The following is a 144,179-nucleotide window of genomic DNA, read 5'->3' as shown; positions in this document are numbered from 1 at the left end:
TTTGTTTTCTGTTGGGTGTTTAATAAAATCATAAAATCTACATTTATATATATCGTTAATTGTCATGTCCAGCTATTATAATTTGACTCCATAAAGAGAATGCGTTCATATTCTTCAACATAATACTGTTTCAGAAGAAAACCAAATAAATGCGTCAGAAATTAGCAGAAGCTAAAATTGTAATCACATTGCTGCTACAAGCCCTTAATATACTAAAATGACAACACAAATGCTTGTTTTCATATGTTGTTTTTCTTCAGTAAGTCAGTATGAATTTATAAAACCAAAAATAACATTGCACACTGTATAAAATGCAACTTAATGCTGGGAAAGTATATAAAAGTACATAATAATAAAACTAGATGTCTGAGAATGAATAATCAGATGTGATTATAAAAAAAAAATTGTTTAAGAAAAAGATTAATTTTATGCAAATTTATTTCAGTATTAATATGACGAAACATAAAAAATAATAAACTATTTCATCTTAGCAGTTGGATTTTTAATTTAAAATCTAGTTAAATGGTGATGTTCTATTTCAGGTTGAATGTTTTTATTTCTAAATGCATTGTAATAGACTAATTTATTTATATAAGTTGAACTTAAATCATCCGACGACAAAAATAAAAGCTTTCACGTACTTCGATTTAATGCTGTATTAAGGGCATTCCCATAGTACAGACTCCTTTTCGTTGGACAAACGATGTTGTATGCTATGTTGAAATCCATCATGATGCATAATTATACATTCACGAAAACTGAAATAAAATATGCAAAAGATGTAACAACTATTGGAATTGTGTTAACGTTTATGATCACTTAGATTACATGTACTTTAAAATATTACATTTCTATCCTTAATAAATGCTGGAGCAACTAGAGTTTTACTATAGGGATAATACACGTTTTCAAGGGCATGATCATCTGCGGGCGCTCAAAAAATCCGTTCCTGCCGGAGTGCGCAGCACGAGGGCAGGAACGGATTTTGAGAGCGCCCGCAGGCACGAGGGCAGGAACGGATTTTGAGAGCGCCGGCAGATGACCATGTCCGAGAAATGTGTATTTTCGCTATTATTGCATAAACAAATCACACATACCAAAATAATTTTAAATAACATTGAAAACAATATTTTGTTCATTCGACATCGACAAAATAATTCGATTATTTAAATACAGTCCAAGGTTGTGTTTTAGATATGCCTCACTCGGTGATCATCCGAAATGACGAGGCTTTACTTTCGGATAGGCAGCTTTCGATTTAAAATGTGTTAAAACAGTGGATTAATGCATAGTTGAAATGCAGCAGCGTAAAGTAAGAAATTAGGAATTATTTTGGAATTTACAGCAGGAACGTTGAAGGTACATAAACACTTACATTTTGAGCATAGTCTTTTGAAAGTGTTGAGTAAATAACCTTAACTTCAATGACGTTGCCAATACAATAAAGCTGATGTCAAGAGAGTGCAGATGGTATACAAGTAACTTGAAAAGTGGATTGAAATCGTCATTATCCCTGCATGCATGAGGAAACTGGTGCTTATTCAGTTCCGCAATTATGCTTGGAAAGTCGTCGAAGGCTGGAGAAGGGAAGTAACTGCGCGTAGACCAGATTATGGATATGTAAAACACATAACAGCGCTTGAACGGCACGTGAATCGCATTGTTAATACACGATTTCTCCCGTTCAAGCCATCTATTTGCCAAGTTTCTGCACCCCGCCAGAGGGCATTATAGATAGAGTTTATGCAATAATATTATATAATTAATGCATATTTAGAAAACGGTATATGCATTCTGATCATAAAACATGGTCCTGAACAGATTACAGGGTATAAACGAATAGAAAAAATATGCAACCACAGAATATGTTCTAAAAAGCGCTTTGTTTAAAATTCCCCCTAATGCTGGAAATACTCACACATAGAAAGTATCCGTTTGTTCATGCAAGCAAAATAATAAACTATTATAATAAAATGTATATATTCCTACATGCATTTTTATTTGACTACCATATATGTGTTCAGGCGTATAGTGTATGCATATTACATAAGAACAGGGCGATAGATTTCGTACAAATGAGAGCAACAATTCTAAGATGTTACTATTTATTGAGAAATAAGTAGTGAATCAAGTCAATTTACACTTTGCGTGAATATGTTTTACGTTTGTTCTATTTTTATATTAAAAATTATCATAAAATTTACATTTATTATATGTCGTTACATTTTATATGACGATATTTAATCTGACACCATAACGAGAATGCGTTCATATACTTCGACATAATACTGTTTGCGTAGAAAACAAAATACATTCTTACGGCAAATAATCAGAAGCTAAAACGTGTTTCATATTGCTGCAAAAATTCCTTAATAATGAAATGAAAACACAACACTTTGTATTCATACGTTGCTTTTTTTCTTCCAGCAATTGCACACTGAGGAAAATGCAACTTTATGCTGGAAATGTATATAAAAATACAAAATAATTAAATATCTTTCTAAGAATGAATAAGCCGATCTAAAAATGAACAAGATTGCTGACAATGCTTTTTTCGGACATACGTGTTTACACATGTGATTATAAGAGAAAACATGTGTTTAAGAAACTGATTTATTTTTATGCAAAGTTATTTCAGTATTAATATGACTCAACATAAATATTAATAAACTACTTCAACTAAGCAGTTGGGATTAAATTTAACATCAGTTTAAATGGTGAAGTGCCTTTTTAAGGTGTGAACATTTTTGTTGCCAAGATCAATTTTATAGACTATTTACTTTATATAAATTGAACGTCAATTATCCGACGACAAACATGAAAGCTGTCAGGTACCTCGACTCAATACTGTGTTAAGGGTATACCTGACGTACAGGCTTCTTTACGCTGGACATTTACTTGTATTAAGTGCTCAAATCCACCAAGATACATATTTTAGAAAACGGTAACAAAACACAAAACTTCAGGGTACAAACAAAGTATGCCAAAACAAAATTGGGTACGAAAAAACATTTGGGTACGAACAATACAGGGTATATACATTACAACAAATATGCTTCCCTAGAAAGATTTTCAAAACAACAACCCGTCCACAGGGGCGGCTCCGGAATATCTGGTTTGGGGTGGGGGGCGGGATATTCAAAGTTTTGCCGGTGGTCCAGGGGGGCCGCTAGAACCTCTGGTGGGTGCAGGGCAAAGTGATAGGGGCCCAGGGGAGCGAAGCCCCCCCCCCCCCCTAAGCTCCACGATATTAGTGATTTTGAAGGCTTTGACAACCACTTCTCGAACATGTCACGCCTTATATACTTTCATCAAAGTACCTTCTTTTAATGCCAAAAAAGTGCATAGTTTATCGTTTTGGGGGTCCAGGGGGGCAAAGCTCCCCAGAAGCGCCACGATTATAGTGATGTTGAATGCTTTGACATGTTTAAATAGGTGATTAAGATCTATTTAAGTGTTAAACATCAAATGAATTGACTTTACTTTGGCGATTTTAGGGGATCCGCCTATGGTCCTACATTGCATAGCATCACAAAATATCAGATAAAACTGCGGTCAGTGCTGTATTTAAAATTCCCTTCAAATGCTGGAAATGCATAGAAATAGAAAGATGCAAGCGAAATTATAAAACTTGTATGGCAAAATATATGTATATTGCAACATGCTTATTTATAGCCGTATATGAATATTCAGGCGTACAATTTTTGACAATTGCATACCAATTGTGCGATATCAGAACAAATATTTCGTACAAATGAGAATATTGTATGTATCGAACCCGTATTATGTATAAAAGTTAATACACAATATGTGTGAGTGCACTGTTATGTTTGTTTGTCTGTTTTTTTCTTCTTCTTAAAGTATAATAATAAAGTATACATTTATTTCATATCGTTAAATCTTATATCGAGAGGTCTTATTTTTACGACAGTAAGAGAATGCGTTGTCATATACTTCGATACAATACTGGCGTAAGTGAAAACCAAATACATGCATCAAATAAATTAGCAGACGCGTTTTATTTGTGTTTTTTTTTTTGTTCAAACGAAAAGAAAAAATGATACTTGTTATTTCGTTCATTGCATCGTGCCCCAGAAAAATATAACTCTGTTGCTTTAGTTTCTTCTAACCATTGATTAATCCAGCCGTTATTAAATTATTTATAAGCTCTCTTTTATTGCCTTTCAATTTGTATTACAAAATATTATTCACACTCATGTGTGTTTTATATCGCTGGGCTAAGTGTGAGGTTCGGGATCTCTCAAATAGTTTTAAATTCGCAATGCTATGTATTTAATGAACGTTCGAAGCAGATGACCACACTTTTATTCAATGTCGTTTTTTACGTTGTTTCGTTTTGTTTTTGTTTTAACCATTAGCTGGCCATCATTATAGAGACGCTAATCAAAATCCACCAGAGAACTAATTCAGTTATCAAAATTAGAATTTATATAATATTTGTAATTACACTTACATTGATAAGAATATTAACCATCAAGGTAATTGGCTATTCGAATCATCACGTGATAGTAAATGTGACGTAAATTAGGCGCAATAAATGCAAGCACTAAACTGTAAACAAATAACTAAGCAGAAGTAAAAGGCGTACACTGATTCATTCGTGCAAAGCAATGTCGTAACGGTTTAGCACAACACCGACCATAGGTGAGTCGAAATAAATGTAAGATCTTGAATGTTCCACAAATGTCTGAAGTAACCAACAAAAAGCACACAATACTTGGATGAATTTAATGCATCGCCGAGGTCGTGATCGAACAGAGCAATTGAATCTCAACAAATAAACGTATATATCTGAGTGCACCCTAATTCCTAACATTTACTTAGTGTATGTGTTCTATTTTTAGATCAGAGAAAAATCAGCACGCGGATAATACATAAATATTATAAATATTAAATATTATATTAAATTGTAAGAAAAGTATCAAAAACGCATAATAAAATTATGCTGTTACGTTTACAGACGTGTATCGGCATAATATATTTTTATTTATTATTTATTATCTAAATATTTATTTTTGCTAAATTTATCAACAGTCTTAGAGAAGTAGAGCGTAAATTAGTATGTTTTCGGTATTAAGTTCCCTTCTCCCAAGTGCATTGAAGAGATAAAGTGAAATTTCTATATGGGTTTTTTGGCATTAGGTAGAAATAGAATTAAGTCGAAAATGAAAATTTAGAAATTTAACATATAATTGTGCAAAATTTAAAATATTTTTTCATAGTTTTACAATGTTTTTCTCTTAAATTATTTAATTATGAGATTTTTATTAAACATAAACTTAGTTTAAAGAAGTTAAAAAAAATCGCCAAAGTGCTGTGTTTTGCGCACTTCGCCCTAAGGTGGCGATAGTATTTATATATATATATGTGCGATCAGTATACAGTACAATACAAATGTATGCAATTGAATGTAATTTTTCAATAATGAACGAAATAAAAGAGTGTAACGATAACATACAGCGTGTTTGATTTTTATTTTATTCAAAGGAATTGTCAATGGCAAATAATTCGCGAGATACTCCGGTACTTTAGTTGAAATTCACTACGAAACTTTTAAACGAAATTTCATCAAATCTTTAAAAAGTAACATGTGCCGAAATTCGTTTGATACTTTGGAAAAAATAGAGAAAGTTTGTGTTTAGGAATTTGAGCACTGTTTCTTCAATATTTACCAGAATTTAATGTGAAAAACGGAAATCGGCCATATACGGAATTATCATTGTTTTGACAGTTGACATCCGATGGTAATTGTATGAAGTATGAAGAGAAGCTGACAAAATGTTAACACAATCGCGCAGAAGTAAATATATCAGCGTATTATCTGTATCTGTTTCTAATTTGTGTTAATTTTAAAATTATTTAACATTTGCTTTAGTATGCAATTAATATTTGTAAATATTTTTACTCGGGTAATCGCCGCGTGTAAAGACGCGGCGTGATTCTGTGGATCGATGCCGAGGCAGAAACAGACGCGGCTGTTTTTATTTGGAGAAAACAGTTTGTGTTTGGAAACATGGCTAGCACGACCGATTTTAGTGCACCAAATCTTTTTCAGTTTTTTTTCGTTCGGAAACTGGAAAAAAATCACATTATCTTTTCCAGAACGTGATGTACAGCGAAAGGCCGCACAGATAACCAGTTTCCATATTACTGTGAAAACAATTTCACGAAAATATCAATACAAACAGAAAAAATAAAACCCGAATTCTGATCTATCGCTTATCTTCTAAGCGGACGCGAAAATGCTTGTTCAGCTCTGACGTCACACAACAGGGGAAAACAGGGGAGATAAGCGAATCAACGCTTTGCGAGTTACGATCATAAAAGTCAACAAAATCATCTTTTTCAGGTTAAACACAACACGCAAACGTTATGTTCCCGATAATTTTATCATATTTCAATGTAAATAGCGTTTCATATATTGACTTTGGATTTTCTTTAAAATTGACCTTAAAGTATGTACGTTCAAACAATGATGTAAGAAGTGATAGTGATGATAATGATGATGATGGTGATGATGATGATGATGGTGATGATAATGATGATGTTGGTGGTGGTGGTGGTGATGATGATGATGATGATGATGATGATGATGATGATGATGATGATGATGATGATGATGATGATGATGATGATGATGATGATGATGATGATGATGATGATGATATCGTGGCCTCATTAGCTGACAGAGAAGCTACTAATCAGACTTCAGACTGCACAGGCTTATCCGGGAGGACACTATGCACATGCATAAAGTCCCGTTTTCCGAAAGCGAGGCTCATTTGAATTTTTTAAGAATTTGGCAAAAGAATCAAACAATACGCATTAGATACTAATTTTTCGCGATTGGACGCTTTGCAAGTACGATAGGGAAAACAAACAAAACTAATACTCCTCTAAATATCACAGAAATGACGTTATAATAAGAGCACGTGCAATGCAGTCAGTACGGCAGTAAATGTATAAAAACAACACACAAGACATATCAGCTAGCAGTATCTGATGTATTTATAGAATGTATTTAGTTATATCGGCACTGTACATGTATTGTGCATGTATTTTGCATTCAATTAAGATTTTCATTGGTAATTGACAAAGATATTTCCATGCAAGCAAAAGAACAAAACACAGTTGAAACAATGCTATACTTATCCGTATCATCGTTGTTGTTTATCCACAACAGTAATTTAAACAGAAATAATTAATGAACACACAGATTATTATATTAAAGCATTATAGACTTATTGACGTTTCTAAAAATAAACTACAGAAACATTAAAGAAAGATGAGATGCGTCATGCAAAATGGGCCTTAAGCAATATGGGACCAGCATAGCTCCGGACCAGCCAGCGCAATCGCTCCCCCGTCTGCTATTAAGTCACACAATGTTTCCTGGTCTTCTTTGAAGCCATTGCTGGTCTGGCGCTATACTGACCGTATGTGCATACGACTCATTTTCGTATGACGCTACTCACATGAATGTGAACAAACTGACAAATCTTGTTCGCTTTACTTCGTTACATTTCCATCACAAAGTTTTCAGACCACTGCATTGAGAAATATCATAATGGCATGCACTGCAAGCAAGGCAGGAACATAGTAATATGATATTGATTGATTTAATTTCTGAAAGAAAAGGCTGCATCAGTCCATCTGCATCATTGCGTGTATAGCCTGAAGAAAAACATTAAACATACATATTCGTTCAAAATTTTTATTAGTTATACATAGTATATTTATAAAATATAGTTTTTTCGACATAGCTGTCAAACCCAGGTTTCCATCTGAATTAACCTGGATCAACAGTCAGTAATATGTTGTAGAAATTTCCCACCAGTGGACTCGAATGAATAACTGGAATGTTTGCATTTGTTAAAAATACCTTAACTAAGCAAAATAGGAAACGTTCAGCATTGACTTCAAACCGTTAAGTTAAAGCATGAAAATGTGGTTGGTTAACTTTGTTGTGCAGTGTAACGTCAAGGATTTACGCCGTTGGGAAATGCCCACTATTTTGGGGGGTAGATTTATTCATATGACAGATCAGCTTTATAATGGGAATAACTTACGGTTATATTATTGAAATGTCAATACAACAAACATATTTGGTTTTTACTACCAGTTTGCACAAAATATTAAGGTCTTCTAAAAACGTATAAAACGTAAAATATTCGTTAGCAAATTAAAATCAAGATTGAAAACAAGGCGTAAATCAAGCCCATTAATACCCCCGTCACATCGGACTGGCGTCCTTACTGCGTCCTTACGGCGACCCAGGTTGCAGTGAGGACGCCATAGACGCCGGAGGAACGCAGAAAGGACTCAAGAGGACGCAGTGAGGACGCCGAAAATTGCGCAGGACGCGAGCCCACGGCGACCACTTTTAACATGTTCAAAGTGGTCGCCGAAGTCCGGCGTTTTTACGGCGTTCTGTTAAGAACGCAATAGTCGTAGTAGGGACGTGGTATGGTCGCTGTAAGGTCGCCATGGACGTCGTGTGGTCGCCGCTCAAACCTACAGAAAATGATAATTGACTTCAAGGCGACCGTACGGCGATTTTATTGCGACTTTAGTACGTTCTTTGTACGTCTATTGCGTCATCAGAAAGACTATGGCGTCCTTACTGCGACTTCATTGCGTCCTTACGGCGTCTATTACGACCCCACTACGACTATGGCGTTCCTACTGCGACCCCAGTGCGTCTTTAGGGACGTATTAAGGACGCCGTGAGGACGCGCAGAACGCCATAAACCAGGACGCTGGTGTGACGGGAAGGCGAAAAACAGCATTTTTACCGAAAAAGTCATTGGCGTACTTACTACGACAATCAGAAATTTCCAGAAACACATTCTTAGGTCGCCGTAAGGACGCCAGTCCGGTGTGACGGGGCTATTACCGATGGTGATCGGACGCCACCAACATACATCTGGAGCGCTTAAGTTTTATGATGGACAAGGTTATACATGTAGATAAATAAAGCGACATGCCATATCTTCATCCCCACTCTTCGTTTTTGAGCGTTTACATTCCCGGAGTAGGGTCAACGCTTAGGATGTAAGCTACGTTCGTCCTCATTAAAATGTATGCAGATATACAGCGAGTAAGAATTATTAAGAAAAAACACCCAAAACATGCGTCAGGTACATCTTTGATCTTATTGATTTTAGTGAAGATTGTTTTAACCAACCAAAACCACAACATCTATCCATATATCTTAAACAATACATTTCTTGTTCAAATATTACCATACATAAAGTACTGTAATAACAATATCAGCTCACACCGTTAATTAATTTATTTGATCAGGCCCGTAGGCAGGGTTTTGAAAAGGGGAAGGGGTGCGAATTTTCCCATCAACGAATGTTATTGAGCAACGAGGTTGCGAATGGGGTAGGTGCGGGAGGGGGTGTTCCCCTCCTGCAATCGGGAGTTTGGAGGTTCTTCCCCTAAAACATTTTGAAAATGAAAGTAAAACACTGCATTCTGGTGACTTTTTATCTGTATTTAGAGACTTAAGTTATAGAGCATTTTTGTAAGAAATTTACCTTTCATTGACCATTCTCAGTGACTGATCGACATGTATATGAAATAACATACATGTATTTACCATTACCGTTTTTCATTAACCTTCTTTATCGATCAGTCACGGAAATACATTATATTATACGGCGTTTAACCCGACGCTAGTATGCGCGCACATACTCTGTTTACATATGTAACAACACATTTACAGAAAGTAAAATCAACAATAAGAACGATACAAAATTATTATTTTTTGGAATCGCGATAAAAAATAGTGTATTTTACCATTCCAAAATTTTGCCGTTCATAAATCAAGCAAATTAAGAGGAAATATTTGACTTTTTTCAAAACAATTGTTTGTCTGCTTCTATGGATAGTACCAGAGTCCTCATATTGCTCTACACGTGCTAATAGTGTATTGTACAACAAACTCTGTTTAATAAAACTGGGTCATCTCTAATTTGCATCAATACAAGGGTGCAGGATCACGTGTATTTGTTAATGGAAGTCGGTAAGTGCTGCTTTTTTTCCAAATAACTTTGTAAAACAATTTTTCAACTAGTGCATAAAAGATAGATTTTAAAGCTGCGTATGCCAATGTGAAATACATCAGAATTACGTTATATAATAAGCATGTGTTCTTTTTTCAAATTTTTTATTTATACTGCACAAATATCCTTTATTCACGCAAATTGAATTTTGTCACCGATTTCAGATGTATTCTCAAGGATCGGCAAAAACTGCAAAAAAAAGTGTCTTTTATGCACTTAAGATTTTTGCAAATGTATTTCAATAACGTGACATATTTGTAAAAATAACGTTCTGAACGGTGTGTTTACATTCTGTCCAGCCCGTGTGTAAATACCTGAAAATCAGGCTTATTCTGCACTCTGAATACTAAACATAAACAAAATGGTATAACTGGTTACTTTTCCTTTTGTCAACTATTTTTAACACATTTGTTATTGTTACATGACACATATAATCGTTCTCATTCACAGAATGTTTTGCCATTTTTTAGCTCGACTATTATATATGAAATATATATAGTGGAGCTATCCTACTCATCCCGGCGTCGGCGTTAGCGTCTGCGTTAGCGTTAGCGTCTGCATGCAAATGTTTAAGTTTTCGTACTACCCCAAATATTTTCTTTCTCCCTTGACATATTGCTTTCATATTTTGCATACTTGTTAACCAACATGACCCCAACCTATAAACAAGAGCAGACAACTCTATCAAGCATTTTGTCATAATTATGGCCCCTTTTCCACTTAGAATATGCAGCAAATGTTAAAGTTTTCGTCCTACCCCATTTATTTTAATTGTCCCTTGACATATTGCTTTTATATTTTGCATACTTGTTTATCAACATCTCCCCAACCTATAAACAAGAGCAGACAACTCTATCAAGCACTTGGTCATAATTATTGCCCCTTTTAAACTTAGACTATGCATATTATTGATAAATCTATGTTAAAGTTTGCGTTCTACCCCAAATATTTCCGATATCCTTTGACATATTGCTTTTATATGTTGCATACGTGTGTACCAACATAACCCAAACCTATAAACAAGAGCGGACTACTGTATCAAGCATTTTGACATAATTATGGCCCCTTTTACACTTAGATAATTGAACATTTTGCTTAAATTGCCATAACTTCTTTATTTATGATCACATTTTATTATTACTTTGACAAAACATCACTTACCTGAATACCACAATCGATTCCACCCAAACAATACCCCACGCCCCTACCAGAATCCCTTCCCCCCCAACCTCACCCCCCTGCCAATTGTTTTTTTTAAACATCATCTAATAAATTACCACACCCCACCTTATACCCCCCTCTCACCCCCACCCCCCCTACCCCCCAAATTTTTTTTTAAACATCATCTCAAAAATTACCACACCCCACATTATATCCCCCTCTCACCCCCAACCCCCATACCCCCTACCCTCCACCCCCCCCCTTTTTTTGGAATTTCCCCATGATGGCTTACGTTATACTGTCAAGCACTCAAATAGTCGAGCGCACTGTCCTCTGACTGACAGCTCTTGTTTTTATATAAATTTAATAACTTTATTATCCTAGTAAATTAGAAAAATTAGAAAAATTGAAAAGGTCATATTTCTTTATCATTCAATGGAGAAAAATATTTATTCTGAGATATTTTTAAGAGTTTGTTTCCACATTGTTAATTCTTCAATTAAGAATTTCTGAAATGTGTAGATAATTGTTATTCAATTACAGTAAAAAATCTGAATTCTTACATAAATATTTCAATTAATTTTATTAATATGTTGATACAACTAAGCACATTTTTATGTCCATCTGTCTGGTCGTCTGAAATTCCGTCATACTTTGCGTTTAGGTTTTGCGTTTAGGTTTCGAAAAATGGTGGCAAGCCTTGTATTCAATAAATAATGTTGACTGTAAAAATTTTATTAACTGATTTTTAAAATTTGTTTTGTTTTATGCTTTTAGAATGCCTAGAAAGCGAAAAGGAGGAACCCTTGCGGTGAAATGCAAGTACCACTACATAACATCTGAACAGCCAAAGGAAGAAAACCATGTTGCCAGTGAACCCCTGGTGAACATTAAAGCTACAACAGATTCTTCTACCCAGTCAAGATGTGAAAATGTGCAGTTCACAAGTGCTCATAGTTATGCTATTGAGGAAGACTCCACATATGAGCTTGACTCCTTCCAGAAGACAAACAATGATAAGCCTGAAGCTGATGTGATGGAATGTAGATCAGGGCTTCTAGAAATGGAGGTGGAGACGACAACCTTCTCAGACTTAGCCGTGGAACTAGAACTGCAATATATTTCACCTCAGTTCGTTGTAAAGGAATCAGAGCAATCAATTAAAATGTTACAGTTGTACGCAAATGACAGTCTGACAGCAATCAAGCTATCGGTTGAAATTAAGAGTGATTTTACGTGCTCTGTCTATGTGCATCGGAAATGCATTCCGAGATTTCACCAAATATGGACTGGACTGCCACAACATATCAATCGCGTTGTTTATGTTCTGGTGTTATTGGAAAGACTGTTAAAATTTGATGTATGCATAGGAACTCCTGAGGTGGAGTTTTTTAATTTAGTTCCCATTGGATCAGGGTTGTCCAGCAACAACTCCCCAGAAATTGTGGCGTACAGGGAAGGAGACTTCAATGCAACAGATGCCAGTGGAGAGAGATATAATTCCACTATTCGGTCTGTGAAATGTGACATGCTGTCCACATCAAAAAAGTGTAAAGCCTGCAAAAAGTACTTTTACTTATTACAAAGCAGGAAAAATAGAGTTGACAGCTGACCTAATTCGTGTCGAAAATATAGCCACACAAACTTTAAACATAGAGACATGACTAAACAGGAACTCAATATGAAATTAAACGAGCAGAAACATGAAATAAAAAATTACAAACAAAGTTGTGGAAGCAAAGGAGGGAATTCGATAAGATCATCACAGCAAATGGGATCAGTGTTGAAGGCAGTGAACATCATGAACTGAAAGACCTGATGGCAAGTTGTGAGACTGAATTTGAAAAATTGTTCCCGATTTCTACCAGCCGACAGCGTCTGTTTTGGAAACAGCAGATGTCTTTTGCCAAAAAGAAAGACAGTCGAGGGATGCGCTGGCACCCCATGATCATTCGTTGGTGTCTCTACCTTCGACAAAAGTCAGAAACAGCGTATGATGTTCTATGCGAAACTGGATTTGTCAATTTGCCATCAACAAGGACATTATTTGACTATTTACACTTCCTGAAGAATGAACTGGGTCACCAGGCAGATGTTCTAGGTTTGTTGAAGGAGGAAGCGGCGAAGAGACACCTGTATGACACAGACTGGAGGAATTATGTCGGTCTTCTCTTTGATGAGATAAAAATTATAGAAGATTTAGTGTACGACAAACACACTAGGCAGCTCATCGGATACTGCAATCTAGTGGATGTTGCCAATGAAATGATGCAATTTAGCGAAACAAAGAATGAGACTAAACAAGAACTAGCAAAATACATGTTGGTTGTGATGCTGCGAAGTTTGTCTTGCAACTGGTGCTTTCCGTTGTGTGGTTTTGCCACGATAGGCAAAACAGCCGATTTTCTGTATCCCATTCTGTGGAAGACAGTAGCGTTACTATAATTATCCCAAATTAATTTACATGTCTTGTTCTTCACGTGTGATGGTGCATCACCAAATAGACGGTTTTTCAACAAGCATCGAGTGGGCATTGAATCTGTGGTATACAAGACAGAAAATCCACACAACAGTTACCAGAACATTTACTTTATATCAGATGTTCCAATTTTAGTAACTCACATGCCCACAAAAAATCAAGAATGCTGTTGAGGAATGGAAAAGACATTTCATGGATTCACCTTATTCGTTTATTTGAAGAACATTGCGAGATGAACTTGTACTCTCCCTGCCCAAAGTTGTCGCGAAAACACATTGATCTGCTTTCCTTCAACTACATGAAGGTCAGTTTAGCTGCACAGGTTATGAGCGACTCTGTTGCTCTTGTCCTTGAGGAGTTGTACGGACCAGAGATCTCAGAAACTGTGCAGTTCATAAAACTATTCAACAAATTTGTTGACTGTCTAAATGTTAGGAGTTTGTTTGAAGACAGAAATAAACGCAATGACAATTTACTGCCTTACACTAGTGTGGATGATGAACGCTTGAACTTCCTGACTAAAGATTTTCTTTGTTACATCAATGAGTGGGAGGATAGCATTCAACGTAGACCAGGAATTTTCAATGATTCCCAGCGGGCCAAGATTATTTTAAGCCACCAGACTCTCGATGGACTTAAAATATCTGTAAATTCCATCAACGAGTGTGTGAAGTTCATGTTAAGCAAGGGGGCTAATTTTGTATTGACCCATAATTTCAAGCAGGATCCTCTTGAGCAACATTTCGGTCAATATAGACATAAAGCGGGATCAAATAATAACCCAACTGTCTATGAGGTCAGAAATGTGATGAAAACAATGAGAACTGTCGACTCTTTGGCTGTACCAGTAAAGCAGGGAAACATTAAAAGGGGTGCGGTCGACAAAGAAAACATAGACCACTCCAAGTTAAAAAGACGAAAGTAAACAGAAAAGGTTGACTTTAATTATGTATGCATAAAAGTAAATCTTTTTATGGAAATGTATGTTTACAGATTATTAACATAAGTTTCCATAAACCAATCATACAGATTTATATGTATGCATAGATAATTCATGTAAACCTTTTCTGTAAATTTAACTTTTGTCAGTGCTGGGATGGTATGCACAATACATGAACCTCATACACTCGATGATGGAAATTATTTTATTTCTGTACATTATAAAATATCTGCCATATGTCCTAGAAAAAAAGGTATCTTTAAAAAGTAACTTGTATCCTATAAATATTTTAGCTAATGCAGTGAACTTTACTTATTGATCAATTTAAATGACAGGGATGAAACATTAAATAAATTTCGGTGTTAGATATGTTATGAATTTGTATGCCCCCAAAGGGTGGCGTATAGTTTTTTAACTGTCCGTCAGTCCGTCCGTTCGAAAACTTTAACATTGGTCATAACTTTTGCAATATTGAAGATAGCAACTTGATATTTGGCTTGCATTTGTATCTCATGGAGCTGCACATTTTACTTTTATATTGTCATGTTATTATTAACTGAATTCCTAAAACCATGCAAATACTGCTTAATCACTGGTTCTGTCTGTAGCATCAATTTTACTTGAATATTAACATTTTCTTTAAGAAATTTGTTCTCACTGCAGACTCAAAAAAACTTGAAATAATTTAGTTTGCAAAAGGTATTGTTCGTATTGAATAACTAGTATTGGATTTTTTGGTTATAACAAGTATTGGATTTTGTATATGTTGTACATAATATGAATCTGTTATTTGATTTTATGCAGTTTGTTCAAGTGCGATTACTGAATGCCTGTTTATGTAAAAGTAATTTGCGGTATACTTAACTTATGGATCTATGTTTTTACATGTTGTACACTTGTACTATATTCTAAGAAAGTGATTAGTTACTGAAACATTACATCCAACTAGTATAACATGTGTATTGTTGAATGTTCATGTATGTGTATGTTTTTTTTATTTATTGTTGTTTTGTTGTTGTTGTTTTTTTTAATTGAAGGTATTGTACATTAAATAATATTGTATGTATGAAACTAAATGATAGTGTACGATTTGAAAAAAAACAACAAATGCGACAAAATAACTTAGCAACTGTCATACAATTTGTATAATATTTGCTACATGTAAGTTATTTTGTCGCATTTGTTTTTTAAAGCGTACAATATTATTTAATTTCCTACGTACAATAATAGTTAATTTCCTACGAGCAAATATATCCCTCTAGCTCATCTATATATTTTTTTCGCATAGATGGTCGATGTTGGGATATAGATAAATGAAATTAACTAGTTAATATAGATTGAGTTATTAATTTTACTTATAGATTGCTCTCTAAACAAGAGCACCGCCTTGCGGGTGCAGACCGCTCATCTATTTTCTTTTTTAAAGGTGTAGGGACCTATCTCAATTTCAATCACAAAGGAGGGAGGGGTGGAGTGGAGATGGGTGTATAGTATAGGGGTGTGGTCATTTATTACATTATCTTCCAAAAATGACAAAAACAATGCAAAAAAAATATTTATTTTTTTTTTGGGGGGGGGTTCTTGGGTGGGATGGTTGGACGGTAATTAAAAAATAAAATAATAAAAATAAATATTTGTGTTTTTTAACCATGTTTGAAAGAAACAAGAGATGTGTTTGTCAGAAACACAATGCCCCCTTTTGCCCCGCTTTGAAAATTTTTATGTTTTTTTTTTACTTTTGACCTTGTAGGATGACCTTGACCTTGAACTTCCACCACTCAAAATGTGCAGCTTTATGAGAAGGTCGCTTTGAAATATTTATTTTTTGACCTTTGACCTTGAAGGACGACCTTGACCTTGAAGGATGACCTTGACCTTGAACTTCCACAACTCAAAATGTGCAGCTTCATGATAACGCCGCTTTGAAATTATTATTTTTTTGACCTTTGACCTTGAAGGATGACCTTGACCTTGAAGAATGACCTTGACCTTGAACTTCCATCACTCAAAATGTGCAGCTTCATGAGAACACCGCTTTGAATTTATTTTTATTTTTTTGACCTTTGACCTTGAAGGATTACCTTGACGTTGAAGGATGACCTTGACCTAGAACTTCCACCACTCAAAATGTGCAGCTTCGTGAGAACGCCGCTTTAAAATTATTTTTTTTTTACCTTGAAGGATGACCTTGACCTTGAACTTCCACCACTCAAAATGTGCAGCTTCATGATAACGCCGCTTTGATTTTTTTGTTGACCTTTGACCTTGAAGGATGACCTTGACCTTGAAGGATGACCTTGACCTTGAACCTTCACCACTCAAAATGTATAGCTTCATGATAACGCCGCTTTGATTTTTTTTTACCTTGAAGGATGACCTTGACCTTGAAAAATGACCTTGACCTTGAACTTCCACCACTCAAAATGCTCAGCTTCATGATAATGCCGCTTAAATTTTTTATTTGTTTTTTGACCTTTGACCTTGAAGGATGACCTTGACCTTGAAGGATGACCTTGAACTTCCACCACTCAAAATGTGCAGCTTCATGAGAACGCCGCTTTGAATTTTATTTTATTTTTTTGACCTTGAAGGATGACCTTGACCTTAAACTTCCACCACTCAAAATGTGCAGCTTCATGAGATACACATGCATGCCAAATATCAAGTTGCTATCTTCAATATTAAAAAAGTTATGGCCAATGTTAAAGTTTTCGGACGGACAAACGCCATATATTTGACATTTGACCTTGAAGGATGACCTTCATCTTCACCTTTCACCATTCAAAATGTTCAACTCCATGAGATACACATGCATACCAAATATCAAGTTGCTATCTTCAATATTGAAAATGTTATGGCCATTGTTAAAGTTTTCGGACGGACAGACACCATGAATTTGACATTTGACTTTGAAGGATGACCTTGACCTAGACCTTTCACCACTCAAAATGTGCAGCTCCATGAGATACACATGCATGCCAAATATCAAGTTGCTATCTTAAAAAGTGAAAAAGTTATGGCCAATGTTAAAGTTTTTTTCGGACGGACAGACAGACTGACTGACACTGACGGACAGTTCAACTGCTATATGCCACCCTACCGGGGGGCATAAAATTTATTTTTTTGGGGTAGGGGTGGGGGGTATAGTTTGAGGGTGTGGTGGTCATTTATTAGATGATCTTAAATTACAAAAAATAATCGGGGGGGATTGAGGGGGGAGAAGGGGAGAAGGGGATTCGGGTGGAGGGCGTGGGGGATGATTTGGACGGAGTCAATTGTTGTATGTTAGGTAAGAGTTGTTGTGTCAAAGTATCAATCGAATCTAATCATAAATAAAGAAGTTATGGCAATTTAAGCAAAATTTAATAATTTGACCTTGAGAGTTAAGGTCATTCAAAGGTCAAGGTAAAATTCAACTTGCCAGGTACAGTACCCTCATGATAGCATGAAAGTATTTAAAGTTTAAAAGCAACAGCCTTGATACTTTAGAAGTAAAGTGGATCTAAACACAAAATGTAACCATATATTCAAAGTTACTAAGTCAAAAAGGGGCCATAATTCCGTAAAAATGACAACCAGAGTTATGCAACTTGTCCTTTACTGTCCCCTTATGATAGTTTGCGAGTGTTCCATGTATGAAAGCAATATTTATGATTCTTTAGAAGTAAAGTGGACCAAAACACAAAACTTAACCAAATTTTCAAGTATAAAGGGCCCATAATTCCGTCAAAATGCCAGAAAGAGTTACACAACTTTGCCTGCACAGTCCCCTTACGATAGTTAGTTAGTGTTGCAAGTATGAACGCAATGGCTTTGATACTTTAGGAAAAAAAGTGGACCTTAACACAAAACTTAACCAATTTTTCAATTTTCTAAGTATAAAAAGGGCACATAATTCTGTCAAAATGCCAGTCAGAGTGACATAACTTTGCCTGCACAGTCCTCTTACGATAGTTAGTTAGTGTTGCAAGTATTAAAGCAATGGCTTTGATACTTTAGGAAAAAAATGGACCTAAACACAAAACTTAACCAAATGTTCAATTTTATAACTATAAAAAGGGCACATAATTCTGTCAAAATGCCAGTCAGAGTTACATAACTTTGCCTGCACAGTCCCCTTTCGATAGTTAGTAAGTGTTGCAAGTATGAAAGCAATGGCTTTGATACTTTAGGAGAAAAGTCGACCTAAACACAAAACTTAACCAAATTTTCAATTTTCTAAGTATAAAAAGGGCACATAATTCTGTCAAAATGCCAGTCAGAGTTACATAACTTTGCCTGCACAGTCCCCTTATGATAGTTAGTAAGTGTTGCAAGTATGAAAGCAATAGCTTTGATACTTAAGGAATAAAATGGACCTAAACACAAAACTTAGCCAAAATTTTCAGTTTTCTAAGTATATAAAGGGCACATAATTCTGTCAAAATGCAAGCCAGAATTATCTAACTTTGCCTGCCCAGTCCCCTCATGATAGTTAGTAAGTGTACCAAGTTTGAATGCAATAGCATTGATACTTTATGAGAAAAGTGTACCTAAACGCAAAACTTAACCGGACGCCGACACCGACGCCGACGCCAAGGTGATGACAATAGCTCATAATTTTTTTTCAAAAAATAGATGAGCTAATAAAATGAGTGTACTTTATATACTCTAAGGAACCATATCGCTATGGATCAACTATAGTTTTGATTTCGTATAGGTGGTCAACACAGGGATAATACTTATACTTAACTACAATTAAGTGTAGCATAGGTAGAGTTATCATTTATATCATACAGCTTTAACATTGACAGTATTACTCATTTCTATATTTCAAAAATTATTTTATTACAAGTATATACTTAATGCAATTATATGTGTCCTAACTTCATATTAATGTAATTCTTGTTTTAAAAAAGTCATTTAATATAATTATATTTTTCACTTATGAACTTTGGTACAGAATAATGTAACGAAGTGTTGTAATTATTAAACTACATTTGACATTATGTGGTCACTATGTATTTACAGTAATAACATTCTCACGAAAACATGTTTATTCCTTTTATTGTAAATTGAACTTTTTTCGAAGTGATGCATGATTTGTATTTACTTCAAAAGCATGCTGTTATTGTATATGTAATGTAAATGACGATAAGCTTAACATGCTTTAGTCAGAATAAACTTTTATGTTCTATTAACTGCTTTTAAATCTTTGTCCATAATTTTGTTAAAACCATTCTTCAACACGTTTTATGTTCATTTCTTTGAAAATAATTAAACGGACTAAAATACTAAACTCCTTTGTACACACTATTTAGAAGTAACTGTAAATGCCAGATTCAATTGTCTCATCATTATTACACCGTATCATGTGTCCAATGTTTTGGATATCTTACTTGCATGTGCGAGTATTTGATTTATAAATGTTGTTTTATATATTGATTGTTGGAGATATATATGATAATAAAACAAATAAAACATGAATATATATATGGTAATAGAACTACTAAAACACGAAAACCGTTTCTTGTTTTTTTGTCTGGTTTGTACGCAAATTGCAGAACTAAAAAATGCATCCACTATTTATTACCTCGTAAATTCTGTTGATGTTTTTTCATGACATAACCTCGAAATCCTGACAGACTCTTATACTCCGCATCACAAACAGGACAAATATAGCACAGCTCTTTCGTGCTAGCTTGCGATTTATTGTTTGCCTCATCATCAGTATAATCAACTAATACCAAATCTAAATCTATGTCGTCGTCCCATGAAAGGAAATCTTTATGTTTAGAAGACATTTTCAGTAAATTCCATGAATCCGACGTTCACTAGGACTTAAGGAGTCCAAATGAATATTAAAGTGACATGCGAAAATTTGCTGCGTCGGAGGTTAAAAGAACAATTATACATTTTGAGTTGTTTGCTCTTAACATGTCTTGATAATGTTGCTATTTTAAACAAAACATGGTAACATTTTAATTCTACTAAAAGACCGGTCTTTTGTACATGCACATACGTGCGATAAACAACGGCTATTTAACCCTGGTGAAATAACCGGCAATTCATTTTCATCAAAGAGTCCGATAATTGGGTCCCCGTTCGACATACTGCGTAATAATAAGACTAATTAATGATTGATTTTGAGATCAACATCGCAACAATTAAAAGAATAGGTACTTGTTTGTTTAACATAATATAATTTGAATCCGAAAGAACGTAACGCGCTAAATAAGCGAAATCCCTCGCAATCGATATAGTGTAGCCGCATTATCGCTACACAGGGACCAATCGATCAAGATTATCAAATCTCGCGCATCGATTTATTTTGCGTGCTGTAATATCGCGAGGTTGCTAATCCCTTTGTTTGTATAGGTCCCTGTTTCGGGTAGCGACTAAGTGCATCTGCATCCCCATTCTTAGCTCCTGGGCGATATAGTATTTCAAAATCATGTCCCGCTAATGCTGCTGCCCATCGCTGTCCTGTCGCATGTTTTGGTGAAGTCAAAATATGTGTGAATGGATTGTTGTCTAAGTATATTATAAAATTGTTGCCCGTGGGATAGTCTGACAATTTGTCAGTGACTGCCTATTTTATTGCCTAGTATTCTAGTTTGTATGCCGAATAATTATTTTCCGATTTAGAAAGGGATCTACTGGCGTAAGCAATGACTCTCTTCTGTTCTCCGTCGTGTTGGTAAAGTACTGCGCCAAGACCATGATTAGGAGCGTCTGTTTGTATCTCGAATGGTTTTGAGAAATCTGGGTATGCTAGTACTGGTGGTAAACATAACGTACTTTTTAGCTATTCAAATACTTGCTGTTCTTTATCAGTCCATTACCACTGTTTGGTTTCCTACTTTGGATCTTTCTTGGGTGTATGAGGTATCTGGTTATCTTTGCAAAATCTTTCAAAAAGCGCGTATAGTAGCCTGTAAAAGCAGGGAACGAGTGTAGTTCTTCTGATTATGTTGGTGTGGGCCAGCTCTAGACTTTTTCATCTTCTCAGGGTCTGTCTCAATTCCATCTTTGATTACTACATGTCCAATGAAGTTTACCCGATCTTTAGGGCATTGGCATTTTTCGGGCGCTAACTTGAGGTTACATAATTTTAATTGCGCAAAAACTTCATCGATCCGTTCTAGATGTCGTTCTAGGGTATCACTGTAGATTATTAAATCGTCAAGGAATATTACACAGATCTTCATGTTGAGTGGTCATTAACAATCTTCCATAAGTCGCTGATATATAGCGGGGCTATTCGTGAGTCCGAACGGCATTTTGTTGAATTCCCAGAATCAAAGATTCCCAACGGTTAATGCTGTCCTTTCTTTCTTCGAATTGGTGGTATCCTGACTTCATGTCAAAAGTGTACTAAAATAACGGGCTCAATGTAATGAGTCTAGGACTTCTTCGATTCTTGGTTGAGCATAGCTGTCTTTCACTGTATTCTCGTTCAATTTTCTATAATCTATGCAGAGCTAAATTTTCCTGTCTTCTTCCGTACCAATACTACTGGCGATGCAAATGGTGATTTCGATGGTCTGATAAGTCCGCATCATAGTGGCTGTTCTAAATGAGCTCTCACTTCATCAACCATAGCCGGGGGTATTCTTTTATTCCTTTGTTTGAATGGTGTTGGGTCAGTTAAGTCTATTTGGTGTTTTATCTGGTTGGTTGGACATTCCAATGTCCATATCTGAAGAACTGAATATTTTTTATCTCGATGTTTCATCATTAATCCCTATAACTCGTTTTCTCTTCTTCTGTACATAAATTGTTTTCATCTACATTCAATTCACTTACGATCTTTCTCTTTAGTTTATCTACTTCATCTTCTTCTGTCTCGCTGCCTCAGAAATAGTGACTGGTTGCATTTCACATTTGGTCGCATTTCAAGAGATGGTCACAGTGATTTTGTTGTCAAGTTCGAGATGGTTACTTTGATGTTATCAGATTCGTTATAGTCATACTGTACAATGCAAGGAGCAATTTCAGCATAACTAGGTAGTAAAGAGCTTGAAGTTTCTTGAAGAGTGGCTGCTGTTGGTGTGTGATCAAGTTTTTGATCAATTTACCCTGCCATCGTCAAACCGAATATAAATCGCTTATTAAAAAAACATCACAAGAAGTTTTAAACAACAATGACAAGAGCCCTGGCTCAGATGGACTTAGAGTAGAATTTTATAAAACCTTTTGGGATGTCATTAAAAAAACTTTCATCGAATCAATAAACTATTCATTTATACACGGACATCTAACTGACTTACAAAAACAAAACATTATATCATTAATCCTTAAACCTAACAAGGATACCACTATTTTAACAAATTGGCGACCAATATCACTACTTAATGTAGACTACAAAATAGCTACAAAAGCCATCGCTAACAGAATAAAAAAACACTATATCTTCCATAATAGCACCTTCACAAACAGGTTTCATTAAAGGGAGATATATTGGGGAGAATGTCAGACTAATTTATGAAAAAATCGAATGCCTTGAAAACAAACAAATACCCGGTCTTTTTTCAGATTCTGAAAAGGCATGTGATACTTTAAATCATGAATTTATGTCACAACATTTTAATTTCGGCAATAATCTTATCCGTCGGGTAAAAGTGTTTTACCATGATATTAGTAGTAGTATTATGAACAATGTCTACATGTCGGAAAGTTTTAAAATAAAAACAATGGCGTTAGGCGAGGTTGTCCTCTCTCATCGTCACTGTTTGTAATATGTATCGAAATACTGTCTAATTATTTTGAAAAAGACCAGAATATTAGGGGTATTGTTGTGAATAATGTAGAAATAAAACAGTCGCTCTTCGCAGACGACGCAACCTTTTTAAACAACGGTGTACACAATTCTTTTGAAAATGTGGTCAATTAAATAGCACAATTTGGGCATACTTCTGGATTAAACCTTAACAATTCAAAATCAACAGTTTTAAGAGTATAACTATTTAAGAATACTACAATCCGGGTTTGCAATGATCACACATTTATTTGGACATCGGAATCTGCAAACGCTCATGGGTTATCCTTTTATAATTGTAAAATAAAAATTATGTCCATGAGCTTAGAACCAAAATTATGTGCATTCAGTAATTGTCTTAAACAATGTCACCACATAAAATTTACCTACCTAGGGAAAATTACAGCAATAAAAACATTCGCCTTACCAAAACTAGCATATCCATTCACTGTATTACCGAACCCTCCTAAACACGCCATACAAAAACTAACTAAGGAAATTTTTAACTTCTTATGGGACGGTAAACCCGACAAAATAAAACGCAGCAAATAATAATGAATTATACAAATGGAGGCCTTAAATTAACAGGCATTGAAATGTTCCTAAATTCTATAAAGGGATCATGGGTTAAACGTCTACTTACAGAAAATAATAGTATGTGGAAGTGTATATATGATACAATCCTACAAAAATACGGAGGAGAATTACTATTTAAATCAAATTTACAAACACAAGATATTAAACGTATATGTAAAGACAACGAATTTCTAAAAAGCATAATTCAAGGATGGAATACGTGTACAAATTGCTATAAACACAACTTAAGCAAACATATTATATGAAATAACAGTAAAATAAAAATAGAAAATAAAACTTCGTACTGGAAAGATTGGCACGACAAAGGAATCGTATTTGTTAATCAGTTAATTTACTTTCGCGTGAATAAATTTTATAGCTTTACTGATTTCAAATAAATCTATAATTCATCAGACGATGACTTTCTTTAAAACAATAGTCTTATAAATAACATACCTAAAGACATATTGGAACCTGTAGACGAGCTTTTTTTCACAGGATCAAGGAAACAATCATTACTTAAATAAAATCAAAACATCGTACCAACCAACTAAATTTGTATACAATCTTCAGCTGTCTGAAATAAAAAAAAAATACAAATTCGAATGCGGAAAATAGATGGCAAAATATTTTTTAAATTAAAGAGTTAAATTTGGCAAAGATATACACGCTAGTGTTCAAAACTTGTACGGATACAAATTTAAGATGCTTCTAATCTAAATGTATTATTCGTCTAACTGCTACGAATACATATCCCTTTCGGTGCAAACTAACGAGCTCTAACTTATGTGATCTGTGCAATGAATACGATGAAGATATTGAACACTTGTTTTGGAAATGCCGGGTAGCACAACATTTATGGAACAGATTAGCGAACTACGTGTACGATAAAGGCATTTTATTATATTTTAACTACGAATTCGTTTTCCAAAATAATTCATAAAAATTCAGTTGTAATACCGTCTGAACCTGGACTCTTGTTGTTTTGCATTTCTAAAAGAGCTTTGCTGCATTCATGCTCTGTTAATTTTCATTCGCAGGACAGTTTACTTTGTACGTCTAAAGTATTCATTGGTATATTAAAGAATGAGTTGTTTTCTGTTTGAACAGGTTTAAATCTTTCGAGTTTTTCGAAAAAATGCGCTTCAGCTTTTAATATTTCATCTTTGTCTGTAATATACTTGTTATTGATATGTAATTTATGTATAGTTTTTTTAGCATTCTTTTTTTCCAGGTTTGCAAAATATGAAGAATTTCTTTCGTCTTGATCAATTCGAATGGCTTTAGATCTAAGAATGATTTCATTTATTTTGCGTTTTCTTAATTCTTCAATTTGTTGTTTTTTATCTTTAATAAGTTTAGTTATTTCAACATTATTATTATTATTATTATTATTATTACTATTATCATTGTTATTATTATTATTATTGTTGCTTTGATTTTGATTTCTTGTATTTACATTATTATTGTTATTATTATTATTTTTGTTTGTATTTTTTCATATTCGTATCTTTTTCACTACAGTTAGTATTATGCTCATTATTGCCATTACCATTAATATTATCATTACTATTTCCTTCGTTCTTACTATTATTTAATTTATTCCCTAGAATATTCAATTCGTTTAATCATTTATCCTCTTGCATTCGTTCTTGTTTTTTTAAATGATGAGTATTTAATGCTTTCATTTCGAATAGTACATTTAATAATTTCCCACATTATATTTGGATTTGCTTCCTTATTTATGTCTGCGGTTTCTTGAATACTTCGTTTTATGTTTTCTTGATATTGTTTATCTAGTAGTATAGAATTATTTAGTTTGAAATAACCAGGACCTTTTCCCAAATGCATGCAATCCATGGATAAATTTACTATTGAGTGATCTGTTTTAAAACCTGGTTTTATATGACATGATTTTATGATATTGCACAGACTTTCTGAAACTAAAAAATAATCTAGGCGGCAGTGTACTGCTGGTTTACTGTTTGAGTGCCAGGTGTATTGCTTTTGATCGGGATGTTTCACTCTCCATATGTCTGCCGCGCTTATAGTCGACATTAATGTCTGTCTGCATGTTGGGTATGTATTTTGTTTCCCAAGTTTTTTGTCAATGTTTATATCTGATATTGTTTTGTCTCCACCTATTATGTAAGACTTTTCGTTGTTATTATCAACGATTTGATGAAGCTTTGTAAACAATGACGGGTAATCATTATTTGGTCCATAAATTTTAATAATAGTAATAATTATATATTGAATATTTATTTCTGCCGATATTACTTGGCCGCTTATTATTTCATTAAAATTGGATTACTTAATATTAAAGTCAGGGTAGGTTAATATACATACACCGTCACTGTTTGTTTTATTGCCGCTATAAACACACTCTCCTTGCAAATCGGTTTTAAAACTTTCGAAGATTATTTTTGTAAGATGCGTTCCTTGTAAGAAAAATATCGAACATTTTGTACTTTTGAGCCATTCAAATATCTGCCAACGTTTCACTTTATTTCCTAAACCTCGTACATTCAATGTTGCAATTACTAATTCCATTTCGTATTTGATTTTTCAACTATCAATATTAATATCGCAAGATAGTTAGTATGGATATTGGGGTATATATTTACATTTTGTGTTCGTTATAACGTGTTATAAGTGATCTATGGTACATATAATAGTTGGTAGACTTTATTGTAGTTGGTTGACTTTTGTGTACTTGTTTTCTGCATAGAGTTTTCATAGAGAAGAGGACAAAATTGGTTTACCAAAAAAGATAGAATTCCAGAAATGTGCTAAATGGAAGTTGATAAGTTAAAACTTTGCTTTTGTTCTTTGTGAAAATATTGCGAAATTGAACAAAACATCAATATATTTAAATGCTTCTTAACTTTTGAAAAGGTATGATGTGGAATGTTTCTTCCAAATAATCTGTGTATTTATATTTTGAAAATTACATGATAATTATTTTGAAGAAAAAGTGGAACAGTTCCCGTTTAATGACCTAGTACGTAAAAAGGCAAATTGATCTCCAATCAGAAAAGCACAATCTCCCGCTTTGCAAAATACACAACAAAAAGAGTGATACAAAACATTGCAGATTCATAAAAGAATAGGAACAAGAGATGTGTTCTTCAGAAACACAATGCCCCCAACTGCGCCGCTTTGAACTAAAATTTATATTTATCATTTGGCAGGTATATAAATCATCTCCTTTTAAAGCTTATTACTTCCCTTGGATTTTGTCCAATCCGACCGTGGGGAGGTTCTGTAGACAGTTAAAAACAACCAAGTCAGACATCATTGACAACCAATGCCTGTGGTTTTTCAAAGAGATCATAGCCAGAGTTCATCGTGTATCTATGGACATAGGTCCAGAGGTATGTAATGAACCCTTTCATTCACAAATTAGTACAGGAAAGAAATGATAATTATATCATTAAAAAAAAACTTTGCCAAATCAATCATTTGAGTTATAAATAATCAAAATAAAACAATCTGTACAGTAACTGTGAAAGAACTTAAATTCTTGGTAAGAAAATATATATTCTGATATTTTAAATTATATAAATTACTTCCCTTGAAAATAATTGTCTCTAACAAATCTCAATTTTTAGTAGCAAATACTTGCAAGCCACTACCGTGACTGTAGATTCACCGCTCAAAATGTGCAGCTCCATGAGATACACATGCATGCCAAATATCAAGTTGCTATGTTCAATATTGAATATTTATCTCCCTTTAAAGCTTATTACTTCTCTTGGATTTGTATTTTTGACCTTAGACCTTGAAGGATGACCTTGACCTTTTACCACGATGTGTTTGTCAGAAACACAATGCCGTCTACTGCGCCGCTTTGATTTATTTAACAAAAATATAGAATTTGGCAGGTCAGATAATTATGTCCATTTAAAGCTTCCCTTGGATTTTTTTTCGACCCCGTGACCTAGTTTTTGACCCGGCATGACCCATATTCAAACTTGACCTAGATATTGTCTAGATACAACTTCTGACCAAGTTTCGTAAAAATCGGATGAAAACTATTTGAATTAGAGAGCGGACACGAAAAGTGTGACAGACTGACAGACAGACTGACGGACTGTGCGAAAACTATATACCCCGAAAGGGGGCATCAAAAACAGCAGCTCGAGCGCGCACAACGCGACTGTCTGCTGACATTGCATGTAAAATGTAAAACAATAAGCTCGCACACGCATATGTATATAAAAACATTGCAGGTTCACACAAGAATATGACCAAAAAAAACTCGAGCGCGCACAACGCGACTGTCTGCTGACATTGCATGCAAAAAACACTTTAAGCCCGCACAAACATATGTATACAAAACAATTGATGGTTCACAAAAGAATAGGAGAAAAAAAAACTCGAGCGCGCACAACGCGACTGTCTGCTGACATTGCATGTAAAAAAAACTATAAGCTCGCACACACATATGTATACAAACAAGCACACATAACGTTGTTGAAACATACATTTACATTTCGACAAACATTTATGTATAAAGACATACATAAATTCATGTATATATACTTATGGTATGTTTGGTTTTGTTTTTCATGTAAGTTACGAACATTTTTAAGCCAATTAATTAAACTGCATGCTGTCCTATTTTATTCCGCATTAGTTTACACATTGATTTACATTTACCACAATGGAACAACTGGCGTAAAATGACATGACATACAGAGACTAAAGTTAGTTTATTACTGATATTAAATAAATATATTCATTTAAATATGAACTGTTCCAACGTGTTTGGTGTTTTCAAAACATACTTGCGCATCGCGATTTAATTATATGTGGTTTTGATGTTTTCCACATGTAAATTTATGTTTTAAGTATATTTATCTCACAATATTCACAACGTGTTGAATACAATGGAAAATAGTCGTAAGATGACGTACCCTGAACAAAAAAAGTAATTAGTCACCAAACGCAAAGATCCCCAAAGCAAAAAGAAAACGCAAACAGTATGCCTGTAATAATACATGTGCTATTAATACACATTCAACCTCTTATGCGTTCATGCATAAACAATGTCTACATACGCGCATGCGTTATCAATTTTATTTATTTATTACTATATGTTATTTTTAGACTCCAAAACTTATATTCAAACATATATAGTATATATATAGACTTTGGTGTTAATATAACCTTTTTATTTTAGCTTAATGTTTTCAGAATAATACGCCCTCATCTAGATTAATATTCTAGGTTTTATGTTAGTAATAAGTATATACATATACTTTAAAAAAATATTAATTTCACAGTATGCATGTACTTTAGTGTAATCGGTCACCTTATCGTGCATCGCGATGTATGAACAATTTACGTGACATAGAAAGTTTGTAACAGCATTTCTTACAGTATAAAATGTTTGTTTGTCCAAGTTAAAAAGAGATATAGTATGAACTATTTCACTGATTAACTGCATTGTGGTACACTTTGAACAGTTTCCGGCTATCAATTTATTTCGTGTTTTTTTTCGTGAAACTATTTATGGCCTAACATATCCATCTTTGCTTTTTTTCAGTATGCGGGTAATGTCTATATCTTGTGTCTTTAAGTCTAAATGGCTTATTTTTTCATTTAGAAGTTTGATTACTTTTTGTGTTGTGCTCTCAGACATTTCCGTTTTAATTATACCATTGTTGTTTCTGTGTGTTCCTTCTGGTATTCAGCAGATTCTGATATTATTTCTTCTGCAGTATTGTTCTAACGCGTTGATTTGGCCGGAGTTCGTTTCAGATAGTTCAATTGATTGCTTTTGTGTTTGTTTTTCCTGGTCTGCTTTTTCTTTTAATTCTTGTTCTATGTGTTTGATTTTCAGTTTCAATTGGTCATTTTCGGCTTCCTTGTCAAAAAGTTTGCTTTCAAGTACTTCAATCTTCTTTTCAATGGATTTCATGAATTCTTGTTTTGTTTGGTTTATTATGTTTTATATCAACTGTCTGAACGAGCTATCACTTCCGGAAAATATATTTGTGTGTGTGTGTGTGTGTGTGTGTGTGTGTGTGGTGTGTGTGTGTGTGTGTGTGTGTGTGTGTGTGTGTGTGTGTGTGTGTGTGTGTGTGTGTGTGTGTGTGTGTGTGTGTGTGTGTGTGTGTGGTGTGTGTGTGTGTGTGTGTGTGTGTGTGTGTGTGTGTGTGTGTGTGTGTGTGTGTGTGTGTGTGTGTGTGTGTGTGTGTGTGTGTGTGTGTGTGGTGTGTGTGTGTGTGTGTGTGTGTGTGTGGTGTGTGTGTGTGTGTGTTGTGTGTGTGTGTCCCAAAACTTTAACCAAAACTATAACCTTCTTCATAACTTTTGCAATATTGAACATAGCAACATGATATTCGGCATGCATGTGTATCTCATGGAGCTGCATATTTTGAGTGGTGAAAGGTCAAGGTCAAGGTCATTCTTCAAGGTCAAAGTTAAAAAAAAAAAAATTAACCAAAACTTAAACCTTCTTCATAACTTTTGCAATATTGAACCTAGCAACTTGATATTTGGCATGCATGTGTATTTCATGGAGCTGCACATTTTGAGTGGTGAAAGGTCAAGGTCATCCTTCTAGGTCAAAGGTAAAAAAATCAAAGCGGCGCATTAGGGGGCATTGTGTTTCTGACAAACACATCTCTTGTTTCCATATGATTTTATATGTCATTGTGTTACACACACATCGAAACTTTAGCTTACATTTTCATTTAAACCACTTATTTTTTGCGAAGATTTATTAATGAAATAATATTAACATGATAAGTCTCCTTTTATATATCCGATATAACACTTTGTAAATCGCCTTTTTAATGTAAAATACACTTTTTATCACTTGTCGAAATTTCGTGTCACCATTTGTTTTTGTTCAAGCATGCGAATAATCCTATAAATTTGCCGCAGTAGGCAGCCGCCTAGTTCATCAAGGGGTTAAACCTGCCCTAACTATACAATTGTGAACACTACTGCTTTAGCACCAATAATTATTGACCTCAATTCTTAATTTTCGGACATACTTTTTTCATAATTAAGGACTCTAAATTTTCGGACAGTTTATTTCACAATGCTTTTTTACCAGAATTCTGCCCTGTTGTGACACTTCATTCATCCGTTTTTGCAACCAGATAAAGGTCATAAAACCCGGCAGACGAATGCCTTGAGACCATAAAATTTTCTTTATATGGTAAATAGCTATGTATTATACTTGAAATTTACAGTGGTTTCACCCAACAGCTTAAAGTGAAACGTACATCCAAGTAATTTATACTATACAGCGTGGTTTTTTACAATCATGTGCATTTATTTTTTGAAAAATGGACGCAATACACATAGCATACCCTTTCCGATCTTCAATGCAATATTTTAAGAGTGTCTCTAAATTGTGTAATACATGTTTTATTTGTATCTAAATGTTTGGACATTTGTAAGTTTTGAATATTTTTGTATCTTTATTTTCAGATACAAAAACATACCATAAAAAATAACTATTTTTTAGAGTCCGAAACTTTAAAGTAAATACGGTAGGTCTTATACTCTTTGAGACTTTTCTAACGAAACACGTATTAAAAACAATAGCTTCCTTATTTTAGAACGGATTTTTTCAAAATTTGGACTTATTCAACGCATATCTTATACTTCATATAAATTAACATGAAATTTGTCAGCATGAAAACATCAAACATAACAAAACAGTGATAAAAAATCATTGACAAGGTACAATTCTCAAAATCGTTCATCGTAAAATAATAATGTGAAAAGTAAATACGCATTAACTAACACGTCTTAATGACCGACCGACTTGCAACATTGCGCTAATGAATATCCATACAAGCCATATTGTTTTTCTTATTAATGTTATGTTTTCCCGGTGTAAAAACGCACTTAGAATGATAACATTTAAATTAAATCGGAATTTCTTACTACATTTGGTGACTTTTCGAACGCAGTATTTTCAAACTTAAATATCTCAGTTATGAGTTAATATTTTCATTTTAAATTGTACATGTAATCATTTTACTACATTATGTGCAAGCAGTTCACAAAAGTATTCATCCGTGACGACTGGATGCTTAAGCAAGTGGGGAAGGTATCCTGCAACATGCCGATTGCGCTCCTGAAATTTTATACGAGAAATATTGATTATTAAATTAATTTGATGTTTTCCTGGTGTATCAATCCACCTTAAATGAAGAAATTGAAATAAAATTAGAATCATAACCTTTTTCGCCATTTTCACATGCAAAAATGATGAACATCATCTACCCCATGCGTGAAAGCGCAAGATTGTCACAGATGAATGATTTTATCGTTACATTGCACAGAATAAAGTCAAATCATCACATGTGCAATTTTAAATCAAAATCTTAAGTGATTACTTTGATATTCAAGTTCGAAAAGTGTTGTGTTAGAAAAGTCTCCAATTGTTCATACAGCCTATGAGTACCAATTTCATGTACTGTTTGAATGATAGTTACAATTGTATGAATTCTGCTTTCTTATAACTAGTTAAACATGGTTCTTGCAGGCTACTCACGAATTCACTACATTTGTCGTCTTATTTTCCTCGATTCAAAATATTCGTACTAATTCAGTTGTGAAATCCTTTTTGCAGATTTTTTGAAGACTTTATCGTGATCAAAGTATTGGGCAAAGGTGCTTTTGGAATGGTTTTGGAGGCAGAAAATAAATTTGATTTGCGACGATATGCGGTAAAACGGATCAAAATAAAAGAGTAAGTTGAAGAAAAAATATGCCAACTTACGGGTGGTTTGTGTAAATTAAATGAGCATTTTTAATGTTTTCTCCAAAAACACATTAAAAATACATTTGTTCAGTACAAAGTTCATGATGATGTTACAATCATGCACGTTTGGTTGTTGAATATTATCAGAACAATATAAACATTAACATTAAAACATTTGCCTACCGGATTTGCGTTATATATCAGCTCAGAACATGACATGGAGATTTATCAATACATAGTTTCAAATATCAATTTAAGCAAATATTCAAATAAAGTCTTTTTCTCTTTAAAAGAGTCATTATTTTGGTGTTCGATTTACAAGAAACATGTACTTTTATGTGCTTGTTACTGGCTGAAGTGGGATAAACTCAACAACAAATGTGCTTATTTTTATTTTAAGAAAATTTAGGTAAATAAATAAACGATCCATTAAAGGAATTGTAAAACATATGGACATTATAAATTATTGCTTCTAATTCTATATGATTTGCTGATGTTTACAACCTTTTTGAAATGTATTGACTGATAATTATTAACAGAAAGGAAGACTGGCATTTTTACTGAATAGTCTGAGCTATACAACTTGCCCATTTGTCGGCATCTGTGTCTGGGTTATGATCTGGTAAAGGTTAACGGACAATATATCCATTATCCATTAACACAGTTTCTGCTGCAAGTATTCAACTGAAACTTAAACTATGTGTGTTTGGGGTCATTATAAGAGGTCACTGAAAAAAAAAAATCCATAACTCTGACCTAGAATTTAAAAGAATTGTATCCCTGTTGTCAGGCAAAAGTTTGCGCGCAACATATCTTTTTTCTGCATCTACCAAAGAAATAATTCTTTATAAAAATGTTGATGGTCTTTTTAAAAATTCACCTGCCGAGAAATCTTACCAGCCATAAGTAAAATTATGTCGCCTTTTGTACTCTCAAAGGTTAATTTAAAGCTTTCATGCCAGATGAAACTCGGGCTAAGGTAAGCATGCAATACGTACATATGTATAGCTGTACCCACTACAGATATTGAACAGACACTTCACACATGTGTTTGGGACAACTATGGGAGGTAACTGAGAGGGTACATTTATACATATGTACTTATTGCATGCTAACCTAAGGCTCTTGAACACATGTATATGTAACTAGAAAATCCGGTTATCTTTTGCAAACTGTATATCTCTACGTCTACTAGAGATATTACATTCTTTCACAGAAAGCACACATGATCAAATTCCTTTAACTCAGTAAACAATTCAAGGTACAAGGTCAAAGAATAGCACTTAAATTACTTAAAAGGTAGAAGATAAAAGCTTACTTTCGAAAAAGATGATTCAGTGATCCAATTGTCATAAATTGCTGCATGTCTTTGCAGAAAGGATGCGGAGATGAGCGTTATGCAAGAGGTGCGAGCCCTGGCAGAGCTGGACCATTGTGGTATTGTGCGCTATTACCAGGCATGAATGGAGAAACCACCCTTGGGATGGCAAGCAGAACAAGACTCTCATGTGCATGTGTTTTTTTCAGTCCAATCATAATGTTACAAAATACATTTAGTTGGACTACTAATTTGAGATTTGTGAGTAAAATTCCCAACCTAACTTGTATGGGGATTGGTCGTGAAATTAATTCTATGACCATACTCCCCATACCTCTGATTCAAGAAGGGAAATTGTTAGTTACTGGCATAAGTATAGTTAATAAACAAGCTTATCCTGGAAAAGTTTGTGTAAGCTAATTGACCGATGTGATATCACTGAAATACTGTTGAGGCAAAAGATGAAAATAAACAAAGAAACACAAACAATACAATTTAATTCAGAATGTTAAGAATCGTCATAAAAATAGATTGTGGCTTACAGGGTCTTTTTACATTGCAAATTGTGTTGCCTTATGTTTACAGTTTTTTTAAAGTAATCATTGTCTTTTTACTGACTTAAATCCTATTTGTGAGCGGCGCTCTGATAAAACCAGGCTTAAAGCATGTACATAAAGTATCCTCTCAGATTAGCCTGTTCAGTCGGCACATGCTTATCAGGGACAACATTTTCCTTTGTTATTGAATTTTTCGTTAAAAGTAAGTCTCGTTGAAACCAAAATCCAGTCTACACAGGAAGTGCTGTTCTGGATTAGCCTGTGTGGATTACCTGTTTACGCACATGCATTAAGCCCGGTTTTTACAGAGCGCTGCTCATTTGTCAATTACAGGGACGGTCTTAGCAGCCTAACTTGCGCTGATGATTATCAAACGGAAACAACATCTTCCAAACGACAATCTGATGATAAAATAAGCAAAAAACAACCGTCTGCACACACTGGAACACTGAACCACCAAAGAATTCCCAGTTTGCGGCAAAACTTTGGGTCAAAAAATTTCACTGGTGGTTTTGTTGACGATGATCGCACAAATGATAAAGCGACTGAATCTAGTTTATCTAACCCTAGTGGCTGGTTAAATGATGAAATGTCCTCTGTGGACTTAGCCAGAAAATATTCAAAAGGTTATGATGAAAATGCCGATAGGGAGACTCCTCCTCCTGACTATTCGGATGATGAGGAAAATGAAGAGGATAAAAATCACGATAAAGAGAAGGATAAAGACGATGATAAAGATAACGACGGTGGTATTGTTTTTGAAAATAGTGACACCGATAGAAAAATTAAAATATATGATGTAAAGAAAAACACAGCAAATTTTAATGATACTACAAAAGATGGAGTATATAGCAATATGACAGTTTCTGACAAAATTCGTCAACAATTAGCCATTAATAAACCCAGTTCACCTGTGCCCCATACTTTCCTGTACATTCAGACGGAGTTATGTAAAGCTGAAACTTTGAAAGACTGGTTGGCCAAAACAAAAAATCGTCTTCCTTATGAAATATTGAAAATTCTGAAAGAGATTACTTCTGCACTAGCATACATTCATAAAATGAAATACATTCATAGAGACCTTAAACCAGCAAATATATTCTTTGCTGCACTTGACAACTCTGTCAAGCTAGGTGACTTCGGTTTGGCAAAGATAATGGCAGATGATCATGTGTGAAGTTTGGATGCAGGAATGGTGGCTAAAAGTCTTACTGCAGGAATTGGCACATTTTTTTATATGAGTCCAGAACAGGTATGTAAGCCCATAACGAGTATGTTAGTCAAGAACAGGTATGTTAACCAAGAATAGGTATGTTAGCCCAGAACGGGTATGTTAGTCCAGAACAGGTATGTTAGCTCAGAACTGGTATGTTAGTCCAAAACAGGTATGTTAGCCCAGCACTGGTATGTTAGTCAAGACCAGGTATGTTAGTCCAGAACAGGTATGCTAACCAAGAATAGGTATGTTAGTAAAGAACAGGTATGTTAGTCCAGAACAGGTATGTTAGTACAGAACAGGTATGTTAGCCAAGAACAGGTATGTAAGTCCAGAACAGGTATGTTTGCCCAGAACAGGTACATTTATGTTAGCCTTGAACAGATATGTTCGCTCAGAACAGGTTTGTTAGTCCAGAACAATTATGTTAGCCATAAACAGGCATGTAAGCCAATGACAGGTACGTTAGTCGAAACGGATATGTTAGCCCAGAACATATATGTTAGTCCAGAAAGGGTATGTAAGCTCAGAACAGGTATGTTAGTACTGGACAGGTATTTAAGCCCAGAACAGGTATGTTAGTCAAGACCAGGTATGTTAGTCAAGACCAGGTATGTTAGTCCAGAACAGGTATGTTAGCCAAGAATAGGTATGTAAGTTAAGGAAAGGTATGTAAGTCCAGAACTGGTATGTAAGCTCACAACAGGTATGTTAGCACAGAACAGGTATGTTAGTCAAGAACAAGTATGTTAGCCCAGAACAGGTATGTTAGCCTAGAACGGCAATGTAAGCCCAGAATGGGTATGTTAGCCCAGAACAGGTATGTTAGTCTAGTACGGGTATGTTAGTCCAGTACGGGTATGTTAGCCCACAACAGGTAAATTAGTCCAGAACAGGTATGTAAGCCCAGAATAGGTTTATTAGTCCAGAACAGGTATGTTAGCCAAGAACAGGTATGTTAGCACATAACATGTATGTTAGCCAAGAACAGGTTTGTTAGTCCAGAACAGATATGTTAGCCAAGAATAGGTATGTTAGTCAAGAACAGGATTGTTAGTCCAGAATAGGAATGTTAGCTCATAACAGGTATGTAAGCCCAGAACAGGTATGTTAGTCAACAATATGTATATTAACCCACAACAGGTATGTTAGCCCAGAAAGGGTATGTTAGCCCAGAACAGGTATGTTATCCAAAAACGGGTATGTACGCCCAGAACGGGTATGTTAGCCCATAAAAGGTATGTTAGCCTAGAACGGGTATGTTAGCCAAAAACGGGTATGTTAGCTCAGAAAAGGTATGTTAGCCCAAAACAGGTATGTAAGCCGAAAACAGGTATGTTAGTCCAGTGTGAGTATGTTATCCCAGAAAGGGTATTTTAGCCCAGGACAGGTTAGTTAGTCCAGAACAGGTTTGTAAGCCCAGAACAGGTATATGAGTCCAGAACAGGTATGTTAGCCAAGAACAGGTATGGTGGCCCAGAACATGTATGTTAGCCCAGAACAGGTATGTTTGTCCAGAACGGGTTTGTAAGTCCAGAACAGGTATGTTAGCCATGAACAGGTATGTTAGCCCAGAACAGGTATGTTACATCAGAAAAGGTATGTTAGCCAAGAACATGTATGTTAGCCCAAAACAGGTTTGTGAGTCCGGAACAGGTATGTAAGCCCAGAACAAGTATATAAGTCCGGAACAGATATGTTAGTTCAGAACGGTTATGAAAGTCCAGAACGGGTATATTATCCCACTTCGGGTATGTTAGTCCCGAACAAGTATGTTAGCCCAGAACGATATGTTAATCAAGAACAGGTATGTTAGTCCAGAACAGGTATGTTAGCTCAAAACAGGTATGTTATTTCAGAAAGGTTTGTTAGCCCAGAACAGGTATATAAGCTCAGAACAGGTTTGTGAGTCCAGAACAGGTATGTTAGCCCAGAACAGGTATGTTAGCTCAGAACAGGTTTGTCAGTCCAGAACAGGTATTTTAGCCCAGAACAGGTATGTTAGCTCAGAACAGGTTTGTGAGTCCAGAATAGGCATGTTAGCCCAGAACAGGTTTATTAGTCCAGAAAAGGTATATTAGTGCAGAAAAGGTATGTTATATAAGAACAGGTATGATAGCCCAGAACAGGTTTGTTAGCCCAGAGGTGTGTAAGTCGAGAACAGGTTTATTAGCCCATGACAAAAATGTTAGCCCAGAACGGGTATGTAAGTCCAGAACAGGTATGTTAGCCCAGAACAGATACATGTTTGTGAGCACAGAACAGGTATGTTAGTCCAGAACAGGTATGTTAGTCTAGAACAAGTTTTTTACCCACGAACAGGTATATTAGTCCAGATTAGGTATGTTAGTCCAGAACAGTTATGTTAGTCAAGAACAGGTATGTCAGTCCAGAACAGGTATGTGAGTCCAGAACGGTTATGTTAGCCCAGAACAGGTATGTTAGTCCAGAACAGGTATATTAGTCCAGAACAGGTATGTTAGTCCAGAACAGGTATGTTAGTCCAGAACAGGTATGTAAGCCAAGAACAGGTATGTAAGCCCAGAACAGGTATGTTAGCCTAGAACAGGTATGTAAGACCAGAACAGGTTTGTTAGCCCAGAACTGGTTTGTTAGCCCAGGACAGGTATGTTAGCCCAGGACAGGTATGGTAGTCCAAACGGGTATGTTAGCCCAGAACGGGTTTGTAAGACCAGAACAGGTATATACGTCCATAACAGGTATGTTAGCCAAGAACATGTATGATGGCCCAGAACATGTATGTTCGCCAAGAACAGGTATGTTTGTTGAGAATTTGTATGTTAGTCTAGAACAGGTATATTAGCCCAGAACAGGTATATTAGCCCAGAACTGTATGTTAGTCCAGAACGCATATGCAAGTCCAGAACGGGAATGTTAGTCCACTTCAGGTATGTTAGTCAAGAACAGGTAGGTTAGCCCTGAACAAGTATGTTAACCCAGATTAGGTATGTTAGGCCAGAACATGTATGTTAGTTAACAGGTATGTAAGCTCAAAACAGGTTTGTGAGTGCAAAACAGGTATGTTAGCCCAGAACAGGTATGTTAGCTCAGAACTGATATGTTAGTCCAGAACAGGTTTGTTAGCCCATAACAGGTATGTTAGTACAGAACAGGTATGTTAGCCCAGAACTGGTATGTTAGTCAAGACCAGGTATGTAAGCCCAGAACGGGTTTGTTAGTCCAGAACATGTATGTTAGTCCAGAACAGGTATGTAAGCCAATAACAGGTAGGTTAGCCCAGAACAGGTATGTTAGTCAAGAACAGGTATGTTAGCCCAGAACCGGTATGTTAGCCAATACATGTACAGGTATGTTATTCACGAACAGGTATGTTAAATCAGAACAGGTATATTAGTCCGGACAGGTATGTTAGTCCAGAAGGGTATGTTAGTCCAGAACAGCTTTGTTAGTCCGGAACATGTATTTTAGCCCAGAACTAAGTTATTCAATAATAGGTATGTTAGCACAGAACAGGTATGTTAGCCATGAACAGGTATGTTAGTCAAAAACATGTATGTTAGTCCAGAACAAGCATTTAAGCCCAAAACAGGTTTGTGAGTCCACAACATGTATGTTGGCCCAGAGCAGGTATGTTAGTCAAGAACAGGTATGTTAGCACAGAACGGGTATGTTAGTCAAGAACAGGTATGTAAGTCAAGAACGGGTATGTTAGTCCGGAACGGGTATGTTAGTCCAGAACGGGTATGTTAGTCCAGTAAAAAATAAAAAATAAATCTATTTAAATTTAAATAAAATTTAAATTGTTATTTCAACATAGTTATGCTGTTCAGTTCATTTAAATCAATAATTGGCATTTACAAGTAAATTGACATCTTTGTTTTGAAAACTGTTTCACTTAACTGTTTTTAGTTTGTTGTGAAAGTTCTTACTAGTTATAATCATATTTGACCCCACTGTGTTATACAATAATGGGTTTTTGCCATATCCGGCTAGGATAGCTTCAGCGCAGTCTGCACAATGGCGCAGCTGGTCCAGAGTTATGTGAGAAAAACGTTTATATTTAATTATTTCGTGTACATGAATGTTTTTTTTCGTTATCCTTTTTGTCTGTTTGCATGGTAACATTATTTTGTTAATAATCAATATGTAGCTGCGCTTAATCAACACAGATTCTGGAGTTTATGATTTCATCGTCCAATGCAATGAAATGTCAAATTGAAAGATGGTGTTGTATGTAAGTTCTCTTTAACCTATTAACAAAAAATGATCATTGCAATTTTGCTGGGTCATTCACAGGATAGGCTACAAACAACATTTTATGTAAGATTTTATTTACAGTGTGTATCCATAGTATATAAATAATAAAATCATTGGCATATCAATTCATATATCAAAACACTTGTAATCCAAGCATTCAATAAGTCAAGCACACTTGAGTCTTTCAAATCAGTAATCATACCCAACCCCTACTAAAGCACCTAAGCAATTAAAAAAACACGGTTAAAAAGCTTTGATACAACATTATTTATCCTTGCTTTTGTGATCCTCAGAGCTATGCTGAGCAAGCGCACTATTGCAGTTAAATTCAAACTTAATATTGTGAAATATTGTAAAGCTGACAGATAAAATGCTGCAATTGTTTAACAGCAAGGAAAAAAATATACTATATTTTAGTCGTTACTGTTGCAGTGCCTAATTCTGCCAATGTGATTTTTTTATAATCAATCCAGTTGAGTTGATTAACAACACTGACAATTTTTCGTAATGATCCTGCAATTTATTATATATGTTATCATTTTTTCCTATACAAATGCTTAAACCTAAACCTATACTCAGTCATATGTCTACTCGCTCATACGTCGAGGGTACATGTATAAAAATTATTCGAAAATTTGACATTTGTGTATGTGCATTTAACAGGTGATTCGTGTGTGGCTATGATATTAATTAGTAAAAACATCATTTTGGAAGAAAAATTATATAAATTCAATCAAAATGTTGTTATTTACTTATTTATATCGTAGCCAAACGCTAACAAGCAAACGCAAACGCGGTGAATTTGATAAGTCGAGTCAAACAAGACTATTAGAAAAAATGTGCGACCTTGTCAAATTACATGTCCGATCCTGAGACGCAACTATTTTGTTTAACATTTTAATTATATTAAACAAACCGTGTATTATAGTAGTTAAAAACAGTAATACCTTGAAATTTGATAACTTGCAATAATCCAACAAAGCGCTGTGCCCATATTTACGATAGATGTGTTTACGAACTTTTGTAAACACACGCGTACGTTATTGTTAAAAACTGCACAGAAAGTTGGTAAATCGGAACTTATCGGCCTTTCACTGAAAATGCAATATAAATTTATCCTTCGTTTCCATGCTAAGGCCGAGTTATTTCGACCAATCTGGACTCAGATTGCGTAAAACACGTGTTAAATAAACCGTTAAACTCCACCTGTGTTCTCCGCCAAAAAAATCGAAAGGCGGAGCTGTGCACATGCTGTTTCGTAATTGGACGCTTGCAATTGAGTAACAAACGCACGATTGTTTTTGCAATTTGATTAATAGACAAAGGAAGCCAATTTTGTCCGCAAGAAGGGTGTTACTCTATGGCTTCAGAAGCGGCTTTCCTGTGATGTTGTCAAACTGTCAATGCACTCAGAGTGCAAATTGTATTGTCAACGAGAATTGGTTTACTATTTCTGTTAAAAAAACGTTACTAATATCAAATTTTGTATTAAATTATCAAAATAAAAACAAGAGTGAAGTTGCAAACTTCTATTATATTAATGAGGTAGATTGTTTTGTTGTTGTATTATTAAGTCATATTTGAGTAACTTCTCGTGGTTCGCAATTAACAATCTTACTCTTAAAGGGGCCTTTTCACAGATTTTGGCATTTTTTAACTTATTCATTAAATGCTTTATATTTATAAATGTAAACACTGGATCGTAAAAGCTTCAGTAAAAAATCAAGAATAAAATTTAAAAAAGGAAAAGAACATTGCCCGGAGCAGGTTTCGAACCAGTGACCCCTGGTGTCCTGCCAGAGTCCTGAAGTAAAAACGCTTTAGCCTACTGAGCTATTCCGCCGAGGACCCATATTTGTCGTATTTTATACCTTATATAAGCAATCTTCGTAGTTTCACAAAATTTAACGACAAAAACAGAACTCTCCAAATTATTCAATCGTTTCGCGTTGCAACGCTTTATAATTTTTAGGTTTTCAAATCGTCAAAAGAGGCATATAATGGCTATATTAGACCATGGTAAATGTTCAGTATTACTGTTTCCTCACAAATATCATAACTAAAACGAAAATTTGCGAATCTGAAACAACTTTTTTCAATTTTGTCAATTTACCAAAGCGTGAAAAGATCCCTTTAAATGAACCCCGTATTTACAAATTGTATTGCTTTTGTTTTGAACTAACTATAAGTTACTTTGTATTACATAAACCATCAAACAAATTATCGAAGGCTGAACGGAAAACTGTCTATCCCCTTCTTTATTTAATATGAGTTACAACAGTCTCCCGTTAAGCCCTCGTTATGTCTTATCTTTCTGAAGAACGGTTGACAGATTTTGGAACTTGGCAAGTTTTTACACAATTTAGGCCTTTAAAATCACTTATTCTTTTTTTCTATGCCAAGTTGTCAAAATGTAACTTAAACACGCCAGCAAACATACATTAAAATTCTACTTGATTTTGTGCAAGGTTTTGTGGTCTCCTCCGCGGACAGGGCAGCTCCTGGTTTTCGCAGCTCCTGACCAGACTTGGTGGATGCTCAGACTGGGTTTAAGCAGAGATGTAGATATCTACGTCTCTGGTTTAAGCCATGCTAGCTGCATATGACCCATTTTCTAATGAAGCTGGTCAATTTGAAATTCAAAGTGTGAAAGGCTTACTGTCTTTCAAGTGGTAACCAGAAACCGCCAAATCATATGATGCGATGCGATGAATAGATCATTTCATGCCTTAAAAATGTCCACGTGGATTTCTTTATCTTGATAGTATTAAATACTACACAAGAGACTTTAAAAGACCATTGGTGTTTCAGAGAGGCAAAAATTATACCAACAAAGTGGACATATTTGCTCTTGGGGTGATTGTTTTTGAGATGTTCCACAGTTTTGACTCGGGATCAGAGAGAGTAAAAATGCTTGAGGCAGCAAGGAGGCTCGACTTTCCTGAACAGTTTCAGGTCAACCATGCACAATGGGTAAGTCTGTGTTTCTTTTGGCAAAAATGAATCAAACTGTGTGATCGGCAATATGGACTTTTCTAATTAATAAAAAACACCCTTGACGTTTCTAGCAACAAGTGTTTCTTATGATTAAATATATGTAAACTTTATGAGATTTAAATAATTTCATAGATTTTTTTAACCAAAAGGGGTCTTTACTCAATACTTACGAAATTACATATTGTATAAATCCAAACTAAAATTGTTGCTAGAAACTAAATTTTTCATCTATATTTTTCCTCAAACCAAAACAAGTAGAGTATGTTTCGTAATTAATGTTTGTTTTACAATCAGTAGGCCTTTTGCTCGTTGTTTTTTCCCAATGAAAGAAATTAATGCAAAGCTATCACAATTGTGTGTAGAATTATATTTTGGGAATTTGCGTAATTGCCGAGTTTAACCCCTTTAATATGGCCTTTGTGGCCATGTCCACTTATTATGTAAGACAGTTTTTCCGCAAATGTAATGAAAATTTAAATACTCTTGACTAAGTTTAATAACCAGCCAAATCTCTCCAATACTTGATGGATAATGTGTCTTGTATGGCTTTTTACTGTTTGTTTTTTTACGGTTCTCATTTATGTCCACGATTAAGATTAGTTTTTGTTTATAAGAAATTATTATTTATTATTTAAGTTTTGTTTGGGTCAAAAGCAGAAGGTTTTCTTGACTCTTGAAGGTTCATTTCCAGGGTAGAACCAGTACCTGGTACTTGTTGTCAAATGGAATTGATAAAAGCAATACCCTAAAAGGCATGTAAATCACCTTATCTGAAGGTAATCAACGTAGCCTATCACTTCTGCAACATTACCATTTGTTGTGTTACCTCCTTTATATACTTTAAGTGCCAAACAGTACACCAGATGCTCTCTGCAAAACCTGATGAACGTCCCAGTGCCCAACAACTCCTTGAAAGTGATCTTCTGAGATCTTTTGAAAGTGTAAGGTTATGATTTAGATTTATCCAAAGAATGTCTGTAGTTGTGTTAGATTATATTCTTCTCATTGTGAACATTTTAAACACCTAAATGCTGTATGATGAATGGATATACTGATCAGTGCTTTACTATAAAATAACTTAATTTTTAAGGCTCAATTATTGTTGTTTTCTGAACCGACTATTCAAAAATAGCCCTATGTTCATAAATATTTGGGGTCACACATTTTTTGTATGCAGCATTCTATTCTTGGACTTTATTAAATTTTATCATTAATATTAACTTTTCTTTGTTTTAATGTAATGCTTATATTCACATAGCAAATTTTACATTTAGACTAGTTTTAACTAAAGTGACAATATGTTATTATTAAGATAAGCTTGATATGTGTTATTTGTCTTTTAGTTTAATATTTTACGTTCGAAGTCAGCAAATAAACATGAATTCATGGGACTCACTTTGTTTATAGTAATGTTTGCCCACTTCATTTTTTTGTCTTGTAACTTTGCGGAGCTAACTTCTTCCCTATTTCTCAAAAGATTTACAATAAATTATGTACTAAAATGAAGACCTGCCATACACTTTTTTCATTCCAAATGATAAACACATTCCTGAGTTTGGAAGGCACCTAATGTGTGCCTTTGATCCCATGATCCTGGTAAAAACGGTTGTTAAAACAATGGTTGTTTTTTATCGTAGCTTTTCATTTATATGTATATATAACGTAGTTTAAGGCAATTTATTTGAAATCAGATCGTACATTAAATGATTACTGCATGTATCAAAGGCACATAGTTCATTAAGATATACGTTCAAATGATGATGATAGAAGTGTTAGTGATGATGATGAAAATGAATTGTTTATCAACTGAAATTTTCCAAATGAGAATGTATGAGATATTACTTAAGTGTGCTTTGTTACACCCAGTATATATGACCCGCTTCATACGAATGTCTTATGCCATGTGCGGCCAGCGTAACTCCAGAACAGTGTACTCAAGTGCACAGTATTGTCTTGAAGTAAGGTCATCTATAAAGTCACACCAGGTTTTGTAACTTCATTAGCTGACAGGGTAGCTCCTGATTAGACTGTGCAAGCTGGTCCGGTGTAATACTGTTGCATATGGCATAAGACCCATTTTTGCATGACTCCGGACTTCAGCAACACACACCGACAATCACCAACAAGCGAATGCATCATAGTGTTTGAGTAAACTGTAAAAAATATATTGTTTTGCTTTGTTTACTTGTACAATATAGTAGAATGTCTGTTCAAACTAGATGCCAAAACAAATGAAGATAAATGTTGTTTGTAGTTTAATGTCAGTGATGAAATTTTGGCAAAGATACATTGCAAAATTGTACAGGGAGGTATATGTCATAACATTCAGCCTTTCTTTACGAAGTAAATTTTGAAGAAACCTTGGATGTTTTAACTTCTATTACCATTCTGTAAACACTTGTAAAATTGAAATGTGTGTGCAAACTATGTGCAAGTTCTCAATCTCAAATGTTGTATTAACTTTTATTTTCATTCGTTGAAAGTTTTACATTCATTCTGATACCAGCTTAAGAAATGTTAATATATGGTCTATTGCAAGAGAGCATTATATTAAATTTACATGAATTACTTCACAATATGTTGTTTATTTATCCTCACCCATTTAGTCAGTCCTGTGACAACTCACCTGGGCCTGTATTCCTTTAACGCTTAGATACGTATTTTCTTTTGAAGTCACTTAAAAAGTTCTATTTAATTGAAGATCTTTCTTACTAGATTCAAGTTTTTAAGGCTTCATCTCCAAACCTTAGTTACTGATGAGCAGCATACAGCATTAAACCTGAACAGACTGCAAGTTTCTCGCAGGCTGTTCTGGTTTTATGTTGTTTGCAAAAGCCATTTTCACTTTGCTTCTTATGGGGGAAAAGGTTAAAGCATTAAAAAACCCACAAAAAAATTATATCTAATGTTTATTACCGCTTGTTTAGAATTGAACATGACAGTTAAGTAGAACAATAAGAGTACATACAAGTGTGACATCATGAATCTGAAGCACGAGACTAAATCAAACAAATAAATTAATTTTTTCAAGGACAATTATATAAATTAATATACCAGTTCAATATGTAGAAAAATGTGCAATTTTGATTAATTACTTGTAATAAAGTAAAAGGAAATGCGACAAAAAACTATTATGTGAATTTGCAATAAACAGCTTTATTCAACACATTGCATTGTATAAAATTTAACTTGTTGGATTTATTAATTCTTACAACTTATGTCGCAAATAGACATCTGCATATATTATTGCATCATTAGACATATTTTAACACAGTTTTATATGTGTATGCATAAAAAAATTCCCTAAAACTGAAACCTTACCCATGCATGCATGAACACAAATAAAAAATACTAGGCCAATTATAAAAAAGTCACTTAAAGAGAATTCATGGAAAAGAGTTGAATATACTAACACTATTGAAAACATATAACAATCAAACACATCATGATACAGTCTTATGTGTGATAATCACCAAAATGATATCCATTCCAAGTTTGATATCTTATTCAAAATTCACAAATTAATACAGTGGTAACAATTGCATGTAAATAATTAATTTTAACAAAATAACAATAAGGCACAATTATGTTTGTGAGTAGAACAATATTTATCAATTTTTTTACATAAAGGTAGCTATTTTTGTACATTTCTTCTAAAGAATAAATCCAATGAAACATTTTTTTAAGCAAGCAAAAATAATTTTCATTTATTATAAGACTTGAGATAATCCCTAAAACACAAAAAACCCTTGTAGTCACTGGCTTTTTTGTGCTGAGGTTTTTGTACAGCAAAATGTTGAATATAATTATTGCTGATATAAATCATAGTTTATGGACTTGTAAGAAGAAGACATTGGCTTTTGAATAGTCCCTGTTAATAGTTCATCGACTTGTAAGAAGAAGACATTGACTTTTGAATAGTCTCTAACAGATTATTTTAATTTCTTCAAGCAGTTGTGTAAAAAAAACTAATTGATTTAACACTGAAACAACATTATTTTCATGTTTTGGTTTGTCACCTGATTGAGACATGTTTTTATACGCTGTGCTCTGTGAAAGCTGGGCTTAATGCATGTGCGTAGTGTGGTCAAAGATTAGCCTGTGTAGTCCGAACACCCTTATAAGGGAATACATTTCACCTTGACTGGAATTTTTTTTGGTAGGACAACCGAAAAATTCAATAACAGCAGAAAGTGTCGTCCCTGATAAGCCTGTCTTAACGCACAAGCATTAAGTCTTGTTTTCCCAGAGACAGGCTCGTATGTATGTTCAAAGATTTTGGCACCACAATTTAAAAATAAGCATAAGGTATTTACTTTAATGTTATTGAACTACATCAAAGTACCCTATGACAATTTAACAGAACTAATACTTCTCTTACTATCACAGAAATGAAGTAACAACACGATCACATGCAATTCATTCAGTATATACTCTTGTTTCTGTCTTGTCTCTGGTTTGTCTTGCCGATCTTTCAAATCTATGGTTACTGTGCATGTTTTTTATTTTTTATTTTTTTTTTTTTTTTTTACGTAGTACTTATTGTTTAAGTTTTAGATTTTATTGTTTCATTAATTGTCTTATAGCAATACACACAGGGTAGTTATATAGTGTCTTGTTCATCTTTCTAATGTAGGGTTACTGTGCATGTTTTTACTTACCTAGTAGAGGTAATAAAGTAGTTTTATAGTATAATTGAGTAGTTTTGATCGATTTCTTTTGAAACTGTGTTGCACAATGTATGCGTATCTGCGATACGTCAAATGTTCTTATGTAAAGCCCCTTTGAACGTGCACTCTTGCATGAAAAGGGCGCTATATAAATCCGGTATAATAATAATAATATACAGCAAACAGCTTAAAGCAAAATAACACAGTTGAATGCAAAACTGATGTATGTGCTTGACTCTTACAAACAAGATACACTAGTATGGCATTTGAGCCATTCTATAGAAGAGCTCATGATATCTACATGAACCTTATTCACAAACATTTTAACCCATATTTTTCATCCAATAAAATAGAAATTCTTTAACATGTGGTTTATTCATTTTTCACCATATAAGTGTAACGAAACAAATCACTTGACTGAAGTTATAACTCACACAAATACAAATTGTTGTAATTTCTATATAATGGATAACATGATAACTGTGTATTTTATTTGTTTATCAGATTTCAAGCTTTTCATGTCTGCTATAATTGTCTAAGTCAAATATCAATTTGCATGATCATACAAAATATTAAACAAACTATGAAAGAATTGTGTTGTGAACAAGATACACATGAAGTACATGATAAAGATATTATAGCATGATAACTTTCACCTAATGTACCTGCTGGGTAATAGTTTTATCATATTGTTATATACATGTTAAACTTAAACAGTACATTTTCGTACACAAGTTGAAAATGACAGATATCTGTCATTATTTTCATATAAAAACCTGCTGTCAAAGCTCCAGAAAATACAAAAATCTGTTTAAAATGACATAAATCAAAAACAAAAATACATCATTGATAAACGTTTCTACCCAGGTTAGATATGTATCATTGCTGAATTGAAACTAGTTTTTAATTGTGTCACATTTTCAATCGATAAATAAATGTCTTAAAACTTTAAACAAATGTCTAAAAATGTTTTTGTTTTTTAACATTAAATTTTTAATTAGTCTATAATTCTGTGTCAAAGGTAGACCACACCAAGGCATGTGCTGGTAAATTTTCATCAGAGTGGCCTTTAAATACACATAAAAAAGAAAGCAAGTAAATGATGAATCCCTATAATCATCAAGATATCTGAACATCAACCTAATCCAATTGATCTAAAAACAAAAACAAAGTATTTATTATAAGTGTTACAAACAATATTAAACATGTATTAACCAAAATATATAAAAAAAACACGCAAATATCAGCTAACAGTATAAGATGCATTTATCAAATTATGTTTAGTTTTAATGGCACTGTGCATGTACTTTGCAATGGATTTAGATTTTGATTGGCAATGAACAAATGTATGTTTTGCATGCAAGCAAAAGAACTAAACATTGTCGAGACAATGCTTTATTTATCTGTATCATGGTTGCATCTTAACAACAGTAATTTAAACAGTAATGAATAATGACTAAACAGATTATTAAAAGAATCCCAGACTTATTTTAATCACCCAAAATAAACTTTTGAGACTATATAGGAAAGATGAGCTGCGCCATGCTAAAATGGAACCAGCAAGCCCATTTGTGCTGTCTGGTCAGGGGCTACACTGTCCGCTATAAAGTCACACAAGGTTTTGTGGTCATGTTAACCCTTTCAGTGCTGGAACCAAATTTTGAAGGCTTTTGCAAACAGTTTGGATCCAGATGAGATGCCACAGAACATGGCGTCTCATCAGGATCCAAACTGTTTGCTATTTTGATAGTATTCTTTGAAAAAAAATCGAAGAAAATGCTAATTTAAGAAATTCAGCAGACGACATTTTAGCAGATGACAAATTTCCCAGCATGCAAAGGGTTAACATACCAGGTAGCACCTGAGCAGACTGGGCAAATGTGCAGACTGCATGGTCTGGAGCTACCCTTGCCACATTAGTCTTGCAGACTGCATGGTCTGGAGCTACCCATGCCACATTAGCAGAAGTCGCATTTTTGCATGATGCTGCACTTATAAATGTGGAGAAATCCTGTTCACTTTACCTAGTTACATTTCCTTGACAAAGTTTTCCAGTAAATGTTATGAGAAATCTCAGACTTGAATTTTCTCAACTGGGAGCAATAACATATAATCATGATGGATTTAATTTCTGACAGAAAGGGCTTCATATGCTCTCTGCATCCTTTAAGTTAACAAGCATAAAGTCTGTTGATTAATAAACAAAAACATAAATAATACATAATTGTTTCAAGAAATTATAATCTATAAATAGTTTATTAATCATCATGTTTTTTTTAATATTCATATGACCATACACACATTATTGTAATTGACACATCAGTTCAAAACATGATATTTTTTCTTTGATAAAACATAACTGTTAGTATAGATTGTGAAAATAGACACTATAAGTAAAACCCAGAAAAGTAATGGTACCAATTGTAATGTTTGGTTAATAGCTTTAAGAGTGATTACGGTACATGCATGTATATTTATATGTTACAGCATGTCAAAAAGTACAATCAAATATGTCAACAAACATGAGAATACAAAGTTGGTGTTGAATAAAGAGTGTTTATCTAGGAGAGGCTTACAATACCTAAACCATGAGCATTGTTGAGTGTTTCAGGCTTACATGCCAACTAAAGCAGTCTTTTTATTAAAAATCATTAAAGAAATCATCTGTAATTGACATTAACCTGGTATTTTAACTGTACCCATCAATTGTTTGCATTTTGTGTTTTGGAAATGGCTAACTAACAAAGACAATAAATATCGAAAGGCATCATGAAAATACACCCTGTGTTCCCTGTTTTGAGAGAGGACATGCAGTGAGTTCAAGAATGACAGTTTAAACTGAAACTGTATTGTTATACATGTATCAACACGGCCATTTAACATGGGGATAAAATATAAGAGGTATTATTTGCTGCTTTATAACTTTAACAGTGAAAATGTAATTAAGACCATTTTCATAATTATTGCTAAACCTTCAGTTATATGCATTACCCATTTAGCAGCAAGTGTTACAGCAATTAATTTGTCACTTGCAAGATTACACTATCAGTCATCTTGATGCATATGCTGAAATGATGGCTGTCAAGGTAAATAACATAAATGTAACCTATATATTACAAGAAAATGTTTCAAAGTTTTTAATTGGACCTGTTGTCTAGATAGTTCTTATTGCAATAACAAGCTATTTATAAAATACAATAAAGTACAAAATGATCCTTATACTTATCTAGCCAACTGAAAACAGATAATGAACCGCTCTATGGGAAAACTAGGCTTAATTCATGTGTGTAAAGTATGTTCCCAGATTAGCCTGTGCAGTCTGAACCGGCTTATCAGGGATGACACTTTCAGCCTAGATTGGATTGTGGTTTAAAAGATACTTCTTTATATGAAAAATTCCACAAAAGCAAAATGACTGTTGTCCCTGATTAGCCTGATAGTACTACCTGGGCTTATCAGGGACGATACTTTTCGCACATGCACAAACCACGTTTTTCCCAGAGAGAATGTCAAAAATATTTACTTATTACTATTTTTTAGCACAGATATTTTCAAACAATGACCCAATATTCATAATACCCTAGTTGAAGAAACACATTCTTTACAAGTAAAATAAGTAATTGTACAGGTACATGTATACAGTTTTGCCCCCAATAAGAAGTTGTTGGGGCAAGTACAGAATTTTTTAAAAGTACACATGCGTACATCCAGTTTTCAATGTCCTGAACTCTTAGTTGTTAATAATGTAAGAATATTGAAATCAGTATAAATGCTGAAAACACTTTCACCTGTGCATTCTTATTTTGTCGTAAAACACAACAAAAATGCAATACTGGAAAAGAACTATCATCTAAACAATATACTCCCAACACATCCATCAATAAATTAGTACAACAACACATTCTATTGCTGGACACTATAATAAAGTTCAAGGTCACTGGTGTCGCGATTCTTCGCTTGCAGATTGGAATGTGTCATGGCCATCTTCATGACTCGTCTGACGAACGATTTTCTTCACGATTTCCTGATGCTCGACCAGGATCTGTTCAAGCTCCCGTTTGCGCTGCTTAGCGTCTTCCTGGAAAGATAACAGGCAAAATCTTTGGTTATTAAGGGGCAAAACCCAGCTTGGCAGACCCTGGATGTCTGCGTAATTCTGAGTATGCTTCACAGTTCATCTTAATGCTGGACTTGTTTGAGCCCTGTCATGTGAAATTGGTTTTATGCCATATGCGACCAGTGTAGTTCCTTCAGTCCAGCCGGCACATCTGCGCACTCTGGTCAGGAGTTACTCTGTCCGCCTATGAGACCACAAAACCTTGAATGACTTCATATCAAACAAAGTAGCTCGCGACCAGACTGCTTTATTTCATATGGCAGAAGGTCCATTTTTGAATGATGTGGCTGGTTAATGCATTTTGATGTCATGTAGCATTGGCTGTTGGAAATTTCAATACAAAAATGCACTCAATAAAACTTATAATACATCATTACTAATCACAGCTGACTTTGCATTTTGAAATTGATATCATTCAAAAGCAAAATACAATAATTACTTTCATAAATTTCTATTTAATGTGTGTTTTAACTTCTGTTGAGTGTTCACACATGTGCTATCATATGCTATTTAAGTGGGCATATATGGGTTGGTAACCCCACAAATCTCAATATCTCCCTTTTTAATAATGCACTTTTACTGTCAGTTAAAATCTTCAACATTAACCGTAAGTCCTTTTATAAGTTCTTTAAGTTATATTTCATTTTGTAAATTCAATAATCAAAACAAAATGCAAGATTTTAACCCAATATTGTGGTATTTTGAATTTTGCTAGTTATTTAAACAATGAACGTACAGTATAAATATTTAGCAATATTGTATGAATAACAAGCAAATTCGTTGAATTGATATCCCCCACCAATATGCTTCTGGACACAAAAGTGTTATATTTGACACTCAAAAAAACATTTTTTCAAGATACAAAGGGCCGTAACTTCTTTATTATCTAATGGTGTACAATGCCATTTGGCCTGCATTATCCTCTTATCCATATATATATACTCATACCAAGTTTCAATGAAATCCGCCAAAGCACTTCCAAGATATGGCTCCCGACACAAAAAAGCATTTTTTCCAAGATACCTAAGGGCCAAAGCTCTGTTATTAACAGATCGTGTACAATGCCATTAGGCGTGAATCATCCTCTTATCCACATATATACTCATACCAAGTTTCATTGAAAACCGTCAAAGCACTTTCAAGATATGGCTCCGGGCACAAAAGTGCCGGATGGACGGACAGAAGGACGGATGGAAAAACGGACGGACAACGCCAAAACAATATCCCTCCGCCTATGGCGGGGGATAATTAAATTAAATCTCATATGCCTATGACAGTGAGGCTTCACATATGCTTTCATGTTGAACAAATTATGATAACTTTTGTTTATGAAATAACCCATAAGTCACTTTATCAAGGCTATATCATTATAATGCAGTTCACATTTAAGAACTGGGTTTCCAACAATACATGTACAAGTTTCATACCTGATATGTACCATTCAAAATTTAACTGTCATGAATTTAGAAGGGCAATAACTCTAAAACTAGTGCAGCAAGGTATTGGTCTTGTGCACTGCATATGTGTGTATACAATGACTTCTACCTACCTATTTAGTTTCATGTTGAATTCTGTAACATTTTCCAATAAATGCCCATGACAAAATTAATTTTACAAGATTTGTTTGTGAAACACTATGTCCCCTCATATATTTGACCTTTGACCTTGAAGGATGACCTTAACCTTTCATCACTCAAAATGTGCAGCTCCATGAGATACAATGATGAATGCCAAATATGAAGTTGCTATCTTCAATATTGCAAAAGTTATGGCAAATGTTAAAGATTGACAATTATGACCCATATTTGACCATTAACCTTGCAGGATGACCTTGAGCTTTCACTACTCAAATGTGCAGCTCCATGAGATACACATGCATGCCAAATATCAAGTTGCTATCTTCAATATTGCAAAAGTTATGGCAAATATTAAAGTTTGACGCAAACCAACAGATAGGGCAAAAACAATATGTCGCCCAGTATATACTGGGGGACATACAAATATTAACAAAGGGAAATAAGTCTATAAATAGGATAGCAGGAGGTATGGTTCTTTTTGTCTACAAAACCCCTCAAAGAGATCTACAAACATATGAAGTGTCTCTTAATTTTAGAGGTATGATCTGGACAAATTTATGTTTAACAAGCGATGTGTTTGTGAAACACTATGTCCCCATACATATATCATTTGACCTTAAAGGATGACCTTGACATTTCACCACTCAAAATGTGCAGCTCCGTGAGATACACATGCATGCCAAATATCAAGTTGATAGCTTTAATATTGCAAAAGTGTACATTAAATGAGCGATTTTGACCCATATATTTGACCTTTGACCTTGAAGGATGACCTTGACCTTTCACCACTCAAAATGTGCAGCTCCATAAGAAACAAATGCATGCCAAATATGAAGTTGCTATCTTCAATATTGCAAAAGTTATGGCAAATGTTAAGTTGGGACAAACAAACAAACAAACCAACAGACAGGGCAAAAACAATATGTCCCCCACTATAGTGGTGGGGTACATAAAAATTAACAAAGGCCAATTAGTCATAAAATGGTGGAGCAGGAAGTATGGTTCTTGTGCAATGGGATACATCAACCTATGCAGTTTCATGTTTATACCTGTAATTGCTACAGAAAAGAAATCCAACGAAAGAATGATGACGGACAGACAGACAACTTGTAACCATTATACCCCCACCCCTTGCAACTACTTGTTGTGAGGGGTATGAAAAGAATATGGTGGGGCTGACAATTAACATGGACAATACCCTATAAATAATTCCAGTCTGCTAATGTTTAGTGGAACAGTTATGATTTACAACAGCAGGTTTTAACATCATTTTGGGAAGAGAGACATGCAGAGTTTATACAACAACAAACAACATCAAAGCACATGCATGATATTTGGAAACATGCATGAGTACACTATCTAGGGCACTGTTAATCTTCCCCAACTGTTGTGGCTACCTCTGCATGAAGATGTTATATATCAGCAGATATTTTCTTTATATTTCTGTTAAAACAAGAACTAATGAGAAAATATAACACATATAACATGTTCATTTTCTGCGATTGCTTTTTTCTTGAAGAAACAAACATCTCTTTAGGAACAATTTCAAATCCGTATGATCTGACTCTGGGAAAATGGGGCTTAATGAATATGCATTACATATCGTCACTGATAAGCCTCTGCTTTTCGCACAGGCTTATCTGAGACCACACGTTTTACTCCTATGAAAATTTTCATGTTAATAGATTCTATTTTTAATGAAAATCCAGTCTAGATGGCAAGTGTTGTTCCTGATTAGCCTATGTGGACTGCACAGGCTAATTGGGGTCAACACTTTAACCCTTTCCCACTCAAAATCAAAGTGAAAAAGGCTATGTGCAAACAGCAAAATAACCAGAACAGCCTGCAAGTAACTTGCAGCCTGTTCAGGTTTTATGCTGTTTACTACTCATCAGTAACTAAGGGTCGGAAATGAAGCCTTTAATACTTGCAGTTAGAAAGGTCTTTAATAAATATAACTTTCTTATTGATTATAAATGTGTCAAAATATTTATCTAAGTGTGAAAGGTTTAAGCATTATGCATTAAGCCCCATTTTCCCAGAGTGAGGCTCAAACTCATCACACCTGTCTGAGAATTTTGAAAACAACATTCTCTGAATGATCAAGTACACTGGGTAGTCTCATTTATGATTCGTGCAAAAGCAATGTTACATTGGCATTCCTGGCTACTGCATACACATTGTGTGTTTCTTTTTGTACAGTTTTTTGTTGGCCCTAATTTACCAGAAAACATGCATTTAACTGCAATATGAACGAAGCTCATACATACATCTGTCATACAGTTATAGTCCCTTTACATATATCAGCAGTTTTTGGGTGGTTGACTTAAGACGGATTGTAACCAAGGTTTCTTCTGACAATTTGCCCTTATAATGACTATTAGTTTATTTGCCGGCATATCTGATGGGAATTAATGACATATGTTTGAGAATGCATAAAGAGCCACCTATTAATGACTATTAGTTTACGTGCCGGCATATCTGATGGGAATTAATGACATATGTTTGAGAATGCATAAAGAACCACCTTGCATACAAACAAGGAGAGGCACAGAATGTTCATCTTTGCTTTAATGTATTTATTCTGTGGCCGCCCTTTACAAGTACTAATACTATGCAAATGTTGTGATACTCTCATAGACTTTGAGGTGCTCAAATAATGTGCAGTCTATATAAAGAAAAAGTCGACCAAAACTGCAGAAGCACTTGTGTTGTGATTGTTTGAATTATTTTGTGAAAATGTCCTGATTTTGAACTATGATAGTATTATTCAAGAGGAAAGGACTCAGTACAGAATTTCAACTCCAGGGCAAGTTGCTCTATTGTGTAAATGATGAATGATAATATCAATGATATCTGCCATTTTTCAAATAAATAGGTAAAAAGATACTATCAAACTTGATCCAGACAGGCCCTAAATGATATGTTATTGAATAATGTTTTAAACAGTTCTTATTGAAGTCTTCTTTAAGAAGATTCGTTAAGAATTAAGAAGGACATTTCTAATCCTTTGACAACAAAAACCCACTGTACATTAATGTAATTCGTGTATAGAAACACCAATAACCAACTAAAATATGTTTGTTGAATTAAAAATTAATGAACATAAGCTGCCAGAATCCCAAATTCAAATATTATACCTGCCTATCTGCAAACCTATTTTCAACTCCACAAGATAGTTCCAATTGAAATAATATGATCTAGATAAGATATAACGATAACAACCCATAAACATTAATGTGAGCATAAAAAATGGGTACAAATCAGAAAATATGGCAAATGTTTCTTATCAAACCTGGAAAACTTGTGTGGAATGTAGGAAACACTGGCCTTGGGTCATACATTTTCCAGAATGAATTTAACAAAAGAATATACCTTTTTGCTGCCAGGTATTGCTTCTTTTGTTTTACAGTGTAACAATGGCTAGCATCATGATCTTGAAAAGGAATAGGTTTTTTGTGTTCTTGAATTTCATATAATTTCTGAGGTAATCTTGTTACCGAATCCAAAACTCCTGGAAATTGATTTGACCTAACAGAAATGAAAACTGCCTCATCTTACATGATTCTTGTCCATCTTCCAACATGCAACTACAGAGCATAATAATTGTTGTTAAACTTACTCATTAACAATTCAAAATAAAGTTTTGAACATAAGTACAGTATAGCACACTGTAGTTCCATTATACACATCACAAAATTTAATTTTCATCAAATAATGTTGGAATCATCTTAATAGTTTAACTTTTCTTATGTTTACATCTGAGCAATGCACTGGCAAAATGGGGCTTTATGGATGTGCATAAAGTGTCTTCCCAAAACAGCCTGTACACTCACACAGGCTGATCAGGGATGACACTTTATATCTAAACTGGATTTTGACAAAGAAGAGATTTCTTTTAAATAAAAAAACATTATAACAGTGGAAAGCGTCTTCCATGATTAGCCTGTGCATTCTAGGATTACCTTTTATACAAATGCATTCAGCCCGGTTTTCCCAAAACAAGGCTCATATAATGTTTCCGACATTACACAACTCTTTGTAATTATATATATGCTTGGCTACTTAACATACATGTGCTTACTACTACTGCATGAGAACTACAAATCATTGTTTATTGACCAATGAACAATGAAAAATCTATCATAATTTCTACTAGATATTGGATGCAAACCATCTCCTTATAAAAGCCAGGCTACTTTGGAATAAGTTATATTTTTCAACAGGGTCTTAACATTGAAAATTCAAACTTGGTGAAGAGCATAACTTGTACATACCGGTAAGACATTTTATGTATTTATGTAAGATATACAGTGAAATCTGACAGTTTCAACTCTTTGACTTTGTAGAAGATAAAAGTGGAGTCCTACAAGGTCCAGGGTGCATACTTCTGTTATTGAAACACTGGAAATTTCTATAACGTTCCTCCTATTTATTGCCTTTTTTAAAGAATCTAAATATTGACATAAGCAAACTTTAAAAAAAATATTTATCACTAACAAAATGGATCATATAGTCCCTAAATATGCTAGAACTATTCAGAGAAAAAAACACCAAGACATCAGTAAGGCCCAATTGTGAAAGCAAGAGGGTCATGACGGGCCAAAAGCACTCCCCTGAGTGCAAGTGGTGAAACAAATGTTAAATGTTTGACAGGCAGATTTTATAATCCTGTGTGCATTGGTCAATATACATTATCAGAACAAAGTACAATTTGGCCTACATAGCAAAGTTTCTGCCAGTAATTTGTCTCTAAATTTCCACCATAATTGTGAAATTGAGCCTCGTTCTTAGAATACTGGACATCATGCATTTACAGCTAATCAAAGACCACATCATCCTCCCAAACTGGATTGTTGCTAAGAAGAGACCTCCTTTAAAAAAATACAATAAATGCAAAAGTGTTTACCCTAATTAGCCTGTGCCAGGCCAATCTGGGACGTCACTTTACACACATTGATTAAGCCCAGTTTTCTCACAATGAGGCAAATAATAACCAGGGTTAATTCAATAAACAATTCAAATTGTAAACAATTGTTTCCTATGTGTTAGTGAATTTGTAATGTTCTTTACTGTTTACAAAATGTTTACTAACTATATTCAATGACCTAAGCATGCTATAAAATTACACCTTTCTATGCATCTATGCCATTGAAAAATTATAAAAATTGTAAATACAAAACTTGTATGAGCCATGATGTGGAAAACTTGGCTTAATGCATGTACGTCGAGTTTTGTCCCAGATTATCAGTTGGAGTCCACACACGCTTATCAGGGATGAAACTTTGCGTTTTGTGTGAGTTTTGCAAACTCCACAGGCTAATCTGGGACAACATACAAGCGAAACGTCTTATCCCTGATTACCCTGTGCAGACTGCACAGGCTAATCTGGGATGACACTTTACGCATTAAGCTCTGTTTTCCAAGAGAATGGCTCATAAATAAAATATTGTACAACACAATGCAATTAAAGCAAGAAAATCTGGATAACAGCGGTTATAAATAACTCTTGCATCCTCTAGCATGTCTCATTGGAAACATGTGCATATAGGCAACACCATGCTGTTAGAGAAGAAAAGGCATTGTTAGAGCTAGTATATAATAGTGTTCTGGGAAAAATAAGGGTCATGCATGTGCATAAAGTATCGCCCCAGATAAGCCTGTGCAATTTGCACAGGCTAATCACCAACAAAGCTTTCTGCTTTTTATTATACTTTCCTTTAACAAAATGTCTCTTCTTAGCAAAATTCCAGTTCAGAAGGAAAGTGTTCTCCCTGATAAGCCAGGGCAGACTGCACAGGCTAATCATGGATGCCACTTTACGCACATGCATTAAACCCCCTTTTCACAGAGCGAGGCTCAGTATACAATAGTGTTCTGGGAATGGGACATCTGGTTGCTATGGCAACAATGTCGGCTCTGGAAATACCTGCAAAGAGGCAACCCTGGCTTCTGACTCCTTCAATTTCTCAAGGTCGCATGCTGAATCTACAAACACACACATTGCAAAATATATGTATAAATACCTTAAATTTCTGTAGCAATGAATACACCATAAAACTTCCACTATATTATGGACATCAAGAATGAATTGTAAAATTTCAAAGTTTATCATAACCATGCTTTAAGAAATACAATTCATTCACAAGGCTCTTACAAAATAAAATAGCACTTCTTCATAAAAATTAATGAATGGTTTGATACTTCATATGTATACATGTATGTACATTTTAAACTTCAGATAAATGCGTCGTTGATGACAGTAACACTGAACAAAGCCTGCGAAATGCTCTATTAAACTTATTGTTTTTATTTAGTAAATACACAAAGCACATTATTTATGGATGTATTTAGAGAGAATTACCCAAATAAAAAAATATGATAAAGGTAGTAAAATTATATTTATCATACCATTCCCCCCCCCCCACGCAGAATTAGATTCCTAATAAACATTATTGCATGTTTCTAAACATATAACAGTTACTTCAAATTTATTTTCCTGGCAACAAAAAACAACAAAAATGAAGATGTTCATAACTGAAACATACAGGAACACTTGACCAACAAAATACCCTCAACAAACATTGTAACATACAACACAAATATTAATGGCTTACATTCTCAATACAAACAGTACAAACATTTCCTATTTATTGTACAATATCATAAATAAATAAATACAGAGAACATTAGGTGAGTTTTAAAGATCATGGTTATCATTCAAGGCTTAGAAACAGCACGATAAATGAGCTCTGTAAAAAGGGGGTGCATGTGGATAGTGTTGTCCCAGATTAGCCTGCACAGTCTGCACAGGCTAATCTGGGACAACACTTTATGCACATGTTGAAAGGAATTCTCTCCTTAACAAAAATAACTTAGCGGAAAGTGTCATCCCTGTTTAGCCTGTGCAGACTGCAGAGGCTAATCTGGGATGACACTCTACGCACTTGCATTCAGCCCTTGCTGCATGCTCACCTGCATCATCAATGTAGATCTCCTGCTTCTTCCCATCCTCGGTCTCCAGATCGAGCCTGATCATTCCATTACCCACAACCCCCTTCTGCGGAGCATCCATCACTGGACTGTTTGTGGTGATTCGTGCTGAACGCCCAGTACTTGGACCAGACTGGTTTACAGTGGCCTCAGTGTTGTGCGCAGGCTGGTTGCGATTTCGATCCTCGCCGGTTCCCACTTGGTAGCCCTCTGCGCGCAGTTCTAAGGGTCCACCAACTGTCACTGAGTTGACGTGACGCGGGGATGAAACATTATGGGAGCGGTCTGAAAATGTTTATATTTGTTAATGCAACTTTTTAAATATACTCAAGGTATTGCCACTATCCGTGGTTCTCTTTTGTCAGGAATTTTCATGGGCGTGTAACTCACAAATGTTTAGACTACAGGGGATGTAAAAAGTCTTAAACATCTTCATTCCTTGGTGATGACATTATTATCATGCACTGCATAAACTTATTAAACATTTAAACCAAGTCATGCAAAAATGGATCTTATGCCGTATGCACCCAGCATAGCTCCAGACCAACTTGGGCAAACACCCAGTCTGGTCAGGGCTGCCCTGTCCACTAATGAGACCACAAACACTTCAAGACTTTATATGGACAGCGTAGCGTCTGATCAGACTGCTTGATTGTGAAGGTTGATCTAAGGCTACGCTGGCCTCAGATGACATTAGACCTATTTTCACATGAAGCGACTCAATTTTTGTGGACTAAATTAACTGACCAAATAACAGAGCAACCCCAAGACACCCTTCCTGTTGGCGGTAAAATCAAGATGCTAATTAATTGTAACAGACACTTTAACCAAATACAACTTTCAAAGAATTATAATTCAGTTGTTTTTTTAATTAAATAACTTATTTCTATTCAAACTTGACGTTTACATTCTCCATATCTTTTGTATCTCTTTAAATTTAAATGCATTTTAGAGACTGGACCATGAAACTTTCCCCAAGTTTGTCATAAAACACGTTTTCTATTATTTCACTTCAGTGTTCTGAAATTGTTAGCATGCATTGTGCACTGAAATGAACGACAGTTTTTAGTTGTCCAACTATGAGGTCAAATATCAATACAATTTTCAAGAAATGTCCCGATTTGGGTCAGACAAATGTTGACAGGTATGACTTATTGACTCAAACAAACACTACTGAAATTGAGGAGTTACAGTATGCTAATTTATTCATTACAAAAATCAATGAAACTTAACAAAATATTTATCTAACTTCTTACTTATAAACCATACTTTGTAAAATTCTGCTTTTACACACATGGTACTGTAGGGTTAATTGTTTTGCAGAGTGTTGTTTGCCCTTATTGGCAGTCATAACATACAATGATGATACATAGATTGATGCTAAAATTACTAATATAACAATGATGCAAACAAGTTACACACCAATAAATGAGGTTACAAACTTCCTATTTGCTATATTTAAAAGCTAAGAACAAACATGTTCTTTTTCAAACACTTATGAGTGGATTTTGGGGGTGATTTACAATGCTTTACTGTATTTTGCACTAATGTGCCTATAAAACATGATGCTCGATTTGAGATAAAGTTGATCTCTTGCACTTCCTATATAGATTACCCAGTTAAAAGAGATAAAATGAGATACGTTCTTGAAAAACTGGGTTTAATGCATGTACGTAAAGTGTCGTCCCAGATTAGCCTGTGCAGTCCACAAAGGCTAATCAGGGACGACACTTTACGATTTAATAATATTTTCGTTTAAATGAAGTCTCTTCTTAGCAAAAATCCAATTTAGGCTGAAAGTGTCGTCCCTGATTAGCCTGTGCAGACTGCACAGGCTAATCTGGGACGACACTTTAAGCACATGCATTATGCCCAGTTTCATCAGAACACGACTCAAATTAACATCAAGTTGATAACATTACAAATCCTCTAAAGCAGTGAAAATTGGTGTCTCATCATGAAAAGGAGTCAGGGCTATAGATAACAAGCGTATTTGCGTTATTATGCAATTAAAATAACCAAAAACTATATTAAATTCAAAATAAAGCGTACAAAAAACGCAAATCCAAATTTAATAACGTAATTCCAGAAAAAAACCTTGCATCACGAAAGGCAATTCTTACGAACACCGGGCGTAAGTTATAGACTGGTTATTTTCGGTACAAAAATTAATCAGATAGTTTATATGCCATCCTATGAAGAAAAGAAGGCAGTCTTTCCATTTTCAAGGTATTCAACTCAAAATGACCCGAAAACGGGAACGCATCGCTTTGAAAACTAAAAGCGATAATGTCATCAATTGTGCAGCGATTTTCAGGAACTCGGTCTTTATTCAACCCAAAAATGAATGAACTTTGATCAGAAATTCAGTAATTTGTTTGTTGTTATGTACAGGTACCTTTTTGAATTCCATTTGTATACAGTTAAAAATATATTTACAGTAACCTTAGTAGATTGTTATTATATTAATATATGTCATTCCCTAAATTACCCAATAGAGTTAACAAACTGGTGTGAAAACCCAATTAAGCTCAAAAGTAGGGGGTGAAATTTTTGCTTAAATTCTATTGAATTTACAAAAACCCAATTGTTGTCAAAAACAGGGGGTGAATTACTGTATACTTGCACTTATAAGACGCCCTCGCTGCCGCACCCCGACTTCAGACTTTATAATGGGTGGATATGAGACTGACCCGCGTGTAAGACGCGATCAAATTTTGCCGTTTTCAAATTGGCCGAAAAAATGGCCGAAACAAGAAAATCATCGATTACTAACACATTGAGAATTTTTCAAACTCGCGCTGTATACAATTAGTAATTCACGCAAGTCTGAAAAATAAAAAAATCAAACAACAAAGTAAATAATATTTGTTTATTTTATGATATATTAGTGGATTTTAATTTATTTTCAAGTATTATTCATGCAATAAAAATAATTATCACATTAACAAAATTTCTATGAATTTGCCTATTTAATCATTTGCCCTAACAATTGCAAACATATTACGTTCGTAATATCAATGCACAAGCAAAATTGATCATAGCAGTCATCTAAATTGTATTGTTTGACAGGTATTGAAAACTAAAAGGCAGATATTTTGAAAGCGTTTAGTTTTATTAGATTATGCAAATTTTATGCCCATTGTCTATCAACGATAGGTAACACCTACTTTCATAAAATTAGTCAATCGCGTGATAGTTTGATAGACTCTGAAGCGCAGATGGAAATCACGTGTCAAGAAGAAAGCCATATGCGGATAATTGCATGCGGTCCCTCTTTGCTCCCGTCGTTGTTGGCCCCTAATAAATAAGGTGTCATCGGAATTAGAAGTTCGTCTGAATAAACGTGTTTATTTAACAATTGACAGTTGCAGACTGGAAACTTATTTCAGAGGATACCCTAATTGCCAATTATGTCTTAATTAAAGACGTGGAACAAAGACGATCAGGTGATACAAACTTGTCAAGTAGCATTTGTAATCGGCAGCGTGTTTATTTAACAATTGACAGTTTCAAACTGAGAATTGATTTTGCTGTTGTTTTAAGTATGTTGGCATCGTGTCGCCGCTTACACACGTATACTATTATGGCCAATTTATATGACATTTAACGACGTCGCACCCAGACAATCAGGTGATACAAACTTTTCAAGAATAATCACGGACAATATAACGTCTTACGCCCCAAAAATAACAAAATTCAAATTAAAAATAATAGACAACAAAATCAATAACAATACATTTTATTACAAATAAATCGGTAACTGAACAAAGCGTTCCGATACATGGAACGGGCCATTACAGACTTTAGAGAAAATGCAAATGGCTGCCGCGATGATTCAAAACAACTAACAAGTGTCCAACTTGGCAAGCATAGGCCCAGTAAACTCGATATTTTTTAAAATTTTGTTTATTTTCACCAGTATCTCGCTTATTAGACGAGACCCCAACTGTAACTTATTAATTTCAGTCTTAAAAATGTGTCTTACAAGCGAAAGTATACGGTACCCAATATACCCCAAAAATTATCTATAGCCCTGAGGAGTACATACTTATTTCAGTCTATCCCTCTAATTACCATATGATGTACATGCATGTGAAAATATGTTTTCTTTTTCAATAAAATTGTACCCATCGCTCCTTATTGATGAATTATAAATGATTACTTAGTCAATTACACTGTATTATGTTAATTGGGGAAAATACTTTGAATTGCCATCATTTAATGAATTTCTAATATGCAGTTTATACTTTAACTATAACAAGCAATTTTACATAACTGATTCATTAATCTATGATTGTGCTTTTCATCATTTAAACTGTAAAGTGTTGCATGCATTTTCTTTTTTGAGGATTCTTTTGTTGTTGTATTAAAATGGAGTTAAAATGATGCAAATGAAGTTGATTATTTTGCTTAAATTGCAATTTTGTCAGTATTAATAAAACACAATAGATAAAACTGCATGTAATTGTTGAAAAAATATGATTGTTGCATGAATTGTTGAAAAAAAAACAATCTATTACATTTCACATAATAACGTGTTCATGACACCTTATCCAGATTACTTCAAACAAATGAGCCCATCATTGGGGAAAATGGGGCTTAATGCATGAACGTAAATTGTATTGTCCCAGATTAGCCTGTGCAGTCCACACAGGCTTATAAAGGACCACTTTTTCCCACTGGACTTGATTTTCTCTTAGAAGAGACTTACTTTTAACAAAAAGTTCCATAACTATAGTCTGGGAAGATACTTTAACCCTTTCGCCAATAATGAGCAAAGTGAAAATGGCTTTTACAACCAGCATAAAACCAGAACAGCCTGTGAGTAACTCGCAGTCTCTTCAGGTTTTATGCTGTTTGCAGCTCATTAGTAACTAAGGGTTGGAAATGAAGCCCTTAAAACTTGAGTTTAGTAAGAAAGGTGTTTAATTTAATGTAACTTTCTAAGGAGCTACAAATGCGTAAAAAAAAATGTATGTGGAAAGAGTTAAACACATGCATTCAGCCCAGTGTTCTCAGAGCATGGTTATTATGGGCGCTCTGCTGTGAAAATGGGGTTTAATGAATGTGCGTAAAGTGTCGTCCCAGATTAGCCTGTGCAGTCCGCACAAGCTAATCAGGGACAACACTTTCTGCTATTATGACATTGTTCCTTTAAATGCAGTCTCTTCTTAGCAAAAATCCAATTTAGGCAGAAAGTGTCGTCCCAGATTAGCCTGTGCCGACTGCACAGGCTAATGTGGGACAACATTTATGCACATGCAATCAGCCCAGTGTTCTCAGAGCATGTCTTATATGATCATTAAAAATCTGGTCTCATTTTTACCTGTAATACAGATAATTCATAATTAAATTAAAAAAATAATATTTTTGTTAAAGAAATAAATCAAGAGTATAATTTATTGATAGTCTTAGTCTGGCTTTATTGCAAAACTATGAATACAAGCCCAGAAAAGTGCATAACCAGAATATCATCAATGTGACATAAATAGCATCCTTATCCCTTTGCATGCTGGGAAATTTGTCGTCTGCTAAAAAGTTGTCTGCTAAATTAAAAAAATTAGCATTTTCTCCGATTTTTTTCCAAAGAATACTATCAGAATAGCAAACAGTTTGGATCCTGATGAGACGCCACGTTCTGTGGCGTCTCATCTGGATCCAAACTGTTTGCACAGGCCTTCAAAATTCGGTTCCCGCACTGAAAGGGTTATTTCACATCCCCAGCAGTAACAGCAACATTCACCCTGATGGTTCAAGTTGCCAGACCATGAACAAATTATGCCAGTCTGTCACTTGTTATCACATAAAGAAGTTACCGTGCACATGTTAATTATGCAAAACCAACGACAATAATGACGGCTTCTTGTAATATAGATAATGGAGAGGATTTACCTGTCAGATGTCTGCTTCCTACTATATATATATATATATATATATATATATATATATATATATATGAGCCTCAATCTGGGAAAACAGGGCTAAATGCATGTGCATAAAGTGTCATTCGAGATTAGCCTGTGAAGTCAGCACAACCTATTATCAGGCCTTTTTCTGTCTTTTTGCTGAAAAAGTACCTAGCGAAATTGGGATTTTTTCGAGTCGTGAAATCTTTCAAATTGGTAAGAATTTTTATCGACAAAGGCATTATTGGGGAAATTATTTTTCTTAATTTATCTTATTAAATCTAATGTTTTCATACATAGGTATTGCCCTTAAATGCTAAGAAAAGTATTAAAATGTTTTTTCCATGCAACAGTCATTGTCCACTGCTAGCGTAAGTATGTGTATGATACAAATACAGACTTTGGTAATGTTATGCTTGAAGTTCAAATAAAATACAATGTACATAGCTCGATATGTCATTTAGGATTATTTATGAATATTCACACTCACAGTCGAAGGACCTGCGTTCAACATATTATTATTCAAAATTCAAGTTGCCAAATGTCTGAAGTCAACCATTTTTTGAAACACACTAATGTTGAAAGTGAAACCAGTCCACATTTCTCTACCTCAGACCATCAATATCGATTCTCAACCAATTAACAATAATTAATACATACACATGATTATCACTTGTTGTATACCAAGTATATTACCTGATAATTCTGAACAATCCACCACTTCAATATTTAAAAGCAAATTCTGACCAAAAAAGCCTGAAAATGCGTCTTAAGAATTGCATAAACACAACCAGCCGCCAAATTGTCTGAATTGTCAAGGTCATGAAAATTGCATTATGGAACACTCGATACAATGACGTTTTACAGGGTTTTCCCATTGGCATACTAAAACACAGCACACAGTTATTTAAAACACATTACCTACCGGGAAACACATTTTTCGACTTCGGTCATTTCAGTCGGAAATTGGGATGTTTTTTTTTTGAGAATTGGGAAAAAATATGCATATTTCGCGTTGGGAATGAGTCCGACTTTCGGACCCGTGAGATAGGCAGAAAAAGGCCTGATTATATACAATACCCAGATTGCAAATATCATTAAGCCAACATTATTTCTTTATAAGAAAAGTGCCTGTTACTGCGGCAATTTGAATTTAGATGCCTGCTGACACAAGGAATCAACGTGTCTTGACATAATTTCATCAAATATTCAAAATGAAAATAAAACATATCCTAAAAGTCACTAAATTCCTGCATACTTCCAAAACGGGGAACACATTTGTTAATAAAATTCATTAACAATTTGATTTTTAAAATTCAAGAGATTTGGGTTTCAGCATGCATTATGGACTGAAATTAAAGACAGTGTTTAGTTGTCCTGACAATAGGTCCAATGTCCTGACAATTATAACAAGGTGTCTGATCTGGGCCTAGCAAACTATGACATATATGATTTATGGTATAAACAAACACTACAGAAATTGACCAGTTGCAGTATGTAAATTTATTCATTGCAAAAATTCAGTGGAACTTGACAAAATATTTATCTTACTATTTAACTATAATCCATACTCAAAACAAACCAGAATTTACCATTCTATAACACCTATGGTACTGTAGGATTAATTGCTTTGCACAGGGATGTTTCTTCTTAATTGCTTATACAATTGACTGATGATAATGCAAAAACTTGTTTCCAGTTGTAAAACATAATTATGCCCCCTCCACATGCTGATTGTTACATAATGCAAACAGGTTATGCAATACTTTGAGGTTACACAAGAGCTATTTGTTTCATTTCAAAGCTGAGAACAGACATGTTTTTATCAACCACTAATGAATGAATTTCTGGTGATTTACAATACAAACCCCACTCTAATTTGCAGTAATGTCTAGAAAAAATGATGATTTGAGATAAAGTTGTACTCCTGCAATTCCTATCTAGATAAGTTGTACTCCTGCAATTCCTATCTAGATTAACCAGTTATAACAGATTTAATCAACATTAAAGTTCATTACAAATCCTCCACATCCGTGAACATTGGTTTCTAATTATGAAAAGGAGTACATAAATATTTCATTCTATCACTCTTATAATTACATTATCAGGTACAAGCACATGTAATTTTGTTTTTGTTGTTTTTTAAAATAAAATTGCAAAAATGTATTGCTGCTTAAATAAGGTGATTAACTTGTGAGTTTTACTTTTTAACTAAAGTCAGTGTACAGCCAAAACAATATGCTTCTTTAACTCTTTACCACTTAGATACAAGGTACATATTTTGACACATTTGTAGACCCTTAGAAAGTTAAATTCAATTAAATACCCGTCTTTCCTGATTCAAGTTTTAAAGGCTTCATTTCCAACCCTTAGATACTGATAAGCAGCAAACAGATTCAAATCTGAACAGACTGCTAAACGTTTTTTGACGCATTTGTAGTCCCATTGAAAGTTAAATTATTATGAGCAGCAAACAGCATAAAACCTGAACAGACTGCAAGTTACTCCTTCTTTCCATCTCAGTGGGAAAGGGTTAAAATTCAGATTTTGTAAAAGCACATAATGTGTTTCCTCAGCCAGGTTCTTTTGTGGATCTATGATTCCAGTGAAACAAGCAATGCATTCAAATTTATATCCCCCCCCCCCCCTAACAAATTGTGTTTATGGGTGGGGGCAAATCCATTGATATACAGTTGTTGATAACCTATTTAAGGACATGCTGAGTTATGGTTCTTGTTCAAAGCACTTCTCCTTATTGATATGTATTAACCCATGAAGTTTCATGTTGATATATAGTTTCTGATATATAGCCCAGCACAGATTGTGACAGACAGACAGACAGACAGAGGGACAGACTGACAAACTACTGGAGAGACTTTGATTCTATATCTCTCAGCCTTAATGGCAAGGGATAAAAACAAACAGTACTAAAATAACATCAAAGTGACATAAATAACATCCTTACTTCACATCCCCAGCAGTAAAAGAACATTCACCTTAATGATTCAAGTTGCCAGACCATGAACAAATTATGCCAGTCTGTCACTTGTTATCACATAAAGGAGTTACCATGCACATGTTTATTACGCAAAACTGTAAGACAATAATGACTGCTTCTTGTAATATAGATAACAGAGAGGATCTACCTGTCAGATGTTTGCTTCCTACTTATATAAATATATATATATATATATATATATATATATATATATATATATATATATATATATATATATATATATATATATGAGCCTCAATCTGGGAAAACAGTTATTAATTTTTCTGCTTAGTGCTATCAAATATTAGCCTGTGTAGTCTGCACAGGCTAATAAGGGACGATACTTTAGGCTTTTAGGGAAATGTTTGTTTAAAGGAAATCCTTCATTTAGGAAAAAACAGTTTAATCAGAAAGTGCTGTACCTGATTAGCCTGTTCAGACTGCACAGGCTAATCTGGGAAAAAAATGAAGGCAACTGCATTAAACTCCATTTACCCATAGGGAGGCTCATGTAGTATATAGAGAGGACTACATGTCATATGTATGCTTCATACTAATATAAAATATATGAGCCGTGCTATGTGAATATGGGGCTTGATGCATGTTTGTAAAGTGTCATCCCATATTAGCCTGTGCAGTCCACACAGGCTAATAATGGACGACACTTTCCGCTTCTATGATATTTTTCTTTTCAAGAAAGTCTCTTTTTAGCAAAAATTAAGTTAAGGTGGAAAGTGTTTTCCCTGATTAGCCTGTGCATATTTTTCTTTTCAAGAAAGTCTCTTTTTAGCAAAAATTAAGTTAAGGTGGAAAGTGTTTTCCCTGATTAGCCTGTGCGGACTGCACAGGCTTTTCTGGGTTTACACTTAACGCCCATGCATTAAACCCCTTTATCATATAGCACGGCTCATATATAAAGCTATATCAACTCTTATCTCTGGGCCAGACTACAAAAAGATTGTCTGACTTTCACAGATGCCCATGGGGGAAAAAAGATTCACAAGTGAATATATAAATAGATAGAAAATAAATGATGTGTTATGATATTCATTTTTTGGTGTATTTGCTCTGTAAAATTGTGCACACACACACAACTGTGTCTAACATTTTTATTTGTGACCGTTAGCTAACAAATAATGCAGACTGAATTTTGAAAATCAGAATGCCTTAGCTACGCTAGGAACCATAACCCGTGACTGCCTGTGTGGATAACTCCAGTAAAATTTAGCAGACGACAGAATGCTTAAAGCATCTACTCTAACCACAGCATCTGCCTGTTCTCACTGGTACAGTACATAGTGTGTATTTAACAGCTTGTAAGACAACATTGGCCAGTCTAGTGTGTATCATTAAAATCTGTACATATTGGCTGCTTTCAGGGAAAACGGGGCTTAATGCATGTCAAATAAGATTAGCATGTGCACACTGATTAGCTGTATCAATGATTTGGAAAAAACAACACATCTCAACCTGTGTTTTAAGACACACTCTTTATAAATTTGAATGGATTGTGGTCATTTCAAACTTGCGATATAAAAAGCTATAACATAATTTTGACAACTGAGTTGCGTCTAAGATTATACAACAGCGAACAAATTCAGTGCCTTCAGCGCTTTGATTGTTATATATGTTTGACATGTTTCATGCAGCACAGTCAAACAGTTATTGTCATTTTAAAACGATGCACTTATAAAAATAATTGGCTGAGAATGTTTATTGTTAAGTATTGCAGCAAAATAGTTACAAAATCCTTGCAATAATACTGTAACCTTTCATAACATTTGCACTTAGACAATCCATGCAAAACCCAAAGGCCAAAATGATAACATATAAGATAACATAAACAATTTCATGACAATGTCAAAATATCAGTGTTGTTTTATCATGCTAAAAATACACAGAGATAAAGATTTCAGATAACAATCACTTTTCATAGTGAATATAATATCCAGATATAAACTATAATAAGGCCAACATTAAAAATACTTTTGTTGCCTTATGCCATCTAAATATTTGTGTTTTATAAATCGAACCATTCTGTGAGGATTAAATATGAAAAAACTTTATTTGTATTTAAGCCATTGTCTTTTTGTTGTAATAAAAAAAGTTTGTTTGGTGTTTTTTTTTTACTTTTTTACATTTTTTGGTTAGTTGGGTAGGATTTTTGCTAGTAGTATTTAACAACAGTATTCCAGTAATATCACAGCAGTCACTTAACCCTTTACCCCTTATAAACGCATTTTGACGCACTAGAAGTCCTTTAGAAAATCAAATTAAAGTTAAGTCCCTTCTTAATATATCAAAGTTTGAAAGTGACAAAAATAGGACATTTTCACTTTGCTTCTGATGGGGAAAGGGTTCACAAAAGTATTTCAGTAATATCACAACAGTCAATTAACAAACTCACACTTTTCCTGAGTTAGCTGGTTTACCAGTACTAATAGCACATACTAAGAATTGAAACAGAGTTTATCTTCAAGTTCAGCACTCTACCAACTGAGCTGGCTGTCTTGGCTAATAAAAAAACACCCTATACCTGATAGAAACGATACACCAGAGGACATTACCCCCCTCCCCTGAACAAAGCCCCCTCCCCCGAACACAGCCCCCTTCCCCTGAGCACAGCCCCCCTCTCCCCCTGAACACAGCCCCCCCCCCCATCCCCCTGAACACAGCCCCCTCCCCCTGAACACAGCCTTCCACACATTGAACACAGCCCCCCACCCCTTGAACACAGCCCCCACCTCTTGAACACAGCCCCCCTTCCCGTGAACACAGCTCTCCCTCCCCCTGATCACAGCCTTCCACCCCTTGAACACAGCCCCTCAACTCCCCCTGAACACAGCCCCCTCCCCCTGAACACAGTCTCCTCCTCCCCATGAACACAACCCTCTCCCCCTGAACACAGCCCCACCTCCCCCTGAACACAGCCCCCTCCCCGTGAACACAGCCCCACCCCTTGAACACAGCCCCTCAACTCCCACTGAACACAGCCTCCTCCCTCCTGAACACAGCCCCCACCCCCTGAACACAGCCCCCCACCCCTTGAACACAGTCCCCCCCTGGTGCAGAATGACAGACAAGACACATCAAAATGATTCATGGTTAGCTGACATTGTAATATGCTCAAGAATGTTGCTGATGAATAGTAATAAAAAATATATACTGATGAAATATGTGAATGCCACGAAAGTTGTAGGTTTAGTGTTTTCATTATGTTTTAATTGCAATAATTCTGCATTTCCAAGCCATTGGTTTCTGTGCATGCTTGTTATATCATAAGTTTCATCAAGATTAGCAAATGCATTCTTAAGAAATCAAAGTCATGGTGTTAAAATACACATAATTAAACCCTGAAACCAAATGTATAATTTGGTTTATAAAATGCCTATTGTCTTTAACAATTTTATGTTGAAATAGGCTAAATGGAATTAAGCATAGCATCAAAATGTAATTATGGAAACCATTAATAAACCATTAAATAACATTCTAGAGCATTAATGACAGAATCATGCAATTAATTATGAATACATTAAAAAAAAATCAGGTAAATAAATTAATATGTGTGTCCTCATTTTATAGGTTGAAATATTGTTCATATGATTTTGAGGTCTGTATAGTCAGTTAACAATTTCAACAAAAGGACTATTGGTCATAATTTTAAGATATTTGTTATATAATTGTAATAAGTATCAATCAAATAAAGCAATCGATTACAGGTACAATTCAACAAATCCATATGATTATCACTTTCCCTGAGCCTTTGCTTTTTTTGCAACACAACTTTTTCTGTGATAATAAACCTTTTATAACCTAAATATGTTTCAGTTTCAAAAATACACTTGGAAACAGGGCTAAATGCTTGAGGGTAAAATTAGCCTGTGCAGTCCTCAAAGGCTAATAAGGGAAGACACTTTTTGCTTTTATGGTATTTTCCTTTTAAAGGAAATCTCTTTAGCTAAAAATGCTTAGACCAAAAGTGTCTTCCCTAATAATAGCCTGTGGGGACTGCAAGACAGTCTGGGATGACACTTTATGCACAGGCATGAAGCCCTGTTTGCCATTAGCAAGGCTCATTTTAACACTTTGCATGCTGGGAAATTTGTCGTCTGCTAAAATGTTGTCTCTCTAATTTCTAAAATTAGCATTTTTTTCGATTTTTTTTTCAAATAATATTATCAGAATAGCAAACAGTTTGGATCCTGATGAGACGCCAAAGGCCTTCAAAACTCGGCTCCAGTACTGAAAGAGTTAAAGTTTGTTTACTGGCAAGTTAAAACACAAAATTGTTCATGCATCCTTCTAGAAGCAAGAAAAGAATCTAGACAATTTAACAGTTTATATTGAACATTCTTTGCAAAATTCTTAGTAAATATGTTTCCACCTGTACTATGTACCAATTGGCTTTTGGCTGATCTTGCTTAACAGGAACAATAAAAACCTGTAACCATTATTTCAGAAATAAACCTGCTTTTTCTATAGGACAATACCACAATCTTTAACTAAATTAGTGAACATACAGGACTGGTATAATGTTTATGCAATCAGTCATTTTATATTTAATACGGGGCTGTCCGGCTAACACAGTGTTTGGTTGACTGCCTTCTCACCTAGATGACCCAGGTTCAATGCCCGCTACTGGTAGCATAAAGTTTGGTTGGTGGTCACTATACCGGATAGGTTGGATTTCCTCTGGGTATTACGGCTCCCCCCCCACACACACACAAACAAGACCATATCAAACTTGCGGCTATAATTCAAACTTAGTCCCAACTTTCATGAGTCTAGTAATTCTACCCTTTCCCACTCAGAAGCAAAGTGAAAATGGCTATGTGCAAACAGCATAAAAACGCAGTCTGTTCAGGTTTTATGCTGTTTGCTGCTCATCAGTATCTATGGGTTGGAAATGAAGCCTTTAAAACTTGAATCTAGTAAGAAAGAAATTTAATTAAATGAAACTTTCTATGGGACTACACATGCATCAAAATATGTACCCAAGTGGTAAAGGGTTAGATTAACCCTTTCAGTGCTGGAACCGAATTTTAAAGGCCTTTGCAAACAGTTTGGATCCAGATGAGACGCCACAGAACGTGGCGTCTCATCAGGATCCAAACTGTTTGCTATTCTGATAGTATTCTTTGAAAAAATCTAAGAAAATGCTTATTTTAGAAATTCAGCAGAAGACATTTTAGCAGACTACAAATTTCCCAGCATGCAAAGGGTTAATTAGGTAGGAGTGCTGGGACACACAGTGACTCCGGGTCCGCACAGAATGTGGCCTCAGGTTCGGAAAAGACCTCATAAAGTATGAAATACACACACACAATATTTAATACATGAAACATGTTTGAGGCAGAGACAATGTGAAATTAAATAAAAATTACTATAATTTTATGTAAAATAATTTGATGTCCCAAAGAACAAAATAAGTTGTATCCGGGATTAATTGTAATAATTTGAGAGTTCCTTTAAATATCATGGTATTATAATATTGTGAATGTACTTGAATAGTACGCCCCATGGGTACAAAAAGGCACCATGTGACATTGGAATTAAAAGGGCCCCCATTAATTAGTCACATAAACAAGACCAACTGTAAAAAATAAAACACAATAAAACACAAGCAATAATTTGATTTCATTCCAAATAAAAATCAATGATAATTACCAACTCTGAAAAAAATCATTTTAAACTTAATTTTTATTTTTTATTTTAAATTTTGCTACCTTAAATCTATTATGTTTTCAGCACAGTTTGTTTGTCCAGGATAGCTTTGTTAGAGGCAATACCTCATAATAACAATAAAATAAATACGTTCATATTTCTTCTAAATACTTACTCAAAATTTACTTAATCCACTCCAATCCAAAATATGTTTCCCTACACTGACAAGAAAACAATTCACACTCACCTTGTGAATGACTTAGATTTTATGCAAATGATAGGGTTCTCCAAAGTTAATAAACCCTCTTTGATAGCTATTACCAATGACGTCAATGACAATCAAGATTGCATAGGTATTAACTGCAAGCTAGCTCTGGTTATATTTATTTTCAGCCCATTAGCCCTATTCAACTTGTACTCTAACAGATTGCTGGGCTATTTTATCACAGAAAAGAGAGCTAGGCAAATAAAATAGACTTTTTATGGCTGTGCAGATTGTCCCATTGATGCATTGTTGTACTGGATGACAGGACGCATACATTTTGTCAAAGTCGTGTCACTTTGTAAGAACAGTTTTGGATTAAATGCATTTCTTTGAGAAATGATTAATTTGAAACGTCAAAAACAGTCCAAAATCTGTCTTCTTAAAAAAGTTACAAAAGCCTTGCAAAAAATACTTCCTTCAATGCATGTGAATAGGATAATTTTCTGAGTTAAATTAACAGACAATTACGCCAATCTTAATTTATAAAAAGAATATAAACAAGACCATATACTTATTTTAGGCCTTCATTTATTTTCATACTTAATATAATTCTCATAGAGGCTATTCTTTACATTCTCCTTTTATAAAATTAATGTTGGATTACATTCAGTAAGAAAAAAAGAGCAAAATAATAACATAATTTTGGTCAATATTTTCAAGGAAAATTAAACAAATTCAGTAGAGTTGCAAAAATATGTGTATACATTTATAAATGTTTCCATTTTTGCTTTGTACTAATAAACACCAATAACAAAGTACATTAAAAAATGTCAGAGAGAAATGATCGAGTCTTACCTATAAATAAATGAAATAATTATGAAGATTAAGCTTCCTCATTGATAATGAATACTTTATGTCTTATCTGCAAACCTGAGTTTGATTTATTTCTACAAGTTTAGTTGTGGATTATTTATCAGGCATTAAGATACAGAGTTTTTATATTTTCTGTAAAATGATACCATGGTGTATTATATTTGCAAATAAACACATACTTTTGAAAGATATACATTGAAAATTATTGTTGATAATCAATAAGCAATCATCTTAAATATTATTATATATAGTGTTTTACACCATATTAATCTTTTCTGTAAAAACATATGTTGGTTAACATTTCGCTGGTAATGTGATGCATGCTGTCCAATAAAAATTGCCTAAGTCTTTTACAAAGTTTTTGTAAGTTTGAGTATTTTTTTCACAGCTACCGGGCATTTAATTTAAATCCTGGTCAATCTGGGCATATAAAAATGGTTTACCAGTAAATGAACTACATGTAAGTGATCTTGGAAGATCTAAATGGTTTACCAGTATGTGTACTATGTGGCCATGGAAGATCTAAATAGTTTACCAGTATATGTACTCAGTGATTTGAGAAGATCTAAATAGTTTACCAAACACTGTATTATGTGAATTGGGAATAAGACATCAAACTGGGAATGGACATCATTTTGGTGATTTTCTCCAACAAAACTATTTATTTCATGATCTACATTTATTTTTGTAATATATTATCTATAATTTAAGCTTAATAAGCAATTTTCCATGACTTTTTCAGTAACAGTGATTGTATTTTTATCATTTAACGTGTATTTTTAAACCGTGTCCATGCGCGGCATGGACACAGTTCATTTCATGAGGATTTTTTTTTTTTATTAATAAAAAATCCAGTTTTGAAGTAAAATCAATTTAAATGATGCTATTATATATGCAAGTATCTGATTTAATTATAATTTGTCAAACTAGATAAATACAACATATAAAACTGCATATTATGCACTTTTGATAAAACACAATTTATTCCCAAATTGATGTCTTATTCCCAATTCACATAATACAGTGTAACCAGTATATGTACTACGTGATCTTAGATGACCTTAATGATTTACCATTATATGTACTAAGTGATATTGGAAGATCGCAATCAGGTTTACCAGTTCACGTCCTATTGTAGCCAGGCATGGATTGGAACAAACTCTGGATGACCAGAGTAGATCTCTATTAACCCATTTATGCCTGGTGGACTCTCCCATCCTTCTAAATTGGATCAATTTATTTCCAAAATTAGGGATGTCTAGTACACTAATTTCTATATTTCTTACAGAAATTCCTTTAAGCAAACAGGGCAGACCCTGATGAGACGCCGCATCGTGCGGAGTCTCATCTGGGTCTAAGCTGTTTGCCAAGGCTTTTTTTGTAGACACTAGGCATAAATGGGTTAAATGAGCTAGCCAAGCTCAAAGCTTTCATAAAGCTTGTATGGTTGAAGTACACTGATTTGTTGAAAGTCCGAATGTTTAGTACAATCCCAATTCATAGTATGCCCCATGGTGCAAGGCCCTTCTATAAAAATGGTTCCCAATCATTCTATCATCAATTATAATAAATTTCAATACAATTTCTCAAAAACACTGTGCTGCAATTTTCTTTTTCTTCAAATGATAATGAAGTACATATTATTTCTTCCTTATGATATTTCCGGTATAAATTGTCTGCTATTTAATCATTCTTTCCTCAGAAGTGTGCTGCACCCAGTTACATTTCCCAACCTGTTAATAAGTTTCAAGAAAAGTGATATGAACTTTTGAGGCACCTGCTTTACTATTTATCAACATAAGAAATGTTATTTTTTGCCATTACTGCTGTGATGAGCATAATGTCATCAGCTATTATAAGCCAATTTTCATTTTGAAAATAAGCAAGCAAGATGAACCGAATGACCTGGGTGGAAAATGATTAGTTTCATTATGTAAGTATCCAAATAATGAATGTTATCATTATTGAAATGTTTGTTAATAATAACCAATCAAATTTTTAAAGAAAAAGGAAGGTTGAAGACATTTGCACTTGTATTGGCATGATTAAAACTGACATTTATTGAAAGCTTTCTTACCTGAATCTTTCAGCGGTGTATCATTCCTTGGTGTTCCCTTAAATCAATAAAAAAGATAAAATCATACACTTAACAAGAAACATGGAAATGCCACAGAAATTGATGTCATCATTTTAGTTTATTATTAATTTAACAAATTAAATAGGCCGTGCTCTGTGAAAAGAAGATTGAATGCATGTGCTTAAAGTGTCGTGCCAGATCAGCCTCTGCTTAGAAGAGACTATCTTTAAAGGAAACAAATCTTAAAATTGGAAAGTGTTGTACCTGATTAGCCTGTGCAGATTGCATTACACCCCATTTTCACAGAGCACGACCCAAATAATTGTGCAATCTCAAGCTAGGCCCCCATGTTGGTTATGCCAACTGATAAAAGGTTCACACAGAAACAGGTTCGGGTTGATAAAATTTAATTATCCAATATCCAAACCTATCAACCCAAACCCCAACAAAAAACTACATCTTGTTCAGTGGGCACAATATGTTTGATCATTATTTTAAGCAACACAATTAAACTTGAACAATGTAATAAAGAAATGAGCCGGTCTATGTGATAAGTGGGCTTAATGAATGTCTAAAAAGTTCATGCTTCCAAAACAAATTAGGTTCATAAATTCTTACGCAATTCCTCAATTATTACAAAGAGCAAAACAATAGCAAAGTTGTTAAAATATTGATCCGTCTTACATCAAATAAGACGCAAATAATTAGTTTCTACCTTGTCTGATGCGACTGACTTTACACATCCCATAATCCTTGCCAAGAAAGAAAAAAATATATAAGAAATCAAAATTGCAATTTTCAAAGAATCACTTTTTTGAACTTTTCATTCAAAGAATGGCATCCTATGAAGTATGCCTCCATGTGGCCGGTATCTAGCAACATCCAAGAATTCTGCAGTCTGTGGTTTTGCAATAAATTTGTAATTCTTAGTGTCAGGGCTGATGTTTTTATCAGAGGTGGCTTTTATGGGGTGTTCTAAGAGGTATAGAACTGAGGTGTTGTGGTAATTAATATCATTCCTGATTATTACAAATGTCTTTGCTGCTTGTCACTTTAAGACTTAATGAAGATGTCGGTCACTGATAATTTATTTGGGTGCTTTTGTTCGTTTCTCAGGAGTGAGATATTTGGCATAAGACACTGTCTTTGCTTAAGATAATTTAGCATCCAATGGAAGGTTTTTATAACAATGGAGCTTTAAGTGTTCACATAATCACATTATTAGGTTGTTAGTATTAGTCATGATTAAATATCTGAATATGTTCTGACAACCTTTTAACTATCACTATGAAACCATTATTGTTGACACTTGATTTGCTTTTTTTCTTTTTTCTCCTAGAGTAACTGTTGTAAATATTAAGATCCTATCAATAACTCTTTTAATAATTCATTACAACACTGGTTTTCATGCACTTAAAACTGATCATACCCTAGATTTTTCATTCGCATAGTATGATTTTTTTTCCAAAAGGAAAAACAAGAGATTGCCAGAAGCAATATTGTCCCCTACCGGTGAAACTCCACCATTGTCAGAATTTTTGTTATATTTGTTACCATAGCAACCAGAATTCTTGACGTAGGAACAAAATGAAATGACGTGCATAATCTCCATATTGCCATCTATCCATGTTTCAAGTTTCATGAAAAAATATGAATAACTTTTAAAGTTATCGCAGGATCCAGAAAAGTGTGACAGACAGACTGACTGACTGACAGACAGAGCGCAAACCATAAATCTCCTTCGGTAGATTGTAATTTATCGCTTAACCCATTTATGCCTAGCGTCTAGAAAAAAGACCATGGCAAACAACGTAGACCCAGATGAGACGCTGCATGATGCGGCGTCTCATCTGGGTCTGCACTGTTTGCTTAAAGGAATTTCTGTAAGAAATATTCTAAATATAGAAATAAATATATAGACATCCCTAATTTTGGAAATAAATTGATCCAATTTAGAAGGATGGGAGAGTCCATTAGGCATAAATGGGTTAAATATAATATAAATTTTGTTTGTACAACTTAGTAACCATCACCATAAAACTCATAACAATATGTAATGAGTCTTTTAAGGATTAACTCCTCTCTTATAATTATATTTTGAACAAAAGTTGTGATCATTTACTTCAAAATAATGTTTGGCTAAAACAAGACTCATTTGTTTCCATTAAAATGGCCAAAACTTTTTGAAGGGTTACAGGTAGGTTGACTTAATTTTTTTTTCATTAACTTTTTTATGATAATTTTAAGAATATGTAATGACATGCTGAAATCTCTAGTTAATATTCTCTAATAAATTAATTTAAAGTAAGAAACCCTTATGAAATAAAGCAAAAATGATGGCATTAACTTAATAGTAATTTTTGTGAAGTTGAGCAAAAAATTATCAAAAACTCAACATAGAATGCCAAAAATTATTTTGGGTAGATAAAACAAGAAATATCTTTAAAAAAGATATATGGTGTCGATAGTTCAATGAATGAGATCAAGGATAGCGAATGTCTTTTTCTGTGCAGTTCTTAGCTGCATCACACGCAGTACAGGATGTTACGCGGAGTTTTCGCCGGTTATTTTACATTTTGCTGGTCATTAACCTATAGATACAATTCAGAAAACCAAAAGAAGAATCGAAGTGAAATTAAAACATGAGTCAACCGGCCACAGGCGAAGTATCCGTATTTATAGGCCCGTTCTTCGAACAAATCTGTTTTAGTGGTTTGTCGGGCATTGCTATTTGTTTCGATTATTAACAGTATCGAGAATCATCGCGCTCATGCTTAATACATTAGTCAATATGGTGGAATAATTATTGTTAAATTAATCAAAAACAATATGTATCATTGTATTGTTGAAAACACATTAAGAATCTATTATTGACATACCATAATAATATTGATGAATATCTTCATTTAACATATTTCTGGTCTAAAGAAAACTCCAGGTCACCTAGTTCACGGATAGCGTCTTTATTATATAACGATTATTTTACTGGCCGCGAACTCCGGTGATGACCTGTATATAAACTCTGACATTCACACACTGGCCGCAAATTGACTCTTATACCTCGCGGGTTGAAATGCAATGCATTAAAGTGAGGCCTCACTTCCACTGCTCTTTATACTTTTACATGTAAACATGTTGACAGGAATATGGAAGTAAGTACTAAATATGAGAACATAGCCTTTAAGTATAAACGCTTTTGCGCTGACAATCCTCTGAAAATAAAAGGTGCACGCACAAACTGTATTGATGTCGAGAATTGAGTGTAAAACTGTTCTATCTATTAAGCCTTTTCATTAGAGATAAAATTGTTTCATGCAGTATAACAGTGTTACAAAGACGCGGATATGTTTCTCAAATCAGCCAATGGAATAAATGAAGTGTATTCATTCGTACCTAGCTGCGGGAAATTTTATTTGAATTTTATTGGACACTTACAAAGGTCAGGTAAGGTGAAAAGCTGGCTTAATACAGCTACGCCGAAAAATTAGGTTCATTATAGTGAAAACAAACAACTTTTGCCTTTTAAGACTTTGACACATTAGCACCTCCCGACCTGATACAGTGTATATCTCCATCATATCCTGTGTATACATTATGTTGCCAGATACAACAGTGTATACTGATTTCTTGGCACCCACAGCAGGGATGAAAGTGTTGTACCTTCCCATGTTTTTATCACCAAACCTGTTACAAGAGCTGACATTAATTCATGGTGCTGCTTTGCATGGCTCTTTCTAATGTATCGGGACATGTGAGAAGTGTTCTGGGAAAACTGGGCTTAATGCATTAATGCATGTGAGTAAAACGACATCCTGGAATAGCCGGTGAAGTCATACATGCCATAATTTTTTAGGTCCAAAGCGGGACATTCCATAAAAAATTGTCGGGACATTTGACCAAAAAGCAGGACACCTAAAACGATCTATCATTCCACCTTTACTATAGTCAGTATAGTACTAACAAAAACTCTTGATACTTTTATTCAAGACATAAAACATCTGATATGAAGCATGAAATCTAAAACATAACAATAACAGTTTTATTAAATAAGACAATAGCAAACAACGAAGATAATATTCATCTGTTTAAGAGTACAAAATCTAGTACATTACGACAACAATACTCATTATATTAATTTCAATGGCAAACATTAACGCAGGGGAGGCTATCCAATTGACTGAAAGTACGGGTTACAGTACACTATCTACCGAACAGTTACATCAGTTACACACGGAATGCGCGGCCGTACACATTTCCGTATTTTGTTTTCTTCCTATATACACAGATTAAACTGAATTGTGAATTGTCAGGCGCTGTATTGGGGTAGTGTCAAACTGTCATGAATAACAACACGTTGTTTTTATTACAATAACACAAGACAAGATGGGTAACTCTTTTACTGTTTGTTGCGATGTTTTTTTAAGCATGTGTCCATGCGCAGTTTGTTACTTGTCAATTGTCGCGGCTTAATTGGAGTAGGGTCAAACTGTCATGCATAGCACCTCGTTGTATTTAGCTTAATTGGAGTAGGGTCAAACTGTCATGCATAGCACCTCGTTGTTTTTATTACAATTACACTAGACAGGATGGGTATCACTTATTGGACTGTTTGTTGCGATTTTGTTATATTGCACCTTCGGAATATCCCGCTATATTGGAACTAAACATTGAATGTAAAAGACTCATTTATGACGTAGCGTTAATTTTACAAAACAATTGTTTTGTAAACCGTTTCAAACAAATACAAAATAAACACATTTTCAACATTTATTTCAATATTATAAAACTATCGATAGCAATAAGCGACCACTATCTGGAAGACCACCATGGTGTGAATGCCTGATGAAATCAATAATTAGCCGATAAATCGCTGATAAGGTGTCATAAACAACACTGGTACACACGATAAGTAGAATCGGATTGTTAATTGGGGGGCAATAAAGGGATTAGCGGTGTTAAGTGTTAGCGAAACAGAGCTTGAATAGCGAATTTTATTGGGAACCTATACACCTTACATCGTTTTTTACAAATGTCGGGACAAATCGTCTCATGGCGGGACGGCGGGACAAAGGGCCCAAAAGCGGGACTGTCCCGCCGAGATCGGGACGTATGGCATGTATGGGTGAAGTCTACACCACTAATAAGGGACAACTAATTATCTGTTAATGAAAAAACCTAAAAAAGTGGAAAGTGTAGTCCCAGTGCAAAAATAATTCTTGAAAATCTGTGATACAGACAGTTGTCTTAAATTATGGCTACAATCTATTATAAGGCTTAATATAACAGAGCAAATATAATTCACATGACAAAAATAACCATGATTTATTTTATGCTTTCCGATGGTTTATAGAGAAATATCAGTGAATTAAAACTGATGTTTCACTGTTTGAAACAGCGAAAAATAACAGTGAAAATTATTGATAATTTTCATTGTTTTACCTGAACTATCTTTAAATATCTTTGATTTCCACATTGTGACCCCCAATTTAAAAGCAAATTTTACAAAGGGGGACTACTCTGCATAAATGTTTATAAAAACATACTGAAGAGCTCCCATTTAAAATACATGGGGGCGCCAAGCAGGTAATTATATTGTCCAGAATAGCAAAAATACAAAAATAATTATTTGTAAGCATAAAATAAAAAGGAAAATTTGTTGGACTTGGTGGAAAATTGATTTTAATTCACAAGTGATCATAGAAAAAATAGATTTTCACTCGTGGCTGCGCCACTTGTTTAAATATAACTTTCTATGATCACTCGTGAATTAAAATCTATATTCCACCAAATCCAACAAATATCCTCTATATCATATTGGTTAACCATTCAATGTCAAGCTGAATAAATTGAATGTCCATTGGTTATTTGAAAATAAGAGACACGCCCTGGGTAAACCAGACTTAATGCATGTGCGTAAATGATCTTCCCAGACTAGCCTATGCAGTTCCCACAGACTAATCTAGAACATTACTTTCCAATGTTGTTGAGTTTTTAGTTTAAAGGCTCTTGTAAACAAAAATCCTGTCTGGGCAAAAATTGTCCCACCTGATTAGTCTGTGCAGAATTGCACTTGCTCATCTGGGACAATACTTCCTGCACATGCATTAAGTGTGGATTTGTAAGTGACCAACTCATATCTATGACAAGTGCAACCTGATGCATCCATGTGCAAACTACATCAAACTTTTACATGCACAAACAAGTTTCATTGATTGTGGTTCTTTTAGCCGCGAGAAATAACTTGCATATTTTGAGTTTAAAAACAAACACAATTACTTCCCCTACATTAAGTAGAAATAAAAAGAGGAAAACATATTGTCTTTGTTGTTCTTAGTGTAATGATCATCCTTCATACCTGAATAAGATTAGTATATGCATTATTTATTTTTTACTTATTAGAAACTGATCTTGCATGAAATATCGTGATTGCTTTAGTCAATATCATACTGAGTAGATTTTGTCCATTAAAACAGTATCTGTGTTTATAAATTTCTTGCAATAAAATAAAAAATAATAAGTTCCAACTTTAATTAAAATGCCACTAATGCCACTTAATAATCTCCCATAAAACAAATTCTTAATTGATTCTGCCTGAAACATGAAATAACTTATCAGTAATAATGAATTCAAACACATGTACCACTGTCTTTATGAAAAAGACATATAAATATTTCACAGTTTTTAATCAATACAATTAATATTGGGAAACAAAATCAATCCTCTGAGCTTAACATAAAGTAAACATTTGCTGTCAGTCACCTGATTTTAGGACCACAAAGACATATTTGAAGTTGAATAATTGACTACTATAGTGTATGTAACTTACAGCTGAATATTCATAAATTTAAACAAGAAAATGTGACCTTGCCAGTACACAAGATGAAACACTTTTTAAAATAAGTTTAAGTTTAGAATAAGTTTAGTTTATTTAAATTCACAAAATAACAATGCAATACCTCTATCCAAAAAAAGGTAGTTTAGTAGAAAACATGTTTTAATCAATTACAATTACTTGAACCATTTGGCACTTAATGCAATCGAACCCTACGTCTGCATTTAAGCTTACTTCAATCACAATTACACCAAAACACCATAAAAATTATAGTTATAAAGTGGAAACTTTTTTTATTTTAAGTATATGTCAACTGATCTGTACCCATTTGGCCCCAAATGCAAACCCTGGCCCGATCAACCTGTAATATACGTACACACACCATGTTAACACAAAATATTCATCCTTATATACTGAAGTTAAAGACCTCAAACTTTTAATCAGTTGTTGGCAAAATTGACATAAACAAAACTTGCCCTAAATGCAAATCTATGCTAGCTCTGCTTGTCATATAGAGAGATGAGTTGTTTCAAGCATGTGTTTAGCTGAATTTAATTAAGTACAAACAGTACAATAAGGGGCATAATTCTGCTGCATTGCAGGTATGAGTTAGGACCCTTACATACCACTCTGATACAACCAAAAGTAAACCTGACTTTTCTAAGTAATACAGGGGCATAACTCTGATAAATTGCAGGTAAGAGTAACGGAACTTAATCAGCGAACTCACACAATGACCCAATACTCATGAGTGAAGTTTTGATCAAATACCTGAAACATTGATATGGAGTTCTTTCGCGTAACCCTTAATCTTAGCAAAACACACACTACCACACAGATGCCGACATTCGGGAGATCAGTAAAGTGCTGACTATTTGGTGAATACTTGAGCTAAAAATAACCCATGTTGTTAACAACAACAACAAAAGTAACAACAACAACACAAGTGCTTAGCAAATCAACACCTGCGTATGAAAACTGGCCATGCAAGTGCATTCTACGATACCTAAAAATACTGACAGTTATATAGTGCATCTTGACCATAGATCCTGAAAAGCACAATAATAAATTATAGGTTAAAATCTACTATGAAACAAACTTGAGAAAAAAATGTATGTAAAATAGGCATCTTATTTTAAAAAGTGTGAAATATAATGATATTGTTTCCTATAGTTGATTTATGTCATACATATCATTCATATAACATTTTATTAACAAAAAAGAGATTTACTTTAAAGCAACTAAAACAGAAAATTAAATGTGATCTAGACTACAAATACAAGCCATTTACAAGAGAATTTCAAACCTAAATCACTACCATTATAAAAACTTCTGAAATTAGTTTTTTTTTTAAATATATTATTATAAATTAACAAACGTTGTATCATAGATGATATCGACACGTACGGGTCCTGTCCAAACTATAGTCAGTGTAAAATACTTATCGGAAGTCCAAATGTATTAAATACTCTTGAACACCAAAGCAGCAGTACCTAACATCTATACCAACTTTGAATTTCAACGCTATTTACACATTTACAAAATTTAGCATCCCCTATAATATACATTTTTAAAATAAAAAGTATTTTAATTTCTGTTTAAAGCACTCAAAAGTAACAAAATGTGCAAATATATATGTGCGAAGCCTATAAGAGCAACTTCAAACAAACTTACATGTAATGACACCTGAATCTGGTGAAATGAAACATCATTTAAGAGTTAAAGGAGCAAATTGACAGCTATTTTGATATAATATATATGAGCCTAGTTCAGGGAAAAATAGGTCTTAAAGCATGTTTTTTAAGTGTCGGCCCAGATAAGTCAGTGTTGTCCCACAGGCTTAAATCAGCACGACAGCCTCTGCCCAGACTGGAATTGTGTTAAGAAGAGACTGCATTTAAAGAAACAATCCATAAATGTGGAAAGTGTCATCCCTGTGCAGACTGCACAAAAGAATCTAGTACTAAAAGTTACACCCATTTATTAAGCCCCGTTTTCCCAGAGTGAGGCTCATATAGTTTTAATATGAGTCGCGTTCTGAGAAAACTGGGCATAATGCATGTGCATAAAGTGTCGTTCCAGATTAGCCTGTGTAGTTCACACTTTCCGCCTAAATTTGATTTTTGCTAAGAAGAGACTTTATTCAAACCAAAAATGTCATTAAAGCGGAAAGCCTTGTCCCTGATTAGCCTGTGCAGACTGCACAGGCTTATCTGGGACGAAACTTTACCCACATGCATTATGACCAGTTTTCTCAGAACGTGACTCATCTGTAAACCTACCCATAAAGAGTTGCTTGAAATCAATAAATTTCAATACCCAGAAAATCTACAAAAAGTATCATAAAACATCTATATGGCAAAAAAACCCTTCAAATTAGAGACAGAGAGTTTATAATGAATAGCCCAATACACTATTTTGACACGGATAACAAGGTTTGACAATCAAGTGCCGAATGTTGACCTCTGACCTTGTGTTTTACCCTCACCTAAAAGGTAACCATCTTTTTTATAGTGGAAGACACACAGTTTAAAAAACTTAACATATGCGACAAGTTATTTCAAATTTCCTCAGCAACGCATGGGAAAGTAGAGCTTAAACAAGACCTTTATTGACATAAAAATGTATTTGACGTCCCGACTTTCCTCCTAATTATTAAAAGTACAACATTTTTTTAAATTCAATCTTTGCTCATGTTATTAAATAATCAAATTCCATTAAATCTGCCTAAATTCTCTCCAAACCAATCCCTCAGCAAGAGCAGCTCGCCTCTTACCTGTATGATCATAAAAAGTAGCTACCCCCTTACCAGTCTGATCATCAAAAGTAGCTACCCCCTTACCAGTCTGATCATCAAAAGTAGCTACCCCCTTACCAGTCTGATCATCAAAAGTAGCTATCCCCTTACCAGTCTGATCATCAAAAGTAGCTCCCCCCTTACCAGTCTGACCATCAAAAGTAGCTATCCCCTTACCCGTCTTATCCTGACCGCATCATCCTCGCTCCATGCTGTGGTACTGCGGGGCCCGGCAACCCTCAGTGACCGTGACACCGCCCCACTACCCGCCACACCAACTATCTTCTCTCCATTCATGTTCAAGGTCTCTGCTGAAATAGTCATAAATGAGCCTCACTCTGGGAAATTAAGCCTTTACCACTTAGATACGTATTTACCCTTTACCGCTTAGATACGTATTTAACCCTTTACCACTTAGATACGTATTTAACCCTTCACCACTTAGATACGTATTTAACCCTTTACCACTTAGTTACGTATTTAACCCTTTACCACTTAGATAAGTATTTAACCCTTTATCACTGAGATACGTATTTAACCCTTTACCACTTAGATATGTATTTAACCCTATAACACTTAGATACGTATTTAACCCTTTACCACTTAGATACGTATTTAACCCTTTACCACTTAGATACGTATTTAACCCTTTACCACTTAGATACCTATTTAACCCTTTACCACTTAGATACGTATTTAACCCTTTACCACTTAGATACGTATTTAAACATTTACCACTTAGATACGTATTTAACCCTTTACCACTTAGATACATATTTAACCCTTTGCCACTTAGATACGTATTTAACCCTTTACCACTTAGAAACGTATTCAACCCTTTACCACTAAGATACGTATTTAACCCTTTACCACTTAGATACGTATTTAACCCTTTACCACTTAGATACGTATTTAACCCTTTACCACTTAGATACATATTTAACCCTTTACCACTTAGATACAAATTTAACCCTTTACCACTTAGATACGTATTTAATGCATGTGCATTCAGGGTTGTCCAGATTAGCCTGGGCAGTCCACACAGACGACACTACACTTTTATGGGGTTTTTTTATTTAAGAAAGTTTTTTTCTATACAGAAATCATTTCACTGAAGACTGCACAGGCTATTCTGGGACAACCCTTTTTTGCACATGCTTTAAGCCCCATTTTCCCAGAGAAAAATAAGCAAAATACACTGGTTCATGAAAATCATTACAAGAGTCATGATGGTCATGAATTGCTCACCTGAATCAACATGATCAAGCTACTGTATTGTTTATTTCTTATCGCATGTAAAGTTGGGAAGTGTCAAACAATTGCCATCAGAAGTTAATCATATATTTTTCTTGCACCAAAAATACAATAATGCAATTTGTCATTTATAGGAAATTTGTATTGACATGCAAGATATATGGGGCTTATTAGCCAATCTTAAGGATATATTGAAGGCAGCTTTGCTACCAAGGTGTCATGCACTTATTGTCAGCTCATTCTAGTCTATTGTTGTCTTTAAGGGACTTATTGCAATTTTCCATGTTGATTTTAGTTGGCTCATTTTATTTTCCCATGCAAACAATCAACAAAACTGAATTATATAGGGGGGGGGGGGGGGGGGGAGGGGGGCACCAATCAGTTTCACTGATATTCTTGTACTAAAGTCTCACCAAAGAAGGATGGTAACCAAAAGAAAATACAGTCTAACCTGTCTTCAGAGACCACCCAAGGTGAATCTAGGAAGTGGTCTCTTAACTGAGGTGGTCTCTGAGTACAGTTTGACCTGTCAGACCAGTTGGTCGTTGTTAATGCAACACATTAGCATATGTCAGTACATGCATGTGTATCTCGCTTTAGTATGTACATTATACATTCAAATATATGTTGAGTGTTCGTTTTTATAGAAATATATACAGAAAAAAAAGTTGTTTGTTGTTTAATTGTATTTAATATATTAATATACATTTATTTAATAAAAAAATACATAAACATATTTACCTAATACATCAAACTTTACATACAAATAAATACAAATTAAACCACTACAAATACAATATGTAACAGTCATATAATTAAACAATTAAAATTGCAATAATACATACATATCAAATAAAAAGCATACATATCAAGCATAGCAACAATGAACATTATATTTACATGGAACAGCATACACATATTTACACATTACAACAATATTAAGATGGCCTGAAAAAGAAATCCTCAATCTTAGTCTGTTTCACCTTCTCTCCATTCATGGCTATATCCCCTATCTGGTTGCTGGCTTCCATCAATGTCGCTAGTAGATCATGGTGCCCTTTCTTCACTGCCCAGTCCTTCAGTTTTCTGCTCATTTCCACTATCTCACTCATGGAGAGTGTTGTTTCTGATGTCGTCGCTTCCTCTTCTGTTGGGTTGGTGTCATCTTCCTCGTCACATCCATCTTCTTGTAGAATTTCCGGTGCTGACTTCTTCCATTCGTCCATGTCCGTTGCGCATGTTGTGAAGTCCCTGTCAATGTTGATGAGGTCCTTCACTTCACACCCAAATAAATCATGTGCTAATTTGTGCATGATGAGAGGCAAGTCGTCCTCAACATCATCACATTCACTTTTGTCACTTTTGTCACTTGTAATGTTTTCACTAACACTTTTTTCACGGTCATCTGCACATTTGTCACTGTCACTAGCACTAGCACTTTTTTCACTGTCACTCATGAATCCGCATTTTGCGAAACACTTGCCGATCGTCTCCGTCGTTGTCTCCTTCCATGCGCTTATGACCCAGTAGATAGCTTGTAGGATGTTAACCTCTTTCAGAATTTGAGGTCCGGTGGTCGCCGACGATCTTTCCAGCTCCATCATCACGTGTTGTAGTTGACGTTTTCTGTACTTTAGCTTCATTGTCTGTATGATCCCTTGGTCCATGGGTTGTATCACTGATGTTGTGTTTGGAGGAAGGAACTGTAGCTTGATGTTGGTTAGTGTGATGCGAGGGTGTGATGGTGCGTTGTCTATGAATAATATGACGTGTCTTCTGGCATGTCGCATCCGCCGATCAAACCACTTCAGCCAGTCTTCCATTATCCCGGTCGTCATCCACGCCTTTTTGTTGTTGTAATACCGTATCGGCAATTTGTCGGGAGTAACTGACCCAAAACATCTCGGTTTTTTTGATTTCCCGATGATGATTGGGGGCAGCTTATCTCCCGTTACCGAGGCACATAAACCCACAGTGATGCGCTCCTTCGCCATCTTCCCGCCGGCACATGTCTCGCCTTTCTTGAAGAACGTCGCACTGAAAATATTAAAAAAGTAATTTTGAAATATAAAATTATAATTTATTTGTTTATTTATTTATATTTTCATTTATTTATGTGTTTTATTATTAGGGTGTTTTAATTTTTTTCTTACCTTGTGCTTTGTTTGTAGAATAATCCTGTTTCATCCATGTTATAGATGTCACACGGTTGATAACCTTCGCAGATTGTTGGTAGACACTTTTTCCAGTCATCCACTACGACTGGATCCACCTCCGCTCTCTCACCCGTCCGTGTTTTGAATACAATGTTATGGCGTCTTAGGAATGAGTCGAGCCACCCATTTGATGCCTTGAACGACGCTAACCCCAATTCTGCTGCGAACTTGAGCGCCCGTTCTTTCAGGAGTGGTCCCGATATGTTCACGTGACGCCCAGTAGCATCTAAGAACCACTTGTGAACAAGGTCATTTAGATCGTCATATTCTGTGGCTTTCCGCGGACGCTTGGTTTGTAGATTACCGTCCCCTTCATACTCTTAAATAATTTCTCGTTTTCTTTTCATCACCGACTGTATTTGTGTCTAACCAACACCCATCTCAGTCGCTACAGCCCTACAGCTCCTCCCGGATTCAAGCATTTTTAGTGCTTTCATCCGCTCTTCCAATGTAAGACACTTTCGTTTAGTAGAAGACATGTTGCGCTGTTTGTGTACTTTTGCAAGTGCTTGAAAAATTATTTACCTCCCTTTTTATACTGCTGTCCGTTACAAACTTACCTTTGAGTAAATATAGTCATTGTAATTAAAACAATTATTTGCAAACTTTAAGTACACAAATAATTAATGTCAGCCGAGTTTTCACAGTTTGCTCCCGATAACAGCGTGCAAGCGTGGATGCCAATTAGCGGATTATCACCTGCATTGTTAGTTGAGTGTCACCATTGCTTAGCAACTTCACTGCGAGACTGCAAAATGGTCGCTTACTGTCGTAACGAGTCTTAATTTGTAAGAAAAACAATGGTCGTTGGTCGCGGATTTAAGGTGGTCGTTAAGTAAAGCCATTTTTAATTGATTTTAGCTTGGGAGGAATTAATAACGGTCGTTTAGCGAGGTGGGTCGCTAAATGCAAGTGGTCGGATGTGCAGGTTAGACTGTACCTGTACAATGTTAAACACCTTAAACAGCCTGTTTTGAAGAGTTGATAAAAACAAAATTGTAATTTCAATTGTTTCATTTGGGAATGAAAGACTATTATACCGTCAACTTAGTTTTTTGACTTGAAGACAACTAAGTTTTGTAAAAAAAGATGTTATTTTACCATCAAACTGAGATCCAGGGGACGCATGCTTCTTACTGCTGCCAGCAGTCATGGGTTTGTTGAAGTGCTTAAAGAAGTATGGAGCAGGCACCAGTGGTTGTCGTTGGAAACCAAGGTTTGCAGGAACCGTTTTGGGGCGTTTGTGACCTCCAGTGACCTCAAAGTTTGCGAGAATCTCTGCCTGGTTGGGGTTCCTGTAGCTCCTGTAAGGGTCAAGGCATGTATTGGTCAATGTGTTCCCTCTACTGACAATAAATGAGTGGCATCATGCGAAAATGGGTCTTATGCCATATGTTAAGTGGTCAGGAGCTACCCTGAGACCTTAAAACCTTGTGTGATTTTATAAGGGACAGCACAACTCCTGACCATAACTTTAAGTTCAACTGTAAGGTTAATGTTGATGAGCTATTCCAATTGATTCTTGTTAAATTATTGGGGAAAAATTTCCAATTAGTTCTTGTTAAATTATTGTGGAAAAATATTGGACAAATAGAAAATGTATGTTTGTGTACTGTTTGATTGATTGCATTTCAGCCCGAAGACTTAATGAGCCACGCTTTGCAAAAACTGGGCTTAATGCATGTGCATAAAGTGTCATCCAAGATTAGCCTGTCCTGTTGTACAAGCTATTCTGGGACAACACTTTCCACTAAACTTGATTTTGCTTAGAAGAGACTACCTTTAAACAAAAATGTGCATAAAAGCGGAAAAAGTTGTAACTGTGCAGACTGCACAAGCTAATCTGGGACAACACTTCACGCCCATTCATTAAGCCCAGCTCTTCCAGAGAAGGCACTGCACAGGCTACTCTGGGACGACACTTTAGGGCCACATTCATTTAACCCCCTTTTGACAGAGCACGACTCATTTGTCATCAGATACGCATACAAGCCCCTGTATGTGACATACCTGACAGTAAAGCCCCTGTATGTGACATACCTGACAGTGAAGCCTGTTGTGTAGCTGCCTGGCCGGGCGATGGCCTTTCGTAAAGGCAGCAGACTGTGCAACGAGTCTGGGTTACCCTGAAAGACAGACATAATAGTATGAGCAATAGAAGCGCTTTGCAAAAAGTGGGTTTAATGCATGTGAATACAGTGTTGTCCCAGATTAGCCTGTTCAGTCCATACAAGCTAATCAGTGAAAACACTTTTCTCCTAAACTGGATTATTGCTATGAAGAGACTTTCTTTAAACCAAAAAATTCCATGAAAGCAGAAAGTATCGTCCCTGATTAGACTTGTAAACTGCACGGGCTAATCTTGGACAACTTTTACGCACATGCATTAAAACCTCTTTTCACAGTCTTTCAAACTTATCCATTTGACCCATGGCTAAGTTAGAAACCATTTTGTCATGTTCAAATCTTTCTAAAACATTTATGGACTCTGCTATGCAGCTATTTCATCAATATGTACATCTGTAGATAGATTTTGGTAATGGTTGTTGTATTGCATGCCCCTGCCATTTCATCTTTTGACCTCCAAATCTATAGGGACCTTACTTCCCTTCTGTATATACTTTGTGCGAACAGTTTTAATGTTAACAAACTGATTGATTATTGTGAATGTGGTAGGTGGTCACATTGCTGGACAGTGGGTATTGCCAACAAAATAAAAGCAACAGTAAAATTGAAAATATTTTAGTAAAAGTAAATAATGGGTCTGAATAACTTTGGAATATTCATTAGTGTTATTGCTGTTTTGCTAAACAATGCTTCAAAATTGAGAATACCAGTGTTCTAGTATTATATTAAAAAATGGTGAACTTATATGGCTGGGAGATGAACAAAATATTGAAATCTAAAAAAAAATTTTTTTTTAATTGGAAAACTTGCATTGGGAAGTTTGAGCTCCCATTTGGGTAAAATATATACTTTTTTCTATTGGGAATGGGGCCGATTATCGGACCTGATTTTGATAAACAACAACACTATAGTACACTTACCCCCTTGAAAACTGACAGACAATTGGCTAGCCAAAGACACTGATACCCTTCTTTATGCCAGGTATCAAGCAATCATGTTGTTTATTGAAAACATGTGTAGGACAATATTGACAAATACCCAAGTGTCTGTACTCTGCATTAAATGCAACTTTGCAATTGCACCAACTTTTGTTTTTTAAGCCGAATATGTTTTCAATAAACAACAAATGTTCTAAAAATATTTTCAAATTTGAATATTTTGCCCGTTTTCAAATATTCCGATATTCAAGTATTCATCCTTATCCCTAGTAAAAATAAAATAGCAGGAAATTGCAATTATTCCAAATACCAGTAATTAAAAATGTGTCTCTACTTTCATGAGTCTCTAGTACATTAACATGGTAGTGGTGCAGGGACACTCAGGATACTATCAAACTGCAGTCTGAGGGGTAAAAAGAGATCAAAAAGGCCTTTGTTGACTGCACAGGCTATTCTGGGACAACACGTTTGGCACATGCATTTGACACCGTTTTCGCAGAATGCAGCTCATTTATTGGAAATGCAGCAATCTAAATAAATACAGAAACAATTACTAAGAGCTTTAACATATATTTGGCTTCTACATCAGCTCATCATTAACTGGTTGTTTCTTGTTTGTTTTGTATTTGTGTTCAAGTTATCTTACCTTACAAACTTTTTTAAAGCACTCTTCTAGCCCCGTCAGATCATCACGTATAGACGTCATCTTCTGTACCTCGTCTATGATGGTGTCCGTCAGGGGCGTGTTGGTCAAGTCCCACCCATACTGCTCCGCGAAGCTCATCATACCGGTGAGGTTCTCTGACCGCGTGACGCCGTTGTTGATTATGGACGTGAAATGGCGAGGATTTTGTCTGTGACAAATATGCATATTTGGAAAATATTAATTTTGACCAAAAGTGTCAAGGTCTATAAATAAGTTCTCATTTGAATTTTCAGTCATGATTTTCGATACAATTAACGATAACAATCATGTAACAGATGAGCTTTGAATAATGTCCTCTAGTTAACCCATTTATGCCTAGCGTCTAGAAAAAAAGGACTTGGCAAACAGCGTAGACCCAGATGAGACGCTGCATGATGCTTAAAGGAATTTCTGTAAGAAATATTCTAAATATAGAAATAAATATACCAGACATCCCTAATTTTGGAAATAAATTGATCCAATTTAGAAGAATGGGAGAGTCCACTAGGCATAAATGAGTTAAATACTTCAGATCAAGAGAAAGAGATTATAATTTAATGTCAGAATATCTGCAGTCCTGGTATATAGGTCAGATCAAGAAATTATTATTATCAATGTCTGATGTCCTGAGACCAGGAACGCTCTAAAAATCAAAGTCCTTCTTAAATTTCAACAGTATCTCATAACAGATTATGTTGTCACTAAACATTTGAGCTGTGTCAGGGAAAATTGGGCTAATGCATCGGCGTAAAGTGTTGTACCAAATTAGCCTGAGAAGTGGGCACAGGCTTATCAGGGACAAGACCTTTTGCCTTAACAGGATTTTCATTTAGAAACGGCTTCCTTAAACAGAACAATTCCATATAATCAGAAAGCGTCTTCCCTAGTTAGCCTGTGCAGAATGCACAGGCTAATCTTGGAAGACACTTAACGCATATGCATTAAAGCCCGTTTTCCCACATTGAAAATACAGAACCAATGACTAAAAGCTTTAACATCTATTTGGCTTTCTATGTCAGTTCATCAAACATGTGGTTGGAGCTGTCTTGTTTTGTGTTTTTGACAATTGTGGCTAATTCTTGTTAAACAAGAGCACCGCCTCGCGGGTGCAGACTGCTCATCTATTTTCTTTTTAAAGGTGAAGGGACTCTCATTTTCAATCACAAATGAGGGAGGGGTGGAGTGAAGAGTGGTGTATAGTGTGGGGGTGTGGACATTTATTACATTATCTTCCAAAAATGTGAAAAAAATGAAAAAAAAATTCGGGGTGGGGGGGGTGGGGGGGGGTGGGGGGGGGGGGGATTCTTGGGTGCGATGGTTGGACGGTATTTCAAACATAAAATAATAAAAATAAATATTTGTGTTTTTTAACTGTTTCAAAAAAAAAAAATTGGGGGGGGGGGGTTTGAGGTGGGGGGGGGGGGGGGTGGGTATAGTGTGAGGGTGTGGTGGTTATTTGTGAGATGATCTTAAAAAAAAAAAAAAATTAGGGGGGGGGGGGATTCGGGTGGGGGGAGGGGGGGTGTGGGGGGGGGATTCTTGGGTGCGATGGTTGGACGGTATTTCAAACATAAAATAATAAAAATAAATAGTTGTGTTTTTTAACCATTTGAAAAAAAAAATTGGGGGGGGTGTGGGGGGGTATAGTGTGAGGGTGTGGTGGTCATTTGTGAGATGATCTTAAAAAAAAAAAAAAAAAAAAAAAATAGTGGAGGAGATTCAGGGGGGGGGGGGGAGGGGTGGGGGCACGGGGGATGGTTTGGGTGGAGTCTATTTTGGTATGTCAGGTAAGAGTAGTTTTGTCAAAGTATCAATCAAATCTAATCATAAATAAAGAAGTTATGGCAAATTTAGCAAAATTTAATAATTTGACCTTGAGAGTCAAGGTCATTCAAAGGTCAAGGTAAAATTCAACTTGCCAGGTACAGTAACCTCATGATAGCATGAAAGTATTTGAAGTTTGAAAGCAATAGCCTTGATACTTAAGAAGTAAAGTGGATCGAAGCACAAAATTTACCCATATATTCAAAGTTACTAAGTCAAAAAAGGGCCATAATTCCGTAAAAATGACATTCAGAGGTATGCAACTTGTCCTTTTACTGTACCCTTATGATAGTTTGCGAGTGTTTCAAGTATGAAAGCAATATCTATGATACTTTAGGGGTAGAGTGGACCAAAACACAAAACTTAACCAAATTTTCAATTTTCTAAGTATAAAGGGCCCATAATTCCGTCCAAATGCCAGTCAGAGTTACATAACTTTGCCTGCACAGTCCCCTTATGATAGTTAATAAGTGTTGCAAGTATGAAAGCAAAAGCTTTGATACTGTAGGAATAAAGTGGACCTAAACACAAAACTTAACCAAATTTTCAATTTTCTAAGTATAAAAAGGGCACATAATTCTGTCAAAATGCCAGTCAGAGTTACATTACTTTGCCTGCACAGTCCCCTTATGATAGTTAGTAAGTGTTGCAAGTATGAAAGCAATAGCTTTGATACTTAAGGAATAAAATGGACCTAAACACAAAACTTAACCAAAATTTTCAATTTTCTAAGTATAAAAAGGGCACATAATTCTGTCAAAATGCACGCCAGAGTTATCTAACTTTGTGCCCAGTCCCCTCATGATAGTAAGTAAGTGTACCAAGTTTGGATGCAATAGCATTGATACTTTCTGAAAAAAGTGGACCTAAACGCAAAACTTAATCAAAATTTTCAATTTTCTAAGCATAAAAAGGGCACATAATTCAGTCAAAATGCACGCCAGAGTTATCTTAATTTGCCTGCCCAGTCCCCTCATGATAGTAAGTAAGTGTACCAAGTTGAATGCAATAGCATTGATACGTTCTGAGAAAAGTGGACCTAAACGCAAAACTTAACCGGACGTCAACGCCGACGCCAAGGTGATGACAATAGCTCATAATTTTTTTTCAAAAAATAGATGAGCTAAAAATGGTTGAAACACAGAAAACAGATATGATCAAGGATGGATGATGGCAGAAAAAAATCCTAATTGTTTGTTTCACCATTTTGGAAATGGGACCAAGGGGCTTTGGACTGAGAAAAAATGCATAGTTTTATCTTTATAAAATTGGGATTGCTTTGGTTATTTTCTAAAAAATGCGTTCAATTTTAGAATAAATGTGCTTTCAATATCGTATAACTATGTTTGTAGAGGTGAATAGAAAGATGAAATAAATATTGTGATAAAAAATTATGCTTTTTTATTTTCAATTGGAATATTTTGGATGTGATTTGTGAAAAATATATACTTTTGGAGATTGGACATAAGGCGGAAATTTTGTCCCAACTTAAACAAACAAGAGGGCCATGATGGCCCTGCATCGCTCCACTGTTTTTTCTTTGCGAAAAAAACATGTAATGCGCATGGGTTGAAATGTACTCAAGCAAATTGTGACTTTCTCTTTCTATCCCTCGTCCCACTGGGCGCTTAAAGTTGGAAGGATGAGCATTTTTATATATGGAAAAAGTTACTACCGTGTTAACTAAACAGACAAAAAAGCCTGGGAATTGTTGCACAGGTCCTTTGCTTATAACGTAGGTACATTTATCTCTCCAAAAGATATTGTCGTTCTTTCTATTTCACATATTTTTAGATTCTGAAGATCAAATCTACGCATTTGATTTGAAACAGATTCACAAGACCCATAGGAATCAAAATTCCTTAACCCTTTACCAAACAACACATTTTGGACTTTCCCAATTTGAAAGAGGTTGCAGACGTCAATTGAATTAAAATGGAATATGAAGGAAATGATCAGGTAGGGTAGAAATAATTGTGATAAAAGGAGAAATTGCTCATAAACCCACACATCCCTAAGACCAACAAGCCTGATAATATTATGATAATCTAAAGATTTTTTCTTTATATTTATAAATGTATTTAATTAAGTAATACATTTGACTTCTAAGATCAATTCATAACTAATATTAAGAAAATTATAAAATGGTCAGAAATATATATGGATTGTTGAGCAATTGACAATCATTTCAACAATTCATGATCAGTCACGATTCACAAATGGAACAATGAATCATTAGTTATTAAAAAGCAGCATATACGATAGTTAAGACATTGCACTTCATGAATTTCAACACCTTCTCTTCGATACAAAGTTTGAGTTTACCGTGCAGTATCATATATTGACTTTCCTTGAAATAATTATGTTCATGGAAGCTGTGTTTTTAAAATCAATAATATATTATTAAACTGGTTTTAACACTATAAAAAAGACATGAAATTAACATGTCATCCAAAATATTTTCATCCGGATATATGGTCACTTTCGACATATTTAAATAAAACCTGACTTTTTTCAGTTTATAAGAAAAACATTCATAACACATGTTCTTACTTCAATGCCTTTGTAAGCAGTCACCATCTGACCTAAAATGGCACTAAATGACAGGGTTTTATCTCATGTTTACAAGATGTTGATGTTGTTGTTGGTCACAGCCAAACAGCCGCAGTAATCTCCACTGGTAATCGTCATATGTTCAGTTTTGTGACCCCGGGGCCGGGTCAAATTTGAGCCCAGGGGAATAATTTGAACAAATTTGGTAGAGGACTATAAGATATCACTACATACCAAATTTAGTAGCCCTGAGCTCTATAATTAAGAACAAGAAGATTTTTAAAGTTTGCACAAAAAAGGCCTTATTTAAGCATATGTTCATTTTTGTGACCCCTGGGACAAGGTCAAATTTGTTCCTAGGGGCATAATTTGAACAAACTAAGTAGAGAACTATTAGATGTCACTACCTACCGAATTTGGTAGAAATAGGACCAATGGTTACGGACAAGAAGATTTTTATAGTTTGCACAAAATGGGCCCGATATAAGCATATGTTCATTTTTGTGACCCCTGGGGAACGGTCAAATTTGATCCCAGGGGCTTAATTTGAACAAACTTGGTAGAGGACTATAAGATGTCAGTACATACCAAATTTGGTAGCCCTATGCCATACGGTTATGGACAAGAAGATTTTTAAAGTTTGCACAAAATAGGCCTTATATAAGCAAAATTTCAATTTTTTAAACCCCCGGGGCAGGGTCAAATTTGACCCCAGGGGCATAATTTGATCAAACTTGGTAGAGGACTATAAGATGTCACTATATAGCAAATTTGGTAGCCCTAGGCCAATTGGTTATTGACAAGAAGATTTTTAAAGTTTGCACAAAATAGGCCTTATATAAGCAAATTTTAAATTTTTTAACCCCCCGGGGCAGGGTCAAATTTAATCCCAGGGGCATAATTTGAACAAACTTGGTAGAGGACTATAAGATGTCACTACATGGCAAATTTGGTAGCCCTAGACCCAATGGTAATGGACAAGAAGATTTTTAAAGTTTGCAGAAAATAGGCCTTACATAAGCAAATTTTCAATTGTTTAACCCCCCGGGGCAGGGTCAAATTTAACCCCAGGGGCATAATTTGAACAAACTTGGTAGAGGACAATAAGATGTCACTACATACCAAATTTGGTAGCCCTATGCCATACGGTTATGGACAAGAAGATTTTTAAAGTTTGCACAAAATAGGCCTTATATAAGCAAATTTTCTATTTTTTTACCCCCCGGGGCAGGGTCAAATTTGACCCCAGGGGCATAATTTGAACAAACTTGGTAGAGGACTATAAGATGTCACTACATACCAAATTTGGTAGCCCTTGGCCCAATCGTTATGGACAAGAAGATTTTTAAAGTTTGCACAACATAGGCCTTATATAAGTAAATTTTCAATTTTTTGACCCCCCGGGGCAGGGTCAAATTTGACCCCAGGGGCATAATTTGAACAAACTTGGTAGAGGACTATAAGATGTCACTACATACCAAATTTGGTAGCCCTTGGCCCAATCGTTATGGACAAGAAGATTTTTAAAGTTTGCACAAAATAGGCCTTATATAAGTAAATTTTCAATTTTTTGACCCCCCGGGGCAGGGTCAAATTTGACCCAAGGGGCATAATTTGAACAAACTTGGTAGAGGACTATAAGATGTCACTACATACCAAATTTGGTAGCCCTTGGCCCAATGGTTATGGACAAGAAGATTTTTAAAGTTTGCACAAAATAGGCCTTATATAAGTAAATTTTCAATTTTTTGACCCCCCCGGGGCAGGGTCAAATTTGACCCCAGGGGCATAATTTGAACAAACTTGGTAGAGGACTATAAGATGTCAATACATACCAAATTTGGTAGCCCTAGGCCTAATGGTTATGGACAAGAAGATTTATAGTTTGCACAAAATAGGCCTTATATAAGCAAATTTTCAATTTTTTGAATCCCCGGGGCAGGGTCAAATTTGACCCCAGGGGCATAATTTGAACAAATATGAAAGAGGTTCACCACAGGAACATTCCTGAGAAATTTCATCAGATTTGGACCAGTAGTTTAGGAGAAGAAGATGTTTAAAGAAAAAGTTAACGCACGCACGGGCGCACACACGACGAACACAGGACCATGACATAAGCCCCGCTGGCCTTTGGCCAGTGGAGCTAAAAAACACATTGTTCATGTACCTGATAACATCCTCAAAGTGCTTGGGATCAGCAGACTTTGCCGGTCCCCACTTTCTGTATTGCTGTTGCCGGGGAGGTGCATTCTCCTCGTCATTGGTTGGGGTGCTGGCTGGAACCTTCTTCTGTGTTTGAAAAAGATTGTTAACATTTGAAACACAATTTAGTGGCATTCTGGGAAAATTGCGCAAAATGCATTTGCGCAAAGTGTCGTCCCACATTTCACAAACTTCCAAATCAAAACACCATCAGTATGTAATAATAAATTTATATGATATAGAAAGTGCTAAAATGTCTCAACCCTAAACTTTCATTAAACGAAAATCTAGCCTTTAAACTAATCACTGACAATCAGAAAACAATCCATGGTAACCAGGGAGATACAAATTACTCAGTTAATAATATAAAATTACTGTCTAAAGAACCATTTAGAATATAAAATATGTTTTTATGCCACAGTATATCCATCTTATGGTTTAAGTTCAGGGCTCAACATTAACTATTGAATCTAATAATCCTGACATACTAGTGAACTTAATGTCATTTATCCTGACTAAACTGTCCCTTATCCTGACTAAACTGTCACTTATGCTGAATAAACTGTCACTTATCCTGACTAAACCATCACTTATCCTGACTAAACTGTCACTTATCCTGACTAAACTGTCACTTATCCTGACTAAACTGTCACTTATCCTGACTAAACTGTAACTTATCCTTACTAAACTTTAACTTATCCTGACTAAACGGTCACTTATCCTAACTAAACTATTACTTATCCTGACTAAACTGTCACTCATCCTGACTAAATTGCCACTTATCCTGACTAAACTGTCACTTATCATGACTAAACTGTCACTTATCCTGACTAAACTGTAACTTATCCTGACTAAACTGTAACTTATCCTGACTAAACGGTCACTTATCCTAACTAAACTGTCACTTATCCTGACTAAACTGTCACTCGTCCTGACTAAATTTTCACTTACCCTGACTAAACTGCCACTTATCCTAACGAAACTGTCACTTATCCTAACTAAACTGTCACTTATCCTGACTAAACTGTCACTTATCCTGACTAAAATGTCACTTATCCTGACTAAACTGTCACTTTTCCTGATTAAACTGTCAATTATCCTGACTTAACTGTCACTCATCTTTACTAAATTTCATTTATCCTGACTAAACTTCCACTTATTTGGACTAAACTGTCACTTATCCTGACTAAACTGTCACTTATCTTGACCTAAACTGTCCCACATCCTGACTAAACTGTAACTAATAATGACTAAACTGTCACTTATCCTAACTAAACTGTCACTTATCCTGACTAAACTGTCACTTATCCTGACATAAACTGTCCCACATCCTGACTAAACTGTAACTAATCATGACTAAACTGTCACTTATCCTAGCTAAACTGTCCCTTATCCTGACTAAAATGTCACCTATTCTGACTAAACTGCCACTTATCCTGACTAAACAGTCACTTATCCTAACTAGACTGTCCCTTATCATGACTAAACTGTCACTTATCCTGACTAAACTGTCATTTATCCTGACTAAACCATCACTTATCCTAACTAAACTGTCACTTATCCTGACTAAACTGTCACTTGTCCCAACTTAACTTCATTTATCCTGACTAAACTGTCACTTATCCTGACTAAACTGTCACTTATGCTGACTAAACTGTCACTTATTCTCACTAAACTGTCACTTATCCTGACTAAACTGTCACTTATCCTATTTTGCCAGTCATGAGAAACAATCAGAAGTTCTTTATTTAAAGATTTTATTAGGAAATTATTTTAATCAAATAATTAATGACAACTCATGATATTTTATTATACATACAGTCCACTCTCGTTATGTCGACATCGGATATCTCGATATTCTCGATATGTCGAAGTAAGCTCAATGTCCCAACTTTTTTCCTTCTTTATCTATATAAATAAACATCGCATATCTCGATTTTCGTTATGTCGAATAATTCGATATGTCGATATAAAATTTTGTCCTGAGTCCAGATTTTACATGTATTTACTGTGGTTTATCTCGAAGTGCGAATAACTGTCCCAGTGTCGGCAAAAGGTGAGAAAAATTTCCTTTGATACTTCACCGCCCCGCTTCGCCCGGCTGCTCCCGATACTGTGCGGTAGGAAATCGATCCGTTGATTGCATCAATGATCACACGTGTGTAATGTTGTTAGCAATTAAAACTTGAGTAAGGCCTGTCACTTTAACTGTCACTTTAACATCAATTTACTGCAATTAATGCACCGCCTGCCGAAAGGCCGAAATATATTTTTTTATTTTATAACCGATTGAACTTTGCATTTCAAACTACAAAATGTTCAGTATTCTGGAACGTGATTTACGCATGTTCAGATGGAAAACCCTCGTCTTGATTGGACGTCAATTGCATCATAACTATAAATAGCAACATTACCGGATGTTTACTCGACAGTTTAGAAAAATTATAACCGCATGTGTTCATGCAATTATGTAATACTTAAAACGTCATTTTAAGCATTTAAATTTAATCATGCCTCGTAAAAACGCGTATACATGTATATCAGGAAGAGAGTATTCTGCCACACGGTGACGGCTTTAGTTAGACCACTTAGCAGGTATATTTATGTTAAAAACAAGGTAAATATTCGTCTTTTTTTTTCTTTAAAAACGCCAAATCGGATATCTCGAACTCTCGTTATCTCGATATATTTTCTTATTCCCGCCGACTTCGAGATAACGAGAGTGGACTGTATAATATTTTTATTCTTTGTGTCTCTTAAACTTCAGAGATGGTAATTTTCACTACATGTCTATTTGCTTCAATTTTATTTTATTTGACCTGAGATCTGCAGTAGTTTCTTATTGATACCACTACAGTTATCAGCACAACTCACATTTCAAGCCATAATAAACAACATTTCTAGTTAATATGCTCTTGAATGCTTGTAAAAAAATTTAAAGTCACATAACCAGACATTTTATAACCACTTTGTGTACACAAAAACTGTTTTGTGACGTATTGTGAATTGCTAAACAAACTTATTTGTCAAAATTTTCAGGTCATAATTCAAACTGTGGTTGAGACAATTTCAAGTATGTTTATCTAAAGTACTACCTAAATAATGTAAATACCTGGTACACATTGTCTAGTGTTATCAGACAAATAAACTTAAACAAATATTTCAGCAGCACATATCTATTACTAAATTTGTTTGCAAAAAAATTGTTTTGTTGAACATGGCTAACATTTGAGCAGCGCTCTGGAAAAAACCCAGAAAGAATGCTTGTGCGTTCAGTAATTGTCTCAGATTAGCCTGTGCATTCTGCACGGGCTCACGCCTTTAAGTTAATTTTGGTGAAAGGAAATAAGTCTCTTCTAGATTAAAATCCAGTCTAAGCAGAAAGCATTGTCCAAGAATAGGCCTTTGCAAACTTCACAGGCTAGCATTGTCCAAGAATAGGCCTTTGCAAACTTCACAGGCTATTCTAGATTGACACTTAATGCACATGAATTAAGGCAGAATTTCCCAAAGACCAATTCAATGGTTTTTACAATAGAATGAAATTTCAAGAATTCTAGATCTTATTTTTACTCCATTAAAACGGACATATCCTAATAAGACAGCCTTTGACACAAACTCAAGTTAATGATAAACAAGAGCTGTGTTTGTGAAACACAATGCTCCCTACTGCGCCCCTTTGAAGCCATATATTTGACCTTTTACCTTATAGGATGACCTTGACCTTGACCTTTCGCCGCTCAAAATGTGCAGCTCCATGAGATACACATGCATGCCAAATATCAAGTTGCTATCTTCAATATTGCAAAAGTTATGACCAAGATTAATGTTTTGGGACAGAATGACAGACACACAGACAGGCAAAAAACATAGAGAATACCTAAGGTTAGCGTTGAATACAGAGAAGTTTATGTTGCGAGGCTTAGAACGCCGGAAGCGCGAGCCTTGGCGAGCGCTTTCGGTGTTCGAGCCGAGCAACATAAACTTCTTGGTATTGAACGCTTATCCTAGTATTCTATTTATCCCATTTGATTTTTTCAACGTGACATTTAACATAAATAGATCTAATAACCTTAACAATAATTTTAATTCAGTCATAAAAGCGCTTAAAATCTAACAAATGTAACCATGCGTAGTGATATACATGTATTTGTTCTGGTACGCAAAATAGTCTTTAAAAAATTCACACACAAACTGTAAAACAAGTAAAAATATCACCATATGCCTACATTCAATTTTGCGCAGTATGCGAATTTTAATACATTACAACCGCGAAAAGATGATTTTACTTTACTATAATTCATTTTATTTTCTAAAGAAAACTATCAAAATCCAATATGGCGGCGATTGCTCCTGACAAAATGCTGTCGATGTCAACATACATGTACACCATCGACGACCTAGTTCTGGCTACCATAACTTTAAATGTCGCTTTTTGTGATTGTTGACTGGCGCGACTTTGTACAGCTCTGTCAATACTAAATAAACTGTACGCTGAAGTTTCCTTAGCTATCGACGACCTTGACAATTTTGACAAGTAAACAGACCATTGCAGCGACTGACACTTTATTTGACAAAATATACAGGGCAATACGTTTTCCGACTTCGGACGACGAATTTAAGGACGCGCAGAACGTGTTTTTTATATAATGTTATGGGTATGCCGTGTGTGATGCGATGCATCAATGGCGCTCATGTTAAAATCATTTCCCCGAGAACAGGGAACGACACAAGTATCAAATGAGTTTATGAACGCGATAAACTTTCTTCTTCGTCACAGGCTACGTCATGTACTCTACATTACTGCTGTTCAAATGAACCGGAGCAGTTTATCTAATAATAGCAGTTGGTAAACTCGGTTGCATTTGCAGATTTCTGCATACAAACATAATTATGTTTAAACTTGCACAATGTTTTATTTATCTATGGTAAATGCCCTTATTGTACGAAAAAATAATTTAATATATAAATACACACAGAATGGAAAACATTCCAGTACACAACAGATAAATGAGTAGAAAATACCCGTGTACAAAATGGGACGTTCCCAATTCCAGTGTGGTGCTATTTTTACCATCTTATACTTTACACAGCTCTATGCCTAACGTGAATTAAATAGGAAAGCAGACATAGCAGATTATTCATGAACTGTGCGATATGTGTATGGCTTGTTGTACATTCTTAATATTTAAGTTAAATGTCAAAAGTAGATCTATATGCTTTGGTTATAAACAATGCACATTACACGAAATAAGTCAAATGTGATAAATTGACAATTCAGATATGTCGACATACAGTACATGTAGAAAACATGTGAAATAAGTCGCGTTTATAATAAATCGTAAAAAAAAATGGGGAAAATGACGCAATAAGTATGTCATTTTATGACGCCATCAATCAGCTGATTCATTATACGGATGGCGAAAAATTATGTCATATGACTAGATTTAAAGGTTGAAGGTCGTATAATTTTGAAGCTTAAGTTTTGTCGACTTTGTTTCTTATGAAAAATCATTCAGTGGTAAAGTAAATATAAATTAAAAAAATAACAAAACAAAAATCATGTAATTTTATATTTTATTTCAACATTTCTTTTGGTGAATGTGTTATATATTTTTTTCTGCAAAATATGCACATTTTCTTCTAATGGGTGACCTTAAAATTCGATCAATGAACCAAACAATATCGACCTAATTTTAGCGCATATCGCATGACGTCATTTAAAAAGTAGTCCGTGCACGCGACAGGTACATTTTGTGTATATTCCACAGTGTTGAATACAAGCAAGTATATTCCACAACGTGTTATACCGTCAATGTCGCGGTGAAAATGGGATAAAATATATCTCCGATCATTCGATCCGGGGCATAAAATTTGAGATAACCATAGTGAATTTCCAAACAAACTCCATTGTTTGCAATAATAACATTACCGAAAGGTTCAGTTGTATCATTAACTTTAATTAATAAAGTTATCTAGACATTTAACATAGATTTTAATTAAATTCAATGCTAAGGGAATCAGTAATTAATTAGACAAACTCATATTAATGTGATTATTTTCAGTGTGAACATAGAAAAATAAACAAGAGCACCGCATAACGGGTGAAAACGCTCGGCTGCGGATGCAGTTTTGAATAAATGAAAGCTTATCAGAATTTATTTATTTTTTAGAGGTCACAGTGACCTTGACCTTTGACCTAGTGACCCCAAAATGGGTGTGGCGTGTAGTTGCATCTACATATGAAGTTTCAAAGTTGTAGGTGGAAGCACTTTGATTTTAGAGCCAATGTTCAAAAGGTTAACAAAATGTAAAGGTTTTAGCACGACGCCAGAAGACAAGCTGGTTATGACAATACCTCGGGATTTCTTCAAAAACAGCCGAGCTAATAAAAAAGAATCAAGTAAGAAACTTCAATCACCACTAGATAGAATTTCTTTTAATAATATTATTATACCTCACTAGCAAAATATACAACAATCCTTGAAAAGCTCTTACCAAGAAATTGTCTGGTCCCTAGGTAAAAAAATCCAAGTCATATATACAGTCAAAAATGTAAATGGATACTCAATATTTCTTTAATTTGAAAACAATTGCTTACATGTACCAATTATATGTTCTGCATTTTCTGAATTTTTTAATTGATTATTTAAAATGCCATGGGATTGCTTTCTTCTGACTAAACTGAAGAGCAGCAAACAGCATAAAACCTGAACAGACTGCAAGTAACTTGGAGACTGTTCTGCTTTCATGCTGGTTGCATATAGCCATTTTCACTTTGTTTCTGAGCGGGCAAAGGTTATCTACCTTCAAAGGATTTCCTCGAAACCCGCGGCAATCTTCCTTTATTCTCAAGGCCTCTACAATTTTCTGAAATATTAAAGACAATATATGAACTGGGTAGAAAACAATAAATAAATGATAACTAGTTGTGAGCTTCTGGGTAGTCTGGTCAGAATATACCATGTCCACTTTGAAGTCATGCAAGGTTTCATAGTCTCATTAGTGGGCAGGGTAGCTCCAGACTTATAACGCAATTGCCTACACTTGTCTGAAGCTACCCTGGCCGCATATGGCATAAGACCCATTTTTGCATATTTATATGAAAGACTTATGTTTTCACCATGTTTTCACTTATGTTTTCACGGATCTGCAATAATCTGGTTTCAAGTTGAGGTAAGTTCTGTCAAAATTTCTGTGAAGGATTAATTCCAAGTTGGCAAAGAAATGAATTCTTAAAACACGGACCATCCAATACAAAATATATTAGACTTGAACACGCCTTATAAAGTAGAATATTTGACAGTAGCGTGGTACAATGATGACAGTTGATTAGATGATTTATAAATAGGTATATGATAAGTTTACTATAATATTCGCACTGCACATGTTCTCTTTTAATACAAAAACACCTTAAAAATGTTTTCAAAACAAAATTTAATTCTTCATAATAATCGCCAAATATAAACAAAGTAAAAACAACTAATTGCCAAAGTTTTGTGTTAAAGCTGAAAATACCTAGACTTAACCCTTTGCATGCTGGGAAATTTGTCGTCTGCTTAAATGTCGTCTGCAGAATTTCTAAAATTAGCATTTTCTTCGATTTTTTTCAAAGAATACTATCAAAATAGCAAACAGTTTGGATCCTGATGAGACGCCACGTTCTGTGGCGTCTCATCTGGATCCAAACTGTTTGCAAAGGCCTTTAAAATTCAGCTCCAGCGCTTTAAGGGTTAAATATGCATTTTCTAAGCATGTATGTTATCTTTTTGTATTGTATTATTTTGAATTGTTATCATTCCAGTTCTTTTACACACATTATTTTCACAATGCCAATGGCTAAACTATTAATCCTTTTAACAGGTTGTAGTATTCATAAATATCAGTATTTTGTGTCCAAATCACAGTGACATTACAGGATATGAAGGAAATAACTGATAAGGCACATAACCAGAGACTCAGTTTGCATTAAGGGAGTACACAATATTACCTTTAGCAACAACTTTTGGGACAAAAGCATGATTTGGCTAGCTGTGACCTGACATTTGACTTATGGTTAAAAACAAAAGGTCAAGTGTTATCCTCAAATTTCCCTTCATAAGTATACCAGTTTTCCTATTATCTTAAGTGTCTTTTGAGAAATCACATGATCCAGTTATGCAGATGGGCAGAATGCTGAACAGACAAGCAGGAAAACTGACAGAGATCAAACCTACAGTCTCCTCTGGTTTTGTTACATAATGAGCCAGACAAGCAGGCAAACTGACAGACAGAGATCAAACCTGCAGTCCCCTCTGGTTTTGTTACATAATGAGCCAGACAAGCAGGCAAACTGACAGACAGAGATCAAACCTGCAGTCTCCTCTGGTTTTGTTACATAATGAGCCAGACAAGCAGACAAACTGACAGACAGAGATCAAACCTACAGTCTCCTCTGGTTTTGTTACATAATGAGCCAGACAAGCAGACAAACTGACAGACAGAGATCAAACCTACAGTCTCCTCTGTTTTTGTTACATAATGAGCCAGACAAGCAGGCAAACTGACAGACAGAGATCAAACATGCAGTCCCCTCTGGTTTTGTTACATAATGAGCCAGACAAGCAGGCAAACTGACAGACAGAGATCAAACCATCAGTCCCCTCTGGTTTTGTTACATAATGAGCCAGACAAGCAGACAAACTGACAGACAGAGATCAAACCTACAGTCTCCTCTGGTTTTGTTACATAATGAGCCAGACAAGCAGGCAAACTGACAGACAGAGATCAAACCTACAGTATCCTTTGGGTTTGTTACATAATGAGCCAGACAAGCAGGCAAACTGACAGACAGAGATCAAACCTACAGTCTCCTCTGGTTTTGTTACATAATGAGCCAGACAAGCAGACAAACTGACAGACAGAGATCAAACCTGCAGTCACCTCTGGTTTTGTTACATAATGAGCCAGACAAGCAGACAAACTGACAGACGGAGATCAAACATACAGTCCTCTCTGGTTTTGTTACATAATGAGCCAGACAAGCAGGCAAACTGACAGACAGAGATCAAACCTGCATTCCCCTCTGGTTTTGTTACATAATGAGCCAGACAAGCAGGCAAACTGACAGACAGAGATCAAACCTACAATCCCCTCTGGGTTTGTTACATAAAAAGCCAGACAAGCCGACAAACTGACAGACAGAGATCAAACCTGCAGTCCCCTCTGGTTTTGTTACATAATGAGCCAGACAAACTGACAGACGGAGATCAAACCTGCAGTCTTCTCTAGTTTTGTTACATAATGAGCCAGACTAGCAGACAAACTGACAGACAAAGATCAAACCTACAGTCTCCTCTGGTTTTGTTACATAATGAGCCAGACAAGCAGACAAACTGTAAGACAAAGATCAAACCTACAGTCTCCTCTGGTTTTGTTACATAATGAGCCAGACAAGCAGACAAACTGACAGACAGAGATCAAACCTACAGTCTCCTCTGGTTTTGTTACATGAGCCAGACAAGCAGACAAACTGACAGACAGAGATCAAACCTGCAGTCTCCTCTGGTTTTGTTACATAATGAGCCAGACAAGTAGACAAACTGGCAGACAGAGATCAAACCTACAGTCTCCTCTGGTTTTGTTACATAATGAGCCAGACAATCAGACAAACTGACAGACAGAGATCAAACCAACAGTCCCCTCTGGTTTTGTTACATAATGAGCCAAACAAGCAGACAAACTGACAGACAGAGATCAAACCTACAGTCTCCTCTGGTTTTGTTACATACTGAGCCAGACAAACTGACAGACAGAGATCAAACCTACAGTCTCCTCTAGTTTTGTTACATAATGAGCCAGACAAACTGACAGACAGAGATCAAACCTACAGTCCCCTCTGGTTTTGTTACATAATGAGCCAGACAATCAGGTATACTGACAGACAGAGATCAAACCTACAGTCTCCTCTGGTTTTGTTACATACTGAGCCAGACAAACAGACAAACTGACAGACAGAGATCAAACCTACAGTCTCCTCTAGTTTTGTTACATAATGAGCCAGACAAGCAGACAAACTGACAGAAAGAGATCAAACCTGCAGTCACCTCTGGTTTTGTTACATAATGAGCCAGACAAGCAGACAAACTGACAGACAGAGATCAAACCTACAGTCTCCTCTGGTTTTGTTACATAATGAGCCAGACAAGCAGACAAACTGACAGACAGAGATCAAACCTACAGTCTCCTCTGGTTTTGTTACATAATGAGCCAGACAAGCAGACAAACTGACAGACAGAGATCAAACCTGCAGTCTCCTCTGGTTTTGTTACATAATGAGCCAGACAAGTAGATAAACTGGCAGACAGAGATCAAACCTACAGTCTCCTCTGGTTTTGTTACATAATGAGCCAGACAATCAGACAAACTGACAGACAGAGATCAAACCTACAGTCCCCTCTGGTTTTGTTACATAATGAGCCAGACAAGCAGACAAACTGACAGACAGAGATCAAACCTACAGTCTCCTCTGGTTTTGTTACATACTGAGCCAGACAAACAGACAGACAGAGATCAAACCTACAGTCTCCTCTAGTTTTGTTACATAATGAGCCAGACAAGCAGACAAACTGACAGACAAAGATCAAACCTACAGTCCCCTCTGGTTTTGTTACATAATGAGCCAGACAATCAGGTATACTGACAGACAGAGATCAAACCTACAGTCTCCTCAGGTTTTGTTACATACTGAGCCAGACAAACAGACAAACTGACAGACAGAGATCAAACCTACAGTCTCCTCTAGGTTTGTTACATAATGAGCCAGACAATCAGACAAACTGACAGACAGAGATCAAACCTACAGTATCCTATGGTTTTGTTACATAATGAGCCAGACAAGCAGACAAACTGACAGACAGAGATCAAACCTACAGTCTCCTCTGGTTTTGTTACATACTGAGCCAGACAAACTGACAGACAGAGATCAAACCTACAGTCTCGTCTAGTTTTGTTACATAATGAGCCAGACAAGCAGACAAACTGACAGACATGGATCAAACCTACAGTCCCCTCTGGTTTTGTTACATAATGAGCCAGACAATCAGGTATACTGACAGACAGAGATCAAACCTACAGTCCCCTCTGGGTTTGTTACATAAAAAGCCAGACAAGCCGACAAACTGACAGACAGAGATCAAACCTGCAGTCCCCTCTGGTTTTGTTACATAATGAGCCAGACAAACTGACAGACGGAGATCAAACCTGCAGTCTTCTCTAGTTTTGTTACATAATGAGCCAGACTAGCAGACAAACTGACAGACAAAGATCAAACCTACAGTCTCCTCTGGTTTTGTTACATAATGAGCCAGACAAGCAGACAAACTGTAAGACAAAGATCAAACCTACAGTCTCCTCTGGTTTTGTTACATAATGAGCCAGACAAGCAGACAAACTGACAGACAGAGATCAAACCTACAGTCTCCTCTGGTTTTGTTACATAATGAGCCAGACAAGCAGGCAAACTGACAGACAGAGATCAAACCTGCAGTCCCCTCTGGTTTTGTTACATAATGAGCCAGACAAACTGACAGACGGAGATCAAACCTGCAGTCTTCTCTAGTTTTGTTACATAATGAGCCAGACTAGCAGACAAACTGACAGACAAAGATCAAACCTACAGTCTCCTCTGGTTTTGTTACATAATGAGCCAGACAAGCAGACAAACTGTAAGACAAAGATCAAACCTACAGTCTCCTCTGGTTTTGTTACATAATGAGCCAGACAAGCAGACAAACTGACAGACAGAGATCAAACCTACAGTCTCCTCTGGTTTTGTTACATGAGCCAGACAAGCAGACAAACTGACAGACAGAGATCAAACCTGCAGTCTCCTCTGGTTTTGTTACATAATGAGCCAGACAAGTAGACAAACTGGCAGACAGAGATCAAACCTACAGTCTCCTCTGGTTTTGTTACATAATGAGCCAGACAATCAGACAAACTGAGAGACAGAGATCAAACCTACAGTCCCCTCTGGTTTTGTTACATAATGAGCCAGACAAGCAGACAAACTGACAGACAGAGATCAAACCTACAGTCTCCTCTGGTTTTGTTACATACTGAGCCAGACAAACTGACAGACAGAGATCAAACCTACAGTCTCCTCTAGTTTTGTTACATAATGAGCCAGACAAGCAGACAAACTGACAGACATGGATCAAACCTACAGTCCCCTCTGGTTTTGTTACATAATGAGCCAGACAATCAGGTATACTGACAGACAGAGATCAAACCTACAGTCTTCTCTGGTTTTGTTACATACTGAGCCAGACAAACAGACAAACTGACAGACAGCGATCAAACCTACAGTCTCCTCTAGTTTTGTTACATAATGAGCCAGACAAGCAGACAAACTGACAGACAGAGATCAAACCTACAGTATCCTCTGGTTTTGTTACATAATGAGCCAGATAAGCAGACAAACTGACATACAGAGATCACACCTGCAGTCCCCTCTGGTTTTGTTACATAATGAGCTAGACAAACTGACAGACAGAGATCAAACCTACAGTCTCCTCTAGTTTTGTTACATAATGAGCCAGACTAGCAGACAAACTGACAGACAAAGATCAAACCTACAGTCTCCTCTGGTTTTGTTACATAATGAGCCAGACAAGCAGACAAACTGACAGACAAAGATCAAACCTACAGTCTCCTCTGGTTTTGTTTCATAATGAGCCAGACAAGCAGACAAACTGACAGACAGAGATCAAACCTACAGTCTCCTCTGGTTTTGTTACATGAGCCAGACAAGCAGGCAAACTGACAGACAGTGATCAAACCTACAGTCCCCTCTGGTTTTGTTACATAATGAGCCAGACAAGCAGACAAACTGACAGACAGAGATCAAACCTACAGTCTCCTCTGGTTTTGTTGCATAATGAGCCGCACAATCAGACAAACTGACAAACAGATATCAAAGCTACAGTCCCCTCTGGTTTTGTTACATAATGAGCCAGACAAGCAGGCAAACAGACAGACAGAGATTAAACCTACAGTCTCCTCTGGTTTTGTTACATAATGAGCCTCCCTCTGGGAAAATGGGTCTTAATACATGTTTGTAAACTGTTTCCAGATTAGCCTGTGCAGTATGCACAGGCTTATAAGAATCACACTTTCTGCATATACTAGATTTTTGTTTAGAAGAGACTTCCTTCAGACAAAAAATACCATAAAAGCAGAAAGTGTCTCCACTGCTTAGCCTTTGATGACACTTTACCCACACGAATATCCCAGTTTTCCCAGAACACGGCTAAAATATTTGTTCTATGCCATCATCCCTCCAAAAATACAGGATAGAATTATCAAACTACGTCATGTTATGCTTACATATCTACGATCTTCTGACGTTGTGCGTGTTTTTGAAGACGTTCCTTTGCGAACCTTCACAGAGCCCATGCCTTTATTGGGTGGAGGATTAATATTGCCCTCCTGAAACAAAAAATAGATGAGTTGCATTATGAGAAAACTGGGCTTTATGCATGTGCGTAAAGTGTCGTCCCAGATTAGCCTGTGCAGTCTACACAAGCTAATCAGGAACAACACTTTCCGCCTAAACTCGATTTTTGCTAAAAAGAGACTTCACTTAGAAGAAAAATGTCATAAAAGCGGAAAGTGTTGTCCCTGATTAGCCGTGCAGACTGCACAGGCTAATCTGGGAAGACACTTTACGCACAAGCATTATGCCCAGTTTTCTCAGAACGTGACTCATTTGAGCCATATACTCAGGGTTCGACACTAAGGCACATCCGACAGACATTGTCTAGTAAGATCGGTGGTCGGGCTAGCAAAACTGTGGGCTAGCTTGTCCGACTGTTCGTACATAAAAAATCTAATACTGATTCATATAACTATAACTAACCGAAAACCTTTTTTTCTTAATGTGTAAAATAACTCTCGCATCCGTTATATACATCAGAACAAAACTAGTGTATATAAATAAACGCGGAGCATTCACATGATTCATCACTATTTTTATACGCGAAGGATAGCTTCCTGCAGAAATTGCTTGTTTCCATTGGTCAAGTTGTCATGAATATTAATGATTTTCTGCAGTGTCTTAGAACCTTACATCATGTTTGTACGACTTCTATCGAAAATCGGTATCAACAATGTAAACATTTTGGCGTAGCAGATAAGGGAATGTAATTTAAAGAATGGCTTTGTTCAAGATTGGATTTTCGTCCGACAAATAAGTTAATAAAGAAGAATCCGACAGTAAAACTGACACAGATTATGATGGAAAAATAGCCTTGGAGCTGTGGTAGCATGGAGCACAGCAGTCATGGATGCCAGAATTTGATGACGTTGAATAAATGTCACCTGCTGTACAGACTTCATTTGTTTAACTGGTGATAAAAAGTGAAATTATAACAAACAATGCATGTTGTTAAATAGTTTCATTTTATTTTTTACTCTGTGCATCAAAATAACTTTCTTGTGTTCACTCTATTTACTGATAAAACCTGATTAAACAGTTACACGACACAAATGTGTTTATTTGCCATGTCATTTATGGTCTAGAAGACATCAGATTCAGGCTAGTACATTTTAAGAGGAGCTGGTCCGATGGTCTGGCTGTAAAAAAAGTTTATGTCGAACCCTGATATTCAGGGAAGCCTGTACAGTTCAAACAGGTGTATCAGGGAAGACACTTATCGACTTTTATTTTATTTTTCCAGTCAAAGGAAGCTTCTTCTTAACAAAAACCAAGTTTAAGGGGAAAGTGTCGTCCCTGATTATATAGTCTGTGCGGAATGAACAAGCTTATCTGGGATGACACTTCATGCACAGGCATTACATCCTTTTTTCATAAGGCAAAATTCATTTAAATGTCAAAGCTTTTCTAAATTTTAACATGATAACTCAGACCTTGTTTTTCAAAATACTTCATATATTCAAGAGTTTAGGAATTTAATGTTTTCCTTGAATAATAGGAAGTTTTGTGAAAATAGTTTTCTGAATGTAGCATAGATCAGTATATGTTGTGTATTGGATAGAAGTGTACAGGTTATGGATCCCAGCCCCTGATCTGGCGCCATTCTCACAATCTCCTCCAAAGACAAACACAAATACAAAGTCCAACCCAGAAAACAATGAATCTCACTGAGCCAAAAGATTCTGATGCACTCTTGCTTACACCAAATTCGTATATATCATGTCCGGCTCTAGGAAAACTGGGCATAATGCATATGCATTAAGTGTCATCCCAGATAAGCCTGTGCAGTCTGCACAGGCCAAATCTGTGATGACACTTTTAGCCTAGACTGGATAATTAAGTTCATAAGAGACTTCTTTAAACAAAAATTCCATAGAAGGGTAAAGTAATTTCGTGGGATTAAACAATGCAAGCACATACATTAACCCTGATTTTACCAGAGTGCTCATCACATAAAATAATATTTTACAAAACTTAAAAGTAATTTTAGTCAATACCTACCAGTCCAAGATATATTCCAGTCATGTTTCGAGGTTGGTTCCGACTCGGTACACTTGCAGATGTGTATGGCATATTTCTCGTCACAGGTAAAACTGATGCAGGTTGCAAACTTCGTAACAACTCCTCGGAAAACATTGTTGCCTTATAAACGCTTAATCCAGTTATTTTGCTTATAAAAATATTTCAAATATGAACACTGCTATTTTAAACACAGTGACTCCTAAATATTGTACATTTATAAAAAAAAATTCAAAGCCTCAAAAAGTCAGACCAACATTCCAACAAAAATGTCACTGATAAAACATTCATTTCTTTTACTCCATCATGAATTTATTTCCCCAGATTTTACATAAATAATTCCAATCTTATCAATTTGAGCAATTACTTTCAAAATATGCTTAAGTCTTCGCCAGGGGACTCCTGATCACTAAATCCTCTTCAAATAATCAATGCACGTTCACTTTTATCAGCTCCTTGTTGTTTGTTTAAATCTTTTCATGTTATTTTCTATGTCAAAAGTCCTTTCACTAAATATTGATTCATTATCGTCAGAATGTCATTTATCCAGTCTGTGAGCATTGATTCAGCCTTCCCCATCAGTGATCAAATCACTCAAGAATGGTTTTGTTACACAGTTCTTATAGTTCTAGTCTGCAATCATTCCCGTATTGCACAATCCTGAAATAAATAACGATTTTCACTTAGCATCCATATATTTATTTTATCAATAGATAATATAGTGTGTTTTTTTTAATAAACATTTCATAATAAACAGTTGGACTCAAATAAAAAATTACATTAAGCAACTTTCATTTTCCTAAGATTTTAATTTTCCGAAAATTCATGAAAAATCTTTTGCAGAGGTTGGTACTTATAACAAAACTTCAATGATAATTCTCTAAGGTACCTGCAAAAAAACATTTCTTTTCTGTTTCCTAACAATTCAAAACCTCATACAAAACAACAACAGAATTCCCTATCAGGCGTTTGGCACTAAAATTACTTTTAAATAAACAAACCTAAAAAAACTTTGCATTGAACATTCAATTTTTATCTTCTAACAATTCAATACCAAAAATGATAAAACATTGAGATTTTGTATTAATTTTGGCTCTTAACAAAAACTTAATATACTAAAAGTCTAAAAAAATTCAACCTTGATCACAGCTCTATCAACTCCAATACAACTATAAATTCTTTCTTTAACCATACAGTCCTATAAGTGTTATAGGTTTCAATTTCTCTTTACAAGGTCTATTCTTTGTATGGAACAACAACAATTTACAGACATTGATCAAATATCGGAACTATTACTACTATTTTAATCCCTCTTGCATAAAGTTTGCTAGAGTTTGGGATTAAATTTGCGTGGTAATGAAGAAGTAGATTTACAATACAATGACCAGATATGTTTTCTGTTTTATTAAACCTTTGTGATAAACTGTCAATGAGACTTAAAGATTAGAAACTTGAGTAAGCTACTTTAATTAAAAAGACTTATTGACTTTAACAAAGCTTTGATTACATTGCATTAATCTGACACAACAGACTTAATTATCTTATAAACCCTTATAAAAGTCACCACCCTTTTTAATGACTTTTTTTTAAGTTTAAACATATTAAGCTTTCAACAAAGAAAACTATTATATTCAATATATCAATGAGACAAATTAAAAGGCAAAATTTTAACTTCAAGGAATCTTCTGAAGCAACATTTTGAAAATATGCATTATTTTAATAGGGTAACACATGAAGTACATGTAGTGGTCATATGTAGCAAGTTGTACAAAAATGCACAAATTGGACCCTGAGATCTGGCAACTTTTGAAGGATTAACCCTTTCGGTGCGGGAACCGGATTTTGAAGGCCTTTGCAAACAGTTTGGATCCAGATGAGACGCCACGTTTTGTGGCGTCTCATCTGGATCCAAACTGTTTGCTATTCTGATAGTGTTCTTTGAAACAAATCGAAGAAAATGCTAATTTTAGAAATTTAGCAGAAGACATTTTAGCAGACGACAAATTTCCCAGCATGCAAAGGGTTAAGGGATCAAGATTGAATTTTCTTCCAGTCCAATGACGTTCTACAAAGTTAAGGGTCTTGAAGTTAAACATTTTCTCGAAAATAGGTGTTGCTGGGCTTCAAAAAAGTGCAGTTGGGGAATTTGTGTTTGAAAAACACAGCTCTTGTTGTTTTGGTTTTTTTTACGGTTGAACAGTACTGCTGCTGCATCAATAACTTTAATCATTCATAATCAGCGCTCAAAATGTATGGACGCTTGAGACAGTACAAATATAAGAGGCCCCTTCTGGGATAATGGCTCAAATAAAGATTTCTTTCTAATGCTTTTTTCACTTTTATTACATAAATTTTCTTAGAATTTCTGAATGAAATTTTAAATCACATATGGTTTTCATACAAATTATGCCAAGTTGGAAATTGTCCACATCTTTTGCATACCAGTTTTAAGCTTATGACATTTTACATGCTTGATTAAATATGCAGTACGCAATTATAAACTTGTACAAGCAATAATATGATGCAAAATTTCAGAACATGCAAACATAAATATTGATCTTTTTCATTAAAACCATGAAAAGGCATTCACCATCAGTTAATTCTATGGGCATTTTATGGTTTTCTCCCTCTAAAATGTGAAGATAAATCATGATAGTTTTGATTTCCAAAGCCCACATATAGTTGGTAACTCACCAAAAGATCACTTCTATTATTTCCTAATGAAATAAATGTGAAATTTGCTGAATGAACTAATAAATAAACAGCTCCATAATCATTATTAACTCTCTGATCTGTTGTCTGAAATAAATACCACAACTAAATAGCGTTACATTAAAATGATTTACTAGTAATACATTTTCATATAAATAAAAGGCATTTTTCTCTCAGCACACAACTGAGACAAATATCACAAAGTTTGAGCCCAGGCCTAGTAAAACGTAATTCTTGTTCAGATAAATATGGGCTTGTGAAAAGGGGGTACAATGCATGTGAGTAAAGTTACATCACAGATTAGCCAGTGCAGTCAACACAGGCCAATCAGGGATGACACTTTCCGCCTTAACTGGAATTTTTACTAAGAAGAGACTTTCTGTAAACTTAAAATACCATAACATCTGAAATAAGTGTCGTCCCTGCTTAGCCTGTGCAGACTGCACACGCTAATCTGAGACATTATTTTATGCACATGCATTGAAACCCCCTTTTCACAGAGCACGGCCCAAATATAGTTATCATATAGTCTGACTAGTAAAACATTTATTATTTACTATAAACATTCTATGCGTCTGGCTTCAGGATTATACAAATTATGGTGAAGACTTCTTGTAATATGACAAAGCGGAGGACCCTCAATCTGTCATTTTACAGTCCAATTCATAAGTACAGTACAGGCACTGTGTACTTAAACAAAAATGCCTGTCCGCGGTGTTCACTTTTCCTGATGGGTGACATTTTGCGGGGGACGGACATGCTACTGACTGCGGTGTTCGGCGAACACCCGAAATCGCCGTGATTGCATGCTATCTTTAACGGGAACTACAGTGATCACCGCAATGCTGTGTAGCCACCGTAAACACCTGTCTACAAGGGTCATTTACGCGTTTTAAATGTAAATGTACAAAAGAATATCATATACTACATCAGTCTCCGCCAAACTAGTCAAATTTTTACAGGACAGTAGGTCCTGTAAACTGGGAAAAAATACAGGACCTCCTCTTTTTTTACTGGACCTACCAACTACATAACTATATTAATAAAATCACACGAAAAGCGACCATACATGGTACTTGTTTAGTTTGATAAAACATGTTCTGAAAACTATTGAACACATTTATCATTATAATTGCACTATGTACAAAAAGATTTAAGGAGCATTTCATTTTCATTTTTTCTTCATATTTTTTCCACTTCTCTTTCTGTTTTTCCAAAGAATCAGGTGGTGCCGGTCGTTTCCCACCGGGAGTCGCTCCCTCCTAATATCGTAGAAACATTTTTCAAACAGTTTTCAAACTCGGCGGTAGCGTTTGTTGATTCTTGTTGCTAAGTCTCAGTGCGCATGTCAGAGAGGAATCTGGTCAATAAGGCCTAAACCGACGGCCGCCTAGATAATTGATTACCAGACTTTTTCACGCAGGGACATTGACAGTCAAGATCATGACATAGCGAATGAAGATGATCACAATTATTTATAACTATCTCGATTATGTCCATACAAATTGATATTTGTATCATTTAATAATCAGATTTATAATTATCTTAATCAGCGACTAGGCCGTCATGGATTTAGAATGTCCTGACAAGCATTCGTCATATGGTAACGACGCAAAAAATGGACCAATTAGGTGCATCGCAAAATTCCGTAGAGTAGAGCGTTGGAACGGAAAGACGCGTTAGCTATTTTTATACCGGGGAAAACTTTCAGAGCCGTAAAAACATAAATAATCAACAATTTCGTTCTATTTATTTTTACCGGACAATCGGTCCTGTAAATTAGACCGACAGGCCGGACCTTACAAAATTTTACAGGACATGTCCGTCGGTCCGACCATGTTTGGCGGAGACTGCTACATGTAGATATTACATGTATGTGCACATGTATGCGTACATAAATTCGGACAGTACGTTAAGTCGGAAACGTAAATAAAGCGTTTACATGATCAATACTATTAAGTCTGATTGTGTTAATCAATGCAATTTCTCTTTTTAACAACACATATAGAGTTTCAAAGAAATCAAGTGAGTATTAAATCATTTATTTAGTTGTGTCCGACTTTAAGTACTGTCCAAATTTAAGTACTGCATTATAATGTTACGACACTTGTGTGCAGTCAGTATACAATACAATAATTGTTTCAATAAAGAAGTAACTGAAACAGAGTAACGGTAATGATACAGCGTGTGTAAATTATATTTTATTAAGAGGAAATGTCAATGCCAAATAACTCGCAAGGTACCCTGGTACTTAAGTTGAAATTCACAACAAAACATTTAACGGAAATTTAATGATCTCAATGTTGTACCCGCTACGAAATTTTCATTTACAAATAAATACAACAACAGCAATGTTCGTGCCATTTTTATCAGGACAAAGAAATTCATTTATTTCACGAAGAAGTTGTAACCGAAAATAGCTGTACACGACGTGTGCAAACCGTGTCAGGTGATTTATGCATGTTGGAATACAACTGTCCTGATTGGGCGCTTATTTCATCAAATCTTTAAATAGAATCGTATGCCGAAATTAATTTGATACTTTCAAAAATTGCAAACGTTTGTGTTTATGACAATCTAAACTTGACAACTCTTATCGTCTATATTACCCACCCATAATTTGCTTTTAAACATGGAAATCAGGCATATTTAGGATCATAAAGTAATGGATAAAGATGGGAGAAGTTGCATGTATGCGATTGAGACAGTTGACATGTATGGATCGGGGAATCCAGAGGCTCGGGATAATATGATAACTACAATCAGTTATGAGTTCTCCATGGCTTCAAACTGTTAATTTCATAATCAAACAGGCAATTAATACTTCTCCTGGTGCGGTATCCAAAAGCTAGGTGCGAACACGGTTTTCTTTTATGCGCGGCGTTTATATAGACAGAAAACATTGTCATGGCCATGTGTGTTAAATACATTATTCATTATCACTTTTAAATGAAAGGGATCAATACAATATGTTATGTTCAATCATTTTAATTTTAGCAAACATGATGAACACCGCGGTAGATATTATGGGTCCACGGTGTTCGCCTTATGGCAAACGGCCCCCGCGACATTTGATCTGAACACCCATTGCAGGGTTCATATTGGTAAGCGAACACAGTGAGATGAACACCGCGAGTGGCGTTTGTTTAAGTAGATGGTGCCTGTACTGTAGCAAGTAGAATTCATAAGTAAATATGTCTGATGAATTGTCAATAAAGAGGGGATGCACAATAATAATCAAACACAGTTTGATTACACAGTTTGATTACACAGTTTGATTTTTGATTTATTATTTAAGTGACAATAGTTTGTATTCAATTCACACAAGCACTTATTTTTTTATATTAATTCAATGCATAGTCTAAGTGACTTTACAAATTAAATAATTTTCAATGGGTTCAACATAACAAAGTTTTAATATCTACATTCATGAAAACAGATGCATTTTCAAAATGTATCAGATTATTTGTATTTCTGTTGGCTTAGCCGGCCCCTAGCTTATTTTTGAAATCGGCTTACTTGACCCCATTTTAAATGTGAATAGATCAGGGATCACATTCTTTATTCTAAGGTTTGATAACTTATTAATAAGGAAATAGATTTTAATACAATCCTTATTTTTTAATTAAATTCAACTTTACATAATAAACAATAAACACGTGTTTAAAACATTGTGCACATCTTTACAAAGGAGAAAATGCTCAGTAAATAATTGTGACAAGCTGCAGAATGGTGTTACGACCAGACTGACAAAATGAAGACTTATGGATTTAAAAGGACATGTAAGCATATACTTTTATTTAACACTAAAGCAAGAACATATAGATGTAGATAACTTATTTGGGAGTTCACAAAAATGAAATATTATTTTCATAAGAAATCAATTAAACATAGTTTTTACTTATTCATATCATAAAGTTTTTCCCCCCCCAAAAAAATCAACAAGAGATGTGTTTGTCAGAAACACAATGCCCCCTAAAGCGCAGCTTTGAAATAAAATTTCAATATATCATTTGGCAGGTGTAGAAATTATCTTCCTTTTAAAGCTTATTACTTCCCTTGGATTGTATTTTTGACATTTGACCTTGAAGGATGAACATGACCTTTCTCCACTCAAATGTGCAGCTTCATGAGATGCACATGCATGCCCAAATCAAGTTGCTATTTTTAATATTGCACAAGTTATTGCAAAACTTTAACCAAGGTTAAAGTTTTGGGACAGAATGACAGACAGACAGGCCGAAAACAATATGCCCCCGATCATTTGATCTGGGGGCATAAAAAACGCAAATGCATAAAGCAGTAGTTGTTTCCTGACCATGACCTTTATTCTATTTATCGATCTGAACCGCCATTGTAACGGACGTCACATGTAACAAAAATGTTTCACAGCTTGTAAGCTGAAAATTGCTTTACATTAAATTCCTTAAATCAATTATCATTAAAATCAATTATAATCAAAATTCAATATTCTACTTACAAACTGACAATCTTTCACAGCTTTAAACAATCCTAAACAGTCAGTGTCACAGTTACATAAATTGGTTACAGTTTGTTTCCGATAATGGTGTTCAAATAAGTATAGAGAATATGTATGATAAAATGAATTGAAGCGGAATACGCCTGGAGCTGAATCAAATAGTTTAAGGGTGAGGCTGAATAGCCTCTTAACCTATAAGATTGTGCACCTTAAACTTCAAAGAAATATCTTTCATGAAAAATCATTAGACAATACTAGTAACTAAACTTGATATATACTTGATGATTTATCTTTTGTTTAACAAAGAACGAGTGAAATATGTTGGTTGACAGCTAATCATAATGGAGTTACGTACCTTTAAACATTCATGTACATGGTAGTCTGCGTCACACAGAATTACCCTATAAGATCGTGCACCGATTTTGATGACGTCACAGCGAGGCCTTGGGATGTGTTTATAATAACCGATATATGTTTTTGTGAATATGTGTTTATTTGTATTAAATATATGTTGTTTTAGATGAATTTCATGAATAACATTTATTGAAAGGAATGGTTTAAACAAAACTGGTCTTCATAAAAACGAAATATGAACTGTGATAACTGTATTCAAAGGTCTAGATAAAGTGTATTTACTAACGGAAAATAGCTAAATAAAATTCTATTCACAATGGGGGCATTTATAAAAAGTTGTCACCCCTTCTAATAACAGTTGTTTTGTGACAAAATCCCAAATTGACGCAGCGAGAACCTTTATCGCAATAGGCCGGTAACGATCTTAACTTATGGTCTCATTTCATCATTTGGGGGTAAAATAAATTTTCCGCATACAAATCATACTTTAATCATATTGTAATGCAAAGTACAGAGAGCACAATACTAATTCGAGACAGACCTCCAAGGGAAACTACTCTTACAACATTTTACGATCAAAACATTGACAAACATAGCCGTCTGGCGAAGGAAATGTGCAGATTTTAAACATTGTTAAGGTTATTTCTTTGGAACGGGGTCAGAACGGACAATTTATATCACATTTATTGTTCTTTCAACATGATTGTTGTCACAAGCAGCAGATTAATAAATTAGCCCCCCCCCCCCCCCGGGACCCTACCCCCCTTTCTCGCTACATGTCTGTGTTTTGCTGTCATATTTTGTCGATCAAATGCTCGGTTCTAAAACGCCATATCATTGGCCAACACAATGAGAACAACCAACCAGATGACGCGTTATAAAATTAAAATGGTGTACATGTGTAGATGAAACACAGAGTGACTGACATAAAATCAAATGTAATTGAATATTCAAGTTATTAGCCGAGCAGGAGATCGGTTAGTTGTGTAATCACGTTGCTTTTACTGTCTTTTAACGAATCCAGTTGCATTTTGTTGTCAACTGCATGAGAACATGTGTGTTTTCTGTGAAAAATGTCATGTCCAGAGTTCCACAATCGTTCAGCAATAGACATATAGTACGTTTCATACCTTGTGTATATATAATACCTATACGAGGGTTATTTTTTCAAACTGTGTATTTTTGTCAATATTCGTTGTTAAAAAATCAAACCATACACAATAGGTGTACATTTAACAATCTGGGAGCCCTGGGGTAAGCTCGGGGGTGGGGGGGGGAAGGGTCCTGGGAGGGGGGGGTCCCGGGGGGGGGGGGGGGGGGTCCCGGGGGGGGGGGGGGGGCAAATTTATGATACTGCTGCCTGTGATTGTTGTTGTTGTCTTATCGGCTGTGGAAATTCTCGCGTTAAAAAAGTTAACAGTTTTCGGGCCCGTGCGTTCGAATGTTGCTTTGAAGTTTACGTCATAAAAAAGTACACAGACTGGGGCTGAATTAGTGAATAAATCTGCTACTCTTTTCACTGGGGCTTTTCAAATTCAATGGCAATGTCTGACAATGTTGCATTCTGTTATTGTGCATGCCTATTGCATTATTTTGTTACGACTTCCTATCGTTCAACCATATTTCATGTTTTTTTACGCATAAATATGTTTAATAATATCAAATTGTCATTACAAAAGTTTTACGACATTTGATTGGTTACCAATGTAAACGATTCCCCACCCGAACGTAAATACACAAACGTTCATTATTGTATGATTACTATCTATTAGGTGCGCTAAAAAAAGAGGAAGGAAAGTGTAATGCGGGAGTTTACTTACATTTCATCACTTCGAATAGTGAATGTGTTGTTCCTTTTTAAGGCTCATACAATAAAAATTATTTTGTAAATCAAATAACGATAATTCTGAAACTTCCGGTCCAACTATCGACAATGCACCTGTTGCAAGGGGGTGAACATACACCATGCACTAGTAGAGTTTAAGCATTAACTTTTGTACAGTTTTCGACCCTTAACCAAAAGGCGCCGGCGCAAACTCGTCTATATAGAAGGGGTGCTGTATCGGAATAAGGAAGAAGAAGAAGAAGAAGAAGAAGAAGAAGAAGAAGAAGAAGAAGAAGAAGAAGAAGAAGAAGAAGAAGAAACAAAACTATTATATTACGGATGCTGCATTATGTTTTTAAATAAATAATTTTATTTTCACATCTTTTAAATAAATAATTGTGTGTATTATATACCTGTTTAATGCTTATAACAAAATACAGGTTGTATCAATCGCTGAAATAAAAAATCCTGTATTACGCTACTCGCTGTTTCCAATTCCGTATTACCATACTAGCCGGACTACCTCGACCCATTTAATGACGTCACATTACGCGCACCGAAAATAGAAATATTTTATATTACGAAATATATTAGGTGGTACATCGTGCGACGTCATTTCTGCGACGATACACAATAGTTTTATCTTAACTCTATGGAATTTAAGGACCTGTTGGACGTGGTGTTTTTTAACAGTAAATTATTTGTTAAAAACATCGAACGAATTCAAAACGTATTTTGGAGTGTGTGTTTTATCATGCATAAATGTATAAGAATACAATAAAATAGTGTGGTTTAAACTAAGTTTCGATGAAGACATGGAAGATAGAAGTGGAAGTGCATATTGTTTCAACGTTTTTGTTATAAACATCGGATTAAAGTTGTCAACTTAATTGTTATAAACATTGGATTAACGATTGCATTAAGGTAAGCGTGTCGGAAACCTGTGTTTTCCCGGTTCGAATGTTTCTTACGCGTCTTAAATAAACTATGGCGTACCGTTTTAGTCATTGTTTTGTCAGTTTTGTTTAAGTAAAAAATACAATTGTTAACTGTTTTCGTTAGCTGTTGTATATAATAAAAAGGAATATTACGCTAGTCAATTGTTTCAAGAGTTTGTATCACTCTCGTGGCTTTACACCCATTATTGCTGCTTCTTCCTGTATTTGCGCGATGATTATCTGAGATATTAACTATATGATTCTATATTCTCAAATCTTTTCTATAAAGAAGAATGTAGTTGACAATTGTTAATAGTTTTATTTGATCGTTCGTCAAAAAGTTGTAATTCTGTTACTCTTGTATCTTCAATGCAATTGAGTAATTAAATAGTAATTAAATTGAATGCGTTTTAATTCCCTTTTATTATTGTTTAATTTGAGTTACAATGCTATGACGTTAAATTTTATTTACACTTAAATGTATTTTGAATATTGCTGGGCCAAGTGTGAGGTTGAGCGCTCTATAACCAGGTTTAAACCCCCAATGCTTTGCATTGACCGTTCCAAGGCGGTGACCCCAGCTTTATTCATATTTTGTGTTTATGTTGGTTTGTATTGTGCTGTATTGTGCTGTTTTGTACTGTTTGGGCAATCGGTCACTTGCCTTAAATAAAGGACCAACTAATTATTTTAAATGAAAATTCAATTCTGCTCCAGCAGCTGGAGTTTCACTTCTTTATATTTTGTATTGTGCTATTTCGCATCACACTCGAGGCGGTACGTCATCACACTAGCCACTCGAGTGATACAAACTCTTGGAACAATTGACTAGCGTAATATTCCGTTAGTATGGACATTGGTTTCCGTTGATACAGTACAAATAAAGCATTGAAATACCTTGTAAACAATCACTAATAATATTTGGAAAACACAACATTCACACGTTTGAGTGTACACACTATGACTTTGTATCTGCATTAGGTATGGAAGATTTTTTCCGTATCCGAGTTATTAAACAAACAATTGTTAAAAAGTGCAATGCATGCACAGAATTTCAATAGTTTGACTTAATTGTGGAGTTTTCATGGTAACCAATAGAAATTTAATAATGTTGATAACGTCCCTAATTCTTGATGAGTATTAAGTATATTGTGTTATAAAATCATATATTATTGATTTATTCATACACTTGAAGATTTATCAAAAATATAATATCTTTTTTATTGACATGATAATAAATCAAGAAATGTTTATTTTGTGTTTTAATAGGCATTTCTAAATCAGCCCTTTTCACCTGAAAACTGAGATATTTTTCAAACATCTTAATTTTCCCGTGTTCAGCCTACATGTACCTGGAGTTTTCTGAAAATGTAAATAAGTCAATTTTTCTCATTTACCCCGTTTTGACAAAAAATCTCAGGACAGGCCACATGTTATAAAAAATATCATGTTTTCAAAAGATAAGTTTCAGAATTGTGAGAAGCTTAACCGATGCTTTAATAACAAATCAAGATATTTTAACTTTACAACAGTTTGTTTAAAGGAAGTCAGTAACATAATTATAAGCATGCTAACTTATAATACCATACCGTAAATAGAAGTTTAAAGCAAAACCAATGTACTTTCAATATTCATTAAAGGGATCTTTTCACGTTTTGGTAAATTGACGAAATTGAAAAAAAGTTGTTTCAGATTCGAAAATTTTCGTTTTAGTTATGATATTTGTGAGGAAACAGAAATAGTGAACATTTACTATGGTCAAATATATCCATTATACGCATCTTTTGACGATTTAAAAACCTGAAAATTATAAAGCGTTGCAACGCAAAACGATTGAATAATTTGGAGAGTTCTGTTGTTGTCGTTTAATTTTGTGAAACTACGAAGATTGCTTATATAAAGTATCAAATACGCCACTCGTACATGCTTGGCAGGATGGCCGAGCGGTCTAATTGGATTTTACTCCAGGATTCCGGGGGTCACTGGTTTGAGCCCTGCTGCGGGTTACTTTTTTCCCCCTTTTTTAATGTTATTCTTGATTTTTGACAAGAACGTTTTGGAGCCAATGTTTACATTGATCAAAATTGTAAGCCGAGCGGTATCGATGATGTTGCATTTTATTTATTCAGAACTCAAACGCATTAAAAAGAAGTCAGGATGGTTTCTGTAACTATTTATTTATTAGGGCAGAAGCTTAACGTTTGCCATATAAACAGTACTATGAGTGGTTAATTAAACAACAAGTATGATATTAACTATTTGAACAGCAGTTCAGATTAAATAAAGCGATGAAATCAGTCGTCACTCTTTATAGTTATTCTAAATAGTATTTAATGCAGATGCAAAATGTCAGTTAGAACTAGTCAGAACTATGACGTACAGATGTAGATTAAACGTAGGTAAGTGAGTCGTATATGTTAGTGTTTACCTTTGTTGGCTTTTGACATCTTAAATGGGTTGTTAAGTAATGAGCGACTATTCTGGGTCAAGTCACTACTGACTAGTGAGTTACGACTGACTCCATCATCAACCACAGCTCTATTTATAAGCAGTTGCTGAGGCTGGGCGTTGCTGGCGACCAATCAGAGCCAGACTTTCATGAAAGTATTTAACTATGTAAAACGGTTTAAGCAACATTAACAACATTTGCATTAACAGCATTGCAAGTCTAACAAGAAAGCATTACATCAATAAAAAGCTCAGAAAATATTATGCATAACTATACAATGCTTTCATTACATTTCTCAATCATAATAATAATATTTCATCTAACACATAGTGAAAGCAATGCGAAAGCATTGCGCGAAAATACTTGAAATAGTTCCCCACCAGCATTAATATCTGACAGGACTACTAACTGTATAAGTAACATTGTAACAATAAAACAGTTAACAGGTCATAATACTACACATAAACATTGGGAAAACACATTTCTTCGATAAGATATAACTTATTCGCGTAGAATTAACTTGCTATGTCATAACCTTCGACATTGCAAATGGCGGACATTTTGGAACATTTAACCCGCGTTCGATTCAATGCTGGCGATTCAAATTACAAGTAATGGATATTCAATAATGGAGAAAGCATTAACTGGATTTAACAAACATTTGATAATGGTTGTTAAACCAGATAACAACAAGGAAAATTTGGATTATTAAAGTAAAACAGGTAAGGCATTCTTAAGTGTACATATTTCGGACGTGTATAGTATTCGGATACAGGGTATTACACTTCCCCCACCTTAAAGACATAAACTTCTCCTGAAGTTTGAAGTAAAAATTTAAACTTACAGATCTATACAAATTTGAAATGAAAGAATAACAATTACTGAACAATTAACACATTAATAACAATGCATAAATAACACTACATTTCTGTTTCAGGTACAATCAAGTCTTCTCAGTGCTTTGATTTCAGACACAGTTTATGAAGCTCACCCTAGTTTGCAGACTCAAGAACAATTATGCAAGAACTAGTATCACGTAAATGTATTTGTTTTACCCAATTAAAGGTTACGTTCTTTAACAAAAAAAAAAAAGTCAATAAAAGTTATTTATTGAAAACAGAATATCTCAAAATATTATTTTAAAACACTTAATTACACATAAACATTTAATCAATTACCATACTTACAATATAGTATGAGCTCATACTTTAAACTCACACACAATAATGTCTATGCAAATAATTAATCAATTTTGAAATGTCAGTTCGCGAGGCATCAGCAAACTGGCACATGGCATCAGAGATCTCAGGCAGGATTGGAACGAAACGTCAGAAGGCAGGAACAGAGCATCAGGACAGCAACAGGGCATCAGGGTCTTTGGCAGGGCGTCGGTTAACTGTCAGGGCAGCAAGGCAACAGGACATCGGAATCAGGGCAGCAAGGTAGCAGGACATCAAAATCAGGGCAGCAAGGTAACAGGACATCGGAATCAGGGCAGCAAGGTAACAGGACATCGGAATCAGGGCAGCAAGGTAGCAGGACATCGGAATCAGGGCAGCAAGGTAACAGGACATCGGAATCAGGGCAGCAAGGTAACAGGACATCGGAATCAGGGCAGCAAGGTAGCAGGACATCGGAATCAGGGCAGCAAGGTAACATAATGGTTTTATTCAGACGTTAGCCTCAATGGGACGGCAGCAAACTTCACCATGTCCACAGGACTTAAAGGTTGAAGACATTCAAGAAACTGCTTCTGGAATTCCTTTGGGAAGGTACTTATCCCAAGAGCAATGTCCCGAACTGTTTTGAAGTTGAAGAAAATCATTTGTGTGTCCTTGTTTGGAGGAATCATGGCTCCAGTCAGTGAAAGATAGCTGTATTTATACAAAAGGACTTGGCGCTGGATCGGGTGAATTCCGCTTGCCATTTCCAGCGCACCAGCAGCATACTCAGTGAGGACACCCTTTTCTTCTGGTGAAAATGATGTCCAATTCTTTGGTGGCCACGATAGACAGGGGGTCAGATGAATGCTTTCATCAGGGACCAGACTCCATTCTCTGGCTGCTGGAGGGAGGACTGGCATATTTCCAGTAGACCAGAGGCTTCGAGCCATTTGTTGCAGGTCGTTATTTTTAGGAGTGGGGATGTAGATGGGGGCTGAAGGAGAGGAAGGAACAGTTGGTGGTGTGAAGCGGACTCTTGCTTGTACGGGCCTGAAGGATGTCATCGTTGTAGGATGATAACTTGGCGTTGCACATGATGATGGGACGTAGAGTAAGGGAGTACTGCAGTCTGGAGGTGGTCTGTAAAACAACGGAGATACTTGGGGAATGGTCGCAGCAGCAGTTGTACTGGAGTCTGTTGTAGTTGTGTGAGTGCTGGAGGCTGCATGGACATTTGTTGAAGGGGTAGTATTCTCAAGCTCGATTGGTGAAGGAGATCCTAGAGAACAAGGTGATGGTGTTTTCAGATCATGCAAGGATGATGTTGATGATTGACTACGATCTGAAACAGGTGAGACAGGTTGCGGAATAGGGGTGATGGATGGGGTCTTCGATGGATGTGTAGGTGGGTGAGAAGGCGGCAGTGGACTGGCACAAATCTTCTTGGCTATGTGGGTTGTATGGATTGGGAGGGACCTCTTCAATGTGTAGGGCATCTGACGGACTGTGGTTAGATCATTTGCGTCGATGGCAAGCAGTTTGGAGATGTGTTTCCGTGCTTCGTCATCAGGACACAATTCAAACTTTGCAGCAGGTGGGGCGATAAACATTTCTACGGTTGTAGCGGAGAGGGTCACAATTTTCCCTATCACCTCGGGTCTACTACGAGCCTGCTGAAGCAGCCTGACCTAATAGAGGTGGGTTTCCGATGAAACGAAAATCTTGACGGCCCCATTCGAAATGTCGATAGATTTCAAGATGAGGGGGAAGGACAGTGGTAAAGTGGTGGATGAAGGAGTCTTGGAGTGGTCAGTGGTTTTCTGAGATGAAGAGGCGATCACTGATGATGATGAAATCTGGGGATTGGTGGAGGTGGACTTGGCAAGCTGCCAACCTGTCATCCAATGTGAGGCCCCAGGGGTGCGACCAGTGCACCACTGGGCAACACTCTTCATGGCGAACTGGGCTTCTAGGGACGTGAATACAGACACAGCAACAAAAAGTTCCATGTACTGTGCTGGCACCTTGGAGAAGTAGAAACAGTTGGCTGCTGTCAGGGTTCGTGGGGGCAAGGAGTGGTAGACTTCAAGATGCTGATGTTGGGTATGCCTGCTGAGATCCGCGGGATAACGGAAGAGATGCTCAGCCTTAATGCACCATGGACACAGCAATTCGCAGGACTGGTGCGCTTTGATGGTGTGGTGCACCACATCCCGGTGACAAGTAAATATTTCGTAGCAGTAACTACATTTGTGGATGGTCTTGCCTGCAATATACAAAACATTCAAGGTTTCTAATATGGTGTTGCCTGTAGTGTGATATATGATACCAACATAACATTGTTATATATTTATATGTAAATAATAGACTACCAAATTTTAATCCTAAATTGTTTGTATTAAACAAAAACAACTGAATCCATCGCCATTAAATATGAATGCTGTTATGTACAACTATCCCTGTTTTAAAAGCTTTCCTAGCTTTATTGTATCCATCCAGAGGACTCTTTCCTTATAATAAAAAAAATCTGTTCTTAAACCCCAGATCTTGTATTAACATTGTTTTCTATCTATTGTTGATTCCAGGAAATAAAACGCATTGCGGACCTCACGTCTACGCAATCTCATTGCAAAAATGAAAAGCCTCGTACAAAACTTAAGACAAATCTCCTGTGGTTGATCAGGCCACTGAATTGTCGTCCAGACTATCAGGTAACTTTACACAAGCATAAAAAATTATTCTCCTACAGGAATCAACAACACACAATATTCAATGAAAATACATTAGAGTTTAGATCGACTCATCTCTAACAACTTTAAAGAGTTCCTGGATATAAGGATATGTTGTATGCATCTATGATGAACATCAGTCATTTGTAAACATGGATTATGGATTAAAAAAAATATTGTGGTTTAAAACTGTTAAAGAGGCCTGATTGTGCTAATAAATAATATTATAATAATTCTTGGTTGTCATGTGAACATCTATTGTGTTTTTCTTTGGTCAATTAACCAACTTGGTAGGTTTGTGCACTTGTATGCCGTTAGACGGTCAATGTGAATTGACTTAATTGGTCCGCTGGCAGAAGACTTGATTAGATAAACGAGGTCATCTATCCTTTTGACTATCATGTATGGGCCCTTCCAATTAGCTCCCAGTTTAGTACAGACTCCAGGTTTCCGAGAGGTGTCATGAACCCATACAGCATCACCTGTTTTGAAAGCTCTACTCTTGGCTGTAAGGTCATAATGGCGTTTCCGATACTCTTGTTTCTGTTTCAGGCTGACCCGAGCAAGCGAGTGGATTTCTTCAAGCTGCTCACGAAGCTCTTTCACGTAGTCATCTGTGGCCTCCAAGTCAGTGTTGCCCGAGTCTTGCGGTGGAAGACCGATGAATGCCTGAACAGGTAATACGACATCCCTTCCATAAACCATTTTGTTTGGGGTTTGACCAGTTGTTTTATGGGTACTTGATCTGTAAGCCATCATAACTTGAGGCAAATACTCATCCCATAGTTTTTGATTTGTTTGACAATACATGCTAAGCATGGTCCCTAGTGTGCGATTGAATCTTTCCACTGAAGCATTTGACTGTGGATGCATAGGAGTTGAAAAAGTGTGATGCATTTGAAGTAACTTGCACATTTCTGCAAATAATTTGGACACAAAGTTTGTGCCTCTGTCTGTGTGAATTTGTAATGGGACACCAAATCTGCTGACATAATTATTCACAAACGTTTTTGCTACTGTTTCAGCAAGCTGATCCGGGATGGCTATGGCCTCTGTCCAATGAGTGAACAAATCAGAGATCACTAGAACATACGTGTTGCTTTTTTCGCTGCGAGGCAGAGGACCTAGAATGTCAAGAGCGACTCTTTCTAGAGGGGCGAGGACAGGCTGAGAACCAAGTGGAGCCTTCTTTGGCTTAGGTGGTTTTCGGGCGCCACAGCTGTGACATTGACTGCAATATTTTTCCACATCGGTAGTCATACCAGGCCAATAAAAAGTCTGGCGGAGTTTATCAAGCATCTTGTCAGTACCCAAATGTGCTGAGGAAGGAATGTCGTGCATGTACCTCATCAACTCCTGGCGCCTTATTGCAGGTACAATGACCTGGCGTGAAGATTTGTTCTTCTCAAACCAAGAACGCATTAGACATCCATCAGTGATAGAAAGCCGGTCCCACATTCGCCAGAGACTTTTGACACACTCACTCTGAGTTGAGATTTGTTGCCAAGAAGGGCGGATAGATGACCTTTCTAGTGACTGTATTATGAAGAGCAGCGAAGGATCTAACTTTTGTTGTGAATTGATATCACCCAAGGACCACTGTTGAACTGGGTAGGATGTCTGTTTGAAGACAATCGATGGATCATTCTGACTTCTTGTGATCATTCGCACAGTGTCAGTGTTAACCACTGGAGATGTTTCTTCTCCACATGGCGTGTCGTCATTTATCAAGTTTTCATGTGTGAAAGTCTCCGTGATCCCTTGTTGTTTGGCACACCTACTGCATGGAGCTCGTGACAAGGCATCTGCATTCCTATGTTGTGTCCCGGGCCGATGTACAACAGTGAAATCGTATGTTCCCAAGATCTGTAACCATCTGGCGACCTGACCTGTTGGCTGTTTTAGGTTGCGCATCCAAGACACAGCTGCATTGTCAGTCCTTACAAGAACAGACTGCCCATAGAGAAAATGATGAAAGGCGTTGAAGGCGTTTAATACAGCAAGAAGTTCTTTTCGAGTCACACAGTACTGTTGCTCATGTATGTTGAGGCTTTTGCTGTGATAGGCAATCACAACCTCCTTGTCATTTTGCAGTTGTGACAAGACAGCACCCGTTGCAAAGTCGCTTGCGTCAGTGTCGAGGACAAACGGGGCGTCATGGACTGGATATCCGAGAATGGGTGATGTCGTCAGTGAGGTTTTGAGGTGCTGAAAAGCACGCTCGCATTCCTCAGTCCAATGAAAAGCAGTACCCTTGTCAGATATTTTATGCAGGGGCCTTGCAATTTGTGCAAAACCAGACACAAATCGACGGTAGTATGAGCATAGTCCAAGAAAAGATTTGACCTCCTTGACATTTCTTGGAGTTGACCAATCTCTCACAGCTGATATCTTTGCTGGATCGGTGGCAACACCTTCTTCCGAAACTAAGTGCCCAAGAAATTTAACTTGCTTCTGAAAAAAGATACATTTTGAGGGTTTACATTTCAAGCCTGCATTTTTGAGCCGTTGAAAGATTTTTTCCAGTCGCTCAAGGCCCTGATGGACTGACTTGGATGGGACAATGATATCGTCCATATACAATAAGCATTCAACCCATTGCAAACCCCTCAGAACATTTTCCATGAGGCGCTCAAAAGTAGCCGGGGCATTTACCAGACCAAACGACATTAATGTAAATTGATACAATCCCATTGTGGTTGTGAAAGCAGTTTTCTCTTTATCTTTCTCATCCATAGCCACCTGCCAATATCCTGAGTTAAGATCTAATGAGGAGAAGAAACGAGAACCAGAGAGGGCATCAATGCAGTCGTCAACACGAGGTAGAGGATAGGCATCCTTTATGGTGACTTCATTGAGTTTGAGATAGTCAACACAGAACCTACAACTGCCATCTTTCTTTGTGACCAATACGATAGGCGATGCCCATGGGCTAGAGGATTGTTCAATGACGCCTCTGTCAAGCATTGTCTCAATTTCTTGTTTTTCTATGGCCCTCTTGCCAAAAGGAAGACGCCTAGGTGGTTGTCTGATTGGGACGGCATCACCTGTGTTAATTCTATGCTTGACCAGATTAGTGAGGCCAATATCCTCTGATGACTGAGAAAATACGTTTTGATATTTACACAGAAGATCAACAAATTCGGATTTTTCCTGATCATTTAAGTGCTGAGAGCTCCTCTCATAGAGGTCAACAAGATGGTCTGGCAAAAATTCTTCATTATGTTGTTCTTGGACACAGGCAACCCTCTCAATAGGCTGCATAGGAGGTTCAAAATAAGACTCACATGTCCCCAGGTTTGTATTTTTATACAGTCTGACAGATGAATTGCCATAGTTAAGTACAGTCATTACTGGATCAGAAGAGATGCTCACAACACCACCCATCAAGCTTATCTCTTTTGTAGCCATCAAATGAAAAGATGGTTCAACCAAACCAAGCTCGGATAAATGCTCTTTTTGTGGAATTTTAATAGGAACCATCATCGTGCTGTTCGCAGGAATCTCAACTGTTTGCTGTAATTCCACTCTACAGATATGCAAAGCCTGACCACCAGTCCACAATGGTACTACATCACCACCCATCATGAGACATGAACGTTTGTAGTTGATGCTATCAACATTAGCCCTCAGAAAATCTTGACCTAATATCCCATCAGCCTCTATGTCACAGACCACAAATGACACATCAAAACACTCGTTTCCTATAGGAACTAATAGATCAACATTTCCAACAACTCTCATGGCCTCACCGTTTACTGTCTTAAGCTCGTTTAATTGGGGACGGACGTGAAAAATGTTCTTAGGATCAAATTTCTTTAAGCTTTTCTCAGACAAGAGAGAAGTTGTAGCACCACAATCTATTAAAAAGTTGATTTCCACCGACCCAACATGAGTCGTCAGGTAAAATCCGTTGTCAAGTTTGTTGAATTGAGATCCCGATCTTGCAGTGTGCACATTATTGGAAGGAATATTATCTTTAGGCCGTTGAAATGACTTCGTCGACTCCTGGCCCGTGGAGCCGACGGCAACTAGTTTTCCTGGTCGTTGGGAGTGGCATTCCTTGTGTAAGTGTGGGTATCAATGGTGTTGGTGCTCGGGACGTTGGAGTCTTGTCGGTCTTCATTGCGCGAACGATTTGCATGTAGCAGTCGCTCATTCACGTATTCTTGTGGCGGTTGGGCATTCTGTTGCCGTCCGTGTTGATGAACATGCGGATATGGACCCCCGTAGTGCGATCGGTTGGTGTTATATGACATGTTCATATGATTGTTCTGTGGTCTAGACTGCGGCTGTGGTCGACCAGATGGGTGTCTAAAATGTGGGCTTTGGCGTCTTGTGTGATTCATGTTTTGTGGGCACGATTTCCAGAAATGTTCAGTAGAATTGCACCCATAACACTTCTTTGGTACTGATTGTGGAGAGTTGCGGGACTCGAGGTTGCTAAGTCTATCGGTTATTTGTTTTAACGCCGATTCGACACTAGTGTCAACATTGCATGCCCTAATATTAGTTGTTGACGTTCCGAGGATGGACTCGTAGCGCTCAATGACGGCTACGGCCTCAATTATGTTAGTGCAGTTACGGTCAATGCATCTGCATTTCATGTCATTGGGGATCAGCTTGTACAGTTGGTGTAACGCTAACTGCTCTTGTGAGCGGTGATCAAATTCACTGTATGCTTTTTGTGCGAGCTGACGTATATCATGTGCTAGCGACGAAATGCTCTCGTCCTTCACACGCCTGCGTTCCTCGAATTTTGTTAACCACATATATTGATGTTTTCCTGCGGTGCCAAATCTATTGTTAAGTCGTGAAGACAATATGCGGTAATCGCGGCGTTCCTGTTCTGGGAGAGACATGTAATACGTTCTGGCAGTGCCACGTAAACTGGAGGAAAGCATCAACACTTTAGTTCGCATGTCCCACCCACTCAATTCAGCGCAGTCCTCAAAGTGTGACACGTAAGACTCAAAGGGGCCAGAGCCTTCGTAAGTGTCTGGTTTAACGTGCATGTGGTGTGGTGATGACATGTAGGCGTGTGGAACATTGTCGCCGTGCCCAAATCGTCTATCATTTTGATATGTGACGGGAGTGTCTCTGGTATAGGGGGCGTTCTGTTGCGCTGCGTGCCTGTTGTTATTTGACGCGTCGCGGGTCTCTACACTTCCGGTATACGGAGTGCTTTCATGCACGATGCCCGTGATTATTGGTTGATCACCCCTGCATTCACGTCGAAATGTCGGTCTACATTCATTAATATCATTTTCCCTTAGTAAAGACTCCTCGTGTGCGGACCCATGTGTGCGTTGAATATCAAAAGATATATCGGGATCTGGCGAAGAGGCCATGATAAAAAATTGTATTGTGTCTTGAGAGACCAGAAGGTTATTAATCTTATTGTCAATAAACTATTATTTAATTACTGTTGTTCACTTATTATATGACAGTGAAAAAAAATGCAAGGTGTGAGCCGTGGACAGATGCTAAAAATCTATCCGTATCCCACTTCTGACACCAAAATTGTAAGCCGAGCGGTATCGATGATGTTGCATTTTATTTATTCAGAACTCAAACGCATTAAAAAGAAGTCAGGATGGTTTCTGTAACTATTTATTTATTAGGGCAGAAGCTTAACGTTTGCCATATAAACAGTACTATGAGTGGTTAATTAAACAACAAGTATGATATTAACTATTTGAACAGCAGTTCAGATTAAATAAAGCGATGAAATCAGTCGTCACTCTTTATAGTTATTCTAAATAGTATTTAATGCAGATGCAAAATGTCAGTTAGAACTAGTCAGAACTATGACGTACAGATGTAGATTAAACGTAGGTAAGTGAGTCGTATATGTTAGTGTTTACCTTTGTTGGCTTTTGACATCTTAAATGGGTTGTTAAGTAATGAGCGACTATTCTGGGTCAAGTCACTACTGACTAGTGAGTTACGACTGACTCCATCATCAACCACAGCTCTATTTATAAGCAGTTGCTGAGGCTGGGCGTTGCTGGCGACCAATCAGAGCCAGACTTTCATGAAAGTATTTAACTATGTAAAACGGTTTAAGCAACATTAACAACATTTGCATTAACAGCATTGCAAGTCTAACAAGAAAGCATTACATCAATAAAAAGCTCAGAAAATATTATGCATAACTATACAATGCTTTCATTACATTTCTCAATCATAATAATAATATTTCATCTAACACATAGTGAAAGCAATGCGAAAGCATTGCGCGAAAATACTTGAAATAGTTCCCCACCAGCATTAATATCTGACAGGACTACTAACTGTATAAGTAACATTGTAACAATAAAACAGTTAACAGGTCATAATACTACACATAAACATTGGGAAAACACATTTCTTCGATAAGATATAACTTATTCGCGTAGAATTAACTTGCTATGTCATAACCTTCGACATTGCAAATGGCGGACATTTTGGAACATTTAACCCGCGTTCGATTCAATGCTGGCGATTCAAATTACAAGTAATGGATATTCAATAATGGAGAAAGCATTAACTGGATTTAACAAACATTTGATAATGGTTGTTAAACCAGATAACAACAAGGAAAATTTGGATTATTAAAGTTAAACAGGTAAGGCATTCTTAAGTGTACATATTTCGGACGTGTATAGTATTCGGATACAGGGTATTACAATATAAAGCATTTAATGACAAACTTCAAAACATGCCAAAATCTGTCAAAAGGCCCCTTTAAGATAAAGTAATGTCATGATGATTTTAGTAATCGTTTTAGCAGATGTGACAATATATCGGAAAACATATGTGAAAATATGAATGTAATTAGTGACGAAGTCAAATTATTTGAATAAAACTGATTCCAGCAATGGCATGCTGATTGTGGTTCTCTGCTGAGCAGATAAGGCGATATCTCAGCAAAATGTCTGTAAAAATATAAATGCAATTAGTGTCAGTTTTAATGGCATCATGACGAAGCTAAAAGGTACTGCTGTTTCTAAAATAGTTTAGCTTTTAATAGCAGATTTAGATAAAGGTACAAATACATGTTGCATGATTATTTAAATCACATTTTCCATGCTTTTGCGTGAAAGTTTTTATAAGAAACAAGAACAGCACTAGTTTCATATCTTTTATTATATTTATTGTATACGCGAATCACCATGGAAGTATATCAATATGTTCATTGCTGCAAATTCCGCACAGGCTAATGAGGGATGACACCGCGTTTATGACATTTTTCGTTTAAATGAAGTCTCTTCTTAGCAAAAATCCAAATTTAGGCGGAAAGTGTCGTCCCTGATTAGCCTGAGCGGACTGCACAGGCTATTCTGAGACGACACTTTACTCACATGCATTATGCACAGTTTTCTCAGAACACGGCTCCATTAAACAATCTTCTGGAAACACGTTTTCCAAGTTATCGATTAATTAAATGTATGATGACATTAATTACTTTAGAAACTGATACTCTTTTTCAAACGATCCGTTTAACTAGAAGTACCACAAAAGTAGACTATTTTGATGATGTCATCAAAGAGATATATTCAGCAAAGAGGCAATCTCGTTTATGCTAAGCATGTGGCCAAAATAATTGTTGTCGGATATTAATCCTTTGCATGCTGGGAAATTTGTCGTCTGCTAAAATTTCGTCTGCTGAATTTCTAAAATTAGCATGTTCTTCGATTTTTTTCAAAGAATACTATCATAATGGCAAACTGTTTGGATCCTGAGGAGACGCAACGTTTTGTGGCGTCTCATCTGGATCCAAACTGTTTGCAAAGGCCTTCAAAATTCGGTTCCAGCACCGAAAGGGTTAATTTCAGAGAGCCGTTGATTTGAGTATGAATCTGTTAGTTTTAAACATCGTATATGAAAACTGAATTTGATTTCTTTATTTCAGGTAAAATAACCACTAAACCAACTGAGGCGTCTGGTGTAAAAACAGCATACGTTACAACGATTTATTGATCTGATTCATAAAATTTTATGAATATGAACATTTAAACATCATGAATATCAGTCAGTTTGAAAACCACATATGTTGCTAAATTAGACAATATTTTATAAATTAGATCTATCAGTGTATGTACATTATCAGCTAAGCGACATCTGGGAACTCTATTACGTTAATTTCAATTGTAAATTCACAATTAAGCTAGGAATTGATGTTTTTACTTTACAAAGATAGTGTGAAAAACAGTGTTTTATTGGTAAATTATACAAATTTGTATTTTAAAGTTATAAATATCTTTGAATGTTTATTATTGTATCTCATTAATTATAAACAGCAAAATGAAATTGTAAATATGTGCACCAAATCTTATCATGCAAAAATAAATACAATATTTAGATATTTGTTCTCACGCATCAGCATCAATGGGGGACAGTTAGCTATTTAAATTGTGGCAGAAATTCTCATTAAAATCAAATCGTAACGTTCGCATCATTAGTTACTGCTGTTAGTTGATATTACAGACATGTTATTTTGGAATGCAGACTACGTGTATGTACGCATTTACCACCGTGTAAATAGTTAGTATGCACAAAACAAAACGTGCCAATAATTCAATAACGACCCTCAATCTCAACGCAAAGTTGTCGTTCCTTGCTCTCACATACAATCTCTGTCATCATAAGAAGATCCTACCAGATTTTTGTGTGAAGGAATTTATTTTATTGGTTTAAGTATTATATTATAAAAAGTATTATCATTTTCTTTTACAATTTGAAAATGATGTATAAGTAAAGGTTCATAATACAAAAAAATATCTAAATTAAAAAAAGTAACAATAACAACGGTAAAATAATTGTACTACGTGGCTAGGCTATCATTACGTGGTTGGTTATAACGGCAGGGATTTGATCCAGCAATGCTGGTTCCCGTCAAATCTCTGCGCGGAGGTTAAGCGGCCCTCTAAGGTTATGTCAGGGTATTGTTCTTCCGTTAATTCTACCGCATGCTGACTGTTTAAGTCAATCCTAATGATCCAATAGTTCTAACAAGTGAAGTAGGTTAACAATTAAACAGCTGATCTCAACCCCTGATTAATTTGTTTTATATGAAATTTTTACACGAATTCCACGGATATTTAATTAGTTTTATGATGACAAACCTATGGTTCTTGTATATAGAAAGTTTTCATCCAACTTATCAAATAATAATACACAAGGCTCGTCATATAGTTAGAGGACAACGACAACGAGCGAGGCATGGTATTGTAATGGACAACGAGTGAGGCATGGTATTGTAATGGACAACGACAACGAGCGAGGCATGGTATTGTAATGCGCATGGGGGAGGGGGGTTGAGGGTTATGGTAAGGGGTAGGGTTAGTGTTAGCGGTCGGGTTTGGGTTAGGGTTCGCCTTAACCCTAACCCGACCCCTAATCTAAACCCTAACACTAACCATAACCCAGGGTTATCATTTCTATACCATGCCTCGCTCGTTGTATTTGTCAACATACACAATGAATATTTGTTAATAGAAATACACGTGTTGTTGTTGTTGTTCAGTAAAGACTATCCATAATAAAAACGTTCTGACCTTTAACTTGCAAATGAATGCGAATGAACAATAGAACTAGCATATGGTGATCACATATCTGTGAAAAGCGATTGCTGTTCTTGTTTTCTTACTGTTCTCTTTTTAAATATGTGCAATTAAACTAGTTACCTGAATATAGAGCTGGAGTAATATTCATTCAAAGGTTTTATAACTATCAGAGAGACAACACATTTTAAATAACAGACAGTATAACGTTCCGTTACTGGAAAATCACATACAGCGTTATTCATGTTCTCCAATAATATGAATAGGGAGGAATCGTGAATGTAAACGCACCATCTGGGATACTTAAATGGGAAAGTGAAATTGTATATTTAAATTAAATATATGACTCAGTCTCTGCAGCTGTCAGAACACGACTGAAAGCTCCGATACTTTTCCAATTGAATGAAAGTCCCTAACGAGGCATCACCCGTTTCCGGTAACATTACCGAAGATTTTGATTGCATGAACTGCTGTGGGCGTGACTAGTTATTTTATTTGACTAAAATAGTGAGGTATTTGTTGGTTACATTCGTCAATAACGTTTGGTTCAAACACTCGACGCAAAAACTACGCTTTCTGTGCTGGAATACGAATTCTACGTGTAAGTGTTTTTTTTATATCTTTTTGTTTGTCATTTTGTTCTTATTTAATTCTTAAATTTGCTATGTCATATAACTTTAGCAGCAAAAATAATGTCAGTAAAACAGGGTTATCATAATGAGATGATGTAGATACTCGGTAAGTTTCTGGCTTGTGATGAATCAATAATAAGACACGGGCTGTTTTCTGTTAACTGATTTAGCAATAATTAAAATAATAACAATAATAATGTAGGAAATAAGTTTTGTCCGATCGTTTAAAATTTATAAGCAAGTTGTCGTTAGTGCAGACGGGTTCATTTATATTTGCATTGTTTG

At 35.6% G+C, this 144,179-nt stretch overlaps 2 protein-coding genes across 6 annotated transcripts; one reads left to right on the top strand and one right to left on the bottom strand.

Moving 5' to 3' along the window:
* Positions 1–35,445: 35,445 nt before the first annotated feature.
* LOC127844625 (eukaryotic translation initiation factor 2-alpha kinase 3-like) lies at positions 35,446–44,010 on the top strand. The gene is made up of 3 exons (XM_052375031.1): positions 35,446–35,857; positions 42,872–43,033; positions 43,903–44,010. The coding sequence occupies exons 1-3, from the start codon at positions 35,798–35,800 to the stop codon at positions 44,008–44,010; spliced, it is 330 nt and encodes a 109-aa protein (XP_052230991.1). The 5' UTR covers positions 35,446–35,797.
* A 1,939-nt stretch (positions 44,011–45,949) lies between these two features.
* LOC127844567 (uncharacterized) lies at positions 45,950–126,542 on the bottom strand. Of its 5 annotated transcripts, none has more exons than XM_052374921.1 (15): positions 126,431–126,542; positions 117,047–117,724; positions 114,937–115,038; positions 108,376–108,438; positions 108,067–108,084; positions 101,534–101,655; positions 94,951–95,158; positions 93,280–93,365; positions 92,341–92,543; positions 87,947–88,080; positions 86,647–86,664; positions 78,141–78,177; positions 60,397–60,699; positions 59,351–59,409; positions 45,950–51,805 (listed from the first exon to the last, which is right to left on the bottom strand). In XM_052374921.1, the coding sequence occupies exons 2-15, from the start codon at positions 117,179–117,181 to the stop codon at positions 51,662–51,664; spliced, it is 1,632 nt and encodes a 543-aa protein (XP_052230881.1). In that variant the 5' UTR covers positions 117,182–117,724; positions 126,431–126,542; the 3' UTR covers positions 45,950–51,661. The 5 variants fall into 5 exon arrangements, with proteins under 5 accessions (XP_052230881.1, XP_052230882.1, XP_052230884.1 ...); XM_052374922.1 differs by having other exon boundaries at positions 87,947–88,077; XM_052374924.1 differs by lacking the exon at positions 86,647–86,664.
* Between the last annotated feature and the right edge of the window lie 17,637 nt (positions 126,543–144,179).

The sequence above is a fragment of the Dreissena polymorpha genome, chromosome 9 (genome assembly GCF_020536995.1).
Source record: "Dreissena polymorpha isolate Duluth1 chromosome 9, UMN_Dpol_1.0, whole genome shotgun sequence".
Lineage (NCBI taxonomy): Eukaryota > Metazoa > Mollusca > Bivalvia > Myida > Dreissenidae > Dreissena > Dreissena polymorpha.
The sequence above is the reverse complement of the archived record's forward strand: the minus strand, read 5'-3'. Positions and strand labels throughout refer to the sequence as shown.

Coding starts and splice junctions, on each gene's coding strand:
- LOC127844625 (XM_052375031.1), top strand. CDS start 35,798: ATGGTGGCTAAAAGTCTTACTGCAGGAATTGGCACATTTTTTTATATG. Junction 35,858..42,871: donor TTTATATGAGTCCAGAACAG/GTATGTAAGCCC, acceptor TTGGTGTTTCAG/AGAGGCAAAAATTATACCAA. Junction 43,034..43,902: donor AGGTCAACCATGCACAATGG/GTAAGTCTGTGT, acceptor ATATACTTTAAG/TGCCAAACAGTACACCAGAT.
- LOC127844567 (XM_052374921.1), bottom strand. CDS start 117,181: ATGTTTTCCGAGGAGTTGTTACGAAGTTTGCAACCTGCATCAGTTTTA. Junction 95,159..101,533: donor CACTTTGAGGATGTTATCAG/GTACATGAACAA, acceptor TATTTGTCACAG/ACAAAATCCTCGCCATTTCA. Junction 59,410..60,396: donor GATCTACATTGATGATGCAG/GTGAGCATGCAG, acceptor GTGTGTTTGTAG/ATTCAGCATGCGACCTTGAG.